Below are 106,458 nucleotides of genomic sequence, written 5' to 3' on the forward strand. Positions count from 1 at the left end.
TGAAAAAATGTTACAATATAAATCAAGTAAATTCCTTTAGACTTTCAGGGCTAGTTCTATGTAGACAAGTTGCTGATTAGCCTGAAACAAAGCTGTTTCAGGGGAATTTTGTAAATCCTCTCTTCCTCCTTCTCTACCCTGTTCCTACATCAGTTTTTTTTGAGTATACTGGTTCTAATAAAGCTGCTCTGCAAATTTTAAGCTTGAAATTTTTGAGTAAATGTCCACTTTATTTCCAGGCAGGTCATTTTTTCAGCTGAAAATTGCAATCTCAGAAATGTGCACATGGCTTTTAGGTTTTACCGACTAGCTACTGTATTAACCTTAAATTTCTAGTGATACTTCTGAAATGCAGGAATTGCTGCCTGTTGGTCTGCAGTCTCTTCCTGGGGAGCAAACGGTTTGCAGTAGGACACCTGTGACGGCAGAACTGTTGCCTATCAAATACCTCACAGCTTAATGCTTCTCTGTGCCATGCAGAAAACCACTGAGAATAGTTGGCCCAACCTTGCATTTGGGAAATGTGGGGATTTCATCTCTAGTCCCATAAGGGATCCTTAGTAATAGCTGTTAAAAATGCTAATTCTTCAGCTGTTTTAAAATCACACATTCAAGTGTGTTTAGTACGGTGTCAGGGTTTGTGAAGTTCAGTTGCAATATTGAGCACAAAAATAGAATCCCAAGAACTAAAGAAAATTCAGCAGATGCAACACATTTAAGTCTTTTCTGAGCTCATTGTTGCAGTACTTGGAATATCCCATTTGCTTACTAATCATGCTGTATTTACTTCATGTAATACATGGGAATAGTCTTGAACAGAAGCTGAGGTGCCCCTGTGAGAACATCAAAATGAAGGGGGGAGATATGCCTCAGACAGGCTGTCTCCAGTGGAGTTCTCTGAATCGTGCAGTAGCACACACCTCTTCCTCACCACTCTTCCAATGAAACTTAAGTCTGTCTCCTTCAATGGTTTAGGCTTTTAAGCTGCTTTCCCATTCCTGTACTTCCTTATCCTTTGCCTTCTGACAAGAAAAGCAAAAAACCCCGTAACTGCATTTATGAAAGCGGGGAAAGGGGAACATGAATTCGTGAGGCCAGTGCTGCCAATTCTGAGCGTGAGGGACTCAGGCTTTAGCGTCACATTGTAACACAGCACGCCGAGAGTGCCAAAGAGCCACTAGGCCTCACTCGATGACAACAGTGATGCAGCAGTACTGAATCCCCCTTACTGCAGTTGCTGGCATTTACTCAACTGCTTCAAGGAGCTCCAGTCACAGTTTTTGAAATTATTTCAACATTGGGGGAAAGAAGTGGTAACTGCCATACAGCTATACTGTGTACACTGCGATCTCCTCTAATGAGGGGGCTTTCTCCATTGCTGTTGCTTTTTGGTCACTGTGGAAGGTGTCTTGAAGGAGATGTAATGAGGGAGAAAACTAGGTCACTCATCACTAATCTGCTTCCACTGATGTCCCTCTCTGTGCCTGGCTGACTGGAGATGTTACCACAGCTCAGCATCTAACTGTGAGGTTGCTTCTCTGCCACCATGTCCTGCCTTAAGCTCCACTCCTGCCATTCCAGCAAAGGCTGTGGCAGGGTAAGAAAGACTTGTTTTTCTGGAAAACTGTCAGGTGTAGCACATAACCAAAAGGAAACCAATAGCTGTATATCTGGAACGGGATTTCCATCACATCACAGTCAGCTAGATACTATTATTTGCATTAAACACTATTGTTACTTACTGTAACTGTTGTTTTAATTCCTTCTTTAAAGGAAAAATACTGTACTGGAAAGTTAGTGAGATAAAGAGGGTGAAGAACACCTGCAGTACCTCTGTGAAGAGCAGCATAATGTAATGCTTTAAGTATTTTCAAGATATCAACTCCAATATTGTTATCCAGTTATCATTCCCTTTCTGTCACGTGAACTTACAGTTCCCTAGCTTTGCTGTCGTTTCACTTTTCCTGACCCTCTTATAAATAAATAAATAGGCCTCAATAAGTTAGGCTTTAAATGGCAAGCTAACCTTTATCATTCATGCATCGTTGATATATATATATATATGTTGATATGTTCAGGCCCTGGAGAGGGCCTGGACAGGAAAAACACCTTAAAGACAGTAGAAACTAGAAAGACGTTGCCATCTATTTTACCTTTTGTAGTCTTGTTTTGTGTTTCTGTGACTCCTTGAAAAGCAGTCTTTTCTCAACTCAGTTGTTTTCAGTATCTGTGTTCATAATCTAGCAATGCTGCATGAAGACATTCATAAGGGAACGGCTACAAAATAGCCTTGGATGCTACCAAACACCTTAAAAGAGCTGACAATTGCTTCTATGTCAGTTAAGTCCTGTCCTCATCAGACCACAGTATAGCCTAGACACATGCTTTGTGGCTTTGGAGTTATTCAGCCAGTTGTGAAATATTATCAAGGAAGAAAAGAAAATGAGAAGGAAATTTCCTTCAGAAGAGAGATGCCAGCCTCTGCAATGTAATCTTATTTATAACGTACTAGTGTGAAAAAAGGTAGTGAAGGCACTGGGGACTTATAAGTGGTAACAGCCAATGTTCCTCACTACACCTACCTGCTCAGTCCTGTAGTCTGGGATGCTGCCAACAGAGCTATGTTAGACTCATCCCAATCCCAGGTAGAAGCTAGGGCACACCCATGGTGATGCCTCATTTGTTCTAGCAGAAACTCCCACGCCTTGGGAATCACAGGACTTGCCCTACTCATTTGCCTTCCAAGCCAATTCCTGCAGCCAAACATTGTTTATGGCAGAGACAAGTCTGTATGGTCCTGCCCAGGGACCTTGTATATTCCCTTGGATAGTGTTTTCTTACTGGAAGAAGTCAGGCACACCACCTGCTGGTACACACTCAGCATGGAGTGTGGCCCACCTGCTTTTGTCTGGCCCGTACTTCTGCAGCTGCCCAGTTAAGAGGGTCCCCTGGCAGAGTTAAAAGTAGCCCCAACCTCATGGGGCTCTGTAGCACACATGCTCCCTCTGCATTGTGTGGTTCCCAAAGAGAGGCAGTGTCCCAACAGCCTGATCTGTTCCCTAAGCAGGGAATCTATTCCTATACAGCTAACGTTAAGAAAGCAAATCTCCTTTACTACCTACAGAAATCTTCCATTTCCTTGAATTTAAACAAGTGTAACTGAATTTGTCTATGCAGGACCATAATAGCTCTGTGGATACAATATTAATAATATAGAAGTGAACACAGCACACCTTTGTTTACTTATAACAGGTTCAATCTATTCTTAGTAGGCAACAAAAGCTCTACATTCTTTTAAAAGCTGATCTGGGCAAATGTATGGGAGTATATTAGCAGAGGCTTGGTTTTCAAACACTTGGTGAGTGTTTTCTCATTGACAACAAGGAATGTCTTCAAAGACAGTGATTCTTCTCCTGTACTCAGCACTGGTAAGGCCACACCTCGAGTGCTCTGTTCAGTTCTGGGCCTCTCAATTCAGGAAGGGCATTGAGGTGCTGGAACGAGTCCAGAGAAGGGCAGCAGAGCTGGTGAAGGGCCTGGAGCACGAGTCCTATGAGGAGTGGCTGAGGGAGCTGAGGTTGTTTAGCCTGAAGAAAAGGAGGCCCAGGGGTGACCTCATTGATATCTAGAACTGCCTGAAAGGAGGGTGTAGCAAAGTGGTGGTCAAAATCTTCTCTCATGACAGGACATGACAACTCATGACAGGACAAGATGACGTAGCCTCAGGCAGCAGCCAGGCAAGGTTTAGATTGGACATTTGGTAGAATTTCTTCACAGAAAGAGTGATTGATTAGACACTGGAATGGGCTGCTGAAGGAGGTGGTGGAGCCACCGTCCCTGGAGGTGTTTAAGGAAAGACTGGACATGGCATTCAGTGCCATGGTCTGGTTGACACAATGGTGTTCGGTCACAGGTTGGACTCGATGGTCACAGGTTGGACTCGATGTTCTCAGAGGGTTCTTCCAACCTAATTGATTATGTGAATGTAAGCAGGGAAAGCTTTGGCTTAAAACCCCCTTCTGATACTGTAATCTCGTGTGACAAGTGAATTATCTTGTAAACTTTACTTAGCCCCGGTTAACGAACTGAGCACAGAGCGGGCCTGAGGCAGCCCTGCGCTCCCGGCCGCCCCTCACGGGCCGCCCCCGCCCGAGGCCGCCAGGGGGCGCGCTGGCGCGCGCCGCAGGAAGCGGCTTTGTCCCTCCGGGACCAACCGCCGGTGGAACCGCGGCCTCCCGCCGCCTCCCGGCGCCTCCCGCCTGCCCCTCTCCCGCCCCGCCCCGCCCCGCCCGCCGCCACCGCCTCCCTTTTGCTTTCGGTTTTTCCCAGCTGGCAGCTGGCGGCCCGGCCCGGCCATGGAGAACGGCGCCGTCTACAACGAGACCACGGAACCGGAGGCGAAGGCGCCCCGCCGCCGCCCCTTCGGTTGCACCCTGCAGCACCTGCGGGGATGGCGGCTGGCGGCCAAGGTGGTCCAGGCGGTGAGTGCCCTCCTCCCCTCGCCGCGCGGGGCGTGCCGGGCCTGGCGCGGAGGGAGCACTCCTGGCAGAATGGGGGCCGGGGAGAGACCTCGAGTCTCCCGGGGCTGAGCCCGGCGGGGCGGGGTGGTCCCGCTTTGGCATGGAAACGAGCGTGTTGTGATGACCTTCGGCTTTAGGACGGTCTCGCGCCGCTTAAAAATTAAACTCCTCGATGATGCAGCGCAGCCTGGGGAGATGGCCGCACACAGGCTTCGAGGGAATGGATTCTGCCGGTCGGAAAGGGCTGGCTCCGCCGGGAAGGTGTCTTGACTTGGGACGTGGCATGGGGTCACTAAAGTTGTGCAGACCAGTAACTCAGGTGGAAAGCTGGCATGGTGCCTTATAATGCAGATTCAGAGTGGTTTATGGTGGGGAAGTGATGAGAGTGTTCCTTCGTCATGCCCGAGCTGCGGGAGTAGGTGCTGACATCTGATGGTGCCGGCGTCGTGTGCCCGAGGCTCGGTGCTGCAGCCACCGTGGTCCAGCTGCCTGCTGGCCTTAAACACCAGCCACTCTGGCTTAAAATCAGAGGGAAGCCTTACAGGAAATTTAGTGTTTTCTTCTGAGGACCGGATTGGATGAAAGCAGGAGGAAGAAGCCTTTGACTGAACCTCACCATAGGGCAGTAGAACTGGGAAGGACTTTACTAGGTCATGAGCTCCAGACTTTCCTCTCTTGCTGCTCCTGCAGCCCGTTCTAAGCCTGTCACTCTGCGCTGTCCATGCTAAAATTAAGGAGCTCATTTCTCCCATGATTTGTGGTGGAAAATTGCACCAGAGACGTGTAACGTTGATGGTGGCCCATTGAATGAGACATCACTTCGTGTCAGGCAACCCTGGGCCCACTAGGAAATAGTGCTGGCTTTTTTACTGCGTGTAGTGTTACTCCTGAATTAAGCAGCTGGGCTCCTGGTGCTAGCTCCTGTTTGTTCTGTGCTTGGTGATGGGCTCTTCCAAAATGTACCAGTGTGACTGCTGATAAGGACGTGAGGATCGTCATTCTTAAGTACTGGCAGGAAGGGAGTGAAGGCTGGTGGTAAAGGGCAGCTGACTGCAAATGTGTGTCAGCATGCATTTTGCAGCCAACACAGTGGCTTTTGAGTCAGATGTGTCATGCTCACAGGAATTGTAGGTGATTTCCAACCCTTTCTCCCTACTTCACCATTGCAGAAAAGAGGACATATGGGTTTTAAGCTTCATTTCACACACAGTCAAAACCCTCAACCAGAACTATTCTTTACTGCTCATAAAGATAATGGTAACACTACCAAAAATAAAGTTTTCTAAGAGTGTTTAAAAAATCACACCCAAGAATGCTTTAAATAAATATAATGGAACATAAACTTTTAATTCATCTACTGGAGTTTATTAAAGCAAGATCTGCTGGCTTCTGCTCCCTGACAAGCAGAACATTTATTTAAGCAGGTTCACTGACTAAAATAAAATAAGTGATTATGTAGGCAAATTTGCTGGTGTACCAAAGTCTTAAGCTTTTTAATTGTTTAAAATGCTTTCTAGGTAGAAAAAAGGAAAAACTATCATTATCCTAAACAAGGTGAATAGCTGCTTGACATGCTCTTAAATAATTAGCAGTTTATGGCCTGCACCCATTTTTCAGTGAGGGGGAAAAGAAAATGGAGTTATAGTTGTTCACCCTCCTAATTTCCAACAGTTTTCCCTCCTTTTTTGTAACCTTTATCAATAAGCACAGATCTTGAGTTCTCAGTCAAAACACTTTAAACAAGCCCCAGAAATTCCTGAAGGTGGAAGCCTCAGTATTTCCAATAAGAAAAAGGTTCCTCTTTTGGGAAAGCGTTGATTTTTGGAAATGCCAGTGATGGTCGTTAACATCTATTGGCTTTGTGTTACAATAGTGGTTGTTACTGGAATTATGCTCTGATAATTGCTTGTGTGGACTGCTAAACAGGGTATGGCAATCAGAGAGTGAGCTCTCATTATAGAGGTGATCAAGGGTTTTATAAAATACTCTGAAATCACCTGCAGAAATCTGGCTTCTAGACCTAAGAAACACTTTTCTTCAGATGAATGATGGCATACATTATAACCTTAACCAGTTCGTTTGAGCAAATGGAACAAGGAAAATGTGACTGCCAGAAGGATGCTGGGAGGCATGCTATTGCACAGGTTTCTAGAGTGTTATTGTTTGTTTTGGTTTTTTTTAATAGATGGAATGTTTTTGTTAGTCCATGAGTGGTTCAAATTCTGCACAAAGGTAAATGGCACAGTGTGTATTGTGCCAACTCTGAGGTAGAAACTAATTCTTACGTAAAGCAGGATGAGTTGTTACCAACTGTTTAACTTTAGTCAAAATGCCCTAGCTGGAAAGGAAAATTGTAATTCAGGCTTAAATATCAGCTCCTTTTTGAGCTGATAGTAGCCCCAATTGTGCAGACTTAATAGAGAATTAATATGTCCACCTATCTGAACTAGAAGATTTTGTACTGGGAATCCCGCTGCTGAGCATCTTCACAGGCTTGTTGGCAAGTTCATAGATCTGCTCTATTTTTGTAGTATTCTTTTCTGTCAATTCACTTGTTAAATCTTCTTTACAAACTTGACACTTGTTTAGAAACTTCCAGCAGTAATGTCAGTATCAATGAATAATTTCTTGCTGGTGAGAGAAATGTTGTTGTTTAATTTCTGCTGTACGTACAGACAGATAGGACTAATAACAAAATGAAATCCGAAACAACTGCTTCTCTAACAATTATTTTGGTGTTTAAAACTATTGGTTTTTAGTGGTAGTAGGACAACAGAGGAATCCCTTTTTTCCCTAATAGTGATATCAAAGGGCAAGCTAAGAAACCCAAGCAGAGCTCTCTGGCATCTTATGAATGTGCTGCTGATATACGAACTTAATCAAAGCACTTACTCAAAGTTCTTCAAGCCAACTTTTTTAATTGATGTACTCTATTTTATTACTCAACTTATAAATAAAAAAATTGAATATTGACTTGGGCAAGTCTCACACTGGATTCCACTTGGTAAATCTCAATTATTTGACACTGAACCCTTTATGACTGCTCTTTGAATGGGATTTTTTTCAACTTGTTTGTACACTCAGTGGAGAAGATCTTTTTCCATTATTTAGATCATACTATGGTTATCTGGACATATACTTTCTTTTAAGGACAGGTTTATTCCCAAGTGGAAGTGATGGCATTCAGTTTCCAGTGCTTATAAAAAGAAATAGCCCTGTACATGAAAACTTACGTCACAGCTCATATTGTGAAAAATTTGAAAGTCATTGGATGCAGCTGTAAGCACATGTTTAGAAATGCAAAGAAAACCCCCAAAAGACCCCTAAACCATACAAACTGGAAAGTCAGAGTTCAAAACATTCCTGGACAGCCATTGTAGTTCACTGGTTTAGGTGCAAGTGCTGCTGAGAAGTTTGTGTTGCCAGCCACTGTGGGAGAGAAAGGTAGCCTGATAGTAATATTGAAGTTTCCCCCCGCTGTTCTTTCCCTTTCTAAGCTCCTGTTTACTTTATATTGTTGCATTTGCAAAACATGATTCTTTGAAGTGCCCTTCTGAGACCTGGCTTAGTAAGGGGAATTTACACTTCCTACTGCTAAACTGTTGTTTTTACTGTCAGAAAACTGAAACTGAAGACTGGTGGTTATTTTCCAAGAACAATTCTGAATATTAAGTTTAGATTTTTTTTTTTTTAAACAAAGAACTGTCAACCTCTTTATTGCCCTCATACTCTTATTAAAAATGTTATTGTCATTCTTATATCAGTCTCAGTTTTATGACCCAGTCTGATTCCTACTCATGGTTTTGTTTTAATTTGGTGAACTCCTTACGACGAGGATCTATAAAGCTATGCCAACTTTATGGGATGAAGGAAACTAGCAAGAAGTGGCCAAAATAAGCGAACAGTTAAATAAAGCAATATTCCCTCTTGCACAATAAAATGGTAGAAAATCCAGCAGCACAGATATGGTGACTATACAGGACCTAAATCACGTTCTTTTCTCAAAACATACTGTGGCAGGAAGGTGAAGATAAGCCTCTGCATAGATTAAACGTTGTCCAACACAGCTTGAACATAGTGTAAAGTTTCGGTTCCTACCAGAACAGTTGAGCTTCCGTCATTACTGAGTCACAAGCATGTGAGTATTGGCTATGTGGACTTTCTCTGAAGTTTTATCAAGTGAGGTAACAGGTGTAAACTTTTTGACCACCTATAACAGCCAAGTGTAAACCATGTCATTATATAATCATTTCTGCCTGTAAGAAAATGGTGGAGAACTTTACCAAACTTATTATAGACTGAGGATTTTTGTCGCAGCTAGCTTTATTAATCTTCATATCAGAGATGCCTGTTTGTTGAAGATGTTAGAGACTTGATCCAACCCAAGCATGTTATTTGTTTGCAGATTTTCTCTTTTGTGGCTGTTGTTTGTGAAGAAATTGTGGACGATTGCATCTATTGTAGTGGACTTTACTTCTTTGAATTCATAAGCTGCAGTGCCTTTCTTTTGAGCCTCCTGATTCTGTGTGTGTATTGCACTGATATGTATGAATCACTGGGGAAAGAGAAAGTACAGAAACTGGTAAGAATTTTTTTTTTTTTTAAAGGAAACCATTTTTTCTAAGTGCATAAAGTCTGCTGTGGAGTAAAAAGGCTATGCAAAATGAATCTCCTTTTCTTCTCCATGTAAAGGGTAGATTAAAGTATCTTATAGTTAAAAAATGAGCCAACTTTGAGAGTTTATATTGACATCTTTTTCAAAGTTGGCTACCTGCAGGATTTTAGGATTTGTGTGGCAAAGTTTTTCCACATTAATGCTACTAACATTAAAGTGTAGCCATCACGTGTATGTACGTACGTGGAATACAGTTTACCGCCAGCATGATGCTTGCAATTTATCAGTTTACCCTATCTATTTTCCTACTGGGTGGAGACTACCTCCTTTTTGGCAATAATCATACCTCATTACAGTTTATGGCTTTATATTTCAGAAGATCCAGCAGTGGGAGAAAGTTGCTTTGTAAAGTCAGTAGGAACATTATTCTGTCTCACAAGTGTCCCTTCCTATTTGCCTTCAGAGCAAACAGTAGGGTCTTTATGTGAGGGTACAGATAAGGGAGGGTAGTAAAAGGTTTGAATGAGCACAGTTACTTACAGTTTTCTAATTTCCCAAATGTTTTACATAGGGAATAAAGCTATCATGGTTGTCCTGAGCTTGAATTTGATTGTGAAAAAAGGTTAAATGAAGTTAATTAAATACTTTAAAAATACAAAACCAGGGCAGACTCCCTTAAATATCTGATAATGCTGTTTAAATAGCTGATAATGTTGAATATCATTTGGAATGTAGTGGCAACATGTATTTTCTGAAGCTTCCACTAGCATCACAGTATCAAAACATAAATTCACAGGCAGGTTAACTCAGCTGTTGTTATGATGTTTGTTCTTTTTAGGTAACCTATCTACAATTAAATTATATATGTTTTTACATATATTTGCAGAATTTTTGGGCTGTGCCAGCCATAGGTGCCTGGTTTCTGTTAGCATCAATAGTGTTCTCTGCAACCTGCTCTGGCTCTGCTGTTGAACGTGCTGCCTGTGTAAGTCTTAAAATGACAAGATTTACTTTGTATTTATCTGGTATGTTAATTTCTCTTCCCTCTAAACTTCACTCAATTTGCAGAGAAGAAACTGGGCAGGGAATAGAACTCAGTGCATTGTGATGTTTCAGGAGGAATTAGCTATTTCAGACCTTCGAGAAACTTACCATAGGAAATCCAAGGAGCTGGCATTCCTCAGGATTGCTGGAAACCTCTGTGTGCACTTGCAGCTCCCCACCTTTTGCCTGCTGCCTTGGATTTGTATTATTTCCTGTCATCTCTTGCTATTCAACAGTGTCATCTCTTGAAGCTTCCCCAGTTCTCTGATGCCCTACTTCTGAAATTTCTGGTTTTCCTCAATTGTCCTTTCATAATGTCACCCCCTCACAAAGTCATCAAGAAATCCTGTCTTTTGCCAGGCATTACAGAGCACATGTGGACAACACTGACCTGCACAGTCTGCAATAAGAACAGCAGTTTCCTCAGTGACAGAAACAGTAGAGCAACAGGGCTTTCATCTCCCAGGGAACACTGAGGAGGCTCAGGGCAAGGCACTGAAGGGGCTTTGGGATGCTGTAGGTGTCATAATTCCCTAGTCATTTGAATACTTCTTTTGAATAACCTTGGAATTGTGAATATGTGAGTTTAAAGATCAAATTCTTGAATGAGAAAAAATTATTTGGAAAAGAAAGCAAGATAATTCTGTTCCATGGGCAGCATCAGGTATTAGAGATACACACTTTTGCATAGTTTTCTTATGTGATATAGATCTATTTAGACCTAATAGTTCGAGTATAAATCAGGTTTCAGGTTTGCCTTTTTTTCTGATGCAGGAAAAATGAAAACTACTGTGATTTAATACTTATTAATGTCAAATTCCTTTGGTCCAAACCAGTTGTGTAAAATTTAGGTAGAGTTAGAATAATGCATATGTTTCTTTCCTTGTTTGAAAAAAAGCTGTCTTCTCTTTACCACTTCTCATCTTGCCATGACTAGTAATGAAATGCCACTCAGAAAATGTCATTTAATTCTCCCTTGCTGACCCAGGCTCTGCAAATCTTCTCTTCCTTCACCTTCCATGTGTTATTCTTCTTCATTTACTCTCATTAATCAGCAGCCCTCTCTTGGATAAATAGTCTGCTATATCACCAATGCCATGCTACTTTAATAACTGATTTTGGAAATGAAACTAATACACTTTTACTATTAAAGGTTGATTAGAACACAGTATAAGGTTCACACTTGATTAAAAGAACGAAAACTGTAAAAAAGTTCAGCAATGAATGTGCTAGAATTATGATTTCTGACCTGTGTCTAATTTAAATGGAACTATTGATTTAAGGAGGACCGTAATCTTAATATATAAGCATTATTAATGCATACAAAATGGTGCAGCAAATCTCTCCAAACAATGTTGGTATGCTATTACTGTTTATGCATTTTAAAATCACATATTTCTGTCACTTTCACAGGTATTTGGATTTTTTGCAACTTTTGCATTTGCAGCTGAATTTGGTACAGAGCTCTTTCTCAGGCGAAAACAAAACGTCGATGGATGCTCTGAAAATCCTGGTAACACTCAGAGTGCCACAGAAAATCAGCCATTGAATAAACAAAGCTAACTTCCTGAAATTGTTTAAATTGTTTCCTCTTTTTCTTTTTTATTTTTTTTAATTGGAGCAAACTAAAATGAACTTTCAGTGCACTGTAGGTAACAACTTCGGTTTCTTTGTTCTAATCAATTTTGTACACATTGCTCATCATAAACTTTTTATGGATTCTTAGGTCAGGTAATGGCATTTTGAGCATCATGTTCTAGGGTAACTGGTCCTGCTTAATAAGTAGTCCTGCCACCTGCTGGGGTGACAGGCACTAAAAAACCTTGGGTCTAAATACAGTAACTTCAGGAAAACAGTGTGCTGATTTGATTTTGACAGAGGTGACTAACAAAGTTAATGTCTGTGGCATTAATTTAATTTATAAATTAAATTAAATTAATAAATTCTGAGCTGTAGCCTAAAGGTATTTCCTGGTTAAATGGACCAGATGCTTCTGTTGCAAGTTATAAATTAGTACAGCGGAATTCATTTTTGTACTTCCTGGTCAAACTGAATGTAAAAGGGAACCGTACAGGAATTCTTGTCCTTAAGTAAGGGGGTTTGGAATGTTTTTACTATTCCTATGTCTCAATTCCGTCTGTGGAGATCAGTGTAATGGTGTAGTAGACTCCAGGGGGTTTATGGGGAGGGTAATGTAAATGGTATATTAAGGAGACAGTTTTGCACCCCATGATTGTCAAAGTTTGAACTTGAATACCAGAATCTTCTTTCAGATGATTTTGAAAGCTGTAACAGTTGCAGGAAGAAACTTGAAAAGCCAGCAGTGAGAGGAGTAAGAGAAAGAATAAATATTTTCCTGAAGCCGCCCCAGAAGTAGCAATCTGAATATCAATGGAAAAAAGCTTACAGCACACTGGTACTACCCTGGTGAATATTACTTGCAAGGATAATACCATATGCAGCTTGTTTATGCATACATAATACTAAATTTTGCCAGAATGGTTTTGGACCTCACCATTTTATGTGTTTATAAATATGGCAGTAGCTTGAGACTTCTTGCTGACTAGCTCAGTTGGTAAACAGGTAAATAAGCACTTGTACCCTTGATTTGTTTTGCAAGCAACAGCCTGTAGGACTGCAAGGAACACTACTGATGGGACACGTATTGGACAAGTGATGGATGTGTCAGACCAGATGCTGATGGCTGTAAAAGAAATGAAGTGCTGAAAAGCATTTTTCTGGTGTCTGAGGTAAAAGCAAGACTGCTACGCCTCTCTTAAGAGGAAAGCCTTCAAAAGCAGAGCAAATTGCTGTATGCCAGGAGATGTTCCAAAATACCAAAGCAGATGAGAAAAAGCTGATTATGCAAAAACAATTCTTGTTTGAGTGCTCGTGACATTTGCCGTGTCTCCCAGGCATTAACTGCATTTCATTGATATCCCAGTCTGGCATGTTCCTAGTCCAGTAACCTGTTGTGACAGCATTGAGACTAAGCCCTCCAGAACCTGGCTGAGCTGTATTTGGGAAAGGAAGAGGAAGCTGTTTTAAGACAAAGGGCTGCAATAGCAGGTCAAAGTTGGTTTTTTTCCATTGCTGCCACTTTCTGATGAGTGTGAATTTGTGATGTTTTCTCTCTGTGGCCTGAGACTGAAGCCTGAAACTACACTTTGCTTGGAGGATGCAAAATTTTGCCAGGTGGTGTGAAGCACCAAGTTAAAGCTGTAGCTTGGCTTCAGAGTTATTCATGAAGAGATACTCTCCTTCATAGAATTTCATGTGTTGTAAAGAAGAAATGCTCTTTGGACTGGCTTTTTTTCTTTTTCCTTGTATTTATTAGTGTCTGTTTCCACTAAAACCTGATTTCAGTCAGCGCTTGCTGTAGCTGTCTCTGATAACTGGGTAGATTAGAGATGTTCAGTTTACAGGTGGTGTTACTGGTGATACAGAATATCCATAATGAGAAATACCTCCACTATGATCTGCAATGTCTTACTTTGGGGACCGTGCCCATATGAGTAACATTCCAATGGTCTTGTTTCGGTTTCTTCTTATTGCCTAGAGTTCTACTGATTTTTTTCCATACCAAAATGTCTATAGTCTTTAAATCTTCATCTGTAATTAGTAGCTGTAAATATAGTGTAAGAGCAACACTGTGCTGCTAGTACTTATTAAGCAATGCAGCACCATGGCTGGACTTTTATCTTGAGGTAATTTTTCCTGTTATTTTTCCCAGCCTGAAGATAAGTTAATAGAGGTCTGGGTTTCGGTTGCTTTTTCTAGAGGCTTTTCCCCACCTAAGTGCCGTGTTACTCATGTCCATTCCTGAACTGGAGATACTGGTACAAAAAGGGATGTGTAAAGTCATCCCCCTGCCTTGGCAGTTTACCTGGCAATAGTCTGTCACACAGTAGTTAAATACTAGGAGCAAGTCACATGATGGTTATAGGTTTAAGGCAGTTGCTAAAATGTTACTTCCAAACCAATTGTTGGCTAATATGCATGGTGGTGCTGTTAATCCTTGTGCTTCATAAGGTGTTCTTGCTCTTATTTTAAAATAGTTGAGAAGCAGATTTGCTTGTGTGTGTGCTGTTCTCTGCTTCTGTGAGGTTATATTTTTAAACTTTATCAGCTTCCTATATCCTAGCTTTCCTTATCACTCCTAGCTCCTTTGCCCTCCCAGTCTAGGTGGGGTTCCTTGCTGCAGTGACTGAGCAGACTGGTCTGCAGTCTTGACATGCTCCTTTGATGCTTCTGGTGTCAGGTGCTGGCTTTAAATGTCTGTCTCTTAATTAGACTAATCCTAGAGAATGCTGTTGGAGCTGGATTAAATGTCTGATTCTGCAGGAGCTCTGTGTGGCTGGATGTCTCTTACCCCTCGTGCTCTGTCAGCAAAGCCCTTTGCTTGTTTCCCAGCCTGCTTCTGATGAAATCAGCTGACCTTATTTAAACCACCTATTTAAATTGCTTCCATTAAGGTGGTTGATTTTGGCTTAAGTGGATTAGGGATTGTTCAGGAGAGTGATGGGAGCTCTGGCATAAATGCTGTTAGATACAACTGCCTCGAATTTCTTCTGTTGGCAAAGTAAACATCTCTGTACATTGTAACTGGTAGTAAAGCCTGTTGAAAAGAAGCAACTGGCCCAGTACATCTATCTGGGAATTGTCTTCTCCATTCTTCACCACGGGGCTTGGCAGTGGTGTTGGAGCCTGCTTGGACACTCAGCTTTGGTGTTTTCCAGCTGAACCTGTCCAAAAATACTTAAAGGCTCTGTACCCACTTTCAAGGCTTTTTTACAGTGCCTTGAGAAGCAGTGGAGAGGATTTTTCAGGATACGTGAGGACTTGTCCAGTGGCTGGACTGTGAGCTTCTGCTCTGAAGATCTGTACTGGGCATTGTGTAGATTGTGAATGCTAACTTTTGTGTTTGGGTTTAGCCCACAAAGTAAAATCATGGTGCTACCAGTGCCCTTTGGTTCTGAGTATGGGAAGGAATTGTGCCTTAATGCCTGCACTGTGTGCTTCAAAAGAGCAGGGAAGGGTTGTGGTCTGTTACAGGTGAGTTCTACCTTTGCACCTTCCAACCTGAAAGAGCAGTGAGCGATCTCATGCAATTCTCAGAGCTCAGCACAAGATGTTTTTGCATAATGGCTGTCATGGTGATCCTCATTCAAATTTGTGCAATAAACATATCAAGCTTTCTATACTGAAGGGAAATTCTTTGTGAAATTTTTCAAAGGTTCTATACAATTGTAACGAATCAAGGTGCTGATAGTGCCTTTAAGATGGAAATTCATCTCTTGTTTAGTCTATTGCTGTAAACATAAGGAGTTCTCTGGATATAAAATTTTATACTGGACAGAACTGTGTATGACTTTTAACACCTTTAAGAATTTAAGTGAATTTTAATTATTATTAAAGCAGGATGATAATACATTGATTTTATATATATAAGTAAGAATTTTATAGTTTTGTTTCCAGTGTTGCCTTGAATTTTCATCTAAATAATTTTTAAATGCTTAAATATTTTTTATCATTCTAAACCTGTGATCTTTTTTAATGCATTCATGTTTTCTTGATCTAAGGGACTTTATAAAGTATTTTGTAATCATTTTTTAAAATAAAGGTTTAGTAAATAACTTGTTTCGTGTGTTTCTTGGTTTTGCTGCTGTGATTTGGTGTTGCTATGTAGTTCTCCCAAAGCCAGCCATAGGAAATAACATCATTCTTTGCTCCTGGTTTGGAGGAAGGAGTTTACATTGTGTTTGCCTGTTCCTGGGGAAGAGGGTCCAACTTGCAAAGCTGGATATTCTCACTGGAAGTTCCCAGGAAAAAATATCTGATAAGGTCAGTATTGCCTCTGACCACAGGGTCCACCCAAAGTAGTTTGCAGTAGCCTTTACTTGTGAGTAAAGTAAGTTACTGTGAGAAGCATAATTCAGGTGCTGCTTCCTATTGTCTTGATTACATGGAACTGAAAAAAATAAAGGGGCAGACTTGCTAAAGGAAGGAGTGCAACCTAGCAAAAGGTGTTGAGAGCAAATGATTTATTCTGGTGTAGAAAAATGCAGGTCACTGACTTGCTTGGTCGAGGGAGAGCTGCTTGATCTTTAAAAAATTGTTTGGCTGATTGTCAGTGGTGAGGGGGGAGGAAAAGGAAGCAAACCTGCATGTTTTGCTTTCTGGCAGGGGAGCACTTTTTTTGTTTCATAATCCTACAGGTTGCTTATTACCTGGTGGTCATCTTGTACACAGGAGAATGCCACTTCCTTCATTGTTGGCACAGAAAATGGAACACCACAGTTTGTTTTTCTTTATTTTGTAACACGAAAAGATGAAATAATTTTAAGGATGAAATTATCTCTTTGATGAAGTTGCCAGAGATGAGTGTAATCTTAAGGATTCAAAAGGGAAATATGTCTCAAATGCTTTTAATTACCTAGATGCAAGAAAACAATCAAGGCAAAATGTTGTATTAGAAAGGTATGTCAGTGGTGGATTTTACAACATGAGAAAATAACTCAGAAGTACTAGATTTAATAATTTGAAGCATGATCACACAATTTAAGTCATGTTATTGCTGGAATCATGACAACCCCTTTCTCAGGAGTGTAGTCCAAGTTGGTTCACTGTAAATTACCAGAATGTAGTGCAGCAGGGCAGAATATGGGCTAGTAGTCTGCAGCTTTCCTTTGTGAGTGCACAGGCACCACCTGGTCACTCTGTCTGTCCATCCCTCGTTCAAGGCACAGATGTGTTTCCTTGCTTTGGGATGGCTTTTGTCCTTCCAGCGAGGAGCAGGACCAGCCACCTGCTCTCTCACACAGCTGCTGTCATGCAGGAGCCAAGCAAGGGTCACTGCTTGGCTGGGCTTTGGGTGTGACTGCTCCTTGGATTCGGAATGGCTATTCTTAGCTCGTGGAAGGAAGCACAGGGAAGGCCAGAAATGCACTTTGCATTGTTCCTGCCGTCTGCACAGGAACCTGCCGAGAAGCTGCAGGAGGGAAGTTTGCCCACAAGAGGGCAAAGATGATCCTGTGATTGAAATTATTTGGTCGTAAGGACTCCGTCTTCTTCCCACCTGTCTTTCCAGTGGGATTGAAGCCCCCATACCCCTCTGTCGTCAGTGTGGCTGTAAATTGAAGTGTGCATTTTAGGGATACTCTTTCCAATAATTTTCTTATTTCTCAATATGTAGCTTGAAGGATTTTTGGCAATATAATCATATCACTATTGTCTCAAGGAGATACTTTGCCTGTGCAGTTTGAAAGGGTTTTACTTGCATTTCTGGTGTTTTGTTGTCACTGTTGTACTATGGACTGCGAGAAGAACAACACAGAATTCAAGTCCAGGATAAAATGGGATTATTTAATTAATTACAAACTCATTTTTATAACTTGGTTCGCAAGAATGGCTAAGTCTATTGGTCGTTTGACCATCCACCTCAGAGTGATTGGCTGAATGCTACGACACCCATTTCAAAATATTTTCTTCAATGTACCATAACAAGACTGTATAACAAGTTTGCACCTGTGAGATGAAGTCTTGGTTTACAAAAACCTTTACACTGCAGCTAGCTTGTGTGAGAAAGGAAAACTTCACAGGATGCTGGAAAGCTGAAAAATTTCTCTGCTGAAAGCTTTTCAGTATTCAGATTTTGTAACCTGCCAATAGATGTTTTTAAAAATTCAAGTGGAGCTTCAGCTGCATGACGCCACCTGCACTTACAACACAGCACTGCAGCTTTGGAGAACTTCGTGGTCTGTACTATGCTGTGGTTTTCAATGAAATGTCTGTGGATCACGGGTGGGAGAGGAATGGAGTGGGGTGTACCTGACCATTTCTCGGACTCTTGAGAAGTTAAATGAGGGACACTTATTATCCAAAACCGCAAATTATGCATGTTGGGAAAAAAAACAGGGCCCACAAACAGAAATGTTGGCAACTGTAGCTGTAAAGCATACCAGACGGGACTTCTTGGAATTCCAGCCCTCTCCAGGCATCCCAGTGAAACTTGCTTTGAGCAGCCCACGTGCCCTGATCACTTACTCAGTTTGTTCCTTATGACCTATTATCTCTTGGCTGAATTGTTGGTGGGAAGACAAACAAGACTTGGCTGTTTTGAAGTTGGCAAGTCCTGAGGTGAGAGTCTGGCTTCACAAGGAGGTGACAGCACAAGCACATTCTTCTGTAGCATGACTCATGTGCAGCCAGATGGGGACAGCAAATACCTAGTCAGGTATGCACTGCTAGATGTGCTGCATGGAGCCAGGCACTATCCTGCAGTGCTAAGCTTGGGGTATATGTTAGAGCTCTCTTTTTTAGTCCTCACTTGGACTTACAGGAAGCATAATATGGTAAGACAAAAAGCATGACAAGTTTTCTGTTACCATATGCTCAGAGAATGGTGCAATGTTGCTCAAAATAATGCAAGTCTGTCTGCACTACAGCCTTCCTTTTAACTACTTCCTTTGCACCAGCTGTTCCTCTCCCAGAAATATCAGTGCAGACGTGATTCTGAAATCCCTGCTCATGCTGAGCTATAGGTGAGGAAGGGACAGTTACTAAATTGTTCTGTGGTCTCTGCACTCCACTAACCAAAGGTGTGGAGCTGCTCTCCTGGTGTGAGCAGTAAGGCATCCTCACAGCAAGGAGGACAGACTCACTACTACTATTTTCATTAACACCCATTTCTCTCTTCTCTGCCTGCTCAGTTTCAAATGCTTCAGAGCACTGGGTTAAAGCCCTGCTTCCCATTCCTGTACCTCAAACCTAAACTAAACCTCCCTATCAGTGCAACTCATAGCAACAAGAGCTTTGGCTAAATTTCTGCCTGCTAGTTTCTCAAAACAGCTGGCATTAAGTGGCTGCAGAGGCCACCCTGAGGGGGTACAATACAGCCCTAGAGACAACTGGCTCGTTAATGTAAGCCTGTTCTCTGCCTCATCATCCTTTTGCTCAGAAAGGCTTGTTTTATGAATGAACCAATGTTGTCCTTGACTTGATACAGTTTTTTTTTTTTAATTGTAAACGCTTGTTTCTGGCAATTGTGCCTCTCATTTGAGGGTAACAAGGGCATAATTATTCAGCTCTCATGCATCACAAACTGCTGAGCATGAGGTATTAATGGAGTGCTTTGCTGCCACCATAGCTTAATAGCTACAGCTGCAGCATTGTGCTCTTGTTTGGCAAGGGTTCATGGAAAGAGGGGATGCAGATCATTAAGTTTTATGTTAAGAGTGATTTACAGATGTAGCAATAACAGTAGACTATGCTAGACGGACAAAGCACTTCTGATTTGAAAGGAGCTGTTACACCAGCAGAGCTGTAATTCATACTAGTGGTGGTACAAAGCCCCCAGCACCAGTCCACCTCATATAACCCCCAGTAATCATAATAAAGGAAAGTTGTGTTAGTGTAATTGTGTGTGCTGGCAGGGGGAGGAGGGGAATCATACCCTACCATCACAACTGGCTTACAGATGTAATAGAAGGAAGCTGCAAATGGGTGCTTTTGGCTAGCTCCAGGTTTTGAGGTGATACCAAACTCCCAGCCTGGTCCCTTCCCATCCACACAGCTACAGCATCAGCTCTGTTAAGTGCTGAGAGACAAGTGCTAGAATTTAAAGGTGAGTGTTGCCCCAGCTCCACATGGGAAGGTAAAAGTGTCTCCCTGAGATGTTCCAGCTGAGAGGCCAAGCTGCCATGGTAGCTGATGGAGGAACAGGCACATCTAGAAGGTGAATCAGAGGGGAAGAGTAACTCCTGCACTCTGAGTCGCTGCTGTGATTCACTTTTGCCCTTCTCTTTCTTCATTGCATGTGCAGGGGAGCGTGGCTGGGTACTAAGGCTAGTCCCATGCAAATAGTCTCCAAGATACACTGTGCTTTTTCCTGGGAGAATGATATTTACTCTCTTTGAGCTGTAAAAGCAGTGCAGAATGAGTGCTGTCTCTAATTTCCTAGTCTGACCTCGTATGCTGAAGGGTTATATGCCTCAAGTCTACACCTGTGGAGTTTTCTTCCCCATGTTCCAGTTCCTTCTTGTTACAATTCCTCCTGTGCTGAGAAGGCTCCTGTCTGTGTTGCTCTTCCTACACAAGCGCAAACATGTAAGAAAAGAACAAGTGGTTCAGACATACTTAACTTAGCAATGACTCTCCATTTGTGGCCTGGGGATATTCCCCTCTGTGGGGAGGAATGCCCCACCACCCTGCATGGCTACCACGTCACTCACACACATGCCAGCTCTGCCTCAAGAGCTGGTGTGTTCTCCTTGTCTTTCTGGGAGCCCCTTTCAGCGCCCACGGAAACACACAGGTGCTTCCTTCACCCCCACACAGGACTGTTTTTCTACCCATACCCACACATGCAAGCACAGAGCACTCAGCCTGCTCCTTTTCTTCTGTGCTATTCCCTCTTCTTCCCAGGTTCTTGGCTTGCCGCACAGTTGCCTGCCCACCTTTGCATGACCCCACGTGTCTGGAGTCCCCCAGGAGAACGGCTCTGAAGTGACAAATGTGACAAATGTGCACCAGGCAGGGCCAAAATCATTGCAGGGCCAGGCAGAGTAACCTGAGGGCTTTGCAGCACCAAGTGTTGGCACCAGGACACCTGGGCATTCCTGTGTTACATCACGCTGTGAGCAGAACTTCTTGTCACAGTGAGGAGGGCAGGACTGCTGCTCTTTTGCTAAGGCAGTTTATTCCTTTATAATGGTTGCTTTGTGTCTTGCTGTTATTCTAGGTCTGCAAACATCTAAAGAGCAATAAATGAAATTTACACCATCTTGGGCACTCTGAATTCAACTCAGTCCAAGACAGGATTATCAAAAATTAATTTGAATTGAAGTAAATGTCCTAATCTTTTTTTCTGCTTCAAAAGTTCAGGCCTTTATGGCTGGCTAGTGCTCTGAAGGACATACTTCACTCAAACACACATCTCACCTGAGAGCCAGCATTTACCCAGTGACAAAACTGCTTTTGAAAATACTTATGTGCCTTTCTGTAATGTTGTAGTTCAGCAATATGGAAAACCCAGGTGGAGGTGGTGTTACATCCAGGAAGCGATACAAAAATATTAATCCAAGGAACAGCACTGTTCTGAGCTGTTCCCTCAGGAAAGGTCGGGTAGTGTTGCTACTCTGCAGTGACCTCTTGATTTTAGCTCTTTCATCTGCACTTTCTCTTTTATCTCTGCCCTCATTCCTCACCATCACCACACAAAAAGGCAAGGTCCCTTGCAGCCTCCTTTCCATGAGCCCTCCCTATCATACTACCGTACCCTGCAGCACATTCAAGCAGCCACAGTCAAATCAGGCCTTTGACTATTCAACACCGGAATTTTAAAGCCAAGCTATCACAGCACTAAGCCGGAACAATGCCAAGGGTTTTGGTATCTAAATTCTGTCTCTGTGTAAAACTGAAAGCTCGTATTTGCAGCCACCTCACCCCTGAGGCAGGAAACTTCTGTGGTGCTGCAACACTTTTAATTATTGTTTTCTTCTTCTTCTTCTTCTTCTTCTTCTTCTTCTTTTATATTTTTTTTTATTTTTCCTAACTTTCAATCTTCCTTCCTGTGAAGTGCTGCTTCTGGGCATGGCCAGAGAGCTTCACTTTCACTGTTAGAGCAGCTCAGGTAGAGGTTTGGTAAAGGGCAAAAAGCAGACAGATTCTTTTTTTTTTTTTTTGCCAACTGCCCCAAGGCAGAGGGACTCATTCAGGCAGGTGATGAGAGCTTTTTCGTTCCCTAATAAATTGGCAAGTCATTTACACAGTAGAACAGTGCAGATATGAGATAACAAGAGGATAAATCATCAGGTTTTTAGACATATGGCCCTTTTTTTTTAACTTCCATGCAAGCTCCTGGATGGTGGGAACTCGCTCTATGTTGATCAGCTCCTAGTAACAAACACTGGTGTGTACTTGCCATACTGGCCGTGAGAAACCAGCGTGCTGACCCAGGGGACCAGCTGAGGCTGATGGACTGGGCTCAGGGACAGGCAGAACAGAAATAAACTCTGGAGCAGCCAGCTGTGGGTAATCAGTGACCTCCAGAAAGGACATAATGCTTTTCCTGTTTTCCAGCTGCCTCTGTGCTGGAAAAAAGTAATCGTCTTTCTCCAGGAGAGGAAGATAACAAGCACTAGTGCCACTTTCTGACCTGCTCCCATGTAGCAGGGTTAAACAAGCCCTGGGACCAGGGACTGGAACCAAGAGCCACCTGTTCCCAACAGGATGGCCTCCCAAGTATGCAGCCCTGTGTGTCTGCAGAGGAGCAAAAGGTAAGCCAAGGGCATGGCACTTGCACTTGCTCCAGTATGAAACTTGGAACAGCCCAAACAGGTGGGTTGCTTAAGAGTATCCTAGAACTTTGTGGTGAGGGCTCTCTCCTGCCACCCGGGTGTAAATCTCTGCAGGCAGAAAGAACAGGATGTGGACCTCCCTTTCTCTGGTACCCACTTCTCCTTTCACACAACCAGCAGCACCTCCTGGATGCCCAGTAGGGCCCAGTGAAACATAAATCCAGCTTTCCTTGGCTTTCTGATGGCACTCAGTCTAAAAGCAGGTCTGTACTTTGCCCAAGCTGCATGGATGGCCAAGGCCCCTGGCCAGCACACAGGCTCAGCAGCAGCATTTGGCTCCATGTTGTCTCTAAGCACAGTGGAGTCCACAGCAACTTTAAGTTAAACAGGGCAGACCATATGGCAACTTGATGCTACGTTCCACAGCCTGTGGTCAGGTCTTGTCCATCCTCCCACAGCTTTAGCAGAGCAGGAAAATCCCAGACACAGGTTATAAAGTGCAGGCAAGCAGTAAAGAGACTTCTCTGTCACTCCAAGCAGATCTGCCCTTTAATAACCTGCACAGCCAGAAACTGCTGATATCTGCCACCACTTCTGTTCAGTGCACAAGTCACTCACATTAGTTCCTCCCTTCATAAGCTTTCTACTAATGTTTGCCCCTGATCTTCTTTCTCTCCTCCTTTTTGTCCTAGTAAGTTCCTAGTCCTCTTCCATGGATCATCACTTGGCATGGCCCCCCCCCCCCCCCGTCACCCCCCCACTTCATTACAAGTTATTGTTACTGGGGTGTCCTGCTACCCCCTTTAAACCCCACACAGTGAACTGTTTCCAGACAGTGCAACCAATTCTCAGCAACAGAAAAAGTGTGCAAGTTATGCAGGTCACATAACCTGCAGTGTCTTCATCCAGCACTGTAGTGCTCAAGCTTTTCAAAGCCATCCTTCCTCTTTTTTAAAACATTTCATTTCCCCTTGAAAGAAGCACTATTCATTCTCTAACTTATCTCAAGCCCCCAGAGCTCAAACATGAAGTTGCAGTTTTTTCACAGTATGAAACAGTTTGCACTACCAATTTTCCTCTCTCAATGTTTACATTTTAATTTTTCAGTAAGAACTGAATGCCTAACTCTATCTGTGTTAGCTCAAAGGATAAACTACACTCATTTTAGAGCTGAAGAGGATGGACAACTTTTGTGTGGGATAGTGGGAGACCAGCACATCCAAACACAACTGCAGGGAACAGGTTTTTCTCTGGCTCCTACCTATTGTCCTCCAGTTATAGGAGGTATTCTGATACTCCCCAGAGAGAAAGCCACTGCTGTAGTAGAGGAGGGAAAAAAATGACCAGGACAACAATCTGATTCTCCACATCACCCAAATAGCTAACAGAGTTTATTTCTAAAACAGCTGGAATCCCATATTTGACAAAGCTGCAGACAGATGGAGCTTTCAGAACCAGGTTGACACTGAAGGAAACTTAAAACACTTTTCCTGGCAGAAGTACAGCAGAGAGGTGTCAAATTCCCTGCCAGATGGAGCTGTCATTCAAAGACCCCCGGTGGAGCTGGTGATAACAGAAAATCTGTGCTTTTCTTGGTAGACATGCTTCACAAGGAGGATTTGGGGAAAGCAAGGAAACTTTGGCAGCAGAGATGTCAGTCTTCCAGCCTGAGAGCAACCTGATTAGGAGCATCTGGTGAGTCAATGGACCCAGCACTGTCACAACAGCCAAAGCCGCAGGAATATTTTAGCCCTGTCAACAGGCACAAAAACCAAAAGGGAACTGGTAACTTCCATCTCTTGATCCAGTATAAACAAGTGCACTTACAGCAAAACATATTCTTTGGATGATCACAGAACATAGTCAGAAATTCTTTGGTTGTTAGCCTGTGTGAAATTCCCCTTGATTTTTTTTTTCTCCATATGGTGACAAGTGACAGAGCGATGTGAGAGGCTAAAAAAAAAAGCTAGTATAGTGCCAGGAGAGGGGGCATGGTTCCAGGAGAAAGTGGAAAAGGCCTTTTCCGCAAAGCAAGCTCAGGCTACAGCCCCAGTCCTTAGCAGGTGCTTCTCCCCACTGCCACCACAGCGCTGAGGTCTCAGCTGCATTCACACTGTCTGCAGCAGAACACTGTCTTCCCACCGGAGTGCCAAGGGGGGTTAAAGCTTGTGGGAAGGTAATTACTGTCAATCTGAGGTGATACCTCAGGAGGTGAAGGAGAAATAACACAGTCTCTTTCCTCTGGGGGAACAGGAGAGGTTGTATCCTTAAACATCTATCCTATCAGTCCAAATTAAAGCTAGAGTGCTGGTTTCCAAAGACTGTAGTTAAGTCAGTCTTGGCAGGAGGACTGGTGATCAAGCATCTCTGTTGCAAAAAATTAGACAGACACACACGTGTGTGTGGGTGTGTGTTTGTGTGTGGGTGTGTGTTTGTGTGTGTGCTTTCTTCTGCAGGTATTTTCACTCAAAGTGCTCAGAATGAAGTCCCTTGTCACGTATGGCCATTTGACTGGTCCTGTGCAGGCAGGGCAAGGAAGACTGAACTATCACTGACACTACTGACTGGATTCCCAGCTGAGAAGAATGTTTGTTCTCTTAAGCCAGAGAGCCTCTGAGCCATGCTCAGTTCGGGCTGTTGAAACAAAAAAAAAAAGGCTCATTTCTGACTAAACACAAAACATATCATCTGAAGGTAGGGGGCAGAAGTTGAACATTGTAAAAAAATAAGAAACAGCCAATATGAAATCAGTAACAATATATCTGCCTGTTATACAGTTTTATTTGAATAATCCTCTGTATTAATGTTAAAGCACTTTATCTTGGAGTGACTGTATGTACCTTCATCCACTAAAAACAGACTTTTGTCCTTTCAATTTGTTTCCTGCTCTGTGTTGCTCTAAATAGGGCACTTTTGAAAAGGAATAGCAAAAAGAATCACAGAAACTGTGCACCATGAGGAGGGGGATTCTTACCTCTCCAAGTTATCTGCTCACTTATTTTTATCTGCTTACTCAAAATTTTTGACACATTAGCAGCTGGCCAATTTTATGTTGTCAAAGAGTTAAAAATAAATTCTAACTAAAGATACATATATTAGGATGGGAAAAAAAAATAAGGTGGCAACAAATAGCAATATATGTTGGCCTGCCATGAGGCACAAAAAGAATTTTCCAAGAGAACCATTAAATTACTTAGCAGTATTGATACAGAATTTCAAACAAACAGAAAAATATATAGCAGGCCAGAAAATGCTTTTTTCTCCAGACCGTCCCTGGTAAACGGTATAAACCAAACTTCTGCTGCACCATCATGCAGTTGTCTTGACAGAATAAACCGAGTTCTACTTCACAGCTCAACATGAAAGGAGAAGCACCAAAGAGGAAGAGAGGCCCACGCTTCCTTTTTTCCTGCAAAGAATTTCCAGCTCACCGGAGATGGAGTGCAAACAGAAAGACAAAGGTTCCAAGAAGGCATTGTCTCAGCACTGAAGTTACATAGAACTTCATGATGATACCAGGTCGGACAGAACTGAACTGTTCTGTCTGTCCAGGCTCTGGGCAGAGTCCCCAAGAGCACAGATTCCAGCTGAGGCAGAGAAAGTGACAAAACCACATATAAGAGAGAGAAAGAAGCACATTGCTCCATTCACAATGGGCTTTCCATAAACACTGTTAGATTACAAAGAGAATAATTTATAGCAAATGCATAGAAATTTTCTACAGAAGAGGTCTTACTGTGAAAAGGAGAAAAAAAAAGACCCCACAAAACATTAAACATATGTTCTTGGGTACATATTTTCCTGTATTTGGCAAGGGAAGTTTTTAAGAATAATCTTCGATTGCTAAAAATTCATGGAGAAAATTCCAGATTTCATTGTGTATTGTTGGGGCTAGGAGGGAGTGTTTGCAGTGATGTATTCAAGTTGCAGTTCATAATTTTTGATGCTGGGTGAGCTGATGTTAGAAACAGTCCACAGTTATGATAGAAAGAGGTAACAAAGGCTTGGGTCAGGTTATCCAGGCACAAATTAGTTTGTAACTGTTCCTTTGTTAAACATATAATCCTTGGAAGTTCAGAATCAGGTAGGAATTTGCAGGATTTCCCTTGTGTAAACAGGTGGAGGAAATCAGAAGCAATTTTTCCATCCCTTGGAAAGGAGAACCAAATGACTGTCCAAATGAGTTCTAAATGCACTTATTGTAAATAGCTGGAAATGGCCACAGCCCAGCTTGTGAGACAGAAGTTGTCTTTCTCTGAAACAAGCAGGTTCTCCATTATAAACTTCTTTGGGTGGGGGAAGGTGGGGGAGCAAAAAAAACTTTGGTTCACAACGTTGTTTTGCCTAGGCATTCAAGTAGATCTTCCAAAGCTACCAGCTTGTCCAGGCTAGCAACAAAATACCCATGGCTCTCTCCTCAGTAGTGGACGCTCCTCTTTGGTATCCTGTTTTGTAAGGCAGATGTCTTGCACAGGTGATGGAGTCACACAGATGCATCTTTGAAAAGGAAGACAGTGTCACTTGTGTTGCCATAAACAAATTCATCCAATTTATTAAGCAACACACTGGAAACCTTCTTTTGGTAAGGGGTGGGGAAGGGAGAAAAGAAAGCATTGCTATGTTCACTATTTGCTAGAAGCAAGTTATTTTGCTCTTGTAGATATTTGTTAACAGCTGTGATAGCGTCTGTGTTGACAGAAAATTTGGAATTATTGCTTTTTGAGTAATTTTGAGTCACAACAACCAGGGCATTAATAAATCCTTCCAGGTAGACACAGCCCTGTTCCAGAAAATATAAATAGTCACTTTGGGAAGCATTCTGGCAGTTACTAAGCATGATACTTACTTGTTGACTGTGTTATGCACGAAACCTTGTAGGATGACCACATGCTTATAACACAAAGTATTGTAGCCAGGAACCCGAAAGTCTAGATGAGAAAACAAACAAACCACAAATACTTATGGAGCATTAGATGACACATATTCCATGCATGTATGGACACTTTTGTATACTCAGCTACACATTTTATGGGATTAACAGACCCGAAAAAGGGGTTTTTTTACTCCATTCTGCCAAAAGACTAAAAAACCCAAAGTTCTCATAGTATAATAGCAGCTTATGTCTTGTCAAAACAGCAACTGAAAGATAGACTGAGAGTCATGCACAAGGAGGGAGAAAAAGCTGGACAGCAGCATGGAGTCTCGACATCTAAATTTCTCACTAGGATTCTGCAACAAAGAAAAGACTGTTTCTAGCATCTCTGATTACTGCTCTTTTACTGCCCCATTCAAAAAGTCTTTCCCTGCTGTCTGCCAAATAAACAAGTCAGGTAGGTCTTCTAGTCTGTTTGCATCACCAGGACTAAGTTTCTGAAAGTAATTCTTTATTCTGGAGGAGCTGTATTTCAGGTCCTGTTGCTGTGAAAGTACTGTCACCCTTGTGACTTGTAAGTCATGCCTTTCTCTGTAAAGCCCTCCAGCCAAGAGAGGCAGAGAGCACCTGCCAGTAAGTCAGCTCAGAGTCCCAGTGGGTTTTAGCTCAGGAGAAATTATCTTGGACAGGGCTCTGTTCAGGAGCAGGAGGCGCTGAAAGCCGGGGGTTGAAATCCTTTCGGTAACTTCCAGCTGCTACAACAGTCTTTCGTCAAAACTTAATTGTCTTAATTCTTCACCTAAACACATTAATTCCTATGAGTTAAAACAGAAGCATTTGGTTTCAACACTCTGGCAGGACAAATACCAACTTTAGTGGTGAGTCTGGTGTCTGACAACAAAATATTTTTGTTGGCACTGTGTTACAGAACATTCACTGAAATGAGCTAGAAGGTAGTTCACCCAACCAAGACACAAGTAAGGCAAGTGTGTAAGAAAACAGAGGTACAAGTGAGAGATTCCCAATGCCCTACTTAATATATATTGCACTTTTAGAAGTGTCAAGCCTAATAAACACAGTCTTACCGCTCCAGCCACAAGTCCAGTTATATTGTAACTCTTGGCTGCTGCTACAATCGATCCAATGAGAAGCAGAATTGTACCAATTAAGTAATGAAGAAACTCCTGAAAAGACAAGCACAGCATGCATCAGAAAGGAAACTCAGCTGGAAAGTGTTTTGGTATGTCTCAGAAAGAAAATAAGTTGGCAGAGATGACTCAAACCCTCAAACCCAGAGGACAAAACATAGTCAAAAGGAAAAAAAAAGCAAAACAAAACAAAAAACCAAAACACAAATCCAACAACTCACCTTGTGAGTGAATTTTATACCAAACCTCAGTTTCTGTTTAAAAAAGAACAGTTTAGGTCTACTAATGTTACTGGAATGAGATTTACTTACTGGGTATGGATGCAATCCTTTCAATTCAGCATGGTACATTACATTATTGCATCAAGTGTGCACCTTACTCAAGACATGGTTCTGGAGGAAGGAAGAAGCCTTAAGGAAATATTTCTCTAGCCTACATGAAATGGCGTAAGTGGAAAACCAAATGCTCCTACTTCTGATAATCTTAGAAAGTAAGCACTGGATCTACTGCTGCATTTACTAACAACTTACATCAACCAAGCCTGGAAACAGGAGGGAAGCCATCAAAAGCACAGCTGCAGTAAAACATGATGCATTGAAGTTTTCTGAGAGAGGACCAAGTCACCACTTTTAAACTTTTCTCTGGTGTGATAAGTATCGATCCAGGAGTCAACTTTACCTTGTAACAAGCAGGAAATATCTGTGGATTTAGGTTTTGAACCCTCACAGAATTTATGACAACCAATATAGGTGTTTGCAGACTGAACATGGGTTGTTTCTTGTGCATGGTGGAGTGGGCACGTGGATATCTGCTTCCTTTATCTGCATTGCACTACCAGCATGAGCCAAGCAAACAAAAGGGAGAGGAGAGATTCTGTCTCAAACCAGAAGACAGAATACAGCCCCAAAATGAAATTGTCCAAGGAAAGCCCAGAAGATGAATAATCTACCATACCAGTTTCACTCTGCTCAGGTGCTAAAAAGAGCTGAGAAGGATTTTTCCTGTAAAGTAGGCTCTGAGACCACAAGTTACTTCCCTAATTTGTAAACTTGTTTCAGGTAATCAAAATCTCAACCCTTGCATTTGCCAGAATAAATTATATGCATAAGGAGGCTTCTCTGACTAGCCCATGACGCAGCAGGAAAATGGGACATGCCATTGCCTCCTTAGAGACATCAAATAAAGCAGCGTACACAGGCTACCACTTTAGAGGAATCCAAGGGATGGGCAAAGCTGCAACAGAATCATCAAAGGTTACATTAGGTGGAGAACCAGCCCCCGGCAGGGCTGGAAGAGTGCCCCTCTGGAGAAATACTTCCAAGCTTTAAAGGGTGTCAGGAATAAACAACCTCTTGAACAACTTCAGCTTTACTGGCTGCAGATCACACCCCTGACTGCAATGTAAAGATCCTGCCAGGAAACTCATCCAAATGCTAGCTGGAGTTTCCCAGAGTCTCTTATGTGTCTTCCTCTTCTGTTCTAAAGATACTTAAATGTGACTGAAAATGAAGTTGTTTGTTTTGTAACAGCGCAGCAGTGTTCAAGCATCACATCCCATAAAGCTTTCTGAAGCCGAGCAGCCACAAACTTCAGTGCCTTAAAGTCACTAGTGGCTCTGGAACACAGAGGAATGATTAAACACACAACAAAAAAACCCAAAAGCAGCCCATGCAGAGGCAAAAATTGCACAGTCCTGTTACAGCAATGTACACATTAAATGCTGCTTTGCAAAACTGTTATTTATTAGCTTACTTCACTCCTTTATTTCAATCCCTGCGTCCGTGTTATCTCTAGATACATAAGTACCTTTAGAAACAGATAGTGGTGGCACACATCTGAAAAAAAAAAGTTTAACCACATTCTTCAGCTAAAAAGAAAAAAGAAAATTATATTTTTCTCTCTGGTTATAAGTGGATGAATGGACAAACTGTTATCTTAGATCTAAATTACTTATGTAGCTTCCATTAACCACCACCCAACCACTTCTTGGATTTCAAAATTCCTCTCTATCTCTCCAGCTGGCTTTCTCCATTGCTTTGGTCCTTCTTCAGTGGAACTAACATATGTAAGGGAGGCATGTTCTAAGAGGTTGTTAAAATCCATCACCCCACACTAGGATGCAGAATTTTCTGTTAGCTGACCTGAGCCAGAGCTACTGAGGAAGTTCAAGTCTCACATTTTCGGTGCTGCTTGTTGGTTCTCCGCTAGGATATGAGAGATGGATGTGTATGGGAAATGTGGGAATGAGGCAGGAACATCCTGCAGGATATCCCAGGAATGGCCAGGCTATGGCAATCAGGCTGAGGCTCCTATTTTTTGCTATTGTTTAAGTTACCTAAAACCATACCAAAAAGAGACACATCTGATTTAAATAGCACTCACATACTTTATTTTGGGACAGGATGTAGTACATGAATTCTAACACAATGATTTGGTACTTTAGCAATTCCTGAGCTGCTATAAATGACCTGAGCTAGGACCCATCTGCTGAAGGCTTGATGACCAGTAGCTTCTTTTCAGTTGTCTCTTAATAAAATTATTGCCTTCCATGGAGTAAATCTAGATTTATATCTGTGTAAAGGAGGGTAGACTCAAATCCAAATCAGCTGAAACTGAAAACTTACAGAATCTGCTGAACTGAATACAAGCAACAAAGGGATTTGCATACAAGGCAAAAAAGAACTGAGTGAAAGATAGCCTATCTTTGTGAGACAGCACAAGAAAATGGGCTGAGAAAGTGAGACATCAACCCCCAAGAGAGGAGAGGAACCCAGGCTTACCGCGAGTGGCCAGCTAACGCAAGTCAGCTTCCTGTAGACTCTGAAAATGTGCATGATGTAGAAGAACAAAATCATAACCAAATCGCACATGGTGACAATCTGAAAGAAGCTGTATGCACTGTAATCTGTCCATGGAGAATTATTTACACTGATGAATCCAATCAGCAGGGAGATCTGGAACACAAAAGGCGCATTAAAGGTTTTCACTACAGTGCTCAGAGGGTCATGGAGATGATTTTAAGCACAACAAAATGGCACTTAAAAGACAAATATCTAATGTAAATGGGATGGTCCCAACAAAATGGAGGACAAAGTAATGAGCATGATAATAAGGTTTTATAATTTGCTGATAAATGAGCTGAAGCAACCATTAGGACTGGGGAAAGGGGCAATGGCTAGAAGGAAAGCAGCAGTTTCAGCCTGAAGAACTCAACTTGAAGATGGCTCTATGAACAACCAAAGAGGCCTCAAATAGAGAAAAGGAACTGAATGCCTGGAGTTGCACCAGTGACTGAAGCATCTAAACCCCACAGACTTTCAGAAGGATCTCACTGAAAGCTGTGAAAGGGGAGGTGTCCATGAACACATGCACCTTCACTTTAATTTAGTGATATTTCTCACATGCAAAATCAGAGGACCTGAGCTAACAGTTTTACTCCTCCTTTTCTGCCACCTACAGAGCAGAAGTACTAGTGGACTGTAAGGCAGTATCAGAGCAAATAATGTAAACATTTGGAGGAATTGATTAATTCACCTCACCCCCAAAACTTTTATAAGTTAACACTGCCACATAAAACTATGAAGCATTATTGTACAACTTGTTTCAGCTGTAAACTTGCTAAGAACAAAAGCTATTTCATTTTTTCAATCTAAAGCTACTTGTTTATTCTACTATTTTTATTTTAGCCTGGCTAACCTGGGTGATCAAAATAAATCTACTGAGAATATACTAAAATATTTTTTTTATTACAGACTCTGTCAATGCATGCTTTCAGCCACTGTAATTTTTAGTTAATCCAAAGTCAGCCAGAAGCTGAAATGATTCACATTTTAAGTGTTTCTCCTAGACATTAAAAAACTATCTGAGGAAGCCAGCACTTCAAGACTGCACCATCCTTTCCTGCACACTCATCTTCCAAACTCCTAACCAACTGCATTCATTATCAGAATAATTTCCTTAAGATTAAAAGAGAAAAAAAAACCCCAACGCCCAAACAACACAGCTTAGATTCTCCCTTAATGTTAGCCATGTTTCACCTCCTCAATTCTAAGTGGACAGGCTAAATATATGCATGATCAAGGGTAACCAAAGACTGTAGGTAAGAACTTCAAGGACTGTCACCTTCACCAAACTCCATCCGAACTGCCTTGACAGTGAACCACCTCAAAATGGTGGCTTCAAAGAAAAAAGTCAGTGCTCTGGATTCTTTCCCACACAAGTGGCTACACTGTTGTCAGACCTGGTCTAGCTCCAGGACTTTTACTGTGGCAGACCAAGGAGTTGATACTAGCACTGTAAGTGATGCTCACTCCAAGCCAGCGATGGGCTTCTGCATTACAGTAAGCCTACATCTCCTCTCACCTTTGAATGGACACAGGGCAGGGAAGACAGGACCTACAGATGCAGGGCTAGATCATGCTCCCTGCTTCTCAAGAATGGAGGTCACATGCGCCTTTGAAAATGCATGATACTGCTCAGTCCCTGTCTCCCCAAATACGTTCCTGCCCTCTGGTTTGGGAGTGTAACATTGGAGTGTCATCCTGCATGTTCAGTGCTTCTGTCTGTACCATGCCTGACCTCTGGGTCTCACTGCCTTGCCTCTGGGGAATCCAAAGCGCATGGAGTCTCGTACCTTGTGCGTGGCACAGCTTTCTGAGATGCTACATTTGTTAGAAGACAACAAAGCAACATTCTACACAATTCAGCATTTAAAGAACTCTGGCCCAGTTCTTCCATTCTGAGATAATTTGGATGCAGTTTTGTCCAATCTATGTCTACATCCACCAGGTCCACATTAAGCAGTGGTTTTGTGAGAGGCCATGGTGTCTGTCATCTTCTCCTTCCTCCTAATTTCACTTCCTGTCAGTATTGGCTCCTCCATTGATCTGTGCTGAGCCACCTCAGTGGACTAAGCCAGCAGAAAAGTGAACTACTGAAAAACAGCTTTACTCTGGCTCTGCCATCGTGCAAGGCAGGATCAGGTGAGCAAGGGAGTCTGAGGGAGAACTTAGGACTCCCACAGAAAGGATAGGAAGGACTGAGCTGGCAGGATGGCAGCAGCCAGTGCCATGCTGGCTGCTCAGACTGCCACAGACCTTCAAGCTCAGCTCCCTGAATCTTAATTAATCGTAATGTCAGTTAAGCAGAGTCATCTGACTTAGCCACTGAATAACCTGAACAATAAGAAGGAGATAATTTACCCTATAATCTAGGAGAACACTTTAAGTGATGCAAGACACAGCTATTATTTCCATAATTTAAAACTAAATATAATGAAATTTTATTCTATAGGAAGACTCAACAACAAGTCACAGCAAGCACTGAGTCTTGCTCTTGGATAAAGGTGGGATGAGGACAATGTTCTCTAACCACCAAAGGCCAGAAAAAGTTTCCCTTATTCAGGTGTCTTCACAATAATCAGTTCCCAGTTTCAATGACACTGTTAAAATCAAGAAGGAAGCGTTAATTCGCAGAAATATTAAATCTGCCCACCGGCTCATTTCATGAGTGAACAATTAACTTTAGCATGTTTTTTTACGGTGTACAAAGGATAAGGAGGACCAGACTCTTGAAGTACAACTACCATTCAAATAATAAAAAGCACTGGAAAAATACCCTTAGTTTAAGCTAGACCCAGTTCTTTCAATTTCATGGAAGCATAGCAGTATTTTTCTTTTCAGTTAAAAGGTATAAAAAATTGAGAAGCATAAAGAAGAATGCGAGCCATCCAAGGACAGAAAATACATCTGAAGTGTTACGATCCTCAGAAATAAGAAGATACATGGTACCTATGAAGAATCTGCTCAACTCTTCCTCAGTAGGGTAGAACTGTGGATTTGAACAAACATGCTTTCCATTTCAACAGTTCTTCATGATTAGAACAACTCCTAATCCAATTAGTAAAGATTCTCCCTTCTGTGATTTTAGATGTGCCTCAGCACATAGATAGGAAGAAACCACTGCATGGCAAGAGATATTTCTTTCAAAGATTTACTTTCTTAGCATAAACTTTGCAACATGGTATTTACCTGATGTTTCTTAAGAGGGTCCTCAGTTCATAGGCACATGATTCTATTTCACAGGATGGGTGCAAAGGGGACTCTATCAACAACTTTATATAAAGCTGTACCACATCTGCCACACTATATTGCCTGCAGGTACAGTCAGAGTTTAATGCTCACCTGTTGAACAAAGAATGCTAACAAACGCAGGTAATAGATCAATATTCAATATGGGGTCAGGATTGATTGTTCAATCAAGATTGATTGTTCAATAAAGAACACAATATCATGTGTTCTTTAAAAGCAATGAATATTGAAGTTCCTTCACCAGATACTGGTTTATCATGATATACCAGGTGGTGACTGTACCTTTTTCCCCCCTGGGATTCTGGTTTCCAGAGAATTGAGTGATAAAGTGATAAATATGTAACTGTCTAGCATACAGTTGAACATCTATCTCAGAAGTCAGTTTGTGGCACAGAGAGAGAGAGAAATGAATGGCAAAGCACTGAAGTGATCAAATGTTACGAGTGTTCTTTATGCATCTGTGCTCAGGGGAGCAGGTTTATATACCCTGAAAATAAAAACTGGAGGCACAAAAAAATCCAGGGCACTGCTATTTTCACTTCAATATAGCATTTCACAGGTCATGAGAGCAACACAGATGTAACCCTTAGCCAGCAAGCCAGTGGGACCAGAAGTACAGGTCAAGTGATGGTCAGCCTCATGAGAAGATTTCAATGAGCTCCACAATAAATATCTGTGCTCCAGACCTGCATTCCAAAAGGGGTGAGGGACACATTGCAGGGCACTATTATTTAAGTGCTTTCTGGTTTCCAAGAAGCAAAATAAAGACCATATGCATTAATCAACCTCAAGGAGGGATTCCTGGATTTAAATGAAGTTCCATATTTACTGTTTAATAGAAGTCGATTGGCTTAAACTAATCCAATTCTTGACTCTCCTTTGGACCAGATATTTGAATTGTGAAGCACTTTTAGGGACATTGGTACCTATCAGGAACTATCCTGCAGTCAACTCAATGTGAGCTAAAGGCACTCAGCACTTAGCCGACAGAAAAGACATAACAGAGCCTGCAAGGCTTTTACAGAACTGGCATTCTCTTCTCTACTTTGAGCTGAAGATGAGGTAACCACATCCTCTGCCATGTGACTGTGAAAAATGCTGCCTCTTAAATGGCACTGACATACCTTCCCAAGCCTAAACCCCATTCTGATTTGAAGTTAACTCAGATCCACCAAAAAAATGAAACACAATTTGTTCTTTCCTGATGTGGTCTTCTTCCTAAAGCAGCCCTGGGAAGCTGTTGGCCACCTTCACCACAAAAGTACATGGTTGGCTCATGGTCAGTGTGTTGTCCCCCAAGATCCCAAGGTCTTCTCTGCAAACTGCTTTCCAACCTCCACCCTGTATTGGTGCAGGGGCTTACTCTCAAATATCTCCAGATACAGGACTTGGCATTCCCCTGTGTGGACCTTGATGAGATTCCTCTTTGTCCAGACTGCCAAGGTCCCTCTCCATGGCAGCACAACCCTCTGGCTCATCAGCCACTCCTCCCAGGTTTTTCATCACCTACAAACTTTCCAGAAGTGCGCTCTGCATCATCATCCAGGTCATTAATGAAGATGTGGAACAGTGCCAGCCCCAGTATGGACCCCTGAGGTACACCACTAGTGACTGGCCTCCAACTGGATCTCATACCACTGATCACAATCCTCTGGGCTGGGTTGTTCACTTTTAAATCCATCTCACTTGCCCACTAATCTAATCCATACCCTGTCAGCTTGTCTCTGAGGAGGTTATGGGAGACTAGAACCTTACTAAGATCAAGGTAAACCACATACATCACTCTTCCCTTGTCCACCAAGCTAGTCACCTCATTATGGAAAGCAGTAAGCCTGGTAAAGCATCATTTCCCCCTTGTAAATCCATGCTGACTACTTCTGATCACCTTCTTGTCCTTCATGTGTTTGGAAATGCCTTCTAAGAGGATTTTCTTCATCATCTCCCAGTCCCAAGAGACTGAGTTGAAGCTGACAAACCTGTAATTCCCTGGATCTTCCTTCCAGCCCATAGGGATTAAGTTGGTCTGTTCAGAATTGCACACTTTCCTTTTGTACCTCTCAGGCTAGAGAGGATAGGGAAGGACTGGACAAGAGGGATACATTCTCCTCCCCTGTGTTATAAAATGCTTCTGGAAGTGTTCCCTGGAAGTGTTGTTTCTTTTTTAAAATCAGCTGTTTTCCTCCTTGTTTCTTCTCGTCCCTGACAAAGAATAAGCATCTGAAGTCCACTGGCCATTATTACACTCAGTAAAACACAAGGAAAATTTATATCAAGACTTCAAGGAAATGGATCTTTCACTGCAGGAAAATTCAACACCTTCTTAAGGAAAAGAGAGGAATCATGCCTTTGTATTAAGAAGCAATTATATATAGCAGGAAGATCCAACTTTCAATTACTCCTAAGGCAAATGCATATTGCAGAAAAGGCCCGTGGCATTAGGCCCAGATGCTGTTGTACTCTTAATTTCAGATGGCTTGAATTCCACCTAACTGCCTGTGCTCACGCTTGGGTGGCTGTAGTCCTGCAGATGCAATTAGGTTACATAGAAAGCTTGGCTCCAAACATCCTGTCCCCATGGGAGAGGCTGGGCATGATGCTGGGACCCAGAGCAAGCCAGCCACACAGTCCTCAGCCTCTCTGCTGGCTGGGTCCTCCTGTGGTTTCCAGTCCTGTCATCAGTCACAGAGGCCACCAGGAAAACTGCCCAAGAGCTGCCTGCCCCTCAGGACTAATGGGCTGGGCTCTCCTACACTAACATATCCTGCTGGAGTGCACCAGCACAGATGGAAAAGCCTAGGCCAAGCTGGCAAGTTCAAGGAAGCTTAACAGAGAATCGCCTGCTCCAAGGAAGGGGCAGGCAGGAGTGCATGCCCACTAGTCCAGAGGTTACATGTACAATTTTCTTCACTAGTGCCCTGAGAGTAACAAAGGAAAGGACTTGTTTTGCTCTGCAAGTACCTACAGGCCAGCTGGCACCACAAAGCATTTTCTGCTCATGTGGTAGAAGACTGCAGTTTATCTGACCGCAGAACAATTTGATAACCCAGGAATCAATCTGTACAAGTGCTTCATATGATCTTTTTCTACTGTCCTGCTATAATTGATATCATAAATAAATAAAGCTCTGGCTTTATTGCCAATTATTCTGCAACATTTGGAGAGAACTAAATTTTCCACAGGCACAGCTACCTGCACAAACATAAATACTGAGAAGAATCTACTCTTAAAGGAAATCCTAATGTTCTGAGGATGAGAGGCCCATTTCCACAGGCAAACACTGACACAACAAGGGAGGAATTGAAAGACACTGACTCTTGAATCCTGACCCCAGTTTTGTAACCATATTTCTGTCTAAACGTCAGTAAATCATGTATTTCACCACTTCAGCTCCTCCAGTCACCCAATGAGGACTAATAAAGACTTCAGACTCATTGTGCTGAAGTTTTTCACCTTCAAAACACTTCAGACATGTAAAATAAAGATAAAAATTTTGAGGACTGCTAATAAATGTCTAGGGTAAGATGACTGTTTTCCTTTACAAAGTGAATGAAAATAGATGCTCACTTAAAAAAACCCAAACAAACAAAGAAACAAAAAAAGACAAGACAAACCCCCCCAAACCATACCAAAATACCCACATCCTTTTCCTCCCTGTTCCCCTCTCCAAAAAGCCCAAATGGACAATCAAGAGATCACAGACGTGACAGACATGCAGGGGTGAAAATCATCCAAGGAGGAAGCCACACAATAACAAGCAACAGGAGGAAAAGGTTTGCTTTCTGAGAGCTGGTTTGAGTTAGATCTGTTGCTACTTCAGCACACAAGATAAACAAAAATAGAGTCCTAGCTCACTGTAAAATGGAAATTGGCATTTATTTCCTGCCTGTCATTTATTTACTTATAACCAACTGTGAGCAGTGCTTCCAAAAAGCACACCATTGCACAAGACATTGCAAATAAACTGTTTTCTAATCTTTAATACCAGGACTACTTTACTACTTATCCTCTTGACCATCCTTGACTGTTCAGTACTGCACATTATCAGTCACTCTGTGCTGCACTATTTCACTACTCTGCTAGAGACCGTGGAGTACAGGGTACCTTTCCCCCTGTGGCTGTGCCATCCCCTGCACAGGGGTGATGTTCTGCTGTGGCTCCACAGCAGCTCGCGGGCGCTGGGCTTCCTTGGTTAAAATGTATTGATAATGTATCAGTATTTCTGCTGCTGCTGAACTGTGCTCACACAGCAATAAGGCTTTCCGCCTCTCTCCTCCCTCCCCTCATCCCAAAGGAGGCTCACAAGTGGGCAAGACACTGGCAATGACAGCTGGCTCCAGCCAAGCAATGGGATTTTCCAGCCCATATGATGTTGTGTTCAGTGATAAAAGCTCAAGACAAGGAGGTTTAAGGGGGAATATTTTAGGTTATTGCATTTCTCTTCCCAAGCAACCATTACATACAGAACCACAGACTCACAGAATGGTTTGGGTTGGAAGGGACCTTAAAGACCATCTATTCCCAACCTCCTGCCATGGGTGGAGACACCTTCAACTAGACCAGGTTGCTCAAAGCCCCATCCGGCCTGGCCTTGAACACTTTTGTTGATGGGGAGTAGTGGATGAATTTACAGCTTTGCTTGTGTGTGCAGCTTTTGCTTTCCTTATAAAACTGTCTTTATCTTGATCCACGGGTCTTTTTGGCTTCCTTCTATTTTCTGCCCATCTTGCAGGGGAGGGCAGTGAGTGAGAGGCTGGGCGGGTATTTGGCTGCTGGCTGGGGTTAACCCACTACACATGGCCTACCCCTTATCTGGATTTCTAGCTGCTGTGGAAAGAACAGTATTAAAAATCTTCATTGCAGAAAGACACTGACTATGGTTTTTGCAAATCCCAAGATGATGTACTGAATTGGCAGGCTGAAACTGCTGTCTCACCATGTAACTTTAAACTCTGGATAATAGTTTTCTTCCTCTATATAGAAATAAGATGTGAAATGCCAACCAAACTGCAGGAGAAAACATCAAGAAGAAGCAAAATTGCCTCAAGGTGCCCAGTTACAGAGAAACACTGTAACTCTTATCTCAAAGTTTTACTATAATACTGTGACATACACTTCCTCATGTGCAATCCACCCAGCTCTGTGTTATCTTTTCATTTAATTACTTTGCCATGCAATGCATGACCACATCCTTGTGTTTCTCAGAGTATTTATTTTTCTTGAATTTTCCCCACTACTATACCATCCCATAAGAAGAGACAACTTTTTTCTCCAGTGTTTCCTTTCCTTTTTTTCTGCTCCTTATTCCCTTTCCTCTTCTTTCCCTCCATTACACTCCATATTTCTTCCCGTTTGTATCTTTCATTCTCTCCCATCCCAATTTCCCTCTGCACATGACCTCAATTCCCTCAATGCACCTCAATTCCCTCTTTTAATGTTTCCTAACTATCTTGCCCACTCTCTTGCATCATGTATTGAAATTAGCTAACCAAAAACTATCACTATTCAGGGGAAAAAGGTCACAGGACAGGATTCAGCATGGTGCTACACCTGCACGAACACTGTAGGCAGCACCTCTGGTTCACCAGTTTCCTGCTGGTAATTGGTAATACCTGAAAGTGCTTTTCTTTTTCATCCATTGTACTTGCTGGAGGACTGATGAACCTTTGTACTGCTTTAATGTCCCTCCTCCTGAATCTGAAAAGAGGAGGACCCTGAGAACTATTCATAGAATTGATAAAACCTGTTTGATTTCCACTATCTTAAAACTAACCCAAGTTTAAATGCAAGCAATTGTACAGAAACTGTGTCTACAGATTGGGAGCAAGGGACAGCACTGACTCTCACACAGTTTCATCACAGCCTTTTATTTAAAAAAAATATAGTAAGAGCTAATGCTTTTTGTATTTGAACGCAAAAAAGTCAAAGTTTCCAGCTTGTGACACCAGCCAAGATAGTAAATGGAATTTTCCATCCCTGTGAGAGCCAGTCAGGATAACTGTGCCCTGGAGAAATGTCACTGACTGCAGCTGACAACATTTCCAAATGTTACACCTCAATACAGTGAAACAACACCCACATATTATTAAATACATATTTTTGGATGGAGTAAAATAATTTTTTAACAGCTTCCCAAAACAGAAAGATGAGCAAAGCACAGGCCAAGGTTACAATTGCAGTTCATGCAAGACTGGCTCAGCTAATTTAAGCAGCAATGTTGACTGCTGCTGTAATCGAGATTTCCTTCTTCCAGGGCAGTGTTGGAAACGTGAGCTGTAACAGAAAAACCCCTACTAGAAAAAGAAGATAAAAGGCACAGTTCATTTGAAACTTCATTAAAGACAGATGAAATCAGCTGCCTGCAAGTGCATGGTTCTGTGAAGCAGTCAGTCTTTGGTTGCACAATCATCTCTCAGCCCCTGCGTCTGGGCAGATTTCCTTCTTGTCTGGCTGCTTTGCTAAAATAAGGAGGCTGCCTGGCCTCTGATAAGTCACTTCTTGGGTGCACCACGATCCACAGGCTATTTATTGAAGATAAAAATGGTGGGAGGGTGAGAAAAGGCAAAATAATCTCATTCAGACCCTCTACAACACAGATAAGAGAACAATCCTAAGTACAAGCAAGTGGTGTTCTATATCTATTAATAAAAAGCTATCTATCTGCTCCAGGCACAGGCCTCAGTGGTAGAAAAGGGTATGGGGTAATCCCAGAACCAGCATATGAAGGACATTATTAAAGAGCCCTTGCTGCAGGGTGTTAGCCATGATCATTAAAAAGGCAATTCTTTGTAATGACTAGCTGCAATTAAGTCCTGCCTACCACTGATCACAGTGCATGCAGGACTTCAATCCCGCCCCTGCCAGCTGAACTAGCTCCCTGCCTCAATCCCACAGCTGCCTGCACACACTGAAAGCACCATACAATCCTGCATGTTATTTACTGAAAGCTGAGGACTTCATAGCTACATGGCAAACAATATGCTATATTCTCGTCAGGCAGTGAATTAATGAAAAAAAGAAAAGCTTGTTACCCACAACAACCTCTTAATTTTATTTCTTCTTCTCTCCAATTTGTTTAAAAATCAACTTAAATTTAAAACATTCCAACTGTAAAAGCCCTATCAGTAAGGTTTCTCAATCTACATAAAAGCTGCACACACAACACTCAAACTATTGCAGCAACTGAGTAACATTGCACAAGTGCCATAATGCAAGTTACAAACAATTCCCTAAACACCTAAAACCCACTGCAAAACACTATTAATGGCACAGCTGACTGCTAGCATGGCAGCAAAGGATAGGAACAGAATTTTTAATACAGCAAATGCCCTAGCAAGGTTCCAACTCTAGGAAACACAGCTGCCTTCCCTCTAAGTTTCGAAGAGGTGCCACCTGCAACAACTGAAAATACTGCTGTGGACAAAGCCAGGAGAACCCTGTACCTCATAGCTTGTTCATTCATTAACAAGGAATTAATTCTCCATGCAGGCAACAGCCCCCACATAACAACTAGCTGGCCACCCACTCCAGTGGTCTCTCCCACCAAGCAATGAGCCCTGAATTATGGATGAGTCTGCTCTTTCAGGTAAGAGCAGAGACACATCCTTTATATAGCTGTGTTATTTTTCTGTAGATGCAAAGATACAATCACTCAGCCTATGCTCTCTGCCCTCCTCCCAGTTGTGGTGCTTGTTGGGAACCTGTGTCCCCCACAAACAAGCCCATTTAGAAAAATACTACCTTATTGCTGCAAAAAACCATATATGCACGTGGCTCCTGCTGTAGTTCACGCCACGGTAGAAGATCATCTGTCTTGCATAGTAGGGAGAATCTCTAAATCACATCCCAAAGGATTACAGGAAGTAAAAAACATTGTAAGAGACTTGACTCTCCAGAGTCCCCCAGAAAAACTGGAGTATCTGGTGATAGCAACCAAAAATGAGGGGAATTAATATAACTAAATCTCTCCAGATTTGAAAATTGCACAGCAAGCTGTGACTGTTACTTCTCTCTTCTGCAAGTCAAGCACTTCCAACACCTAGATAATCCTGGAGAGCCATGTCAACCGTTCCCTCCATTGGTAAACCCGAAAGTCAGACAGAATGACAGGAGAAGACAGTCCACAGTGTGAGTAGGTTTGTGTAAATGGAGAACGACTGCCTCAAGCACACAAGGTGCTTCTGAGGCAAGAGAAAGAAAAACCCCAGGAGGAGAAAAGAACTGTAGGCCAACAAAAGTGAGTTTGGTAGAACCTAAAAATTAAGAGGTTTGAGGCTTCTTAAGGAATGGCAGAAGAGTGGCTCTTGATGGCAGAATGGAATCCAGGAATGATGCACAGGAAAATAGAAGCTCATGGAGGTTCAGAGACACCTCAGGCATATAGACATTTCTGGAGAACTTTGCACTTTGAGGCTGTTGCTGCAAAAGCAGCACAGAGCTCATCGACCCTGGCTTTGGAGAAGGAATCCTCCTGTGGACAGGAGATTGCCCACCTCATCTGCCATACTTCCTTTTAGTTGGCTGGGAAGACGAACTGCTTGCAGGAGCCAGGCACCTCTGAGACCACCACTCTGAACCGTTCTCAGATATATTGTTTGGCTTGTTTGTATCATTTGCCCTTTAAAAAGTCAGTGCAGTCCCATATTGCCAGTGATAACCAATATAGAAAGAGCTTAATCCATACTTGTGAGCCATAGAACTCTTGTAGCTAAATTTCATGGCTGTCTAAAAATGGATCCACCAACTGTGCATGGCAATAGTGCCTATAGACAAGGAGCCCACGTTGGCTGACCAGCCAAGCCTGGTTCAGACTGGCTGGCTGCTAAAAGCCCAGGGTACATTGTGTATATTTACAGGCTGCAAAGTTTCCACCATGATCTGGATATCCAATACATATCTAGCAGCACAGAGCCAGTTAAAACTAAGATAGGAACTTATAACACAAAAACCAGTGCCCCATGGCAACGATCATTCTAGTTAACCTATCAAATTAGATGCATGAGAAAATAAAAAGCAATCTCATCTTCCTGGAAGTTGTTGCTGAGATCAGGGATACCATGTGAACCGCTCAGTAATGTCTCATCTCTCCTCCTGCCAACCCTCAGCAAACAATCTGCTCATTGCTCGCCCTTACAGATGCTGCTCACAGCACAACCCCTTCTCACTGTCTGAGGCATTTAGTGCTTGACTGATTTGGATCTTCAGTTGACACCTGCCATATCTCTCTCTGCCTCAGAGAACACCACACTGACAACTGGCAGTCACACAGCAGTTAAAAAGTTCGTATCTATCATCTGCAGCAAGGGCTTTGCTAAGCCATGGCAACGGAGCCTTGAGTAAGGTCTCCTCGAACAAGACGAGGACTCGTTTACATCACCAAAGTCCACATTGTTAGGTGTGCTGGCATATGATGATTTTCATCAGGAAAGCACGGGTGAGAGTTCCTGAAAACACCGTGACAATCCTCAGACGAACTGGCATCATCACAACCTGGCTGCTGGATCAGGGTGGGTCTGTGCACACCAGGGAACAACCTTTCCTAAATGTGAACACTTGATGCTTGGCAAGGTGCCAGAGAAGTGAAGGGCAGTGAAAGAGGGGGAAAAATGAGAATAGATGAGATTCCTCCGTGTCACTGTTGCAGCTGACAGCTTTCAGTGAGCACCTGGAGACTGGCAGGCCTCTCCAACAGGCTGGGACAGCTCTCCTGTGTCTGCTGGGAAGTTGTATACTCAAGCAATTGCCAAAAGGCTCAACAAGCCAGCAGGTGAGAAGCAGCAAGTGGGGACTGTGTTTTTCCCAAAGAAAGAAAAGAGCTCTTGCAGAGCATGATTACAGACTCGAGGAAAATAGGCCAAGTCCCTCTGCAGTTCTGCAGCTGCTGCTGGTCATCTCACATTAACAGCATTCTTCTTGCCCAGCAGTCAGCACTTGTTTCTTGAACTCACTTGTAGTACTTCTAAAAAAACACCACAACAAACTGCCAAAAATAGTAAGAAAAAAATTATAAGAAAATTCCCCCTGAAGCAGCTTCTCAATTTTGTCATCATCACATTTCCATTTTCCTTAAGGGAAGCTGTGAGCAGAAGAGGAAGCCGTAAGCACTGCAGCTGCTGCTATTGTTGCAGGAAGAGCAGCCAAGTTTGTTTTGGCTTTGAAAGCTGCAGACACCTAGCCTTGACCAGTCAGGCACATCTGTCCTTGCCATTACATTCATCAAATGACCATCATCACAGTGCAGGGTGTTGTTTCAGCCACGATGACCCCTTAAGAATCTCAGTTACACAAAGAAAAGGAAGCTCACAGGTGGGTGAAAGGAAATCACAGCAATTTCAGAGTCTGAACCCTGCGTACAGAAAGTAGCAATTTCTGGCTGCTGTATACTTTACATATCACCACAAAATAGGAGGACAAGGCCACAGCACATATGACGTGACAAGAGCACAAAGGGGACAGCTCAGCCACAGGACTGAGTGAACACCTCACCGGGACTCCCCAGGGAGAGGAGCGGAGGAGACACTTACTCATAGAAGGAAACACTGTCTGGCTCTGGGGGACAATACCCCAGCAATGCCGAGGAGGTACCAGAGCCCCAGGGTCAGGTGTGCTTCTCTCACGGATGGCTTCTACTGGATCACAGTGAGACACAGTGAGAACAAATTGTTCCAGCACCTATAGTTCTGGAACCCAGTGAAGGGTGCTTGGCACGATGCTCTTTATCATTTATAGGCTCTGAGCAGATGGAGACTGAACTTGTAAACAAGGGATCCGCTGGTTTCTGTCACTCTGTGGCAGGAGAGAAGGATGTTCAAAGGGACACCATCTCCAAACAAAGGGAGGACAGGGGACACTCTGATGCTCCTGCACATCTTAAAGTCGCAGAGCAGTAAGAATCCATGTTTTTCACCACATCTTATTATCCACAGACACCATGTGCACCTGATTAAGATTTTTAAATGGCGCTTTAAAATTTAACTTCCCATAAAACAAATGTGCCAGGAAACCACTGCCAATACTTTACTCTGCTCTTTCAGGCATACTAAAGATGTCTCAGGTGATGCGGTAAATTTCTATGCTTCATTTCCCTTTTTTTTGTTATTTCAGAGAATGTATTTGCTAACCCCTGTTCAATCACCTCTACAGAAAGAATCACCTCTACATGCACAGAGACTGCTAATGAATACATTGCAACAAATCCTAATGGATGCACCAAATAAGCAATGAAAAATGGCTCCAACTTTGAGCTTTCAGAAAGCCTCTTTTAATAAATAACAAATAAAACATTCACTGACACATTCAGAGCAGAGATACCCTAGTGTTTAATAATGACTATAACTGCCTTTCTACAAAATGTACTGGAGTTGATTTTTTTAGCCTTCTAGAGCAGTTTCAACATCAGAAAAATTACAAGTTTCTTTTTTTTCCTGAAAGAGGGAGATAGAAATTAAAGGAGATGGGGTAAAACCTTCCCCTGCCCAAGAGAAAAAGAAAAAGGACTACATTTCCAGCTTGTGGTTTGCAACACATGGAACCACTTCAACCTTATGTACTTCCTGCCCTTCTGTGCCAGACACTTGTTCTTGCCCACAGTAGCCTCTATGGCTGCACTGTTCCCTAAAAACACTTACGGAGAAAGAAAACCAGAGAGCTGAAGTAAAGCTCCATTAGTTCCGCGGTACTGTGTAACCTGGTGGACATCTGCGTCACTGCAGCTGAGAACAGCTGCATGGAGACAAGACAGAAGGGGAAAATTCCTTAAACTGGTGTTGCTTGTGAAGTTTTGTCTCATCAAATAAAACTGTGTCAGCCCACCAGCAAGCACTCCTTGGTTAACATGCAGAGAACGCAGCGTTTGCTTCCAGCTCTTACGCAAACACCTGGACAGAAATTGTAAAATGGCCACCCAGAGCAGAGGCATGGAAAAAACACCACTGGCTGAGGTAGCCAGCGTTGGTGTTCTCAGAGGGGAAATAACAGGACCTCCCAGTCCTACTGAGCTTAATTAGCTTGGACATTCCTTACTCAAGTGCTCCAGCTTACTTTGGAGCCATCTAAGACTTAGATAATTTTTTTCTCTTTCTCTTTGTTCAGCATGCGCAGCAAGGTCCTTTTACTGCAGTTTCCAGCAGAACAACAAAAATAATGAGCAGCTACAACATAAAGCTCTGACCTTGGCCTCAGAAAACGTGTCTCGTTGCTTAGCCAGTAGTTTATCTTGCACATTCTTGGGGTGGTTTTCTTCAGTCCACCAGAAAGCACAGTCTATACAGGAGTCACAGACAGGCTTACAATTTCAGCACCTCTACATATCACTAGAATGCTTCTCTTCTGACTGAGCAGCTTTATTACCATAGAGGCAAATTCATGTCACTGACACACTGCTGCAGAGAATTACATGTTTTACTTCAATCACCTCCATGGACAGAAAGACATTTCAGTCTCAAGATCAAGTTAAAAAATGAGTAGCTCTCAAATAGTTCCAAGCAGCACTTGCTTTTGTGAATTTCTTTTTCTTGCACTAACAGATTTTGCTTTCTTTTCATATTTTAACTTCTTCTGAATATAGTTCCCCAGTAAATTTGTCTGATATTAATACAGCACATTCAGAAATGGAACTTGGCTCCAGCAACCGAACTACCAGCATTCTCTAGACTTCAGTGTTAGATGAATGAATATTCACTTGAATATGATTACACAACTATATGTTAGTATACAAATAACCCAGAGAGGCTTCAGCACACTTCAAAGTTATTCAGAATTACAGACTATCTTGTTGGCCATTCACTTGTCAAGTATGTCATTGCATTTGTCAAGGCATACTTGGGAAATTGAATAGATACTCTGAAGAAAAGCTTTAACTATTGCCTTAGCATTTTTAACAAGTTAAAATGATGTTGTTAAGTCAACTTTTATTGAGTTTATCCTTTTTTTACATTGCAATTGCTTGTAAATCTTTTCTTCACCCTTGAGAAGGCAATTCTGATTTTTTTGTTTTCTCTCTTGTGAAACTGATGGCTCACATTGAGCTGACAGAATCAGCACTGGTTTTCGCTTAAAACACCCTGTATTCTGAGGCTGTGCTTACTCTGACAGCTACTGTAACAGTAACAGTGGTGTCATTGTGGGAACAATGGCCTTCAGTCTGAACTGTGACAAAGTTAGTTTGGCCCAGCCTGGGGGAGGTGAAAGAGAGGCAAAGAAGGCCATAGGCCACTCCACACCTCCCAGGAAAAAGGAGTAGTCCAAGAACAGTTTGAGAAGCCTGAGAGACCTACACGAGCATGTGCTGTGCCATGATGGCTCTCCTACATGTGAGCTCTCAACTCTTCTCTCTTCAGTCTGTATCGGTCACATGCCTGCAAAGCTCTGCACCAGACACTTTGGACAGGCGATGTAATCACTCCTACCAAGTGCCTAAGAGAGGGGGACACCTATACAGGCTCCCCTGTCCAACACGGGCTGTGCTGAAAGCAGGACCTCATCCGATACAGCATCAGTCGCATCCTCCAGACTTCAGCTGTAAAAATATAAAAAGCACATGAGGGCTCCAGGAGAAATTCAGTGGCACTAGACTTGTTTCAATCTATCAACACTGGCACTTGAGCCACCCTGATGGCAATACAAATGCACATTCATACCACTGACCCTAATGGCACAGGATGACTCAAAAAACTCCCAAGAACCCATCTACCGAGAACTTGGCAAGCGAAGCAACGGAGGTTGCTATGAAGGCTTACACTGAAACAAGCCAGCAGTAGCGCGGACACAAAGTAAATGTGCCTCAACCAAATCAGCATAGCTCATGCAAAATGGTCTAGAGCGCCATCTGTGACAATTTTGGCAAGCTGGCTAAAATTCAAGTCATTCAAGTCAGTTTCTCTGGTCTAAGTGTATTGTGCACACTGATAACGCACCCACTCACACACTTGCTTAGTACACTGGTGCTACAGAACCAAGGTGGCCACAGTGGGATCCTGCATGTATCCCTAAGAGACCTTGGCAAAACAGCAAATACCAAAAGAAAGAGAAGGAAAGGAAAGAAAAAGCAGAAGCTGTATTAACAACATCAAGATAAACAAGCTGAAGTAAGATAGATGTTGAAATACTTTGTAATTTCCTGTCAAAATCAGAGTATCAGTTCAGACTGGATTTTGAAAAGAACCCCAACTAAGGTTAGTAACAGTCACACATGGAAAAGCAGCTTTCAAATTGTCTTAATGCCATACAAAATACACGAGCCTGCATAACTATGTTTTCTCCTCTATTTTATTTTCAACATATTTATAGACCATTCCCTAGGCCATGAAGTCAATGCATAAAATATACCATCTTTTCAAAGCTATAACCATTCTGCAAGGTTAAAAAAATTGTCTAGCCAAAAAAAGTAAAGGAATTTGTGTAGGCTTACAGGCAAGAAACACTTTTTTATTCTTAATTTCATTCTATGCTAGACACCACAGCACCCAGAATTTCAAGAGAAAGCACTGGTAACATCCAAAAATTAGCAACAATTCAGGCTGCACAATCTCCTCAGTATTCCTGAGTTTAAGCCCTTCTGTCTCACAGCAGAGCAGCTGCAACATTATCTTCTATTGCCTTCCTATGATTCCCACGGCATGTTGTTGTTGTCAACTATTAGAACTACGTCACGCACATTTACATAAAATTGTTGGGGTTTTTTAGCTTGCAAGCACAGCAAATAGCCCTTAACTTTACAGTAAGTGATGAAATGTTTCTTTCTTGCCCTCTATCACATCACATCACTCTACTTCTTGGTAAAGGGGACTGAGGAAGAAAGAGAGAACAAAACTCGTAACGTTTCCTCTTCACAACCACAACTGCTCAGAGGCCCAGAACACAATTTAGTGTGATATATATCTAACCCAAATAACCTTATCTTTACCCTTAGCCAGCATAATGGTTCTCCTTCTCAGTAAGACTACAGCTACTAGCCACATCAACACTAGTGCAGGAACGTTTACAGATTCAGCATAAAGAAATCTTTACAAAAAAAGTTACTGCCAACACTTTGTACTAGGAGAACTGAATGCTAATACAAATGGGCCTGTGGATATAAACACTGTCTGAGAACAGATAAAAGAGAATTGTAAAAATATTTAGGTCTCCCTATTTTATTTGGTGCAGGAGTAAATCTAGAACTAACATATTGTGGTTATTTCTACATGCTACAGCACAAACATTTGGTTTTCTTACGGAATTATTTGAGAAGACATTATTGTGATATGTGATATTAGAAGTTCATTTGCCCAAAGTTCTTTGAATACCTGAGGTAACTCCTACTCATGTTTACAGGCAAGCTGAAAAGCAGAAAAATATAAGAGGGTGAAGCTGAAAGAGTGCAAAGGAAAATAATTTAGATTATTTTAACTTCTGTTAAAGTCACTGCAGAAAGCCACTTGCTTAAATTTGGATGAATTTTACATTGAACTGCACTGATAAAACATGACTTTATGCAAAGTATGTGAAGCATTACATAAAATTACATAGACTTACATGCAGCAGATGAAAATATGTAAAGCATGTAAAGAATGCATGCACTTAATACGTGCACCAGAAACTGACATTACGGCACAAATAACTACACTGTGGTAGCTTTAGGAGTCACACCCCAGAGCTGTAGAGACACCACAGCAGGATGGAGGGCAGAGAGGATTAGTTATTTCTAGTCCATAAAAGGAACTCTTCTTGCCACAGTAGTGAAAGCAAACAGACTTTCAGCTCATCAGCCGAGCACAAGTCTACTATTTTAGGGCTACAGGTTCAGTTGCAATGTAGACACATGCTCAAAAGAATGTCACTTGTCTCCTGAAAAGATTCTCCAGGTCTGGTCAATGGTTTGGGAACAACCCAAGCCAGACGAAGGCAGCAGACAACTGTTTGTGTTCCTACTGCACAGAACTCAAGTGAGGGACAACTCCCAAGTCCCAGGGGAGCAGGACAGATGCTCAGCAGCTGGAGGCAGCCATGACCAGTCACAGTCAACTTCATCTCTTGCTACTGAGGGTCATTTCTAAGGGCACCTGGCAGCTAATAATGAACTGGAAGGAACTGGGCAGCTTTTACAGAAAAATATGAGGATTTGATATTACTAGTCAGCAACTTAGAGCATAATGAATCTTAACTTTGAATGCCAATTTAGAAATCTGGGTGACAATAACCTACACAACTTTTAAAAAATGACTGGACAAATACAGGCAGGGGGAAGAAGGCATTGGGAGCTCATAAAAATGAAGGCAACAACTCCAGGATAAAACGCTGCCAAGGCACAAGGTTTTGCAGGATGAAAATGTACATGTGCAGGTATCGGTACATGACGTCTTTCACTGTCTTTCCTGGGCATTATCACTGCCACTACTGTAATTAAGCTGACAAATCACCCCACAGATAATTATGTGCCATAAAAATGAGAAAGACCTTATCCATCTGTTAATCCTCTCCACATCTGCATGGAGCTGAATTTCATGCACTGAGTTAAGGCATCAGCTCAAATCCTGGCAGCATTCCACCATCAACTGCTTTTGAATTTCAGCCCTACATCTCCCACATCCCTCCCTGTGTCACTGGGTCACTGCTGGAGGTCTCTGACAGACAGGGTACGGAGCCAGCTGCAGCTGGAGCCTCAGCTGTGGTGCCCACCTCTACCACATCGCTCTGGGCACTGGCACTTGGCCCCGTTTTCTCCTAAAAACTTACCCACGCTACGGAATGAGGTGTTCCAGTGCAGCACGATGTGCCGTCGCACCACGGTGCTACCGCTGTTAATGGCAAAAAGTTAATACTGCTGCTTTGGGCTCACGCACGTCCGTCTGGTCAGAAGTGCTCATTGCTGCATTAGGAAGACGCAAAGGCAGCTTCCGACAGACGGCAACGCTCCGCTCTGCCAGAGGAACGTGGGCTTTTCGTCCTGATGGGAGCTTCGAGAGCTGAGGGGACAAACCCGCACGGAGCCGCGGCCCCAGCACTGCCCGACGGCGCTCTGCGGCCGCGTCGCCACAAGACCCGTCCGGCAGGGATGAGAACGATTCCCGCGGGCTCCGAGGGCCCCAGCAGGAGCCTCGGCAGAGCCCCCCGACCCGCTCGCCCCTTACCATTTGGGCCACCTTCAGCATGCCGGCGCAGGAGCGGAAATAGCCGCCGTCCATGAGCTCCGCGTCCGAGCCCGCCGAGGAGGAGGCGACGGTGACGGGCGGCGGGGCCGCGGGGCCCCCGCTGCTCACCCCGGTGCGGATCACTCGCGCCCCATGCGACATGGCTGCGTCCGCGCTGCCCTCGCCGCTGTCCGGCCCGGCACGGGGAACGGGACGGGACGGGATGGGATGGGACCGACGGGACGGGGCGGGGCGGGGCGGGCGGCGGCGCCCCGGGGTGGCAGGGCCGGGCGGAGCGCGGCGCTTCCCCGCCCGCCCAAGCTCCCGCCCGGCCCCGGCGGACGCCGGGCGGGGGAGGCCGAGGGGGAGCCGCGGGGGTTTCCCTGCCGCCGGGGAGACGCTGCCGCACCCAGGCGGGCAGCGGGGTCCGGGACAGCCGGGAGCGGGAGCCGCGCAGGGACACTCCCCCCGCGCCGTGCCGGAGCGACAGCCGCAGCGGGACGCCCGCCCGGCCGCCCGCCCTGTGCAGCTGGGTTACATGGAAACGGAGGCCGAAGGGAGGCTTTCCGAGCAGGGAGCGGGACGCCCTGCCGGGAGGGAGCTCCACACGAGCCGGCCGCCGCAGCGGGGAGCAGCTTGGCGGGGACAGTGACAAACCCCGCCGGGCGTCAAAGTTTGTCGGTGGTGCGCTGGGAGGGGACCTACTCCGGTGCTTCGCTGTGGAGGTACAGCTGCAAACAGCATCTTTCCACACGGCACTTATTCTTGGCAAAACCCGCCCCCCGCCCCCCGAACCTTCTGATTCTCGATCTCATAAAAGATAAAAACCATTTGCATTAAATGAGCAGCAACAGGTAAAACTGTAATGACTGTCCAGATGTCTCAGGCCCAGTGTTTGAATTAAATCATGCCGTGATACTACCAAAACGCAGCAAAGGAGGCTATGTATTTCCTCAAGTTTAAAAATAACTTGTTCTGCTTTTTGACAAGTGAGGTAATAGCGGGCCTCTGAGTTGGGCATGTGCCACTTTTGTACTCACTGGAGTAGTAACCCCATCTTCTGGTGCTTTGTTCTGCAGTTACAATGCACATTCTGTTCATATTTAGTATTTACTAGTTCCTTCAGCAACTAAAATTGTCCTAGGAGGGAAGACATGTAAGCCCAGATGACCCCCAACGCACATAAGGCCGTAGTGTAAGCAGTTTACTTGAGCAAAACGGGTTTGCCATTGTGGGCAATGGCCCTTACTAAATTAAGCAGTACATAGTTCTGGACTTCTATTAAGCCAACTTGTAGTTGCAATAAAAGGTATTGCCTGTCCCCCCACATTTTATCTCATGCCATTAGATATCAAAGCTACAACACTGGCTACCGCCACACGAGTAAAATGCTAGCTGCTGAGAAAAAACCAATTTGTTCCGTTTTTGAACAGCTGCTTTCCCCACCCCCCCTTCTCCTTACAGTTCCTATTCAGAAGCATGCATGGTTATGCGTTTCTATAAGCCCTGTGGAGGAAGGTTCCAGTAACTTCTTCAGTTCCTATTAAGAAATGGGGGGGGTGGGGGGGTGTTACCTGCTGGTTCAGCTTCTTTAGCTCTTTATTTCTTTTGAAAGTGTGTATGTGACTGGTGCCCTGCTGATCTGAGTTCAGGCCAGTGAAACAGAAATAAATTAAATTAACACAAATAGAATAACAGTCATATTTTCTACCTAGCAATACAGGTGTCTTCTGTGAAGCACTGGGACAAAATCCATCTAACACTACTGCATTTGAAGTTTTTATTATAGTTCTCATGCTAATTACTTCAACTTGTTAAGTGCATCGTGTATGATGATGAAGAAAGGTACTGACAGCCCCTTAGTAAATTAAAATTAATAGCTGTAAGTTGACATCAAGTACCCTTATGTAGTGACTTAGATTTTTCAGAGACTGTTTGTCTGAAACAAGTTATTTATAAGTCAAATACCTTCATTTTGCAAGTTGAATAGCAATTTGTTTATTGTTCTAAATATCTGTATTAAGAATTTCACTAATGACTTCATCACTTACCAGTTGTTCTTTTAAGGCTTCTTTCAATCTTACGAGTAGTAACCTACAGCAGATACAAACCTTGTTTTAATTGTTATGTGATAAACCACAGCTAGCTTATCTTCTTTATCAATATTAGAATATACGAATGCATTAACTCATAGTTTGCAAATCAGTATTTAAGGCTAGTGCACTGGAAGATAACCTTTTGGGTGCTTATGCCTTTCTTCAGGCCTGAAATAGGAGGAGCAAATTTCAGAAGGAATGCTCAGTCTGTGCTTGATTCCTCCGATTTCAACTAGATATTCAGAACAATTGAAAAACAAGACAGGTGGTATCTGGGCAACAGATGAGAAATGAGGCACATGAGAAAGAGCATGGGAAGTAAGATAATTATGTTTCTAAAAGGAAAGAGCAAGGCAGGTAAGTTATGGTTTGTGGAGAAAAAAAAAAAAAACAAGGCCAACCACAAAGCAAATTTTTGCCTAGTATGTATTTTTTAAACTCAGAATTAAGGATTCAACGGACAGATTTGTCTTTGGAAGTCATTCTGCAGATCTTCCCTTGAGGATCAGCACTGAAGATTCAGAGAACAAGAGATATTTTACCAGAATCATTCCTTATCTGGTTTTATCTTACATTAAAGGGCGTATTCTGACATGTAACACACAGTTGCCATGGCAGTTATAGGTAAACCAGATGAAACACAGAACTTCTCTTAGCTCTACTCCCTCTTACTGCTTCTGTCCACAAATCATGTCTGGGTTATCAGTGTCGACCAGACCATTGCAGCTACTACAAAATCTTGAAATGTTTGCGCAAACACAGTCACATCCTTTGGAGCTGAAATAGATACATCAAATAGCAACTGAGAAAGAATTTCTATTACTACTACTGAAGCGTTTTACTGATGAGAAATCCCTGATGAAATTTTAATTCTGGCTATATTTCTAATCACATTTTATCAGTTGACACTTGGATCATTTCGATGCCTTTGATTCTTTTTTTCCCAGTGATGGAAAAGAGCATACAGGATTTTAATGACGCATTTTATCTGTGTAGATAAAATGCAGAGTTGGTAGACGTTCTTCTTTCTCACAGCTGGATAAATTTAGCAAGCAGGAGACAGTCTGACCTATGTTGTATAGGCCAAATGCAATTTACAGACAAATACAGGTTTTAAAATAATATCTTGGCTTCCTTCACACTGAAATCTTATGACTGACAGATAATCAGGAAAAAAACATGTGATCGAGAACGGAATTAGCTCTCTGCTGATAAATCTTCTGCAAGGCGCATACGTAAGTAACCACACACCATTTAGTTACAAGGAGAAATAAAGAAGGGTTTTTTTAGCAGTAACGTTTCTCTACTACCATATATTATCAACCAAATAAGCTTTTGAAGACTAGAGGGGAGTCCAAATCTTCTTAATCCAAGAATAAAAGGTTCACCAGTAGTTTTTAATGAGGAAAACTTTACATAACATCACAAAATAATCCTAACCTTTCACTCACCACATAATTCCTGAAAAAAAATCCTTAGGTAATTTGTATTTGAAAGTAATTTTCAAAGGTATCTGTTTTGAAAGTCATATACTGTCATACTTCTGTTTGAGTCAAAGTTATTTAAATATGAGCATCAACTTCATTTGTTAAACTAAAAAGTTGCAGATGATGCCAGTAGACAGGAAAGGAGGCAGGAAATTCCTTGCTTCTAGCACTGGTGTCTTGACAGTTCTTCCATGGATTTAATCTTTCTATCATTTAATAGGATTTAAAGGCCAGTTTTTAATAAGACAGATTAATGGTCTAATCTGAGGAGAAGAAAACCCAAACAGCCACAGTCTGCTGAGAAACAAGAAGTGTTACCTTTAGCCAGAGATTTGAGATACCCTCAGTAAGTTAAGCACCAAGCACTAAGGGGGTGCTGTCTGGGCTCCTGCTTTGGAGCCTGTTGGATCTGAGAAACCTGTTAAGATAATGTGTTCCAGGCACAATATTTCTTCAGCTTCAGACCTACAGTAACAGGCTCCAAAAGCAACCTTGTGATGTGAGAAGCTGTTAGAATATGCGCACTGACAGGATTGTCAGAATTCTTAGTAGTATATATTACAATCTGAACAAGAAATTTAAAAAGCAAGCTTCTACTCCCAGTTTACAAAACAAGCACAGTTGGACCATTTATTTATTTATTTAACTTTCAGGTGTTTTTTTCTGCACAATGTCACTTTTCATACATAATAATGATACAATATCAGTTTTGGTAGCATTCAGTATCAAAAGTATACCTGCATCATTTAAAAAGTTACATTTACAAACGTGGCACATTGCATAAGATTTATTAAAGGTTTAGTAGTAACAACTATACAATGGCTAGAAAAATACCGTGTTAATTTTAAAAGAAGCAATATGAAATTTTACTATATGGTACAAAGTCAGGGTTAAATGTATCTAAAGATGGCGTTATTATAAATAATCATTTGATCTCAGTTTATATTGTGTCAATTCTAACAGAAATGTTCAAAAATACCTCACTCCTCTTCCAATCTTTCATCGAAGGCGAATAATCCTCAAGGTACTTTACACTACAGAATTCACTTTAACAAAGTATTTACTGCAAAGTTCGTGATCGCCAGGATATAAAGCTAAAATACGTATTTCCAGCATAGCAGGAGGTAACCACGAAGGCAAAGAACTGTAGAGAGAGGGGAAAAAAGATTAGGAAATAAATATATTTGAGAGCACTGTCATTTCTAAGAAAAAGAAACAGTTATGGGACTTGGGAAAAAGGAAAATAGCAAGCTGACTACAATGGCACACTCTCACCTCCTTGTACTTGTGTGGCCATCTCAGTCAACACTGTATAAAAGTAAGCTTATGCTACGTATAGAAATATGGGCCTAGGAGCAGACAAAACATGACATATTTCAACTTCTTTTATAAATTCCTCATTATACTGCCTCAGTATGGATCTTGCAGACTGGACTGCCACCAATCTAATACTCGCTGCTTTTAGAGCCTGAGGGATTGTCTGTGGCACGACGAGAGTTCGAGTTAACGCTCCTGCTCTGCTGTGTCCCAGGAATTGCCTGCAGCCCACCTGTACCTCTGCATGACACAGAGTGCATCTGTTTGATTACAGAGAAAACCTGGATTCAAATGCAGGCCCAGACACGTTCTCAAACAGCACTACTGATACGGTTACCAATTCCAGAGGTCCTCTACCGATGAATAAAGATACTCCTCAGTGCAAATAACAGTGACAGCAACCACACTGTCATATTACCGCTTTGTCAGAAACCGATAACAGAATAAGCCTTCTATAGCAGGCTAGATTTATTTCAGCTGTACTGATAAAGTCCAGTTCAGCACTAGTGCTTAAGTTCCTGTTAATCACTGCATGTTGTTCAAAACAGACAATATTCAACATGGTCTTAACGACAATACCAGAATGTTTTGTGCTGGTAACTGAATCAAACAAAGCTGTCACTGCAAATAAGATTAACACCACTTTTCTAAGAGGTGAGCAGTGACAGGACAAGAAGGAACAAACACAAGTTACAAGACTAGAAATACTCAAAACTCAAGTGGACAAGGTCCTGGTAGCCTGATACGAATTAGCCCTGCTGTAGGAGGGGAGAGAGTTGGACCAGATAACCTCCAAAAAGTCCGTTCCAGCCTAAAAATATTTTATGATTCTACAGTTGTTCCTGGCTTGTATGCCATCACTGGCCTGGGTAGGCACTGCTGAGCATTCATCCAGGCAGGAAATCTAAGCCTTTCAACAGAGGGCCCTTGGTGAGTATTGTCTAATGCAAATTTAATCCGTAACACCAAAAATTGTAGATGATGATATAAAATCTTATTACAATAAAAAACTGTAGCGTTCTTCTTTTTCCAATTATTTTGTTTCTTATTAAATAAAAGCTTCATCTAAAATCTTTCTAGCAGAATGACTATTGGGGATAGATGATTTGCTAAATTCTCTATCCATGAAACCCTTAATGGACTTGGAAAGCAAGAATCCACATTTAATAGTTTATTTAGACACTGCATTAGATAAACATTATTAGGAAGTACTAGAAGAGAATGCAAACCTCCCATGAGACCCTGAACATTCATGCATTTTGCATAAAACCTGAATCAGCATGGAAGCTTATCTAGCAGCAAGCACGTTCCTGTCAGCTGCAGTGGCTGAGTTTCAGATCTGTAGTACAAACTGCCAAGGGGAGAAGACCCTGAACACCACTGAAATGACAGGGATATAGAGATCCAATTCCCAGGACAAAAACAGAGCAGGTGTTCGAGTTCCTGTGTTCATGGCCATAAAAAATAAGCTTCAGACAGGATTTGTGAATAGTCAGGAGGACAACTGTAGCAGCATGAACACTCAGTAATTTGGAATTCCTGCGGACAATTGAATTTGACTACTGCCACAACATGCAAAAAGTTCTTTTACAATTCCCTTAACTTTGCTACTGAATGCGTTCACCTAACTCAAAGAGTGACAAGGCTTTTTTCTGTTCCTTTTTTGTTTTAAGTTATTTTTCATCCACTTTGATTGTTTTGGATTTCTAAATCTAAGTAGTAAGATGGTAATATCAGACTAAGTAGTGATTTCATCCACTTTAAAAAACTGTGAAGTTACCTGATTTTTCAGGCATTGCCCTCACAACTCAAAGGAAAGACTACCAAAAGTTGAAGCCGTAACAGGAAGATCATTGTGGAAACAGCAATAGCACTCCAGGGCTTTCCCCAAGGTGCTGTGTGGGCAACGTGGACAATGGCTCAGCCCACAGAAAGCTGAATGCATCTTATCCATAAGTGTGCAGAGTTAGCTGAGTTAGTTTAAACTGCCTTTGAAGCTGTCCAAGTGGACTGAGGTGACTTGATGCTCACAATCTTTTTTGTCTGCTCTGATGTGCAGGCTCTGACCTCAGCCAGAGAGCTACTCATAAATGGGGGCAGGGGAGGAAGAAATCAGTGTGATCTTAAAAACATTACTGCCTTTTCTGATGTGACTGTCATCTCCTGGTGGAATTTCGAGTCATCTCTAAAAATTATGAACTAAATTGCAGCTACCTATAGCTTTTGTGTGTGACCTGTATCACTGCAGCTTTTCAAAATGCAGAACACCTGCAACTTCAACCCACACTTCCAACAAGCCTTCATTTTCTATAGCTTTATTGGACATAGAACTGACTTAAACAAAAAATGAACTCACTGAAGAAGCTGCCCAGCTGTTGTAATTGTGATTGTCCAGATCTTTGGTAACTGAAGATGCATCTACAATGGCAGCAATGAGATACAAAACACAGGCACTTCCATTAAAACACAGACCCTGTTGAAAAGAAAAACACACATAATTAATATGTACAGGCATTTGTTTTCCAACATTACAAAACTCTCTTCTGAAATACGCTGAACATATGCAGCATACACTAGAAATATAATTCTTAACTATTTTTACCTTCTTCTATCTTTCTATCTGTAAGATTAAAATTTAACTGCTTTGAAGATCCATAAACAATACACCATACTTTGGACAAACTGTTCTCTCCATCACACTAAATCCAGAAAAGTCTTAAAGCTGGTGTGCTATGATTTTCCAAAAGTGAAAATAAAGACTCAATTTGGTTATCGCAATCTGAGAGTTAGGCAGTAAGAATATGATACTACATGATAAAAAAACAAAAAAAAAAGAAACAAGACACACTGCACTTTGACTACATTTCTAATCTACACAAAGATAGGAGTCGATAACTCCTGGCATATGGAGAATATTTATAAAACTTCCAAAACTTTGTTTTCTACTGTACTTAAGGAGACAAAGAGGGTGACATTTTTTTTTCTCATTCGTATTCTTCCATCTCCCAGTACCTTTCCTTTCTGCCTGTTTTTGAGAGAAGAAAGAAACAGGTAAAAAACCCAAGGAGAACAGTCTGAATGGACTACATGGGTCATCAAGATCCCTCCATGGCAGATGCTGCATTTTGTCCTCCAAGGAGCAATGTTAATGTCTCAGGGTACTTATGTTCATTACTAAGAAAGAAGCAAAGCAGGTAACAATGACCTCACATGACAGAGAGAGCAAACAAAAAGTTCGTTTGGTTTTTGCATGTGAGAAAGAACAGGAAAGGAAGAGAGAACAGATGTCTGAGAAGATGAAAGAGAAAAATGTATGAGGGTTTTTTAAAAAGTACATGATTTTAATACTTTGTCTTTTACTTTCTCACTACTTGGTCATGGAAGCTTCTTCCTCTTATAAAAAAAAAAAAAAAAAGAAATCCCCCAAAACTCCACTCTGCTGCTTGTCTAAGGCATACAAATTTGGTGCCAAATTTAAGTGGAATGCCTGTGACACGCTTTGCATGTAGTTACAATTGCAGGAATTGGTAACTCAATATAGACCTGGTCCTAAAGTTGTACATAATGAGCTCCCTTCAGCTTCTGGACCCCTGGTTTGCATGCCAGAGTGTCACACAAATATAACCTTTAACTGTTGCTGTAACTGTCTAAATGTTGCCATACTGATGCAGCTCCAACTATTAATTCCCATGGTGTGACCCAGTGGATGCTAGGAATTTATGCCAGTTATTCCCTATTTAATTAATCTGCCACCAGCTCTGGCAAAATCGAAAAAGAGCTGCAGCTCAAGAAGAGAAGCTCAGAAGGAACAGTGGAAAATATCCACTTACCTTTCCACAGGGAACTGGGCTGGGCAGTGCCTCAGCACACAGAGGGAGTCCAAGGACTGGCACTTGAGATTTGATTCACACACTTACAAACAAGTGGGGTTCATCTCACCTATACCAGTTTGTCCAATAAAAGGTATTATCTCTACCCACAGATGTCACCCCTCATTTGATCTGGGCATTACAGCAATAAAATATTAAACTGTCAATTTTAGGATGAGATGCCAACAACTGGCAGGTTCTGGTGAACTTCTGTAAAGCACTGATTTAGAAACTCCAAATTTGATACCTAGAGTATTTGTTGTTATTTTCAGATTTCCCATTCCAAGAAGACTCAATTACCCCGGAAAGCTACAAATCCCTGCAATATCTTGTCATGTAGAAAAGAAAAAAACACATAATTTCTGAGAAGTGCTGCTCTGGGAAAAAACACTGTTGGGGAAGATGGAATGCAGTGCAAGCTGACTGGGCCTTTACTGCCAATATATTTCTCAAACCAAATGGTTCATGCTAAATTACCATCTGCTTCTTAAATTCAAATTTACCAGATTTTAAAAGCTTCCATTGATCGTTTTAGCAAAAAACTTGCACTATAAAGGAGAGTCAGTTTTGAAGCACATCCTTTGGGTTAATTTGCAGTAAAAGTAACCGCATCTTAAGCAATTTGGTAATGTGCTTAACCTGCAAAAAGTGAATTTATGACAGAGAGGTCCAGATGTAATTTTGGATACTGCATACAATAGGAACAGTTTGAGCTAACTGTCCCTAAGGAGGCAGAGCAGTAACTGGCAGATACTGAAATTCAGGATTCTTCAGAGAATAGGGTAAAGGTGGGTTGCAACTCAGTCAAAAAGGTGTGTGTCATGCTCTTTTGAACAAAGACTAAAAACACCTCCCTGAAAAGAGACTCAATGTTGTTCTTGGCCAGACAGGAGCAGCAAAGGACCAATTCAAAGGCTATTCCCAAAAGCTCTTTCAATACCTTAGGGCAAAACAAGCTGGAAAGCAAGCAACTTTTATTTATTTTGTATTTATTTTCTCTTTATATGACCCCTTTATATAAAAGGAGATTACCTTTTGGACCTATATTTATGTACATCTACAATATATTTGGAACTCAGAGCAAGAAATACACTCAATATGAAATAGAAACAAATCAAATATTCCAGTTTGTCTACCACATAGATCAGGGGCAACTCATTCATGTGCAGTTGTCTCATAATAACATTCACCTGATGAAAGAAGGGTAATGACCAAAGCTTTATTCAAATGGATATAAAGATGCTTTCCCTTTGAATGTACTTCACTTACATGTAATGCAATGGGGAACCCCCCTCCCCCACCACCTTTAAATGCACCCAGACACATTACTGCTGTAATTGAAATAATCCAACATTTCTATAGCAGTGTTACAGCCGTAATGGTAATTGCTGGTTATGAAACTTGAAAATAGAGAAGCTATCTGAACATAATCCTGGTTGTTCTCATTAGTAATTGCTATAGCTGGCTATTTATTGCAGCAGCAAATGGGAACACTAAAAGAGAAGAGTATTCCAGTATTCAATTTTAGTCACATACACAATATAGCTGATAACAAGCTGTGCAACACAGAAGTCAAATACATTTCATCATAAAAATAACAGAATTCTAGTCAATAATATTTAGCTGTTAAAAAAAATAAAAGAACAGTATGTCATTGTAATCCAACAAATGCAAAGAGAAAATTTCTAGTGATTCTTAGATGGGTCACAAATAGCCAGTTGGCTGAAATGACAATGACTTTTAGGATCTATTATCCTGAAGAACAGGTTGTTATGCAAATGAGGTAAAAACACACTGTTGCGAGTTAGAGCTGGCCAGGTTTGCTCAAACCATAAAAACTGGATCTGAATTTTAAGTGCCTGGGAAATTTTTCTGTAATTACAATAGCTGTTTATCTGATCTGCTTTAAGTCTTGAGCTAAAAGCAAATGATTACATGGTACATATTTTACCTATATATAACACTAATTTTCAGCCCCATTTTCACAGTTGACTACATATGGATTTTCAGAGTGTTGCTACCTCTGAACCACCTTTGCTTTAACTTTAGCAGAGGAAGACTCATGTTTTAAGAGCTCAAGTCCTGCTTCTAATGCATGGTGTTGATTCCAGTAGGGATTCCTGCTGTTTAAGACATATGGCCAGGTCTGTTAGCTCAGAGGCAGCAACAGACTCATTCTTCATGGGATGTAACCACTACAGAGAGAAAGGGAGGTCACTGTGCATAAGTATCAGTCACACACACATTAAAAATCAAGTCACTATATCAACCAATGAAGAAAATGGTGAAACATCATACAAAAAGTGTTTTTAAAGTGTCTGGGTAGTATGAAGGTCAAACACTACAGGTATGCAGCCACACAGTAATTAGGGGAAAATCTACAAAGAGCACAAGTAGAGTTGCTTAAATAAACACACAGAATGCACGGATATTTTATCGTCTTCAAAACCCAGCAAACCTGAAGCAACAAAGAATGGGTATATTTACCACCATGGTCCATGGCACCTGCGGGATCCTGGTGTAGGTCATTGTCATGTAGATGATCAGAAAGAAGACGGTGAGAACCCAGTAAAACACAGCTACAAACATCACCCAGCCAAAGGCTGGATATAGAAAGTATTCTGTTCCAGCGATCAGGGTCCACACCAGCAGCCCCAATACCTGCAAAAGTTACGGAGAAGAAAGAAAACTGTTACACAGCTTTAGACCTCATACATTTGTTCTAGGTCAAGGAGTGACACCACTGCTGTTCCCACGAACTGTTTGACGAGCTGAGCTGGGATGCTGCACTGGCAGAATACTGATCTAACAGAGAAGAACACAGAAAACTGGTTTTACTGTGGCAGGGTGTCACAAAGGGAAAGGCATCTAATCTGTTGGTTTAGCTCAACCTTTAGTTATTTTGGAGCCATACTTGCAGTGATTTTACAGCTAGCTCCTGAAAGGATTGCTTATTATAGCTCGCTCACTGATGTGCATGAAGGCAAATACTGCTGTTTTGCTGCCAGCAAAGTCTCTTTAGAAACAACAGCCTGTGAAAGACCACTGGGATCTTCAAGTTCTATCTGCCACAGCCACAGGTAACTTACTAGTTGAAGTCTAGCTCAAAATGGTCCACACCTGCTCTGCAGACTAGCAGGCACCAGAGACACAGAACAACTTCTAGACCTTACTGTAAAAGGTTGTGGTAAAATATCAACACCACTACAACATGCAAATTTAAGTGCAGCAGACTAAGTCACATTGGGAACGTCATTATATTCCACAGTTCTTGAAACATCTCCCAAGTGACTTGACCCTAAGCAGTCGATGAGGACTCATACTCAAGCAAAGTCCTCAAGCAAACCAGTCTGGGGGAAAAACTTCCCTCCTTATGTGGCAATCTGTTCATCTGTTCAGATCTAAGACATGAAGAAATACGCGAACCAGAGGTTTTAACAGACTTTCTCCAGTTTTCTCCAGTATAGTTGATCTCCAGTGCATTAAAAGGAATGAGGAGCAAGTGAAACATAAGTCAAGTCATATGCCACAGGAAAAAAAAGTTGTGTGTTTTGCAAGTTGTCCAGCAGTTAGAAAAATTAACTATAATTAACTATAAAAGAAACTATAAACTATAAACCTAGCTATAAAAAGAAAGTGATGTTTTATACCTTAAAAACACACAAACACAAAAAGCTAATCCCACCCCACACACTTTATTAGACTCAGATGTGGGAACTAAAATTCCTGTATTTGCAAACAAAGCTTATGTCTTTCTGCTGTCTGGACTACGGTGAAATTGCCTATCAGTGACAAATTGAAGGATTACAAAATTAAAGCAAACAGCAAGACATTTAACACATAACAGCCATAGCTGGACAAGCTAAAGAACCTTCTACCCCAACATTCTATTTCCAGCAGCACTTAGTACCAGATATCTGAGGAAATACATTAAAGAACAGACCATGCAACAGTAATATTTCCTTGGACTACGCTCCTCAGCTCTCAGGAATGTGCAGTGAAGGGACTTCCTGAGCCTGTGGTGATCTCTTTGTAATCAACAGACCCCCAACAGCAGATGACAGCTTTGCTACAGCTTCATTTGCACAAGAGCCAATCCTATTCCCATGCAAGCTGCTGGCCATGGTCACATTTACTTCTCTATTGCAGAACTGAACATGTATATAATGTTTAGTGATTTATCATTCATGTTTACAAGACAAAACTATACTGCTGCAGAAAAGTTTCTTGTAATTTGTCCTCCTACTACCTTGCACCTGTTTGTCTTCAGTTCATCCTCCAAACTGCCACACAAACTTAATTCAGCCATCTACTGTGTATTCACAGTAGATTCGATGCATATTATTTGTACATTCATCTACTTCTGCACCATGCATACATAAAAGCACTGCACAAATGTCTGTTTTATGGTTTGTTTGGGGTTTTTTTCCTCTCTTAACAGAGAAAGCATATAATGGTCTGTTTAATAGCATTTTCGCCCCGTTCTTCCCCCAATCCACCAATTTATCTTTAATAGGAAGCTCTAGAACTGACTCAGACGGGGACAAAAATTCCTGGTTTTCGCAGCATACCAGGGGAGGGCAGCATTGCCTCGTAAGAGCAGTTCAAATAGCGTTAAGTGGGTACTTTAAAACACACTATTTTAAGCGCAAAGTTATCGGTTCAGCAATGCTTCCCATAGTTCATTTTAACTTTACTTCCAACAACATTTTACTAATAGTAGCAATTCAGTTAATAGCACCTCAAATTGCATGAACTACCCACAATCAGATAAAACCAACTCAATTTTAGTGTAACAAGTGTTTTAAGACTAAATAATTTTGATAGCCTGTTTAGCTAACGAAATACCATTTTCTTAGGATACAAAGTTGTTTTTCATTATGCCCATTCCCTTTAATCCAAACTTAAATTTATCATCCAGAAATTATCCCAATAAACAATTGATCTTGTGCTTGACAAATAATTATTAAAGGCAGATTTATCCTAGATTTGAGTATCTCATAAAATGCCAAGAATGGACATTTTGAAGATGAGAAAAAATTAAACATCATTAAACACTCTGCTGTTGAATGTTGAGTTTTAGAACACTTCTAAATAGAGAAGCAGATTTTTTATGAAATGCACAAGACTATTAAAAATTTTACTACTAAATGCAGTAAGCTTGATAAGGATACCTCAGCTTATATAATGGATTATTACTCAAAAGAGCAAAATCTTCACAAGCAGCAAATTATTAAAACTAAAAAGGAAAATTCTGAGGTTACATGAGATGACTAATCTTACATTACCACACAGTAAAGCTAGCCAGACATTCACTAGAGCACACTACTCATGCTGGTCTGTTTTTTCCAGTAGTATTCTAACCTGGAGTTTATCACTTCTCTTTCAAGATCATTTTAATATATAAGTGGTTGTACATCTCACATGTATTCCAAAGAATTGCTTTTAATGCCTGTTTTTAGCTCGCTTGTATCAATGGCAGAACAACTCACCCAGGCAATTGAGATGCACCACAGACGTTACAGATTTATATTCTTAACTGGTTCCTGCATTGTAACTTTGATGGGTTGCATATTAGAGCACATTTGACATTTTCAGTTAGATTCAGATACTCTTACAGCATATTACTGGAGCTGACAGGCTAAAATAATATTTCAGATTTCTTGATTAGATCTGAAAAGGTCAGATCAGCTCATGGTCAACAATTCACTCCATGTAGTTAAATGATATGGCAAATGGTTTCGCTGTGCACGTAAACATATGCAATAAATTGATTTAAAGTTCACACTGGCCGTCAGCATCTACAAAATACCTCAGGAGCCAAAGGAATACAGACATCTAGACAAGCTTTCCGTGATTAGCCTGTATTCTCAGCATGTTAAATACTGAGATTGCTCCTGCAGTGTTAAACGCCTGCCGTGTAATTTTCTGACTGTCCCTTACATGACACATTTGCTGTTCAACAGATCAGTACAAACTGGGTGACACTCCTGTGTCTGCTAGAGCTGAGAATGCCACTTCTCCTACTGGTTTGGTATCACACCTGCCCACTGGGAAAAACTGGACTATATTCAAATGTCATCTCAATGAGCATCCAGCGTACAGAATCTGGCAAGTGAGTGATAGGCAGGCAACACTGAAAGCAAAGATCAGCAATAGCTGGGGAGCGCCTGCAGTAATTCAGCGAGCACAGACAGTGCACAGCCACCTTCACTGCTTCGGGTCAGCTGAAAGACACGGGAGAAAGCTTCACTCAGGAATTGGGAAAGGCCTGTATCTCATTATAACCAGGTAGACTACAGTGTATTAGTAATAGCTAAGTATTTGATTTTAATTTATAACCAAGTCCAAATATACCTAATTAGAATTACAGGAACATACCACTATCCTGTAAAAAATGAGCCCAAGAAAGGGGGAGGGAAAAGCATCAAGAAGGCCCAAGAAAATAATGCATGTGGTAATGGATGAGAGGGGATGCTGGGTCCTAAGACTATAAGGGCTCCACCAACTGGGTTCAGTTTTTCAAGTCAGATGGGAAATAGGGATTTCAGTGCAAGATAAAGGCAAGCAGTTTTCCGTTGTTTATGGCATTCTGTGATTTCAACTCAGACATTTATTTTGTGGTCATTTGGCTGCTGCTTGATCAGGTACCTCCATTACTAAAATGCATTAATATGTCAAATGCACTAATGCATAATTCAGCAGTTGGCAGATACCATAAAAAGGAAGTAACTTGGTAGCAAAGTCCAATATTATTGAGTGTGCAGGTTTAAAATTAGATGTTTAATTGCATATTCAAACCCTTAAATAAATGCCATAATTCTTCTGCAGTGTTGAGAACTTCAAAAGTATCAGATTAGTCACTGAAAAAAGAAAAAAAGGGCTTTGTTGTTAGTACATGAGACACATCTCGTCTCGTGTCACTGGTACAAGTCAGCCGGTACAAAAGCAGGTGTGAGCTTGAATCAGTGTATCCAGTTTTGCTTTTTAAAGTAGCTTAAAAACTGCAGAGGAAAATTTGTGCTTTCAACCTGCATTTAAAAAGGCTACGATGTAACAACTCCTCTCCAGTGATGCCAGGGTTTGGCATTCTCCAGCATTTCTCCTGAGTGGTTAACTCAGCAACACAATTAAAAATGTGTATACACCCACTTCACAATAAAAGAAGTCTCACTGCAGCAGAACTGACAGGAAGAAAACCCCAAGGCTCATCTATAAAAACAGGTTCACGAGGAAAAAAAAAAAAACAAACAATTGGCACGTTTGCCTGAAGCTTCTCCTATCCTTCATCCAAGAGCTGCTTCCTGCGACCATCAGCACTGCAGGATTTATATGGAGTTGCTATTGGCACAGATGAAAATGATGGCAGACGGATACTACAAGAGTTGTGCATTTGCAGCATGAATTGCCTCCTGTATGCAAAGCCACCTAAACATGGACAGGATCCAGCAAGGAGAAAGTAAGACATCTTGCCTTTTCTTCCCAGCAAAGGAGATTTATGACCAGAAGACAGAGACACCGTTCTAAACTATTGCACATCATTATTTCATTTATAAATGACAAGTTAGGAGTTACCTCAGCAGCAGCACAAGCAGCCTATCAATGGCTCAATCTCCATCCTTTTCTCCCTTGGCTACCTGTCAGGATGGTGGTGCTGGCGTGGTTTTTAAGGAGAAAAAAAAAAAGGGGAGAAAAGGAGAATTCTGCTTCTACTGTTCCTGTAAAACCTGTCCAGGACAGTCAGTCATAAGAACAGGCAGATTTAATTGTATTATTTCCAGGGGTTTTTTTTTATTATTTTACAGATTTATTGTTTTATTTGCAGATTATTTACAGATACAGAATTTCTTTTACTTATTCATTTATTTCCAGCTCTGGCTCAAGAGAGTCAATGTTTTCACTGCACTTAAAAAATATCTTTAAATCAGAATTTTTGTGCTCTCATACACCATCCATGAAGTGACATACAACAATTCCGCCTTCTGCCACTAGAGCGAGCACAATCATTGCTTTTTTCTTTAGAAAAGGGGCGCTTTGCCCAGCAGTAACATTAGGGCAATTTCCATACAATGCAACCCTTTCAAATCGAAAGGGAACGCTCAAAATAAGATATCTATCTATATATATATAGATATATATATATACAAAAATCTTTCACAAGGGTAATTCTAAGTTAGAGTGTCTGCCCAAAGCAATTTAAAAGGGTTCACTTCCAAATTCTGGGACAATAATACAGGTTTATCCACAGACTAGTCAAAATCAGAATACTTAATGTATTTTACTAAGAAAAAATATTGTTTAAGAAAAAAATAAGGCAAAAGCCTACAATTACTGGGTAAATCAGATCGATCCAGACTGAAATACAAAATGGAAAAACCTTGTTTCTGCTGCAGTCAGAAAAAAGGTGATAAACATGGTTTTAAAATGGAAAGATTCAAACTTAAAATATTTCTATTAACACTGAGAAAATATGCAAAGATGAGGAAATTCAAAAACAATTTCCAGCTACATTTTTTAGAGATATAAGAACCTTGTTTAAGTGTCTTTGAAATTTCAAGGGCCACATGAATGTACTCTGCAATAATCTAATCAATACATTGTTTTACTCTACTGCTTCTCCTTCCCAGTCTGAAACTTTTTTTTTTGACACCAAACATTACAAGGAGCTGACATCAGCCACTCACTACTGTCCCCTCCTCATTACCAAGCACATTACACATCACTTTTCCTCCATAAGCACTCTATGGCATCAGCAGTTGGGAGCATTTGTCTTGCCAAGAGCTCCACAGTGGAGGAAAGCTTTGTGATTCACCTGGAACATCTTCCAGAGAGACACATGCACAGAAGAGAAGTTGGGCTCTAGGTACACGCAGGAAAAAACATCCTCTGCATGGTTTTGCAGGTTATACACCAAATAAAGGAAAAGACTGTGCTTTTGCTGAGATTTTTCAAGGCTTTGCCTTGCTAGGAAAAAAAAAAAAAAAATCCACAGTGCTCGCAGAAGCATGTCAGTGGTCATAATGGACATACCAATTTTATAATTTATACAGTACAACACTTAGCATCAAACTTAAGTAGCAGCTACAGGTCTCAAGTCTCTCCCAGCTTTGAAAACACTTCTGCCTAATGAAAATCCAAAATTCAGTCTCTTCTACTTTCACAGAATTTCTAAAAATTGTCTGAATACCTGTTTAATTACTTTCAAGTGACCATTTTCAGTGTTGAATCTTCCCACAAGTCTTCAAAATGTCTGTCATGCTCTTGGCTCTGTGGCAGCACCAGTACACATCCCTCACTACAGGTTAAATGGGCTTGAAATAGTGGCAATACTGACCATCACTTCAGAGAATCACCCCCCCAGAGTTGTTGTTTAGGATAGATTTCCTAAGAAAGAAAACTGCTGGAAGCAGCACGCGCCAAAATATGCTCCAGAAGTATGTCGTCATTAAAGATTGAACTCTCTTACCCCAGAGTTTAATCCAAATCCTATGACATGTCAGAAAACCTCCTGACCCAGGATTGAAATGGGTCAAAGCCTTCTGGCAGACACTTAATTCAATAGGGAACGCACCTATTCCGGAATGAGACTTCAGACAAAGCCCTTCAAGGGCTGACAGACCTCTGCTGCCTTTCCCACAGCTCTACAAAGCAAGGAAGCCCTCCCACACCTACCCCAAACCCCCCGGAAAGAGTCCAGGAGCACTTCTGCCTAAAAAAGAGGGGACCAGACCTCCTCATGTGTGAGCCAGCGAAGAAGGGGCAGTCCTGGTGTTCAGATCGTGACGCTCATTATCCAGACCAGCCATGCAGTGAGGATGCACTGAACCGGCCATGGCATGTGTAAATAAGGGTATCAGCTTGCACTTCCGAAAGGAGTCACATCGGGAGGCAGAGCCAGCACGCAGGAGCCCAAGAAACAATAAAGTCTCACTGGGAAGAGTGGAGAGAGGGAGGCAGCTAGGGACTGGCATGCAACTGAGAAACTTATTTTTCTGATCATAATGGGCACTGCAATACTGCAGAGTTGCCCAGGCATAAAGACACCAGCACCTGGGCAAAGTGCAGCAGCACACCCAATTTCATGTCTCCTTAGTAATCTATGACCTATTAAAAAGGAGTAAATCACAAAGGTACTCCTTCTCTACTGCAGTCCATGTGTGAGGAGTCTTCTGTGATATGGTGCTCTGGCTCACTGCATCTGGCATCCCAGAAAAATAACTCAGGGGTGGGAGTCAGTAAGGAAATCGTGCTGTCCATCCCAGCAGCATATTACAGGTTGCTTCACCTGAGAAATATGCATGGAATGTGTGAGACCAGGACTAACACCAGTAACACAGACCTAAAGGAAGTAGCTTAAGTTAAAAAAGCAAGAGATGTTTTCTGGAAAACACAGACGTACCACATCAAAATTGTGAAATCACTACAGCAGATTTCATACAGTTTCTCAGGAAGTTCTGTTAATGGCTAGAGGCAGAGTAGTGGATATTCAGAAGGTAAACAAGAAATAAGACTTTGTTCAGGCTGTAAATTTTGTTCATGTCATCAAAAATGTTACAACGGAAGATGAGAAACTCTTAGGAAAAAATAAAGGTAACAAAAACCTCTACCAAAGAGAACATATCACAGTGCTTTATGAATCGATGGTGTACCCACACACTGAGTATGTTCTGCTCATTCCTCGCTTCCATTTACAAAATGATTCAGTTGGATTATCCAAGGCACTGATAACAGCTCCTACAAGAAAAGAATGTTAAAGCTGGAAAAAAAGACAGGTCCAATTTTCTGTTGAAGACTGAAGGAGGATATTACAGAAGTCTGCAGAATGTCAGGTGGCATAAAGAGGGGAGCGAGGAGTAGATTAGGACTTGCAACACAAGAAGCGTCCTCCTAAATTATCACACAAAAAGATAAAAACCAAACAAAATGAAACGGTTTTTAAAAACATAATCAAAAAGAAGAAAAAAACCCACAGTACATAACCAAATCACAGAATGCCATAGGAAACAGACACTCCGGGTCAGCCCTATCTGTATATATTATATACATACATGATAGTCAGGATGCAATCTTCAGCACTGTAAATTCCTATATGTGCAGTTTGCCTGAAGTTAGAAAACCATAACAGAGGGAGAAAAGCTTGCAGTATGTGCTCCTTCTTACACTCTTCCCTATGTTTTCAGTATCAGCAACTATTAGAGACTGAATATTGGGCTAAACAGACCACTGCCCAGATCCATTACAACTACCATTAGTAACTTCTGGTTTTAACTTGCCTTCCTTTCCTGCAGAAAACCCTGGCAACCAAGGACTGGAAGATACAAAATTGTTAATAGAATAGGATGAGATGATTACATGCCATATTAATACATCATTTTTTCCTATAGAAGAATTACAAGAAATAATCTCAAGTGACTGTGAAGAATCTGCCTTGAATTATATCATAATGAAATTTATCTTCTCAGTAGAGTGGAGGTTGATCATTAACAGGGCATTAAAATGTGTACAAAGCATAAAGATTGGTCCTTGTCCCAGGGCACTTTCCACATTAAGTGCTTTAGAGTTTGAGGGCTGCATTGAGGAGCACAGTACTGCTTACCCATGCCTGTAAATTCTAACTCAGTCTTGTGTTTTGCCTGGGGATCCACACTCACAGGGTCATTTATATAGGTTACTGTACACTATGCATATATTAACTTGGTATCACAGTGCTACCCATCATATTGTCTACCAAGAGGCAGCAGAAGACAGCCTTGTCTGTGCCCATAATGTTCTAGAGTCTGAAAGAAGTACCTTGATACAGAATACAGTGAGATGGGCAGGCAGGAGAAAGACCTGCAAGCTCAGAGCTGCGGTGGCTGACTGGGACCACACTGGTTACTGCTATCAGCAGCTCCATCAGGGCCACAGTGCAATGTAAAAATAAAGAGGGGTGGTACAAAACGCTACTGAAGACAAGCAGCCTGTCCTGAGCAGTACTCGCCTCTCTGGAAGGGCACCCGCTGACACAGTGCAAGGCAACGACCCCACAGTGCTCAATCTCCAAAGGTCGACAAGAGCGTCTAAACACCAAGGCGAGGAGACTGCCTGGCCTCTTATCTAACAATCAGGAGGGATGTGACTGAAAGGAATGCTGCTGCCGCTCCCTTTCCTTCCACTTCAGCAAGGCCTGGCTGCGGCAGGGGTTTCTCCCACCACCTAGAATTTCCTAGAGAGAAACACCTCGATATCGTGCGGCAATGCTTGTTGATTCCAAATTCACTGCCTCCTCCCAGCCCTGTCAGGAAACCGTGAAGTGGTACTGCTACAGCAAACACTGCAGTACCATGGAGCTGGGAATTGCTCACTGGAATTCCTGCTACACTTTGCCTTCAGCAGCAGAGAAAGGAGCATATAAAGTAACAGCATATTAGAATCAAACACAAAATAATCTGCCTTTACATTTACTTTCTGAGCAGATTTTCACTTAGACATGAAGTATGAATTTCAAAGCAGACAATTACAAGGCAAAATACTCACACAGAGACACACATGGCACAGGATACATATTTCTTTGTCTCCTAGTGGCTGCTTTGGTGCAGCCGCTAGACGTGATGGTTTTTTGAGGGAAAAACTTGAAGATTCGGTACAAACACCTTCAGATTTAAAACTAGCAATTAAATTCCATATTCCATTAATTTTTTCTTTACAAAAGCTTGCTTATAAATCAAGATTGGTGAAACTAAAATGTTGAATGATTTTTTATTTCACCTTCAAATATTAATATATTTTGAAGTTCTGACTAGAAACTGTAACTGGTTTCTTTGAGAATTAACACTCAGGTTAGTCCTCTGAAAAGTCCTGTCCCCATACAGGCAGTAGAGAAGTAAAAATAAATCCTATGTGACCTGCATGAGATGAAGGGGCAATTTACTGAGCTGATTTGTGAGGAGATCTATCATTGCACTCATACAATGCCATATAATTTAATTGATTTAAATTTTGGATCTTCATACTATAAAATTATGTGTAGATTTGAGAGCTCACATTAGTCAGGAACGTCAACTACTTGATGGAAGGACTTAAAAGAGCTTGCAGTGCTTCTTTGAGGCAATTTAAACAAAAAAAAAAGGAAAACCACATCGGCAGGCTTTTTGAACTCTTGTTTTGAGACTTGAAGCTGAGATTTGGACAATGGAAGAAATTTCCTCACATTCACCAAGAATGTCAATTGATGATGAATTTCATATCTCTTCTCAAGACAGAAAGGGCTTCCAGAGTGCAGCTGCAGTTTAACTCTGGGACAAGGTCTGCCCCCTTCCAGCTCAGGAGCTTGGGTGGAGCAGACAAAAAGCTTAACATATTCCTTTTCCTTTACACAAATGTAGTGACTGGTTCACAAACAGGAGTTTTCCTGAGAAAGACCACGGCTTCAAGCCAAGTAGTAGAGGAATATTTCTGGAGGTGAAGACCACAGTATAGCCCTTGAGTTCTGAATATTATTTCTCCTTTATAAAGCACATAAACAAAATGAATGTGCAGGCTTAACCTGCTGCATTCACTGAATACAATGTTTGTTTCTTGCTTTTGGGAAGTGCATTGTGAGGAAATGATTGTCCTTGTACAGAAAAACTAGGAAAAAAAATGCAGTAATCTCCAATTGTCTGTGATCTCATTTTACTTTTTATTTTATTATCTGAACTGGAAAAGGGCAGAAGTAGATTCTGAGTTCAAAAGATACAGGGCCATTTGTGTCTGTCTGAATGTGTCTTCCCCAATGTGGCTATTTACTATTTTTTTTTAGTACTACAACTACTACTGTTTCTTAATGGAGCACGATGGCAGGAAGGATTTGTTATCTTGTTCTAATAAAATCATATGTGAAAAGTCTTCATCAACCTTGATATTGCCTCTTCTATCTACATACAAACTTTTCCTTTGAAAGAAGTTTTGCAGCACTCTTTCCTCCTTCCTCCCATCCTCCCTGAAGGGATATAGTTCCCGAGGGTAGAATAACACCAGCTTCTCAATAAATGGGAATGATTTGTGTAAGTTACTTTTAACATTTGGTGCATGTGTGCATGTGAAATACACACATCTGCAAAAAAAAGTCATTTTGCGATCGTTTGTACATTAATAAGGTGAACTATTTCAAAAAGAGAATTCCTAACAATGGTTACTTATGAATTATGACTGATTATTTATGTAGTTCACTTTGTTTAAATGGTGTCTATGTTCTTCAAGAGAACAATGCTGTATACAGCTGCTTTATTAATAATGTCACTGGCTCTTTGTTGCTATTTTTACATCTCCATCTTCCTGTTAGGCCATGTAAATAGAGCTGCCTATAATTAGTGGGTACACAGCATTGTTTCACAAGTCTTAGCTGCTACATTAAAATAGGAAGCTTATTACTTCTTTGGGAATAACTTTTATTTTGCCCTATAGTTAAGATACAAAGTCATAAAGTGAAGATATGATGCAGTGGAAAATTCAAAGGGAGTATCTGCTATGAAAATCTATTGCTGCATTCTGCATCCATTTAAACAGGAGGAAACCTGTAACTGCTCACTCAAAAAAAACCTTTAGAATCAAAGTACCTTTAATTTCCACAGCTGAAAACCACAAAAATTGATTTTGTACAATACAGAATTTTTTCTTGCTGTGAGGCAGAATCTTCTAGCCATCAAAAGTTGAAACAGTTCCCCTTGCCTAACAAACAGAAGAGAAAATAAGATGATAAAGAGATGAGAAAAGAAGTCTGCATTCAGATCTGTTGTTGTCTGCCTATTTAGAAACTTACTGTACCTCTTGACTACTTCTATATTGAGTCCCAGGTATAATAATCCAACCCTCCCTCCTTTTTAGGTAAAGATTAAGGATTTTACAAAGACTGACCCACGTGTTGTAGAAGCACCTCAATGAAAAAATCTTTTTCCTTCTCTGGCAAAATTACTTTCTTTCCTGAATACACTTTGCATTAACAACGCAGAAGAACTGCATGCCTATAAATATTTAACACTGCATATGCTGTTCTGGAGGCATTTGTGTTCAGAGACTTCACTGTCAGAAAGGACCATTTTGGCCATGTTGCCAATGGTATAAAGATTTCAACTTACAACATGCTTTATGGAAAGAGGTGACACCTTGGCATAGACATTGCAATGATAAAATTCATCTTGTCTCTAAAAAAGCTGCCATAATGTCTACTGCTCCCATTGCTGAAAAACTCCAGCCCCACTTCTCATCTGAATTTTTCTGAAGTCAGTTTCCAGTCATGTTGTTATCCAAAATGTCCATCTGTCACCAATATATCAAAGACAACTTTGAACTAAGCCATATTCAAAACTGTTGACAAGAAACAACTGAACAAGAGATAATCACAAATACGAACACTGCGTCTGGCGACAAGCTACATTGGGTTTTCTAATTCTGCTTTATCTTTCTCTTTATTCTTTTTATGGTAGTAGTAGAGAGAATTTACTTTGAAGGAATCAAGAACAAATCCAGAATTAAGTTTTCAGTAGAGGCCTATAAGATTTGTTACCACTGTTTCACAATTAATGCTTTGCAGAGATGTTTAGGGTACTAACGCAACTTTAGGATGAAGAATTATATGCAAGTGAAAATATTAATGTCAAATGAAAAAAAATAATTGGGCAAACAAGAAAAACAACTCTACAGATCAGTCATGCTTTTACAGAACTCCTTTTTCTCAAGATCCATAACTTTATTTTCAGGGTTCTGAAGAAAAAGGTTCACAAGCCTGAAGGACTTCCCACAGCCTGTCTGCTCTCCATAATAAATACTCAAGCAGTGCATGCAGGACAAAAGAACAAAGTAAAAAGGTCTGTGGGATACCTGACACTCGAAATTCAAACTACCAAAGTCATAAATTAAGTATATATGCCCATGTATTAGGCAGGGTATAATGTTCTCCAACTGCTTCAATGGGTCTTATGTAAACAAAGAACAGAACAATTTGTGACAAATGTCAGCTTTCTAGTGCAAGAAAAAAAGTCTCCAATCAAGGGAAAAAACCCCCACCCTCAACCGACTGGCTTATCCAGATTTAAATATGGGAGCAGAAATGATTTAATGTCCCTCAGGTGTTTGCTCTGCTTTTGTGCCAGAGGCTGCTGCCCTGCAAGGGTGACTGCAGACAAAGCTGCTCCTCAGTTAGTGTACTCTAATCTCAGCGTATTCGAGGCAAACAAATCACTGGCTTGTGGTACCACCATAGGCTAGAATGTGAACTGCAGTGAACAGCAAGGCATGGAGACCTTGTCAGCTGAGTCCATTTAAGAGCTATCAGCCTGAAACCACAACTTCTGTATTTGCCTCCTGTAATGCATAAACACAGAAATGCCAAGAGCTGCTGCTCTCACTGCGTGCACTCATGCTTCACTGTCCCCACAATACAGCTAATATATTTTGGGTTCTCAAGCATTTTTGATTCCATTTCTCCTCTAAATCTGATTTTCCAATACAGCTCCCAGATGTCAGAAAGCTACAAACTACAGGGATTACTATGGATTAGTGAATCTCACATGCGTGAAAGTGTTCAGAGCAATTACACCTCTTAGTGGAAAGGTGTTTCCCATACATTCTCCTTCTAGCTCCTCTGTCAGCATAGCATTTTCCTCTGGGAGACAAGCATGTTGTTAGACCAAAAAGCTGGTACAACCCCCAAACATATCTAGCAAAGTGTGCCCATAGTCCTCGCCCAGGTTCGTCCTAAATTTCAGGGAAATCTCCTCAGCACAACATCAAACCATTGGACTGAGATAGCACTGCTTGCTCTCCATCCCATCCAACCTCCGCTCATCCCCTGCACTACAGGAGCTGAGTGAGCAGACCAGGACACCAGCTCTGTCTCAGGGCACGGTCTCATGCACAGACTAAGCTGTGAGAAGGGAGGACAAGGCTACCACAGCATCGACCATTGGCTGATGAGAAAGGCAGATAAATGGAGGGCAGTCACCTTGTCAGACTCCACCACCAAATTTGCTACAGTTTACGAGTCAACCGCCTCTGCAGCGCTCAGGTCACAGCTCATCACGGCTGAGGTGAGGGGAACTGTGGCTGGGTCAGCTGCTGGGTCAGTGCAGGCAGCTGGCAGTACCAATCTCCAAAAATGCAGCAACTGGCTTTGTCAAAGGCTGTCTGCATCTGAGCTGCAGTTTATGAGCAGCAAGTGATGCAGCACACATGCCAAGGTTATGAGGAGGAGACCTCTAGGTAAGGTAGCAATAGCCAAGTTGCTGAGGGGGTACAGGCTGAGTGAGGGTGTGCTCTGCACTTGCTTTGGGGGAAAAAACATACTAAACATCTTTTCACACAAGCTTTTTGAATGAAAAACCTTCATATCACTATGCAAGCTTACAGCTTTCCCTTCCCACCCCAATGGTTCTTCTAAAAAACCCAAGCCTTTTCCTGTAGTGTTGTTTATATTCTACCATCCCAATATACACAACCAACTAAATTGTATTTACTTAGCTAACTTCCACACCTTTTCCCTTGTCTATTTCCTCAGATTTGGATAACAGCTTTCTTCTGCTCAATATTTTCTTCCCTAGACTGACAATAGTGCAGATACAATAAAGAGGTGTTACCAGCCTTTTGTTCAAGTGCTCTTTGTTGAGTATTTCAGCTATTTACTGCCCCCTCAGAAGTTCCTGTTTTCCCACTGAGGGGGGAAGGGAAAGCCTGTATAATGACATGGCAGCTTTTTGTTCAAAAAGTCTATGTGCAGTCAGAGATACTTAGCACATTTTCCCTGCAAAACCTGATATAACTAGTTTCAAATCAAAAAAGGAAAATTCTTTAAAAAAAAAGTATATATATATATAGTGACTAAAAAAGTAGTACTTTGCAGATACCCCTTTCTTCAAGCTTTGAATTATTGCTATATCAAAATGCCCACATCCACAACACTGAAAACTCAGCCCACTATGATGAAATGTGCACAAACACACATGCACATAATGTAACCTCCTACTGCCAACAATATTGCAGGTCTTAGCACATAAAACCAAGAAACCAAAAAGGAATTAGGGCACTGAAAGACATCACAAGCTGGGAGCTTTGCTAGTTCACACGAAGGGAAAAGGAAGAACACAGCATGCATAGCAATTTGTCTTTGATACAGGAAAAGGCATATATCGTTTGATAATCCAGTGATAAGGCAGGACAGCTACGGGACAAACCCATTTGTTGTACTGAATAAACACATTTAGATTGATATTTGTGATGCTGAGCTGTTCTGACACATAGGATTTAATAGAATCACAATGTGGACGTAAAAAAAAGGACCAGTGTTTCATTACAAAATAAGCTTTCTCCTGGTACTGTGGGATATTTGACTATAGGAAGCTTTAAAGAAATAGATAAATTAAGACAATTCAGTTATAAAAGAGCATGTCCAAGCAATGGATCTGAACAGCTTCCCCTTTCATCATCTATCAGCTACACTGTTCAAGCCAGAGAAACTGCGCACATGAAACAGCTAGCATGACAGTGCTTTTAGGAATTTTTTGGGTAATCTTGTTACTTAAAAGTGCCTTCTATTTTCACAAAGTCAATTTTAGCACAACACAAAAGGTCAACACAAAAATGGTAAAAACAGTTAATAAGGCTCCTCCTAATCCAAATCTAATCCGACAGTAAATGCTCCACGCAGGGATATTGGAGAGGAAAGGTCTTAAGGGAGGTGATCTCTTTAATCAGACTAATGCATGGCCCTGGCAGAAGAAACCAGTGGGGAAAGTCTCTGGGCATACCCTTTTCCTTAGTGCTGAACGGAAGCAACAACAGAGCCGCCCTTACCCAATGCTAACAAGTGGGTAGGAAACGACTATCGGAAAGGAGCTGCTGGTCTTTAAGAGTCTGACAAACAATGTCAGCGCTCATTAGAGCACACAGACTTCACGGTAGGTTGGCTTTCATGTTCTTTTCATTTCATGTGCAGATACGTCGGGATGACTGAAGCCAATGGGAAATTCTCAACAGGTTTTAATAGCATCAAGAACTGATTCATTATAAACTTCTCTTCATAACAATATTGTTTGTGTACATTAGATCTTAATCTGATTTTGTACCCATCGACTCCTCCTATCTGCACCAGTTCTCAGGGTCTTCTTGCTTGTGTACATTGTCTACGTAACACATGTAATCTACAAAACCAGCAACCAACATAGTCAAAATTAAGTGTTCTTTTTAAATTCACTTCTCCACCATCTTTTTTTAACTGAGACCTAAATTGAAGAGGCATTTAGAAATGAAGGTCAGTTTTTAGAGTGAAAATTACTTCAGGCATAGTTGGGGTGGGTTGGGGTTTTTTGGGGGGTGGGGGATTTTTTGTTTGGTTTGTGGTTTTTTTTTTCCCCTGAGATTAGCATTCTACCATACAGCTTAATAAGAAAGTGAAAATTAGATGTAACCAAGCCTAGAGAATTCCTTCTCATTTATCATGGTGTACTCAGTTTAATTTTAACTTGAGCTGGCAAAACACTTTACAAGAGACCCCATCTCACCTTTAACACATTATCTTGACTTGCTTACTTCAGGCAAACATTTGCTAGATAGTTGTCTGTTACTGCATAAAGAGAATGTCAAGTTCTTTGTACAAGCGTCTGGTCACGTTTCATGATGGCCAAAGTCTAGGAAGAAATCCCCAGTTTGAAAAAACTGCTTGGAAACCTCATTCTCCTGGCTAAGGTTCCTACCATTTTTGCTGGGAAGTTAAACAGAGAAAATCCTTTCAATATACCGAATGGAACAATGAAATTGTACCTAGTAACATATAAGCTGTTTATCACTGTTCCACTCATGGCTTCCACTCAAGTTTCACCATTCAATTACAGTTCCATAGGTCTGTATCATATGTTCAAGTTTAGTTTTATACATCTTTACATGGATATTTCATATTTCAAACAGAAAACACACCACAAGAGGAGCCATCTCTTCAAGCAGATCATTACTTTCCTCTTGCACACTGCCTTTTAAGTCCCACCAATATAAGAATGTACTCAAAAGAGTAAAATAAGGACTGCGGTTTTTCCAAAACGAAATATATTAGTTTCCCAATGACAACTCTCTTTCTGTCAAGTATGAATTTTATTTGGCATCCAAGCTCATTCCCATGCATTAGGAGAAATAAAAAGAACACTGATTAATGTATTGATTTCTACTGTGCTGTATCTTAGTAACAGCACGGGGAAAGGGAAATATTTTCATCTTGGAGGTCAACTGGCAACCCACAATAACTGTTGTGACTGTACTGCACAGTCCAATGAACATGGCTTATGCACATAGAGAGGCTTTGAAACATCAATCAGAAATTCCAACTGAGATCTTGCTTTTCCATGCATCCTGAATCTCTTCTATTGAAGAGCTTTTCAGCCTTTTTCTAAAAATCTTTCCTTAAGGTGATCATAAGATTGTGGTAGGTCTCAAAATATCCAGCTCTGTCCAGCTTGTTTTATGCCTTTTGTTTTAAAAACATTTAAACATTAAAAACATTCTGGAAGAATGCAAGAACTAAACATGTCACAATATTCACCAACAACCTCCTAAATCACTGTATCACTACCAGTATTTCTAATACTGTTCTAAAAGACTGGTATTTTTCATAGTTTTGTCCACCTACAGCTTTATGAAACCATTAAAGATGGATGTGTGAAAATGAGCAGAGCCTGTTCTTTCAGTTGCCCAACACCTCCTCTCTTAAAACAACATTTTGCCAACTTCTTAATGTAGGAGCTGCATTTTCTATGTTGATTTTCTCTGTCAAGTCTGAAGAAGAGCAGATGAAAATCATGCAAAGCAGGCCTTCGGCAAGTTGCCCTGAGCTGCTGGACAAGAGGGCTTGAAGAAATGAGGCTCGGAGACAACAAAACCAAACTCACCACAGAATAGAGATGGAAAATTAGGACTTGGGACAGAGGCAGAGGGGTGGATGAGAGAGAGACAAACACACTGAAATACTTGCAGCTAAGTGTGCAACACTTCGCGAAACGAGTTCTTCACACATCTTAATTCTATCCTTAGTTAAGAATACATTATGGTATAGTCTGTAATTACCTGACTACACACTTTCCCCTTCTCCACACCACCACTGGCATGCAGCAACAGAAGGGAAAGCCCCCTTTAGAACTAATGCCTTCCCTTATTTTGCTTTCTGCCTGTTTACTTCTGTGGCCTGCAGACCTGCAACTCAGCTTTGCATCTGCTTGCGCTCTTTAAAAACAGTGTGTTATCTGTATTGTCCCACAAGTTGACCAATAAACTATTAAACACATCTCTGTGAGATAGAGTAGTACGGTATCCCAGTTTTAGACGGTGCACTAAAATGAAGATCAAAAGCCAATTCTCACCAAATTTCTGGAAAACTCTTTTCCAACAGAATATTGCACTGCGTTTTGCATCTTTAGAACATAGCTCTGACTTTCAGACACACCTGAGAATAACTGTTTTTTCTGCAACTCAGACCCAAAACTGGGGATTGAGAAAACAAGGAGTAGAGTGAACACAATGAAATGTAGGGCTTACTTGCCTTGTCTAGCATTCCACAGGAACATTGCGTTGCAAGCAGAAGATAAAATCAAATTTTCCAAGGAAGCAATTAGCCAGGAGACCATCCTCTCCCTTTGAATAATCCCTTTCCTTACTCACAACATGACTTCCTCCAATGCTGTGTGCACAATATCCTAGTCATGCCTAGAAAAACTCTTCTGTGCAAGAGAGAAGTTTCTTGATAAAAATAACATGATCAAGCAGGTTTTGACTGGATTCCAGTACCTGCACACAATTCAATATCAAACCAACACTGCCAGGGTAAAACTAATTTTGACACTTCTTAATTTCAAAGACCTTAATAACATAGTAATGTTTTTTCATTGTTTATTAAGTGCCTATACACATGCAAGCTCTTTGAAACAGCACACGGGGTTACTGATAGCAATGTACCTCACAGTTTACAAATTAAACTACAACCAAATCAGTGCTGACATTTTTTGGTGTTTTTTTCCCCACTAAGGATTGAATTATAGCACCACTCTTCTCAGTATGTATCACACTTGTGTCCTGAACCTGAAAAGGACAATTGTGCATTTGTTTATGCCTTCCAACCTACAGCAGTAGTAACAGGCATCCACCATGGACTCACCTTCTCCTCACCTGATCCTTGTCAGTCTGCCCTACAGTGGCTGTCTCTGGCTGGGCACAACCAAAGCTGATGTTATCAGCTGAAGTGTAATTTTAAAGACACATTGTAGAGGTTTTCCTTTTGTTAAAAGGCTTTTTTTTAACCTGTTCCCCTGTCCCCCAGTGCTGAATTCTTGCCTGCAACACTCTATCTCCATTTTTAAGTTTCACCTACAGCTCCTCATACTTGTCTCAAAACTGTGCTGCCCTATTCAGCTATTACCTGCTATAGGAGCTGAAGCTCTTTGGAATAGCATTATTGTTGAAAGTAGAGAACATATGCTAAAATATATATTAAAGGGACTCTCTCTTGTAAACATTATACACACATACAGGAAAAAAGATAAAGAAAAAAAAGGAAAAAAAAAGGGAGCCTGTTAGCAGCTGCATAACTTTGAGGCTAAATAAATGGCTCTGTGCAGAAACAGTGTCACTTTGAATATATTTAAATTCAGGCCTGGACATAGCAGTCATATTTAAAGTGGATGGATGATACAAGCTGTTCTTATTTTCGGGTATGAAGCAGAGGTTCTTGACAGATTTCCTTTCAAGCTGTGCACATTAGGCTACCAGTTAAACACAAGAAGCAATTACCAGGGTATATGATCAGAGAAACTGCTTTTCCCACATGGCCTCTTTCCAGGGTCCTACTCTGGATGTTCCCGATTTATTTGTTCTTCCTAACTAGATTAGGATATATCCAGAGACTGACACATTACTGATTATTACCATGCTTACTTAGTTCATCTCAGTTCTACAAAATCTGATTTAGGACATCTTAAATCAGACCAGAAACATTGTGGCTGGCCAGAACAAACTGCTCAGACAACATATCTCTAACAATACCAGTTTGTTGAAACTAGTTTTGTTTTGCTCTGAAGATTTTTCTCTCAGCAAACCTGTGGTTGCATCAGTGTCACCTGCACACCCATACCTTGCAAAAAGGGTCAGTGTAAACACCCAGTATTGCGCTCTAGCTTGGCAAAAATGCAGTCACGCCCAGGACTGATCCAAGCCTGTGCAGTGAAGAGGTCTGGCAAAGCCAGGGTACAGTATTAATGAGTGTAGAACCAAGAGCTCAGCCTCTTTAAGTTTATTAACATAAGCCTAACACCAAACTTTGCTTGGACCAGACCCAGCTGCCACTGGAAGCAGTGACTTGATTCTTTCCTTACTCAGACCCTCCTTCACTGGAGTTTTAAGAGCCTTATACCTGATCTGGTCCTTTCAGAGGCAGGTGAATTAGTGCCAGCAGCTTCCATGGGAACTGGCTCAGGCCACGGGAACAGAACTACCTTGCCAAAGGCCTGATGGATGCTAAAATGTATTTGCTATTTGACCCTAGGAAAAAAAAAAAAAAAAGGGGCTAGGTCCTCTCTGCAAGGACACACTTACTGCGGTTTTTCTGGAATTCAAAGGGGGAAAAGTGTGGAAATACCACACAATACAATATGTACTTTATCCAAAATAAAACGAAGCTAAAACCCATATATACACATATATATATATATATATGTATGTATGTATATGCATGTATATATATATGTATGCATATTTATATATGCATGACCATTATAAACTAAATATATGGCACTGTTATTCCCAGCAGAGAGCAGGAAAGAACAGTAGCCTGAACGAGAAGGCAATCAACAAACAAGAACAACACATCATCATTCCCTCCACACTTCCCATTCTGAAGGGTTCAGAGTCCCCAAGAGAATTTTTCTGTGGTTTTGGGAATCCAATTTTTAAGAACCTTTGAGCCACCACTGCTCCAACCCTGCCTGTTGGTGCTACACAGGCCGTTCAGAGCACAGAACAGAGCAGACACATCAACAGGCTCCCCAGGTACACAGGAGCGTTCCCATCCAAAGGGCAGGGAGTAAAAGGCATCCGCTTTTGCTGGAGAAGCAGCATTTTGTTAACAAACTCAGAAACCTGGGTGCCATTAATGATTTTGCAAGAATTCTGTGTGACCCTTAGACAACTTCTTTCTGTGTTCTTTACCCACTTGCATTCTTACTACACTGACAACAAATACACCTGTTCATCATACACTGCATGGAAAACAGGGTTTTTTAGATAGGCATACACTACTTCAAGACCCTCTAATCTGAGGTCTTAACAGTGTATAATAAATAATTTCAAACAGAAAGCAGGAATGCCAGTGCAGAAAAAGAGAATATAACACAGTGGGAGAAAAAATGTTCCAACTGAACAACAAACCAACAACCACAAAGAAAAGGGACACAGACAAATCCAGGACCTGAATTAATTTTAGGGCAAAATGCACCATCATCAGGTATCTGGCAATACCATTGTCTTCACAAGCAACTCAGTTCCCATAGTACTATTACCCAGGGATGTGGGATTCCTGGGGCACAGGTGGAAAAAGGCAATTTTCAGGGATGCAGTCACAGTTTCTTTGCAACGATATTGTCGACCTTTGTCCTCAGACCATGATGGTTTTAGCCTCAGCATTTACCCTCATGACTCACACCCAGCCACAGCACCATGCTAAAGATAAGCACCTAGGAAGCTCTGCCTATTCCATTAGGAATAATGGGAGGACTGCACATTTCACTATCATACAGACATAGGCTGCTGAAGCCCAAAAAGATTATTTAAAATTAGGTTTGTGTGCATAAGAATTTTTGCAGGTACCAAGAAAAAAAAAAAAAATTTCTAGAGTTTGGGAGGGGAAGGGAGAAGGATTTATATCATATTCACTATCCACCCAAGAACAAAGGTGATGTTTAAGTATGACTTTAAAGCATTTTTCTCATGAAGAGATAATGACATTTCATATATGTTCTATGCTAACTCTGACGTATTGAGAATATTTTGCATTTTTGACCTTTGGTAAAATATCTTCATTCAGTTTAAGAGGCATTTTCACCCTCCTACTGCGTCAGCCCTTCTATCATCTCTTGGAGCACGTTCAAAAGGTTCTGTTTTCTTGTGTCTCCCAAACAGTTCTCTCTCCCAAGGAAACACCCTGATCTTGTCCAGGAAACCAAAGCCCTTAAAGAAAACAGAACTTCAAATAACTATATGATCCTAAAGGAAGATGGAAATCATATAGATCTGTGTATTCACTACACTAAGGACAGTTAAGGGTTAGGAGTGGAACAACAGCACCTAAAAAAGGCAGAACTGAAACCTGACTTCAGCGAGAGTTTTGTCTGATCAAGAGCAAAGGAGAGAGCTGAGACCTTACATTGTGTGTTTTCTTATTCATGCATAGGAACATGAAGCTGCTGGATGAAGTGACTGACTAGTCACTGCAGAACTTGTATTTTTTTCATTCAGTAATTCAAAGTGAATAATTTTAAGGTTGTGCTTGTGTACATCTCCTCTAGGCACAGCACTTGTTCAACACATCAGGAGGTAGCTCAGTGTTGTCAACTTCTTGCAAGCAGACATGCTATGACTGGAGGAAAAATCACATTATAAGAAAAAAGAAAAAAATCTCCACTGTTCCTGAAAGAAGAGAAAATCTTGCTGCTACTCAGGTGAGGAAAGGGGCTCTGTGGAACTCTCTGCATGCTTCTGAGGGCTGTTCCAAGAAACGGGAGGGCAGGAGGAAGATGGTATCTATACACAAAACTTTGAACTGCAGTCAGAGGGGGCATAAGACTAAAAGAAAAAGCGAAATGCAAGAAGAATTTTAAGTAAAATTTTTGTCTTTTAGCTTTTCCACAGTAGATCATCCCCCCTGTATTACTTCTATTTTTCTTAACATTTATGTGATTTTATTGCTGACTTAATTCAACACTTGAATATCTGTAGATGAGTTTGATGCATCTTTCAGCAAAAAGAAAAAGATGAAAAGTCTATTGAACAAACACTTGCACACATCCAGTTGTTCTGGTTTTGACAGCCTCAATATCTTAGATCTGGCATAACTCTCAATATCTATTTAATACTGTCAGGCTCACCAGTCTACTAGAATAAAAAAATTCAACAATATTTCCTTTATGAATTAAACTTTCAAAGGTCTAACATTTGAAAAAGAATAATGAAACAGTGATCAAAATTATTTTTATTGTCCAGAAATATAAATTTGAACTGCAAATTTATGTGGTGCTAATATAGTAAATAACTTTCTATCAGGCTTCTATTTCAAGTATATTTTATTCTGGGCATTTCAAAGAATAATGTGCATAGAACAGCATAAAGAAATGCAACTGTAATTACAATTTACTAAAATTTACACCATCACAAGACCTCATGTGCAGCAGCAGCATAACAACCTTCTTTCCAAGCTATGTAAGTATTTGTTTTTGTCAAGGTCAAATAGCCATCACAAGCCTCAAAAGCACAAGTTTTACAAGAGACTGCATCTAGCAACACACTGGTGTGAAGCAACAACCTGAAGAGATCAATGTCATCCTGCTAGAAAGTAAATATTTTTATAACTACATCCATAGCAACCACAAAACTCTCCACTTCCCAAAGTGATCCATAGTGCTTGACTTGAGAAGCTGATTTAAAGCTCTGAGAAGGTATCAGTAGCCATCATTTTTCTTGGCCATAAAAGTCCCAGGAAGATAAATGTAGCTTTTCTGGGCCATCATTTTACAGAAAAGAAACACTCAAAAGATCTCTAGAAATCACTATACTTGCTCATTTTGAAACGGTAAATCCTCCAGGGGGACTGGTGGTGCTACACTGTAGGAATCAGTATCAATTATTTCATATGATGTATTTTTACTTCAGTGTCAACCCAGGCAATTGACATCTCATTTTCTCATCTAAAGACCTTCTGTAACACCACTTATATCTTCTATACTACTTTTCACCAATGGACCTCAGTGTGCCTTACAAAGATTAGCACACATACTCCATGAATGAACGAGACATTCTGAGAAGTTAGAGAGGTGCAGATAAATTAATTTGCAATAGTCAATGGCCAACTAAGGCCAGTAAATCCAAATTTCCAGAGTAAGAAGCCCCTGCACTGTCCAGCAAGCACCACTACTTCTGTATATAAATGCTTTGGATAAGCTTCCATGCACCAAAATTGCATTTTATGCCAGTTTCCAAAGACCTCCCCAAAACCCAGTGGCATTTTCTGTTTTGCTCTTTCCACTGAAATAAACTGACCCCAGTTCTTTCCAAGTGAGAGGCAGGAAACCTTGCACCTGCTCTGGTCACAGAGGCAGACGTCAAAGGCAATGGAAATCTGTCAGCACCAGGTAATTTAGCCTACACTTCAGGCTGTATTTCTGAGTTCATTCATTCTAGATGTATGCAGTGCTAGACCAAAAGGCATTACAGAATTAAGCTGAACCAGGTTTGAGTACATAACTCTATTACTGCTGAATATGCACAGTCAGCCTCATCCCACATTTACACAGGCTCTAAAGCAGCTACAAAGGGACATATAACACCTGATCCATCATAAAACCTGTCTTTCTAAAGCTAACTCATTTTGAACAAATTTGAAACAGCAGACTGAGTTAATAGCAGACCACTGCTTTGCAGCACTACAAAGAATCCCTTAGTAGGAACTGTTAAGCTGAATTTACTGTGCCATTAAACCACAGTCTCAGTGCAGATGTAGGCTGGTTACCAGCACACGTGGAAATCCACACAGCAGTAAATTCGTCTTCACAGTATGCAAATTAGGGAAGTGGGAGCAAAACCTGATCAAGATCCTTCATTTAAGGGGATGGAATATTTAATTTATGTGGTAACTTTCTGCTTTTCCATTCTCTTTGGTCAAAGAATAACACAGATTTGCCCTTTGTCTATACAGAGAAGAGAGCTCCAGTTTCAGAGACAGGAGACACGGACTGAACCCCTCTTGCACATCGCTGACTGACAGCAGCAAAACTAAAGTATTTATGCAGCCCCACAGTGCAAACTCTCAGAGCATGTAGCACCACTGTTTAACACCCCTAGCTCAGCTTTAACATGGACATGGGATCTGGCAAATGAGTAGCTGTACCGATACCAGATATTACTAAAAACAGGCCTCTTCCCTGTCCATGTCACAGGTGTCCCAGAGAAGGTACACCAGAAGCAAAGCAGCTGTGCTTCAGAACTCAGTGCTTAGATTGGAAAAGATCTACCATTCTGCAAGCTCCTGATACTGAATTACATGCTGGTCTTACTGACAGGTTTGTACATCCTTAGCAGAAGGATTGTGCTATGAGCTGGGGGATCAGTACTGAGGGTCAGAAATATCCTAAAGGGTCAGTTTGTGCAAGCAAGGCACAGCAATTGGAACAAGCTGGTTTAGGGTGCACAACTCCAATACCACTGAATATGCACAGCAAATTTTGAAACAGAGATCTTGGGATCTCTAGTCATGCTCTGTTAAAGCACATTTTCTCTCAGAAAAAAAAAAAAAGAACATACCGAACTGGTAGAAAATGTTTGACCAAAACCCAATGCCAAATATATATATATTTGATTTCAGTAACTGGGGTTCTTTCAGCTAATTCAATATCAAGGTCTTAACTGATATATTTTTTTTCAATTTCAGAGCAGAACAGCTACTCTAGCTGCTTTAAAATAAGTGGAGTTAAGAACTAGAAGTATTTCCTTAAAGGCACTACCTATCAATACTCTGCTTCTGTAGGACCTGCCCTACTGCTTTCAGCTTCATATCAGCACTGTACTCTGTTCTCCCAAATACACCATCACAAAACAGTAAAAGTTGATCTACATTAGAGACTTTCGTCAGCTCCTTCGAGTTGGCCAGAAACTGCTCATCTTCACATTTTATAATTACTCCAGGAGCTAGGAATGGCTGAGAGGAAACAAAATCCCCCCTAAAAAGCATCACCACTGCTTAGAAAGGTAAGCTGCACAACAACACCTGTCAACACAAACTAAAAAGTACACTTCCAACAAAGTAAGCAAGAGCCTGTCTGTGCCCTGTGGCCATGTAGCTCAATGTGAGTATAACTGATCCAGTATTCACAGCCAGGATGAATATGACATTCCAGCAGGGCTTGGGAAAAGCCTTGGGCACCTTTGTAACAATCTACAGTGGGATCACTCTTCAGATAAAGTACAAGAAAAGTACATAACTCTGTTGCAATTACTAACTGAAAAGGAGTGGAAAAGAAAGCAGCTATTCTTTCAACAACTTGTTTATTCACAGATCTACCACAGCTTTGACAGTGAAGCATCTCCTGTAACAGCCAAAACAAGCCTACAATCTACTAAAGATCGACAGAATTCCCAAGGACAGTGGCACACAAGGTACCAGCTGGTAGCAGGCTCTGACTTCACAGCCTCATCACTATTTGCCTGCACAGCAATCTGGCATCTCAAAGTGCATCCTAGCTGTTCCTGCCAGAGGTCCTACATCACACATCAGCCTGAAGCTTTGCTTGGTTATTTTAACTTTGAAGTCAGCAAAACCAACAGCCATTCCACTCCTCTGGTGAAGCACAATGTTTTCAAGCCTTGAAAATGAATGTGGTCAGATAAGTCAATCCTTCAAGCCTCAGCACAACAAAAACTTCACACAGGAAACTCAGAAAGTTAGCTGGGGCAGCCAGCTCTTTTAGATCCTTAATTGTTAGTAGTGTAGATGAGTGGAATAAAACACATCATTTTTAAGAGAATATGCTGAGTATCTGTTGCTCAACACACCGAGGACACACAGGCCTGCAGAGGGATCCCAGCGTTGTGTTCACCACCTACCACTAAGGCAAGTGACCGAATTTAGCACTGCCTGGCCCTGTGCACGTTCGTTTACACCTTATAGACTATCTGCAAAACCCAAAATCACTACCAAACCCAAACGGTGTCAGTTCACCTCCCACTCCGCACAGGTGTATCTAAGCACTAAGAGCATAAGGAAAGGTTTTTTATTGACCTAGGAAACAAAGATAAGTTGTTTAATTAACTCTCACATCGTGACTATTTGTGAGCTATGAAAGTGCAAAGCATACACAACCAATGTGCTTACAGAAGAGTCTCCAAAACTCAGTTCCCGGTCTGACAAAACTCGTCTTTCCGCTACGGGATGTGATGATACTGCAGATGCTACGGGACAGACCGCGCGTGCCCTACGCTACTTTTCCAGTTGTCGATAGTTTCCAGGCGGGAGGTTTGCGCCCCCGCCGTAGAGCCGCCCTTGCCTCCCTGGGCTCGTCCTTTCCCCGCGCTTCACGTGCGGGGACGGACCCTCCGCGGCCGCACCGGGTGATGCACTGAGGGGGAACACCCCAATCCCTTACCCCAGCGGTGGCCGTGTGCCCGGCCGAGGCTCCCCCGCCCCTCCGCGCCCCCCGCCCCGAGTCACTCACGATCTCGGTCACCATGAGGAGCCCGGGCACGGTGCGCAGGAACTCCCTGTCGTAGGCGAGAGTGCTGGAGCTGGCCGACAGGTTGGCGGTGAAGGAGCTGCTGGTGGTGGTGACGGTGTGCGAGCGCGGGCGCGGCGGCTGCTCCTGAGGCGGCACGGGCGGCTCCATGGCCGGCGCGCCGGGGCTGCCGCCGGACGGCCGGCGGGAAGGCACCGCCGCTCGCCGCTTTGTGTGGCCCCGGCGCCGCGGGCAGCCCCCGCCTGGGCGCGGGGGAGGAGGAGGGCGCTCGGCGCCCGGCCCCGGGAGGGGAGGCGGGTCCGCAGCCGGGCCGCCCGCCCCGGAGACCGCCCAGCCCTCCCGCCGCTGCCGCGGGGCGGAACCCGGCGCTGGTGGTGCGGGGCATCCCGAGCACTAGGGAAGGAGGGTCAAAGCGGGCCCCCTCTGAAAACCATCTCCTGACCTCCCGGACTATTATACACTTGGGATCCCGTCTGCTTCTAGTACAGCCGAGAAGCCAAGCTGAGCCACCGTTCTCTGTGCCACAACCCCATGGGCGAGCACGGTTTGGAAGGTCCATGCGCCTGCCGTCACCGTCCCTCCAGACTGTCACCCCTGGCTCCTTGGGCAGCAAACGCTGGCAGGAGCAGTGCTGGTGGCTGTCCCCACTGGCTGCCATCGCTCGGGAGAGGAACCACCGCAAAGGGCCGCGGGCAAGGAACGAGTCTAGGAGATAACACAGCACTCTCAGAGCTGGAAATGGGGGTTTTGCTGGGGTCTGCCAAATAACCAAGAGACTGAACAATACAAAATACTTTTAAAAGCCATACAAATTACTGGAAATGTAAAGTATGACCTACTACCTGACAACGTTGAACTGTTCCTTAAGCTATATTTTTTAGTACTCCAGTCTGAAAAGACATATTTTTAAAAAAGCCCGAACGTTTCTGGATCATTTAAGAGCTTCCAAAAAGATCTTCCATCCCACAAAAACTATGGGGTTTCAACAATACGCGAGCAGGTTATAGTTATTTTCAACGTTCAGGAACTCTAATTAGCAAAGGATTTGCATGTGGCAGTTCAGTAAAAATGAAGTGTTTTCCACATGTCTGGTAGCTATTGTCCTTGAATTGTTTACTGCTGCTCTCCTACTGGATAACAAAGGCTCGATTTGTGGTATTACCTTCCAGCAAGGGACTGAAGCAGCTGGGGAGGGAGGAGGAGGAGGATGGGAGAGTTTCTCCCAGAAATACAGGAAACATGAGTTACCCAAAGGAACTGTTCTTGTGCATTACTGTGCCTCCCCTCACAGTGTGTGTCACAGTACAGGCTCCATGGGCTTCTTGGAATGTGTGTCTTGGCTCAGGCTCTGTGGAGCCTCCATTCCCTCTAAGCTCTGATTATGAGAAGAAGGGAATTCTGATTAGGGAAAAGATATGCAATTTGGTGAAGCCTTTCAGTGTAAATGTTTTAGACACTGGTGATTTTTTTATTTAAGATGGCAGAAGAAATGTGGCAGAGTTTTGCAAGCATGAACTGCAGGTCATCAGAACATGATGCCAGCCACTCGACATGATGATAAGATATACAGATAGCATCTTTTTTTTTTTTTTTTGGTGAGGAAAAAAAGACCATTAGTAAACCACACACTCAAACCGCTTAACACAACTTCTTAACCATGAAACACGGAATTTTACACTTTTTGACAAATAATTTTTTTGGAGACATTAACAGCATTCTGTACTTTTTGTGTTCCTGTTTTATCCCTTTCTATTAAATAAGAGTTGATATTTTGAAGGAACAGAACACACCTGTGCACTGGTCTGTTTAGAGGCCTGCTTCAACTGGCTTGCAAATAAAAAGTGCTTTATCTGATTGTTCAGCACTGCCAAGGTTCCTTCCAATGCCAGAGCTACTTTGCCATGCCCCTGCTGCTGTTTGTGAGGACCCATTGTAACAGCATCGATTTTCCCCTCTGACAGATTCCTGTCTTTTCAGTTTTCCACCTAGAAGATCAGTAAGTAAAAGTGAGGAAATGTGGGGCTAAAATTCATGCCACTAGCAAAATTAACACTAATTTCAAAGTTGTTTGAGCCATTCACATCACTTCCCTTCTGAGAGCTGATTTATTTTACACTGGATGCTTATTCTCACCATGTTTCCAGGATGTTATTCGGTGGTCACAGTGTTCATGCATAATTCTAAAACTCTTTATTTATTTTGCTCCCAAAACTCTTAAGGGTCAGTGTTGGTTTTCTGTCAACCATCAGAATAAGAGCAATAAATTCCTTTGCTTTTGGTCTGCACATCTGTTGTTTGAGCATCCCAGCTCCTGTAAGAGAAAAAGAAAAGTAAAATAAAAACACAGATAGGGAACCAATTGTTTTCTGCTTCAACTATATTAATATATTGTCAGCTTTCAATGTCTGTTCTAGAGGTCTAGTATCATGATTAATTCAACAAGAATTGGAGGGCTACACTTGTGGGCAATTTCTCTGTACACTGGCTGCCATTCTGACTTCCCTAGTTAGCATATTTTTCTCCAGCAAACCTGTTCAAAGAATGAGTTTCACTAAAAAATGGGTAAACACTCCAGAACCTTTTCTGTATCTGATATTCCTGGAAGCAAATTTCATTCTTTAACTTGACAACATAATACTTGACATTTTGAATGTTAATTATGAGGCTCTAATTTTTTTGTTTTGCATCCTTGCACTGAGGGCTAGAACTGGAAAGCCTTCAGGGACCAGCTGAGCCTAGCTAGATTTTTTACACGTAGATAGCATCAGAAAGAAAATAATTGAATGCTCCTGCTTGAACAATCAACCTTTTATTACAGAACTACCAAGAGAGAATAAGGTGGCCCATTTTCTGTATTTTAAATTAACCTTTCAAGGGAAGGATTGGCAAGGCTTTTAAACACCAGTCAAGATTGTAACCTCTTGTTTGTCAACTACTATAAGGAAGTAAATTCCGATTAGGAAAAATATGCAATTATGTGAAGCCTTTCAATGTAAATGTTTTAGAAAAAGCAGAATAGTGGATACAAGTATTATCATGTTTCTCAGTAAAGGGATTATTCCTGAACGTCTCAATATCTAATTAACAGATTCTTCCATTTAAGCTGTTTTTATTCTCAAATCCTGAGGTATCAACATTTTTGACATTACTGATTGAGCTCTCTAGAACTACTTTCTCAGCAACAATCTGGCCAGCTGGAAGTGCTAATTAAAGTAGACTCACAGGCCCAAGGAGTGGAGCTCACTGGAATTTCCTGAACTCTTTTTCTGGTTTTCAAATACAGCTTCCCTCCTCCTTTCCAAATCCTAGAATTTTTGAATGTCAAACTTACTCAGACTTTTTTTAGGTAAGTAAAACACATTAACATATAAAAGATGATTGAGTTTTTTCAGTGGTTATCAGCAGGTTTCAGTCCAAACAACAAACTTTCTGTATTTAAACCACCTAGAAGTGAACTAAGAAAGATAAGGGAACTTATTATGAAGAGAGCAGGAAAGGAACTGTACTTTCCGTGAAACCCAGGTCTCACACAAGGAATGGGGATTCATGTCGGATGTCCAGGACAAATATTCTCACCCTTGACATCCTACTGTGCTAATCTGAGGATGAGGTATTTTTAGTTAGCATTAAATCAAGAAATGATTGGAAATTTCCTAATGGCTTTTCAGAATTAGCAAAGTGTAGGCTTTGAGCTACAAGTGTATTCAAGTAAATAATAACATATTTTACTCTTCGGCAGCTTACAACCATATGGAAAAGCTGATTTATTTTAACCCAAACCAGAAATACTTGATTTGTACTTTGGTAGTGACATGTGCCATAGGCACATGATCAATCAAGGAAAATGTCTCTGTGATGGAATCCGTATTTTACGAAGTAAAGATGGTTTTCATGTCTGAGATACTTGGATCCTCTAATGTTGCTGCAACAGAGAGAGAATAGATGAGAGGCCCATATTATCAAAATGGCCATTATTTGGCAAATCTATAGAGGATCTATGTTTGTACGTGGGGTTACTGAACACAAGGCTTGTTTGGTTTTGCAGCTTGGGCACCCCAAAATTAATGAACATAAAATCAATACCAATTCAAACAACAGTCCAAGTAATGACAACAGCACATGGGATTTTATCATCAGATGCTTGTTACTACCCTAATGCTGGAAAATGCAGGATTTAGCTGCTATGTTCTGTACTCCTTTTCTCACAAATATTTCTTTCTTTACATGAACTTTACTTGAATTATGCAAAGTCCTAAATGTAGACACACAGTCATACATAACATACAGTTTTTACCTGCCAAAAAGCTGTCTTAGAACATATCCTGCCATACAGATAATTAACTCTATGCTGGGAACAGTAATATACTGACTTTTAGATTTTATTTTTCAGTTTTGAAACCCATGACACTAAGTAAACTGTGTGGTGATAGAGACTGTGCTAAGAAAAGAAATCACAAAGTACATAAGCCATGTATTTTCTTTGCATTAAGCTTTCACCAGCTGTTTTATCTGCTCTGGGAATCTAAAGATCCCTCCCAGCCCTGAAACACAACTATGTCACAGATACTGTGCTGAGGAAAAATTGCTTACTTCTTCCAGAGTTGACTTGTACTTGGAACACACTGTCCCTGCACGCTGAATATATATGCTGAATGTCAGGGCAGAGAGCACATCTTTAGATTAGAAAGAGTTTGTCGTGATTAGTGTGAAGTCTATTGAAAAATCTTCTCAGAATGGGAGTTGTGGTTTTCATACTTAGGGGCCAGGGACCTCAGCTCTGTAGCGCACCTGCAAGAGCATGTCTGCATTGTATTTCCCAGGCTGTATCCCAGCTGCCCTCAGCTGTCCTGCTCTCCAGTGAGCCTGCAAGCACAGCTCCAAGCACAGCTGGTGGCTGTGCCTTCTCACACCTGCAAATCAGAGGCCACCCGAATACTCAAGAGCGGCTGGTGTCATGTTGTGTGAGGAAGGAGCTTATTCTACCCCTGAGCATGTCCAGGCAGGCTGGCCCTGAGGCACACTCATAAATACTTTCGTTAGGGTCAGCAGTCCACCATAGACCTTTAAATATTATTATAGAACAAACACATGCTAGTGATTACATCCTTGAGAATATAAACATTCCCACTGAAGACATGTACATTTTCTACTTGCTAAGGGTGGTGCTTGCCTAAGTGTTTATGTAAATTGCAGCAGGTAATGTTTACACAGCACCCAAGCCCAGTGCAAAACAGCTGGAGGAAAATATAACCTTCAACAATTGTCAATGCCATATTTGTTTTTAGATAATTAATGAAAGACTGTACAATCCTATCGGGGTTTCATCACAGCACCATCCAAGTTTAAGGAGAGAATTCACAGCCAACTCAGTTAGGTTGCAGGCTTAAATAAAATAATAAACAGTCAGCTATGTTGGTACAATACCCTGACACAGGCCTGAGACTTAAAGTGTGCCTTATATTATCCCAAATTATGAGGAGGCAACTTGGGCTTGCTGTGTGTATATACACTGAGAGAAGACATGGCTGGCAGGTAAAAACCTAACCAAATACTACGGCTAAAAGCTGAAACTAGACAAACTCAGACTGAAAATAAATAAAGTGGTTTTGTTGCTGGGGTTTTTTGAATTTATTTTTTTAACACAGCACGATGAGCTATTTCAAGGATTTATTAAATAAAACAGTAAACTCTCCATCATTTTAAATCTATAATTCAAAGCTATAGGTTTATTTAAGATGTACTCTTTGCCAGACTTACACTGACAAATTTTGTGGTCTTTATTATACAGAACATGACAAAAGATGACCCAAATGATTTGAGAAACCACAGAAATTAATTCCAAGTATTTCCATGAAGTGACAGTCTTGTTAACGCCCTAATCACCCAGCTGTACAGTACACATGCAGTACCAGTGCCTGACACATCTCCTGGAGTGGCAGCAGAATAAAGGATCTCATGATTCTCGCTATGTCTGGACAATGAAAACTGGTAATGAAAGTGCTGTACAGGGAGAATCAATTTTATGCAGATGGGCTGCAAGGTTTAAGGGTAGAAAAATTCTCATGCAGAGAAAGTTAAAAAGCCAGTGGGTTGACTGCAGGATCTGCTGAGAAAGGTGCCAGCTGACTGGGATGAGGTGCCAGAGCGTACATGCTCTGTTGTAGGGGGCTGAAGTGCAGGAGAAGAGAACTGTGAGCCTGGCAGGGCGCTGACTTAAGTCTTGGGGAACACAACAGTGGAAGGAGAAGGCAGAGAAGTGCAGGCTGATGTTTTACTGCTCCTCAAACTGGTTGGCACAGCCTTTCTCTTAGTATGGAATAAGGACATTTGACATCTACCCTTTAAGAGAAGGAGAGGAAATGTTAGCGGAGGACCACAGTGCACCACATAGTGGCCTGAAATCTCCAAGCAGCTGAGCAATATGGTATTGGTATTTTCAATTTAGCAGTTTATCTTTGCAACTAGACAAGTGTCAAAAGACTTGTGTGTAACAAAGAGCAAAATGACCCTGATGTTTGTATTCACAGAGCAGTCTTGGCCCTGAAACAAGACAAAACCAAAGAAACAATTCTCTAGTACAAAACACAGTCAAGTTCAAGTCAAAGCAGGACAAAGATGTGCAGGCACCAGTGTTTTAGGATATATAGAATACTGCTCATGACTGTAAATCATTGGATGCTTTCACAGCATTAGCATTACAGATATGCAAAGAACTAGCATGCAAAGCTCCTGGTAACAGGAAGGTCTTGTGTCAGCACATGAAAAAACAGCTGCAGTGATGCAAGCCTCTTAGTGCATCCTCCAGTTCTAGTTTCCCAAAATCATCCTTTGCAAGAGAAACAGGAGTTTGACGAAACAGGAGAGAGAATGTTTCTGTTAGGACTGCATGTATTTACAGGGAACAGAGTGTGTTTTCTGCTGCTGGCCTAGCAAAACCTGCTGGGATTTTTAAATTAATCAGAAAGCCAAATTTAGTTAAATTTCTCAATTCACTTAGTCTTCTATGAAAATTGCAGGCTTTGGGCTGTGTGAGAACGGTGCATGGTGTGAGACTATAGAACAGTCAGGGGGTGGATGATGGGCTGCCTTTTGGAGGGATTGGGATTTCCTCAGAACAAAGGCTTATTCCATTTATTCCATGTCTTGAGAAAGCTTATCCTGTCAAGTCATTTATCACCCTGCTAACTAGCTACTGAGCATGGATAGTGCTTCTTCCCTAGATCAGTGAGGGAAAAGAGAATTTCAGAAGAAAGGAAGGTTTTCATTTGGGGATTTTAGGAGACTGGGAGGAGAGCCGATAGGAGTTAGGATATCGAAGCTCTTTGAACAATGAGAAAATCATACCAGGAAGGATTTTTCTAACAGCTCATAGTGCAGCTAAAATAGTCTTTCTGCTCAGGGTATCCTAGGTATTTAAATTATGTGAATTGGCACAGCCCTTTGGCTTGCAGTACTGGATTTGGAATAAGTAGAGGATGCTCTGTGATGGATGTGGCTCTAATTACTGATATTGAGGTGAATGAAGTCCATCATATATTTGCAAATACCTGGCTTAATGCTAACTATAAGACAATTATGATGTGAGATTTGTAATTATACAGATGTTCCCATACATCCCTACAATGAAAAAGCTTTGTTTCCTATGAGCTGTGAGGTTGGCTCACCTTAATGTTCAAGAAAAGTTCAGACTCCATTGGTTGTGCTGGCTGCAGTGGGGGTATTTGTAAGAGCAATCTATTCCATGCAGATTTTTCTACAAAGAGCATATCCTCAGTTAGCACAGGTTCTTGGCATTTACAAGAATTTGATACCTTCTGGTAATCTTCCTCTTTGTCATGTTCACCTGGAATTGACCAATCGGTTAAAAGACTATGAAGATGAGGACAGGTAGCGTGATAGCTTAACCTTCATCTCCTCAGCACATCAGAAATCTGATTTTATATATATGTATATATATATATATATATAAATATACATACACACACAGGGACATACAAAAGCATGTCTCATAGATCCAGACAATTATTTAAAGAAAAAAAAGTGGAAAAGTGGTCACTAAATATATCAAATCTGTGATATTACAAGAGCAGTGTGATTCTCTGAATATACCAATCAAATAATTACCCACTTGCCATCCTCACAAAGATTCAGTCAGACGCCCAGGAAACAAGCTGTATCAGTGTGTGCAAATGAAGGTCACGCATCAAACCGCTGGGCTTTCTTTTGAAGTGATGCTATGATTGCTGTTTCAGTGAAGGAGGAATCAGGGAGGTAATCATTTCATGATTCATTGTTCCAGCAGGCAGTGCAAGGAAAAATATTGAAGTTAGCAATGATATGTTTAAATCAGGTATTACTTTGATGAAATCTCATTTGCTCCAAGAGAGGTTGAGGTTTGATCTTAGAAAAAATTTCTTCACTGAAAGTGTGGTCACACATTGGATTAAGCTGCCCAGGGAAGTGGTAGAATCACCATCCTTGGAAGTGTTCAAAAAAACATGTGGGTGTGGCACTTGGGGACATGGTTTTGTGGTGAAGATGGCAGTGCTGGGTTAACAGGTGAACTCAATGATCTTAGAGGCCTTTTCCAACCTAAATGATGCTAGGACTTCTTGCATGCAAGCATCCTTCTTGTGCTAGAATACTGTTATGGGCTGTGTGAAATCACTAGTGAAGGTCTTCTTGATGCAATTCACAAGTAAGGGAAATATGAGTAAGTGGGTTACTTCAGTTCATCAGTGTTGAAATGCAGGATTTAATGAATTATCTTCATCAATAGCAATGAACAACACTGGGATACCTCAATGTGTATTTCCAGGTATCTATCTAATCAGCAGATAATTTATAGGTGACATCCTCCAGCCTGCAAAATACTCTCTTGTGTAAAGCAACTCCACGTAAAGGCAACCAGCAGTAAGAAAAAACCACACAGAGTGAAGGATAAAAAATGCTGGTGAAGACACCTCTACAACAAAAACAAGTCTTCCATGACGTGTTTTTATAAGAACACAGAAAGGGAGCCATGAGGATGCATGAAAACTGCCTCACTAGGAGAGGGGAATGGAGGGGTTGCATACCTCAGTCTCCCTCATCTGAGTGTAAGTCATACAGTTCAAGTCCACCTCCAAATTTGGGGAAGAGGCAGGTAGCACTTGAAGCACTGCACCCCCACATACTTGGTCTATATATATATCCCTGCCTCGAAAAAAAACCCATTACTTCCCAGTTCTTCATTAATGTAAATGAAAATAATTTTTATAGGATGAGTGACAAAGAGAAGCATAGACTCTCCACGATCGCTACACAGAGAAACTACCTTTACCCTGTGTGTGTGGTAGTGAATCCCCTGACATAAGTTGTTCTAAAAAAGCCACCAATTCCTTATAATCAGTCCAGAATGCTGGACTAAAGCAGAGGCAGTAAGTCATGTTCGTTCAAAGGCAGCATAGAAGATAAAAAATTTGCTGACCCAAACCACCACCAACCCCAGACACTCTGAATCTGTATTAAACTGAAGGTCAGCTATTTCTTGAGATTTGCCTATTGTATTTCAATATATTTTACTAACCATCTCAAGCCAGGTAACTCCTCTGAAAGCAAAATAATCTTTCCAAAGCTCTGTCTAGCTACACAGAGACTTGGAAATAGGGATGCCCAAGAAAACTGCATTGAATAGAGCTAAATCATGTGTTAAGACTAATACTTCAGAACTGAAAGCAGACTTAAAAATTAAACATTTTTCCTGTTCAAAGTGTTGTCTGTGCATGCATTTCCCTTTTTAAAATGTGAATTTAACACACAGAAGCAGGTAGACAGCAAGCAGTCCCAGGGAATGATGTCACTGGTTCCTTAAGGCATGTCCAGCAGGGTCAGCAATCTGAGGAGCTGCCTTCTAACAGTCCAGTTGAAATGTTTTTATCCTGAGTCAAGCAGGCTGCCTTGAATAGTTTAGGTTCCCTGCTTATTCACCATATAACTTCTGTGACAGTGAACCACACTGTCATTTTTAGTGACGCATTCAAGGAGGACTCATGTTAAGCCTGGTTACCTGGTGCAGAGTTCCCAGTCATTATAACATAATCAGTTTTAAGTCAGTCTAGTCCAACTCATTAATTAGCACAAGGTACCTCGAGCTGTGCTTCTCAAGTGTTCCCATTCTGTTTCCTAAAATCTGTCTGTCCATGCACTCTGGGCCTAATTACTGTCCCAACATTAGGGGAACAGAGATGTTCAAACCTCCCAATATTTGCTTACCACTCCTTGGATGCTCCCCTGACCCAGCCCACACGCTGACATGACAGGTTCTATCTAAACACAGTCATTTCACACGAGTGCGTCTTCATAAGTAATGTAACCACATCCACTACTCTTCAATTTAGGATTGATTATAGTAGCAATTAAAAATAAACCCAAACAGATTCCCTTTGTGCTAGGGAAGAAATTGTGGGTACAACATGCAAGTTCTCAGATGGAAGCAACCAGGAAGATTTCTAGCCCACCTATTTTAGATGAATAAAATCACAGCTGGAGTCAGGAGTGTCCCTGGAGTATTCTTGCTCAATTATTTTCATTTAACCTCAACCTCTGGTGGCAACAGGGCAGAGCTGCTGGCAGCATTATAATTATTTGGTTTTAAGATCACAAAAACCTTAATAGCCTGGGTTATTGCTACCTTGCCATTACCTAGGGCTCCCACTTGTAGCTCTGAATCAGTAATTGCAAAAGAGAAGGAAGATAATTCCCTCAGAAATTCAGGAAGACTATTTTGAGGAGCTTTGCTTTGAGGGCTTGTCTCTGACTACTTAGTGAGACCTAATCCTGCTTATTTTAGCTGTGAGAAAAATCACAAATGGATGAGGAGGTAACTAACACTTCTGATTACTTCTCACTTAGATACAATATGTGCAGCCCCAAGGAGGCTGCAGCTATTTCTCTTGCCAGCCTTTCTCCTGACCATCATCACATTTTCACGAACTCTCATGATCCCACAGTAAAGTGAGTGAAGTGCATATTTCTTCTATATAAGTTGTCTAGAACGCATGAACAGCATATTTTTCTCATCTCGGTCTTCCATCTCTTGCTTGTAGAAACAATACATGGAATGGAAAGGGAACTTCAATAGCAATGGTTTTATCTCTATGCATTTTGATAATACCAAGTGTGCTTGTGAAATCTCTCTTCCACTTCAACAACTGCTAAGTTCTCTGAGGAGACATTTTCCAGGTTTTAGTTTTGAAAGGAATGCTGCTGCACTAAGCTGTTACCATGAAGCCATGCCTGGTACAGACTGACAGACAAAAAGGGGCTCCAATCAACTCTCAACAGCTTTGTCTTCACTCTTCCTGTATTTCAGGGCATGTTCTTGCATTACCATCTCTTGCACTGGTTAAAACTCACTTAGGCTCATTCCTTATGTTCCAACAAATGCAATACTTTGCATTCTGTTCCCTCTCTTCTCCACACATAGTACATACAAGTTAACACTTAAAACAATTTACCTGGAGGGTTTGCAGTGCAACCCCATTCCACTCTAATCTGATGGCTTTCAGAAAGCTAATTGTGCCTGCTAGCAAACACCTCTGCTGCTCTAGCCTTGCCCAGCCTTGTCAAGGCAACCACATTGTATTTTGGAAGAAAAGCCACACCTGGAAATTGTCATACCTGGAAACTGCACATTCCTCTGTCAAATGGTTTCAAGGAGCTGAATTACGAGTTTTCAAATGCATCTGTGAATAATGTATAATCATTCATAAGATGGAGATAAAATGAGGGGGAAAAAATATTTAAGTGAGTATGGTAACTACACCTAAGTGTAGGATACTACGTCTCCAGAGCAGGAATACATTAGAATCAATATAAGCAGCTTTTGTTACAAAGCTTAAGCACTGATGGGTTAAAGATCATTCCTAGCAACCAAGATCTTGGTGTGATCGCCTCCTCTATAGACTTAAAGCAGCCTGAGCAACTGCACCAGGGAACACCACTAATAAAAACTTGAGCTTCTGCTATTTTAAAACAGTCGATATATGAATAAAGATGGGAGTGGCATAAGGATTAAACCCAAGAGTATGAAAGCTTGGAAGACTTTATTCCACCTAACCTCTCTGCTGGGCATCAAACATAAGACAAGGTTAAATGCCCATGGCAGTATGCAGATCATTTTTTCTCCATGCTGGCTAAAGCTCTGGGAGTAATGAAAGGTATTCCTTAGCTATAGTACCCTACAGCCTGAAAAAAATACAGATAAAGAAAACAGGAGGGTAAGACTAAATAAAGACAAGGGAAGACTGGCACAACTAAGTGCTACTGCAATTACCACCTAGCTTGAAGCTTGAAGAAAATTATGCTGATGACATCTACATTAAATTTTAAAAAAGCCAAGAAACAACAAAATACCCAAAGCGTCTCTGTCACATTCCATTGCAAATCTGCACACTAAGTGGGAATTAGAAAACCACAGAAATTTGGTTTAAAAATACCACTAAAAATACTTCTATAAAACCTGGGCTTGAATCCAAAGCACAAGCACAGCCAAGGCTGGCTCTGCTCAGCTATCACAGTACAGAGCAGCTTGCTTTGTGCTCACTTTGCTTTCAAGTATTTAGAGCCTCCTAAAGCATGAGTCACAATACATGTAGGTTTATCTCTTAATGCAACAATACAGGGAGTAGGTATCACAAAAAAAAGAACAGCATGTTAAAAAAAAAAAAGCCTCCCAGTTCCTGAGCAGCTGTGATGCAAGTGCTTGTGTTTGACTTTGCATTTCAAATACTAGTATTTAAAATGATGTAGATCAGGAACCCAGCCAGTGCTTGCTAGAATATTTGGCTAGCTTTCCAGTTCTCTCCAGCCTTCAAAAAGCAAAAGAGCAAACTAAAAATCCCCAAGGCTGTACTTTCTGAGCCTACCACATGCCTGTGCTCAGCAATCATCAAACTGAAAGATACTCACCAAGTCCTCAAAAACACAAACCAGAAAAAATCTATCACACTGAGAGCTGAAGTATGTTCCTATGACAAGAACTGGGTTTATAATAAACCTAGATTTTGAGAAAGAAGGGGCAAACTAGTTCAGTTAATGTCACTATTATTTTCACCTGAACATGAAATATGCACTATTCTTTACAAATGTGGCATTTCGGAGCTTCAGGGACTGGCAGCATGGATGCGATACTGTTCCCCTAAAATAGTAGCAATGTTTTCCATTATCCCAACCTGACTTATTGCCATCCCAGGCACCGGGGACAGGCTGGAAGAAATCTATGCACTAGCTTCACAGCCAGACAGATTTAAATGCATAGATGGACATTAGCTAGTGCAAAGACAGCTGAACATTAATCCTCTTGGTGACCTTGCTAAAATCCTGTGCAGAATTCCCAGCACCTTATGAGGGTTATTTGTGCGCACAAACATTCAAAAGCGAGGTAAGTAGGGATTTACCTGTGTAGATGAGCATGTGTGAGCATGTACACATGTCCACCTTCTGATATGAAGAATTCTTCTTAAGGTTCATTACAAACCAGCACGTACAGGTGTAGCTACACAAAGACGAGAAGGAAGCTGGAACAGGCATGAAGAAAAGCTGTAGGGTGAAAGACACTAAATGCCTCTCATCCATGTGAGAAAAGGAAACATGCAGTGTAGCAACAAACAGCCACGCTAACATCAGAATGCAATGTGGATTATACTGAGCAGACTCTGGAAGCTACATCCACCTAAACAATCAGGACTGCTCACACAGTTCAGAGCAGTACTTTATTTATCATTCACTGATTCCTTAGCAGAAGTTACAGGAAGAACATACTTTTACAGTCAGTAAGTCACACTGTTTCTAGTAACTTACAGAAATAATCAACAAATTGTTCCCACTGTCCCTACAACTACCCTTCACTAAATCTAAAGCAGATACTGTAGGTAACAGGTAAATATAATAGGTAAATTCAGTTTAGACAAGGGGAACTCTGACATATACCATTATGCTAGGTGTCACCCTATTGTTCTCATCTTAAAATCTTGTCCTGCAATTGTTTTTCGTAAGAGCGGGATTAGACTGACAGATCAGGAGCATCTCAAAGTCCGTTCCCAAAGCAAGGATCTAAAATTGAGTTAGAACAGATTGAGAGAGAACTATGGTTCATTTAACCTGAATGCTGAACACCTCTCCTTTGCACATGTTGGGATTGAAGACACAGATGCTCTTCTCATCCATTTTTCAGAATGGAAGTGTTACCTTTTAGTGCTCACATTTCTATCAGCTCATGGCAAGTCCCAGGAGAAAAATCCATGCAGCCAGGAGACAGGCAGAAATAGTTTCACGCTTTCTAATAATATGACGTGCCATGTGTTCCAGGACATTTTATTTCAGCATTATCCAATATCACTGCTGTGAAATCTATGTAATTCATTCTCATGACTCTAGGCTTACAATGAAGTCCAGGTCGGGAGCTTTATAAAGAACCATCAGCATAGGCCATTAGACACTGACTTCTTGTCTGCCATGTTTCTTGTACAGCCTGGCTCTTATTTGCAGTCAGACAATGAGAGACACCCAGCCTGTTTGCACTGATTTAGTGAGAAAGCACCACCCCTTCAGAAGATACATAAAACAAAGGTGTCCATCCTAATTCTCTTGTGATGGTTTTTACTTTGCTGTTGACTCAGGCTAAGTAGAATTTAAGCCCTTTTGGATGGTATGCTTGAAATACTTTTGTATTTATTCTATTGGTTGATTTCATGCACTCTTACAATAAATATAATTTTGAGGTAAAAGTACCTCAAGAAATGACCTAATGGCCGAAATTCCATCTTAAAATTAGGAACAAAATGCATCCAGGCACAGATTTGCTGGGCAACCGCCTTTACTCCTCTCAGTATCCCTATGTGTAAATAATGGATTAGGACATTACTCTCATTTTATTAACAGCTCTGAGGCTTCCAGCAGACAATGCATTATTCTGTTCACCAAGAAAATCCTGTTCATTTTGCAGTATGGTTTCCCACACTAAGTAGCAGACCTTCCTTTCCCCGGTTAAACACCTGTGACACCTCCCACCCCTTTGGCTGATGTACAAACTTACAAAACCAAGCACAATGTGCTCTTGTTATTTCCCAAGGTCTTTCAACTTCAACACCCAACAGAAACAAACATTGGTGGGTACACAATACAGGAACCCCAGTGATACTGGAAGATCTCACTGCCCATATTGTCAAGGAGCTGAGGTAGTGGCTGTTGCCCTGTACTGGGAGCGTCTTATGCCTTGGGTGGAGGTAATAATATGTTGGGCATTTTATATCAATCTCCTTCCCTCAATTCCAGTGGGTCTACAACACATGCATTTGGTGCTGAACTATAACCATCTCCTAAATACAAAGAACACACTGTAAGACAGGTGCAGTCATACAGGAACCTCGGGAAATTCAGAAATGGTCAGAAGAGTTAACTCCAGAGAGGGTGGAATCAGTCACTTACCGACCAGTGCCCTCCAGTGGCTCCCACAGCAACTGAAGGAACTGAAGACAAG

The 106,458-nt window shown here is 41.6% G+C and overlaps 3 protein-coding genes across 3 annotated transcripts; 1 reads left to right on the top strand and 2 right to left on the bottom strand.

Annotated features, from left to right (window-relative positions):
- The first annotated feature begins 4,292 nt into the window (after positions 1-4,292).
- Positions 4,293-15,270, top strand: CMTM6 (CKLF like MARVEL transmembrane domain containing 6). Its single transcript, XM_032107441.1, has 4 exons — positions 4,293-4,481; positions 8,926-9,102; positions 10,022-10,120; positions 11,593-15,270. Exons 1-4 carry the CDS (start codon positions 4,356-4,358, stop codon positions 11,740-11,742), a joined length of 552 nt encoding a protein of 183 aa, XP_031963332.1. The 5' UTR covers positions 4,293-4,355; the 3' UTR covers positions 11,743-15,270.
- An 8,565-nt stretch (positions 15,271-23,835) lies between these two features.
- CMTM7 (CKLF like MARVEL transmembrane domain containing 7) lies at positions 23,836-51,953 on the bottom strand. The gene is made up of 5 exons (XM_032107453.1): positions 51,694-51,953; positions 31,280-31,453; positions 28,437-28,535; positions 27,325-27,406; positions 23,836-26,975 (listed from the first exon to the last, which is right to left on the bottom strand). Exons 1-5 carry the CDS (start codon positions 51,853-51,855, stop codon positions 26,962-26,964), a joined length of 531 nt encoding a protein of 176 aa, XP_031963344.1. The 5' UTR covers positions 51,856-51,953; the 3' UTR covers positions 23,836-26,961.
- Positions 51,954-55,882: 3,929 nt separating this feature from the next.
- CMTM8 (CKLF like MARVEL transmembrane domain containing 8) lies at positions 55,883-91,117 on the bottom strand. The gene is made up of 4 exons (XM_032107464.1): positions 90,921-91,117; positions 62,950-63,123; positions 58,950-59,066; positions 55,883-56,420 (listed from the first exon to the last, which is right to left on the bottom strand). The coding sequence occupies exons 1-4, from the start codon at positions 91,086-91,088 to the stop codon at positions 56,337-56,339; spliced, it is 543 nt and encodes a 180-aa protein (XP_031963355.1). The 5' UTR covers positions 91,089-91,117; the 3' UTR covers positions 55,883-56,336.
- Between the last annotated feature and the right edge of the window lie 15,341 nt (positions 91,118-106,458).

Source organism: Corvus moneduloides, chromosome 1 (assembly GCF_009650955.1).
Source record: "Corvus moneduloides isolate bCorMon1 chromosome 1, bCorMon1.pri, whole genome shotgun sequence".
Lineage (NCBI taxonomy): Eukaryota > Metazoa > Chordata > Aves > Passeriformes > Corvidae > Corvus > Corvus moneduloides.

Excerpts from the sequence above, each read along its gene's own strand:
- CMTM7 (XM_032107453.1), bottom strand. The coding sequence starts at position 51,855 with ATGTCGCATGGGGCGCGAGTGATCCGCACCGGGGTGAGCAGCGGGGGC. Across the intron at positions 31,454-51,693 it reads TGCTGAAGGTGGCCCAAATG|ATCTCCCTGCTGATTGGATT; the intron begins GTAAGGGGCGAG and ends TTTGTGTTCCAG. Across the intron at positions 27,407-28,436 it reads CTGGACTTGTGGCTGGAGCG|ACTTTCGGGTTCCTGGCTAC; the intron begins GTAAGACTGTGT and ends TTTCTCATCTAG.
- CMTM6 (XM_032107441.1), top strand. The coding sequence starts at position 4,356 with ATGGAGAACGGCGCCGTCTACAACGAGACCACGGAACCGGAGGCGAAG. Across the intron at positions 9,103-10,021 it reads AAGAGAAAGTACAGAAACTG|AATTTTTGGGCTGTGCCAGC; the intron begins GTAAGAATTTTT and ends ATATATTTGCAG. Across the intron at positions 10,121-11,592 it reads CTGTTGAACGTGCTGCCTGT|GTATTTGGATTTTTTGCAAC; the intron begins GTAAGTCTTAAA and ends TCACTTTCACAG.
- CMTM8 (XM_032107464.1), bottom strand. The coding sequence starts at position 91,088 with ATGGAGCCGCCCGTGCCGCCTCAGGAGCAGCCGCCGCGCCCGCGCTCG. Across the intron at positions 59,067-62,949 it reads AGGTGCCATGGACCATGGTG|GGTCTGTGTTTTAATGGAAG; the intron begins GTAAATATACCC and ends TCTTTTCAACAG. Across the intron at positions 56,421-58,949 it reads ACAGCTGGGCAGCTTCTTCA|TTCTTTGCCTTCGTGGTTAC; the intron begins GTGAGTTCATTT and ends CTCTCTCTACAG.